This window comes from Panthera pardus, unplaced genomic scaffold (genome assembly GCF_024362965.1).
Source record: "Panthera pardus isolate Hobbes unplaced genomic scaffold, ASM2436296v1 HiC_scaffold_21, whole genome shotgun sequence".
NCBI classification, from domain to species: Eukaryota; Metazoa; Chordata; class Mammalia; order Carnivora; family Felidae; genus Panthera; species Panthera pardus.
Window position 1 is genome coordinate 60,363,750 of NW_026526777.1, and position 135,912 is coordinate 60,499,661.

The 135,912-nt window shown below is 47.3% G+C and overlaps 2 protein-coding genes across 3 annotated transcripts; one reads left to right on the plus strand and one right to left on the minus strand.

The window, feature by feature from the left end:
• Nucleotides 1-30,553: 30,553 nt before the first annotated feature.
• On the minus strand, nt 30,554-60,820 carry STYXL2 (serine/threonine/tyrosine interacting like 2). Its single transcript, XM_019423475.2, is given in 7 exon segments — nt 30,554-33,431; nt 33,433-33,890; nt 39,871-40,088; nt 42,777-43,008; nt 46,315-46,409; nt 60,562-60,687; nt 60,800-60,820. Coding segments are annotated over 6 exon segments (3,474 nt in total). The 5' UTR covers nt 60,672-60,687; nt 60,800-60,820; the 3' UTR covers nt 30,554-31,070.
• Nucleotides 60,821-65,481: 4,661 nt separating this feature from the next.
• Nucleotides 65,482-102,325, plus strand: GPA33 (glycoprotein A33). 2 transcript variants are annotated; one of them, XM_019423452.2, is made up of 7 exons: nt 65,482-65,712; nt 80,296-80,450; nt 86,178-86,394; nt 94,972-95,124; nt 100,459-100,578; nt 101,281-101,404; nt 101,840-102,325. In XM_019423452.2, the coding sequence occupies exons 1-7, from the start codon at nt 65,670-65,672 to the stop codon at nt 101,970-101,972; spliced, it is 945 nt and encodes a 314-aa protein (XP_019278997.2). In that variant the 5' UTR covers nt 65,482-65,669; the 3' UTR covers nt 101,973-102,325. The 2 variants fall into 2 exon arrangements, with proteins under 2 accessions (XP_019278997.2, XP_019279004.2); XM_019423459.2 differs by lacking the exon at nt 100,459-100,578.
• The last annotated feature ends 33,587 nt before the right edge of the window (nt 102,326-135,912 follow it).

The window sequence follows — 135,912 nt, forward strand, 5'->3', positions numbered from 1 at the left end:
GGAGACCCCAGGGAGAAGAGGAGGGAGGTCCTCTCTGGTATCATCCAGCAGCTTCTAAGGTTCTTTCCTCTTGGTCTAAGCTGTGGCCCTTCGCCCAGCTGCCAATGCCACCCACACTGGGCCCCTGGAGGAGGAAAGAGGAGCTCTTGACCTCTGGGGGCTTCGGGCTGCAGGCGACCCGCGGCCACGGAGGAGGAGGGAGCGGGCTGTGCCTCGCGGCTGGCCAGGCAGAACTGCCATGAAGAAAATTATGAGGTGAATTAAACTTTAATTTGATTTTTATTTGGTTTCAGCAACCAATAAAGGGACAGCAATTTTCCAAGTCCTGTCAGCGGTTGGAGGAATGTTTTGAGAACATCTGTTTTATTAACAGCGGCAACAATAAAAGCCGATCCCGTGTTTGTAGAGGAGATGCCTTCTCAGGGCTTCGCAAGGTACGTGGCGATGTGTGGTCGCAGGGAACCAGTGGGGGAACGCGTTTCTGGTTGGCAGAGAATTCCACCTTTCTGAAACAATAGAAAAATACAGAAATTTCCTATTGGCCCCCAAGCCTTTTCTCGCTCTCCTCCCCTATAAATCGCGGAAATGCCCGAATTGTTTAAAAAACTAGACATCATTTATTCTAACTACTCGACAGAAACTATACAGGACAGCGATTTCCAAGTTGACTGTAGTTTAGGCACTGGAAGTGATGTGCTTTTGCTTCAGAGGTCAAATGGGATCCACGAAATACTGGATGTCCCTGCAGTGAAATACTGTTTGGTCGGGAAAAGGAGTAACATCCACGCTTTCTCGTGGATGCCACTTGAAAACACTATGCTGATTGAAAGATGCCGGTCACAAATGACATCACGTTAACTGTCCAAGTTAGGAAACAAGAAGGGTTTAATTTAACGACGGGATCAATTCTTTCAAACACTGCATTGGATGAGCAAGGTCATAGAACGCATATGCATGCTGTGGGGGTACACATCTTGGGTACCTGGGACTGGGTTGGAATGATGGTCAGGGATGAGGGGAGGGGGTCTTAAATGCATTAAAGATGATAATATATCAGAACTGTGGGGTTTGATTACCTTCGAAGGTTATTAAAATATTGCCAAAAAGATTCTTAGGAAAGAAACTGGGGTGATAAACCCTGTAAAGAACAAAATAACGGGACGCCTGGGTGGCTCAGTCGGTTAAGCGTCAGACTTCAGCTCAGGTCATGATCTCACCGTTCGTGAGTTTGAGCCCCACGTCGGGCTCTGTGCTGACAGCTCAGAGCCTGGAGCCTGCTTCAGATTCTGTGTCTCCCTCTCTCTCGGCCCCTCCTCTGCTCGCACTGTGTCTCTCTCTTTCTCATAATTAAATAAATATTAAACAATTTTAAAAAAGAAAAAATAAAGCAAAATATAACCAAGAATCATGTGTTTCTCAGGTTATAAGTCAACAGGGAAATCCAGTCACTTTTTACAAAAATTGAAATTATTTTCTCTATTGAAGAGTATTATATGAATTAAAAGTATGAATAAATGATTTCTGTTGTTTTTTTCCAAGCCGTTTTGGGGTTGTTTTTATTTTTATTTATTTATTTTTTAACTTTTTAATGTTTATTCATTTTTGGGAGAGAAAGAGAGAGACAGACCACGAGGGAGGGAGGGGTGGGGAGAGAGGGAGACACAGAATCCGAAGCAGGCTCCAGGCTCTGTGCTGTCAGCACAGACCCCAAATGCAGGGCTCGAACTCATGAACCGTGAGATCATGACCTGAGCCGAAGTCGAAAGCTTAACTGACTAAGCCACCCAGGCACCCCTGGGTTATTTTTAAAGTTATTCTCACGGTGCAACCCATATTATAACACACAATTTTTGGTTCAGGTTATAAGAAGGATCCTTATCCACGTTATTGCAAATTCTTACTAAATATCCCATTAATCGGGAAACTTTCTGATTATGCGTATTGTGAGAAGGGAACAGATTCAAAATGACCGGTAATAAAAAAAAATCGTCTCCACAAAGAGCTAGACGAACTTTGATTAGTCTGACTACTTACAGAATTAATTCTCATTTATAAAATAAGTCTCTGCCTTAAAAATCATGCAGTGTTCTAACCAGGGAAACGACAAATACAATCGAGAAGAGCAACAGCACAAAGGTATCAATATTAGCTTTGCTTCACCGGCCTCTCGGGCAATGATTTTTTAAAAAAACTATTCTTAGGATGCCGGCAGATACGGAATGGGACAAAGGAGTCAATTGGATGGTCGAATGAGGTTGTTTTAAAGTCACAGCTGAAACAATAGTCTGGAAAGGCAAGGTACCAGAGAGGGGAAAGGGTTTTTAAATTCCAAGAGCTGGCTTTGAACATCAAAAGCCAAACCGGAAGGAGGCTGGGCAGACCGTTCATCCACAAGCCACAGCATAGGTAGGAATGCGGGACCCCATAGGCTGCCTCCTGAGAACTATTTGTGACTGAGAGAAAGAGCTCAGAAGAGAACGTAAATCACCTTTATCGCCGTGAACACGGTTGTGTTCAGTGGGCGCTCTTTTTTTTTTGCTTTTGGTAGCCAGACTTCTTTGATGCGGGAAACAGTGTGGTGATTCATGGGCCAGCATAGCCTCCCTCTCTTGTCGTTAACCAGCGCTTTGAGCAGCTTGAGTGCGAAGAGAGAGCTTGCGATCCCACAGCGGGGAGGGAAGAGAGAGACCTGGGCAAGGAGAATCGGAGAAGAGGCGATGGTGCCGCTTCCCCGCGAGAACGTTCGGAGGCCTGATCACCACCCCTGCTCCCGTCTCCTTAGGCTTAATCCCGGCGACTGAGTGTGGAACAAGATGGCCGGGCCCCTCTGATAAGGTTCAGGGAGGTGGGGCCGGAGCGGGGCAGGCATTTGTGCCTTGCTCCCCAAGGGGTGGCTTAGGGAGGTGGTGAGGCTCTAGAGATAGTTCCCGCCACCACCCGCAGCGTGGCATGGTGCCAGAGCGGTGGTCACGGCCAAGGAATAAAGTACTTGAGGACGGCCTCCCGGCCTCTTAAAGGCCTCGAGATCCACAGCCCTGGCACGAGGGGAGGAGAACTGTTGTGTGAGGGCAAACGGATGCCAGAGGCCTTGGGTTGGGATGAGGAGGGGCCAGAGCGGTGCATCTGGTGTTGGGAGGTCTCGGCTGGTGCTGGACATCCGCTACAAAGGGTGGGAGGACAGTCGCATGGCCCTGTGGGCCCGCAGATGAGAAGGCAGTGGCGGGCAAAGGTATCCCCCTGGGCCCCTCTTCCACGGGGGCACTTACCTACTCTTCCTACTCCCTCCACCCCCCGCCAACTGAGATGTAAACCGAAAGCAAACCGACCACAGCCTTAGATATACTGTCCCCCTTCCCCACTGGACAAGGAGGGGAGCAGAACCTTGAGTTTACCCAGTGTTCCTCCCTCAAAAAATGGCTGACCATCCCGTCGAAAGTGAGCAGAGTGGGGAAAGACCAGATCTCTACATTGGTAGAAGTGAGGCCTTGACCGTCAAGCTCAGTCAAGAGGAAATAAAGGTCCGTTCTCATACTCTCCAGGTCGTTTCAGCCAGGGTAGGCTAGACTGTGCTGCAATATCGACCCCTAAATGTCCACAACCCATCTACCGTATGTCCGCTGGTAAATGGGTACTTGGTTCATGCTGTTCTCACTTCAGGAGTCGACAGAGCTGGTCGGGGGGCCGTTCACAGAAGGGGAGAAGGCTCTGGGAGGCCCCAGGGCAGTGGGGACGCACACCATTTCCATTGTTTCCACTCTCAACTCCTGGGCCTAAATGGGTCATAGGGCCTCACTCAACCCTGGGGCAGGGAGGGGGGGGGGGGTCAAGAAGTCTGCGCCCAAAACGTGGAGATCTGAAATATTTGGTGAGCACCACTACCCCTGTGGGTGTAAAATTCTCACCCACTATTTGGTTTAGGGCATAAATACAAAAACTAAACAACATAACATAAAAAAAAAACAAAAAACAAGATAAACATAGCATAGCTGTTTAGAGCATGGAACCTGGGGTTGACTTCTGAGTCTCCCACTTGCACATAGCGATAGGATCGTGTGTAGGTTTCTTAACCTCTTGGACCTTAGGGTTTCCCTCAGGTCGGTGCAAATGTTACTTAAAGCAACTTCCTGGAACAGAGAAGCGACTCAAGAAATGGCTGTTATTTTCATCTGTTTTGTTAACATTTTGCTTCTTTCTTGCCTTTGTAGTTTACAATCCTAATTAAGTAAGAACTCTAGTTAGTTGGATTCCAGCCAATCGAAGTGGTCTTTTTAGGTTTGTTTTCTTCTAAAAATACCGTCAGACTCTCCCGTGTATTTACAGTGCTAGCCTTTGGGGTCATTCTGCATGGTAAATATCTTGACCCCCCACCCCCATCCTGGAATGGCTGTATGCTGTTGGGTGGCACCAGTGGTCAGTGACTAAGGAGTGGTCTGCCTTATGTGCTTTATGGTTGGCAGTAATTGGGAATAATGGCCCACCCCCACCCGGCCTGACAGATGTGACATTAAGTAGAAGATAAACAATGTGGGGGGCACACCCCCGTCTCCACTGTGTTCACCTTAAACCAGTATTGACGTGATTCGCCGTTAACCCTGGGAGGATTTCCATGAACAGGTGGTCCTGTCGCTTCTTTAGAATGAAGCCAGGGGCACCTGGGGGGCTCAGTCGGTTAAGCGTGGGGCTCTTGATTTCAGCTCAGGTTGTGATCTCATGGTTTGCGTGTTCGAGCCTCGAGTCAGGGTCTGTACTGAAAGTGTGGAGCCTGCTTGGGATTCTCTCTCTCTCCCTCTCTCTCTGCCCCACCCCCACTCGCTCTCTCTCAAAATAAAAATAAATAAACTTAAAAAAATAAAAGAAAATTATTTCGAATGAACCCAGAGAGGCCACCTGCTATAGTCTGGGGTATGAAAAGGTCCCCAGCAGAAATGTGGAAACAGCAGCACTGTCCGTTTCCAGTCCCCGCTATGTGCACTGGGGGGTTTAGCCTGGGTCGTGGAACAGAGAGGAAGGAAAGCGCCTCTCTTGAGACAGCCACGTTCCAACTTAGTTGTCTCCTCTTTCCTGACCATTCCCTCTCTCACTCTGCCTGCAGACCACCGCGGGGCTGGGGGACACACGGGCCCAAACTCACACCTCCCTGTACCCCCTCCCTCCTTTAATCCTTCTCAAGGAATAGGAACACTTCTGGGAGGCACGTTTCTCCCAGAGTCTGTGTGTGTGTGTGTGTGTGTGTGTGTGTGTGTGTGTGTGTAGAACAAGCCCCTGTGTGATCTCTTTAATCACTGGGGGACCCAGTATGGCAGCTGAGAGTGAGATGCTGGACACTGACAGTGAGTCACCTTACAGGTGAATGGGTTTGGCCTGAGGGGAATGACGTTCTTTGCAGAGAGCCTTGCTGGCATTTAAGGATATCCCCTGCTAACCCCCGATTGTGTTGTAAACTAAGCTCGACCAGCGTGAGGGCACTCCCTTCCCTTAGTAGTGTCACCAGGTTACAGCATTCCCCCAAACCACCCCAAGAATAAAACGAAAGACAGGTCTAGAAAGAATTTTTTTTTTTTTCTATAGACCAATCCCCAGTACACATTCTGCAGAGGGAATAAAAAATGTCCTTCAAGGAAGGACAGCCTCAGAAATTGCATTCTCTTTCAAAATTAATTTTAAAACCCCATGGCAGGGGCGGGGAGAAAATCCTTTAGCATACCTTACAAAACGCAGGATAAGGTCAATCACAAATAGCAGAGTCCCTCTCCTAACTTGGTTTGAAAGAAGAGTGAGGCCGAGACTAAAAGATTCCACAAGAAAGGGAACGCTGAAATTAATTAGAGGTACCTGCAGAATGAGAATTTAGACCTCCCCGAGGACACAGATGTCCTCCATGAATCCTGTCTGGAAATGATGTTGGGAAGGTGGGATTCCGGGCTGATCAGAGGCTCTCTGCTTCTCAGAGCAACAGAGCAGAACCAGGGAAAATGTTTCCGTTTGCAAGGTGAAGCCTGCGGCCAGCAACTATCAATCAGGAAGCCAGTAACGGGGTTGACCAGCAGCCTTGGAAATCACCGGGGTCAAGAGCAAAACGTGTGTTCGTGGGTGAGCACGTGGGGGGGTGGGGGCGCACGGGACCATGCATAGATACGTGACGAGGGAGAGAGGGGTTGAAAAGTCCTTGATCCCAGAAATGGAACCCTACTCACCCTGGTGGACATAAATCTAAATGTGCGTTAATAAAAGGGCAGGACCAAACCCTACCGAGGTCCCATTCTGAAGGTGCAAACGCGGAGATCTTTCCCTGGCCTGACCCCTCGGGGTCGTGGAATCTTGGATGCAACTGTTAGTTGGGTCCAGTCACATCTGGTGTCTCCCGACACCGCCTAAAGGGTTTGTGACTTTATGGAGACAGCAGAAGGACTCATCGACGATGACTGTGCCCACACTGCTGTGGGACTGCTGGTGGCAGTGGTCATACCTGACCGTGAGCATCAAGCTAAACAAATGAACGTATCCTTTTGTTACAGTGATAGTTTGAAATGCTCTCTCTCTCTCTCTTTTTCAGGATTATATAAGTGGCCTATGTTCTTCCGTGTGGTTTTGGGGCTAGTCCTCGCTTCCACCTCTCTCCAGATTGGTAGGACAAAATATATAAGAAAAGCATTTTATTCCCTCTGCCTGCAGCTATTTTGGTTCCCCTTTGTAAGTGTAGAGCCTTCCTCAACTGTTTGTATAGAATATAGACATGTAAAATAAAGCTTCGGAGCCAACTGGATGAATCCAGAGCAGACCTGGGTCTAGCCATTACACACAGACACTGAAAAATTAATCTCACCAAGGTCCCAGGGGTGATCAGACGCAGTGGCTTTGACCCACACTTTACAAAGCTCATAAAATACAGATGGCGGAACAAAGATGCCCTGTTACTAATGCACATTTCGATTTATGTCCACCAAGGTGAGTAAGGTACTCCTGACCCTTGACCTACAAATTCTCTCCCTGAGGGAAAACGACTGGAGAAGCTCGTTTATAACCAGAAGCATTCCAGGTGAGCGCAGAGTCGGAGAAGGATGGGCCGAGACTCACCTGTCCTGCCTGAGGCGGCGGCCTTCTCCACAGTGGGGATGATGTGCAGGCCAGACTGAGAATGAGACGTCAGCATGACTGAGCGGTGCTGAGAGGGGTTCTCCCCATGCTCCCTTTTGTCACTCTTATTTCCAACCCCCTTCTGCTTATCACATCACTTCTTTTTTTTTTAAGTTTATTTATGTATTTATTTTTAATGTTTATTTATTTTTGAGAGAGAGAGAGAGAGAGAGAGAGAGAGAGCACGAGTGGGGCAGGGGCAGAGAGACAGGGAGACACAGAATCCGAAGCAGGCTCCAGGCTCGGAGCTGTCAGCACAGAGCCCGACGTGGGGCTCGAACTCATGGACCGCGAGATCATGACCTGAGTCAAAGTTGGACGCTCGACCAACTGAGCCACCCAGGCGCCCCTTAAGTTTATTTATTTTTGAGAGAGAGAGAGAGAGAGAGCAGGAGCAGGGGTAGGGGCAGAGAGAGGGAGAAGATCCCAAGCAGGCTCCACAGTCACCAGAGAGGCCTACGTGGGGCTCGAACCCATGAACCCACCAACCGTGAGATCATGACCTGAGCCTAAATTAAGAGTCGGACGCTTAACAGACTGAACCACCCAGGCGCCCCTATCACATCAGTTCTTAAGGGAAGTAAAGCAACTTTCCAAAAGCCACTAGACCAGTTTGCTAAAAGCCATGTGCTGGACGACCAATTACTGCAATTTGCTGAGTGACCAACTTACCACATTATTGATTCGCCAAAACCTTGATTCTGTTAACTGCTTACGGAGCTCGCCACAGATTGTATGACGTTGTTTGGATTTGAGGCATCATTTGCGGTGTCTGTGTGGACACACATTCGTCCAACTCTTCTAGTAGCAATTTGTCAGGCCGGCCCGGTTGAGTTTGGTTTTATGTTTTTTACTTTTCAGATCTTTAGTGCATAGCAGTTTCTTTTTTTTCAACGTTTTTTTTTTTTTTATTTATTTTTGGGACAGAGAGAGACAGAGCATGAACGGGGGAGGGGCAGAGAGAGAGGGAGACACAGAATCGGAAACAGGCTCCAGGCTCCGAGCCGTCAGCACAGAGCCTGACGCGGGGCTCGAACTCACGGACCGCGAGATCGTGACCTGGCTGAAGTCGGACGCTTAACCGACTGCGCCACCCAGGCGCCCCCATAGCAGTTTCTATGTTAACGGGTGAGCCCACTCTTCAGCACAGTCTACTGCCTTTCTCTAGTTTTGAGGCCCTTATGCCTCAACTAGATAACTTAGATTTTATAGGCCACGTGCCTAAATTTATACAGACGACTCATTTTCTGAAAAGAATTTTGCTCGTTTCCGCATCGGTTGCGGATAAGCAAAATTAACGAGGAGACAAAAATCTTTTTCCAAAGACTGATAAAGTCGGCAAAAATAGGGAAGGACACATTGTTATAAAACTGGGTTCAAAGGGCAAAACTTTAACCATATTCTCTCACGTATATGACATCAAAAGTGAAGGGAGTCTGGGGGCGCCTGGGTGGCTCAGTCGGTTAAGCGTCCGACTTCCGCTCAGGTCACGATCTCGCGGTCCGTGAGTTCGAGCCCCGCATCGGGCTCTGGGCTGACGGCTCAGAGCCTGGAGCCTGCTTCGGATTCTGTGTCTCCCTCTCTCTCTGCCCCTCCCCCGTTCATGCTCTGTCTCTCTCTGTCTCAAAAATAAATAAACGTTAAAAAAAATTTTTTAAAAAAAGTGAAGGGAGTCTGAAATTTGAAACATGCACAAAATATTTGAGCTTATTCACAAGGCCGTGATTAACAATAATAGGAAAAGCAATGGGCTAAATGTAGTTGCAGAGAGAAACCTACCTTACTATTTATCAAATCCTTGACATTGGAGATGTGCGCACTGCATGAAATTTGAAGTATACCAGATCGTCTCATTGCTTAATGACGTAGACCCAGAGTGCCAACTACACTACCAACTGGCCAGCCTCAGTGACACAACTCTAGCAAACAGTGATCTATTGCAGAGGTCTAAGTTTTAAGGTCCCAGATTTGGCAGTTTGGGGTAAGTTAATCGTCCAGCAAATTAATTTTCAACGCATTGGATTTCGATGAATTGGCCATTGAGTGACTTATCTTTCGGTGAATTGACGTTTGATCCATTGATCTTCCCCAAATTTACCTAAAGTTCTTTGGATTCATTCCCACCATCATTAGGTTAGTGTTAAATCTCTAGTGTTAGGCATCTCTAGCTCTTTAAGATGATTTAACAAATCCCTGACTGACTCCTCCTATGTTGAGTGTATAGTTTAGTCTGAGGGCAAGCATATTTTTAATTTCTCGGGAAACGTGTCACTAACACTTGCCTGTACTGTTCGTCAGTATTTTGGTCTCAGCTTCCATTATGCTGCCGAATTATTCACGCCATACGCAGAGTTAGGGCACGCGATTTTCTTGTGAATGGTTTCCTGGGGTCTCCCCAGACATTGGTTCTCAAGGAAGGTCACGCCCCTGGGAGTATTTGGGAAATTTATGCGGGCATTTTTGTTTGGCACAATGACTGGAGGCACCACTGACATTTCAGGGAAAGGACCAAAGATGTTGCACTTCGTAAGACGCACCAGGTAAATCCTCCATAACGGCAGCTGTTCTGGGTCTCACATGACTCTGGGAAGTCACGTTACACATTTGTGTCGTTGAAAATCCTGCAGATGATTATCTGAACCTAGCATAGAACTGTGAATCGAGGGAAGATGATGTTGCGTTTTGTTTAGAACTTCACCACGAGTTGTCCGCGATGTACGAAATGCGTGTTTCTGACGGTAATACCTCTCGCGATACTGAATCACCAATTTAACCGCAATGATACCAGTTGGTCTTTGTAGCTGTTGCGCTCACAAGGAATTTATGCAAAGGTGCAAGCTGCCAGCATCTGGCTCTTTGCTGTCTTCTGGGGTAGTTGTGTGCCAACGTCACATATTTAAGTGTGCTTTATTTTATTACCGACTACTTTCCCTTTATTTTTTTCTTTATGTTATAGGCAGGACGTTGTATTGATTTTTTAAAAACCATATGTGTAGGTAGGTTAAAGTGTCTAAGAATTTCATCTGCAGAGAGTAAAAGGGATATTAGGAAAGATCTCCTCTAAAAGGGGAGCGCTGAGTCCGAGAGGGCTGGCCTCTGAGGAAACAGGGCCCTGGTGTGGTCAGGCCTTGGGTCTGGCCAAGAAACCCAGCTGCTATGGGTCCTGCAGGGGTCACCTGGAGGGGTGGGGGTGCACAGACTTTACCAGGGGTTTGTCAAAGGCTCGTCGTCTCAATGCCACTGACGGAGAAGAGGAGAGACAATTTCCCACAGGAACGGGCCTAAAAAGCTGACATTATTGCCACATAAGGGTGGGTTTTGCAGTAAGGATAGCAGGTAGGAAGTAAAACCAATTAGTTATCTCTGTTGGTGGAATCAGAGGTGACTTTCACTTTCTCCCCTTTCCTTTTCTGTATTTCATAGAAAACGGTGGGCGAATACATAGCGTCCTGGCCGGAGTCTGGCTCTGTGGTCACACCGCTGGGGTGTGAATCCCCAGGCTGCCACTTAGGAACCGTGATCTGAGACAGATGACTCACCCTGCCTCAGTTTGTTGCCTCAAATGCAAAATGGGCAGGTGCTAGAACGGACTTCCCAGAGCAGGTCCAAGTACTCAGTGAGCTGGTACACAGAGTGCTGTGGCGCTCAGTACCTAGAGTCACTCCAGCGACCGTCACTTTGGAAGAGTGGGTTCCTCTGGGGTTGATCTGGACTAGCCATGCCTCGCGAGAGGTAGTCACTGCCTGTGTCACCGGGGGCCTGACTCTCCCACGTTAGGGACACACAGGCATCCTGGTCAGATCCTCCCCTGCTCTGAATGGACAAATAAATGGACCAGCCCAGCCCAGAGAGCCCAGGAGGTGGTGGCAGAAGGACAGAGGAATAAGTGGGCAGCTGGCCCAGAGAGGGGTCATCTAGGAGAGAAACGATCATCATGGTGACCAGGGCAGGCCTTGCCCACGGAAGTGGGTCATCAGTGCCCTCCCTCTTCCCCTTCAGCACCCCCTACCATCACCAACCTTGGTTCTTTGAAAGTAATGATATTGTGGGCTAGAGCCAGAGTATTCTTACATGGGACTTTCCCCTTACTTTTCATTAGCTGCCAACACAAGTCTTTTTATTTTTTTATTTTTTTTTTTAACGTTTATCTATTTCTGAGAAAGAGAAAGAGAGAGAGAGGGTGCGAGCAGGGGAGGGGCAGAGAATGAGGGAGACACAGAATCTGCGGCAGGTTCCAGGCTCCCAGCTGCCAGCACAGAGCCCGACACGGGGCTCGAACCCACAAACTGTGAGATCATGACCCGGGTCGAAGTCGGATGTTCAACCGACCGAGCCACCCAGGTGCCCTGCCTGCATTACTTTTAAAATACCATTCGCCTCAACTTTCTCACCCATCTTTGGAAATTCCAGCCCCTTTAACTTTGGTAGTTTTTTTGTTTTCCGTTAATCAACCAGTATTTGCTGAGCGTGGGTTACATACTGGACGGCAGTCAAGCCCTATGACTAGCCAGCATGGGCTCGTAGAGTTATTGCAAGCACACCAGATGTCGATTTGGGGCGGCATGAAAGGAAACTTGCTTCCCATTGGGAGGGTCAGCATGTCTGTACTACTGACTCCTGATGTTTAGGGCCCTGAGTGAGTTGTGGGCTCCCAGGGCTCTGAGAATATGGAAGTGGTGCCATGGGTGGATGGCAGTTCGGATTTGCATCACGAATGCTGGTGTACCTCCTGCCGTAGTCCTCGAGAACCCTCCTATCTTTCTGAGTTAATTCTGTTTTATCTTCAAACTTCCCACAGAACCTTCTCTCTACCCCTTTTGCTTAACTCAAAGCTCATCCCAATTAAAGGACGTTGTTTCCTTTACTGTTTTCCTAAGTAGAATCTTCTTCTTATCTCATAGTCTTGACATTGCAGGACCCAGAAATTCAAATGTGTAGTTCACTGGGAGTATAGGAGTCTTTAGGAGCTTGTTTCTTATTAACCAATTTACAGGATCCTGGTGTATAAATCTATACTACCCATTTTTCCTTTGCAAAGGGAGATATATCCAACCAGCAAGCCCTAGGCATTCTGCTTGGCATACAGATTGTTCAGAATTGTGTTTCACTGTTAGCAACAGAGCTCTGGGATAACGGTGGTTTTAAAAAGAGAGAAGTTTATTTTTCTGTCATGGAAATGAAGGTTAGATGTTGGCAATTAAGGGCAGATGTGCTGACTCTGTCGCGTCCTCAATGTTCCTGCCTCCTTCAATAAGCCATCCTCATTGGATAGCTTCCATTCACAAGGTCACTCAAGTTGGACATTGCCTCTCCAATCACTGAATCCACAGTTCTAGAAGGAAGAGAAGGAAGGGGACGGCCAATGGGGACTCCCAACAGATTAAACGATCCTTTCTTAGGGGCTTTCCCCAAAGGTCCAACATATTAGAAGCCAGAACTTAGTCACAGAATTACCTACTCTCTTTAAGAGGAGCTGGAAATTCAGTTTTCATCTGGGAATTTCATCACTCACCCTCTTCCCAACATCTTAATTATGTTATAAAAGAAGAAAGGGACAGAATGAATATCGGGTAGACAACTAGCAAGCTCTGCCATTATTGGGGAAATAGGATCAGACTATTTTATTATTATTATTATTATTTTAGAGAGAGAGAGAGCACAAGCAGGGGAGAGGGAAGAGGGAAAGAGAGAAAATCCCAAACGGACTCCACACTCAGCATGGAGCCTGATGCAGGGCTTGATCCCAAGACCCTGGGATCATGACCTGAACCGAAATCAAGAGTCAGATGCTCCGCTGACTGAGCCACCCGGGCACCCAGAATCAGACTATTTCAAAGCAGCTGTAGAATCAGAGATCAGCCAGTTAGGTACTCTTTCTTGAGTGAGATCTCATTTGGGCTATGGAAAAGATGGATGAGCACCCCAGCCACACCCAGGGGTATTCAGGGGTATTCGCTCCTGGACTGCAGTGTCCATTTCCTCTTGGCGGGATGGAATAAACACGGATTAAGTGTGCATAACATTCTTCCCCCATGCAGACCATGCAGACCGCACTGCAGCGGGACTGGTCGGCTTACACTGGTGCTGCTTGTGTATCCACTGAGACACCCGTATCGGTTACGAATAGAATGTTGATTACCGATCAAGTGCCTGAAGTTTCCTCTCTGACCGGTAGTTTCACTCTAGGAAAGGGGAGAAAATAACCAGCGGCTTATGACTCTTCCTCAGAGAGAGGGACTCTTCCCCTATGCCCTTTTATTAACTCAGAGGCCAGAAAGTAGGGAAGGAAGGGAGACCAAGAGGACATAGCGGGGGTCCTGGGAGGAGAAGGTGCTAGAGAATTCTGGCTTCCTGAGATATGCTGACAGGAGGAACACTCCTTAAGGTCCTTTAGAGGGAAATTGGGAAGCTGCTCAAAGCTTTTGTTCATTCCGTTGAGGGAGGTGTGACATAGCTGGTAGCTAGAAGCCCAGGCTATTGGTCCCAGAAGTTTGCACCCAGGATGGGGATCCTGTCATTCCTGGTTGTCCTGTGGGGGCGCTCTACCTGCCTTTTCAGTACTCAGCTTTGCCTTGACAAACAGTTGTTACTTAGAATTACATCAAATTTTCTTTGGCTGCGGTCCACATTGCCAATTTCTGCTTCAACTTCAGAATGCTTTAAGCTTAATGCTTTCTGGGCCAGCCCCTCAGGTATTGAACGAGGTGAATTGGAAACTTGGCACACCCACATAAACACACACTGATAATTATTACAAAGAACATCTTACTCTTCTACAGCAATTCCACAGCAACTTGCCACGGCAGAGTGAATAAAGGCATCCTTCTGGGGACTAGAGTGCAATTTAATTAACCTCTGCAATCAAGGATAATGTCCTTCAGTAATTTGTTTTATCTTAAAAATGGATACAAATTCTGCATTTTACTACTTGACGTTGCTATGTTTACATCAATGTTTCTAACTCAATAACCATCTTGTAATATCTCTATTCCAGGAAGTTGGAAAGAATGACTTTTCATATTATTTGTGTACCTCCAGGGGATGCATGATCCATTTTGAGCTTTCTTTGGCTACCTTTTGGTATTGAGTTAGGATCACCTTGACTGGTATTGGGACACTTGCCAATATTTTTTGCAAAAACGTGGTCACTTCTGGTGATGGCAAATCCTTTCACTGTTTGTTTATTATTTATCATATCTATTTATTAATTTATTAAGTTAGTTAGTCAACTAATTAAATGATATTGTATAGTGGTGATTTATATTTATTTACAAAAACAGATGCTCTATTTAAAGACTGTCTTGTCCATTTTTATATCCTATGGACTTTATTCCTGGGGAATGACTGGCAAATTTTTTCTGCGAAGGGCCAAATAGCAAACCTTTTGGCTTTGTGGGCCTTATGGTCTATACCAAAACTACTCAGCTCTGTAGTTGTAGTGTGAAAGCAGCCATAGACAATGAATAAATGGGCTGGGTACGGATATGTTTCAATAATATTTTATTTGCAAAAACCGGCAGTAGGTGAGATTCGGACCAATTTATTAATTCCTACTCTATACCCTATAGAAATTGAATATTGACAAAAATTGGCTCACATATTTCAGCCACAAGAACCTAACAAATACAAACACCAAAGAACTGGACATCTTTATTTTATATTTTATTTTTATTTTTTTACAACTGGAAATTCTTAAATACTCTCTTAAGTAATTCCTGCATCAAAGAAAACAATCAAAATTGTAATCACAAAATATTTAGAAAATCATGGTAATAAAAAGAGCAAATAGCCAAACTTTTGAAGACTAGCCAAAGCTATACTCAGAGTCAACTTTGTGGTCTTTAAGAAATTTAATATAAATAAATATTTATTTAAATTTAATATAAATATGGATTTATATTAAATATATATTATATATTAATTTATATAGTAAATATACTCGTATATTTAATATATAATAATAAATATATATTTATATTTATATATTTATATGAAATATATATTTATATTAAATACACCATATATTTATTGAAAAATACATGTAAATAAAAAATGAATGCACTGTGTTCTATTCAAGATGTTAGCAAAAGAATAGTAGAACAAACCCAAGGAAAGTGGTAATAAGGAATTAACAAAGGTAAAAGCAGACATTTAATAATTAGGAAACAAATAGTAAAATAGAGTTCCTTTTGACAAAACACAACAAAGTAGATGATCTACTATCTAATCTAAAACAAAAATGAATAAATACATATAAAACATTAGGAATGAGAAGGAGACTATAGTCATAAATACAGCAGGAACGTTTAAGATTTATAAGTATGCTTCATATAGTACATTTGACAATTTGCATTAAACAATTTCTAGAAAAGTATAAGCAGTTACAATTTCCTCAAAAAGATGTAAAAAATAATAAACCACAGGCCATGGAAGAACCACTGTAAATGCTGTATAGAATAACTAGACGGAAGATCAGCAAAGAACTAGAAAACTTGAACAACACTATAAGCCCACAGAACTAACAGCCATCTACAGAACGCTATATCCAACAAAAGCAGGATACACATTCTTCTCAAGAGCACTTCACCTAGTTAGGGTACATCATAAAACAAGAGTCAGTAAATTTAAAAAGGTCGAAATCACATAAGGTATGCTCTCTGACTAAATGGACTTAAATTAGACATCAATGGGGTGCCTGGGTGGCTCAGTCAGTTGACCGTTCAACTCTTGATTTCAGCTCAGGTCATGACCTCAGGGTCATGAGATTGAGCCCGGAGTCAGTCTCCACACTGGGTGTGGAGCCTGCTTAAGATTCTCCCTCTCCCTCTCCATCTGCCCCCTCCTCGCTCATGCACTCATGTGCTCGCTCGCTCTCTCTCAAAATACATAAATAAACGTTCAAAAAAAAAAATTAGACATCAGTAACAGATGAACATAGGAAGAAATTAGACAACATACTCCTAAGTAAATAATCCATGGGTCAAAGACGAAATCACAAGGGAAATTAGAAAATTCTTTGAGATGAATGAAAATGAAAGCGGAACATACCAAAATGTATGGGATGCAGCTAAAGCAGTGCTTAGAGGAAAACTTATAACTGTTAACACCTATATTTTTAAAAGAATGACTTCAAGGCAATAATCGTTATCTTCCACCATAAGAAACTGGAAAAAAAGAAGAGCAAAGTAAACCCAAAGCGAGTAGAAAAAGTAAGTATTATCAGAGCAGAAATAATCGAAATAGAATAGAAAAATAATAAAGAATCAATAAAAGTTTGGTTATTTGAAAAGGTTGACTGGAGTAACAAATCTTAAGCTGGACTAAGCAAGAAGAAAGAAAGAGAAGACAGAACTTCCTAAAAGCAAGAATGAAGAAGGAGATGGCATTTCTAACCTTACAAAAATATAAAGGATTGGGGCGCCTGGGTGGCTCAGTTGGTTAAGCGTCCAACTTCGGCTCAGGTCATGATCTCACAGTTTGTGGGTTCAAGCCCCGCGTCGGGCTCTGTGCTGATGGCTCAGAGCCTGGAGCCTGCCTCGGATTCTGTGTCTCCCTCTCTCTCTGCCCCTCCCCTGCTCGTGCCCTGTCTCTCTCTGTCTCAAAAATAAATAAAACATTTAAAAAATATATATGTAAAGGATTGCAAGGGAAGAATATGAACAACTGTATATATAAATAACTAATTATATACATAAGCCTTCTATTTGTGTGAATTACTGAATAGGAAAAACCATAAGGAAAAAGACGAAATTTTTTTGACTTATCTCAAAACAAAATTTCTGTATATCTGAAAAATTAGCATTAATAAAACTACAAGAAAATAAACTGAGGAAATAATTTATTTGCAAGATATATGACAAAGTCCAAGTGCATTATAGCTACAGACTTTATGTAAATTAGTCAAAAGATAAATACCCCGAAGTGAAAAGGGCATAGCAACTGCAGAGGGTGCAACTTATAAATTATGAAATACCAACAGTCAGTAAACATATGGGAAAAAGCCAGATTCAGCAGTAATATTTTAAAAAGTATGAAACAATGAGATGGCATTTTATTATGTGATTTGGGGCAAGCTGCTGATACTTTCTATACTTTTCTTCTTTAAAATTTATTTGTAATTTTTATCAAAGTAATACATATGTGTTGCTTTACATGTACATCATTTCTAAAGTTAAATACAATTACAAAGTTAATAACAAAAATCAGGAGACACCCGCGTCAGCTCTCTTCCCTGCTGATTTCTGCCTTCTGTGGGCAACCACCTTCACCTGTTTCTTCTAGCAAATAGGACAGGCGGCCCTGAGGTGTGTGATGAGTAAAGGTATAAATAGTCATCGCCTGGGAAGGCTGCAGCTGAAGCTGGGTCCTGAATGAAACGCCAGATTTCTTTTCTTCCTTTTTTTTTTTTTTTTTAATTTTTTTTTAACGTTTATTTATTTTTGAGACAGAGAGAGACAGAGCATGAACGGGGGAGGGTCACAGAGAGAGGGAGACACAGAATCTGAAACAGGCTCCAGGCTCAACGCCAGATTTCTTTTAAGGCTAGGAGAGGATGAGGGCAATCGGAGAAGGACGCGGGTCCTCAGGGAGTACCAGGTGTAAGGCAGCCTTTGCAGGAGGGTTTGGAGGTGGGGAGTAGTGGGTGCGCGGGCATGGGCCAGGAGGTACAGGGCATCCTGGGAATGATGGTGTAGAGAAGGTGGGGCCAGGGTGGCTGACACTTGAGCATCATCAGATGAAAGAGGGGACTGGGGATAGTGCGGTTTTGGTTCCCAGTCTCTTTGAGAGCTAAACAGTGGGCTGGGACTAGAAGGTTAGTTTCACTTGGCCTGATGGAGGACCTAAAAAATGACAGACTCCCACCAGCTCTGGGAAAACACTGGCACAGTGCTTAGCACATAGCAAGCATTCGATAACCTCAGCCATCGTTAGCATCACACTATTTTTGCAAAGATAAGTGTGTTTGCTAATATCCAGCCCAGGTGGCAGTGTGGAGAACTCGTACTTCTGCTGATACCGAATTTATACAAACTTCATAGAAGGGAGTTGACCGTATGTTACAAAGAGGGTTTGTTTTCGGATTCTAAGTATGTAGGCACTGAGGTAAGAACTTACGGGAGTTTATTTTGAAGAAATAGCTGGACAGCCATGTGTGTATAAGGTGATTCATCTCGTTGATTGCAATAGGGAAAACTAGAAAACATAACTGTAAAATGAATGAGGCAGCCCCAAGATAGAATACTATGAAGTTGTTTAAAATTGCATGGTAGGGGGGCGCCTGGGTGGCTCAGTCAGTTAAGCGTCCGACTTCAGCTCAGGTCACGATCTCACGGTCCGTGAGTTCGAGCCCCGCGTCGGGCTCTGGGCTGATGGCTCGGAGCCTGGAGCCTGCTTCCGATTCTGTGTCTCCCTCTCTCTCTGCCCCTCCCCCGTTCATGCTCTGTCTCTCTCTGTCTCAAAAATAAATAAACGTTAAAAAAAAATTTGCGTGGTAGGGAAATACCTTCAGTGGGAAAATATCAAGTGGAGATTAAGTTTAAAAATGTATATAATATGACCTCAAATATACAAAAAGTATGTATTTATATATACACATAAAAAATATCAACAGTGAACTATGATTACAGGTAGATTTCTTTCCTTTTTGTGTTTGTGTGCATGTGTGTTCCAGATTTGCTTCAGTGAAATTTTCCTTTTTATTTTATCATGGTTATTATTTTTGGTAATGGAGGAAAAAAAACCCTCCAGAATGTTATTGGGAAAAGTGTAATGATTCACACCATCCAAGTTCACATTTCATTATCTACTTTTTAAGTATTCTCAAATCGATTCTCTAATTCGTCAATGGGCATGGGATTTGTCTTGTCTGGAAATTGTATTCTGATGGGAAACTGCTTTGGCATGGACGCGTTTCTTATCCTCAATGTTTCTGTCGGACCAGAGCCACGACCCCCGCCTTTAAACAGCAGCTGTACTCCCAATGACAGCAGAAGTTACTAATCTCACCAAGCCTTTCTTTGGCTGAAGCTTCTGTAATTCCGTGATGGAATCACTGTCCACAACAGGCACAGATCTCTTTTACTGGCTCTGGGGCGAATTTGCCTTCTCTCCTTCGAAATACCTAGAACATCGAGCAGTAGCAGTGTAATTAAGGAAGCTGATAGTGGCATTACCAACAGAGGCCAGCCTCACTTTACACAAACATTCTCAAGCGACAGGTAGTAATGATGTTTGTGGCGTGCACCAACAAATCTGACAAAGCACGTCTGATACCTACAGCAAAGCTGAAAGCCCAATGAGAAAGTTGTTCCAGAAAATAGCAGATGCTCTCAGATCACATATCTCTTCCCAAAGGAAAAAGAAACAAACATCGGAGATGATCCCAGACATGATCAGGGCGTCCAGTTGGGGAAATATCAGTATTAGAGACCAATTAAAAAACTATGTGCTCAGGGTTGATTTATGGTATTAGTCGTTGATTGAGGGGTCGGGGAATGGTAAAATGAATTAGGAGCATGAGACGATTCAAACTCCCAAGACTTTCAAAATCCCAAGCCATACCTGCAAGAGCATTTTGCGGTTGGGAGGCCAAGTAGGGTGTGAGAGAGGGTGTCGGCTCCAGAGTCAAGCAGGAATGTGTTTTAAGGTCAGTCCTGCCAGTCTAGGTGTGTGACCTTGCGCAAGTAATCAAACTTCTCTGAATCTGTTTTCTTAACTGTAAAATGGGCATAGAAATGCCTATCTTGTAGGATTGTTGTGAGTATGAAACAAGAGAATGCGTGAAAATATCTGGCATAGTGCCTGTGGACATTTCACCCACGGTGGCGCCGAACATTATTAGGAACATTAAGGGACCAGTGCACAGGATCACACAGAGAAGCAAAACAGACTTTGACAAACAAGCAAACAAACCCAAATGGGGTGCCTAGTCATCCAGTTCCTTACCGGAGAAAATAACAGAATGCTTTCGTTTAAAACTAATCATGGGGTTAAACCAATCAATGTTGAGTTGAACTCTTCCACACTCAAAGTGTGGCAAAAAGATATCACTGTTCCAGAAAAGGCTTGGTGGGAGGGAGTGTTGTCTAGAATATTCTTGAGAAAAACCAGGATTTCATTTATTTTATTTTATTTTTTTAATTTTTTTTAATGTTTATTTTATTATTTTTGAGACAGAGAGAGACAGAGCATGAACGGGGGAGGGGCAGAGAGAGAGGGAGACACAGAATCGGAAGCAGGCTCCAGGCTCTGAGCCATCAGCCCAGAGCCCGACGCGGGGCTCAAACTCACGGACCGCGAGATCGTGACCTGAGCCGAAGTCGGACGCTTAACTGACCGAGCCACCCAGGCACCCCCCAGGATTTCATTTAAAGAGAAAGTTTTAAAAATCACCTTAAGGAAATTGATAAATTTCTAGGAAGTTCCTAATGGCTAGAGGATGGGCATTGAAGTAAAAAAAAAAAAAAAATGTGAAAAATCGTCTTGCTGATCCATAACGCTAAAAAAAAAATCTACTATGTAGTAGTCACATTTGAATTATTAACTAATTATTTTTAAGTAAAATAATCAAAATGCCATCACATATTGCTTTGGATCTAGAACGAAAATCAATTAAAGTGGCACAGTGAAGAAATTGTCGGGTCCAGGCTCAAAGTTACAAGGTGTATTCCCTTCTCTGTCTTTCCCAGTCGATTGCCCTTGCGTAATTTCTTTAACTCCTGAACCTATTTTTCCAGTGCAAAACGGTGATTAAATGCCTTCTTTTGGTTGTTGTTAGGTCACCTAGATGACGTAGAGTCACAAAAGCTGGGATGTGCCAACCGTGGCTTACTGTAAGGTCTTGGTGAGTCCTGGAAACTTGGGTGGAATACAGGCTCTGAAAGCCAAGTTGAGAGATTTTGTGGAGAAATCAGAGGCGGGGGGCGGCGGGGGGGGGGGGGTAGCGTGGGCTACAACCGTGCAGCTGAAAGTTGACTTAAAGCTTCAGACTTGAAGAAACATAATTTTATTTAACAACAAAAAAGATGGGAGAATAATGTCTGACGCCATTGTAGCCTATAATTTTCTTGATCGTTTCTTAGCTTTATCATAATGAAATAAACACAGCATGATAGGCATCTTACATAGAGAGGTGCACAAGCTAATGAAATGACATTTTATCGGCTAAAGGGAAGGAAGGAAATTTTGAAGGTTGTCCATGCAATTAAATTGTTCTGCTCACTTGCCTTCTGTAGTAAGTACTCTCGGCTTGGCCAGGCCAGTGGAGACATTGAAGGTGCCATGGAGGGCTGATGGCTGTCCATGCACAGGCATGTAGTATTCATCTGGACAGAACTCAGTCCTACCACTGAGACTTCATTGAGGGTCAGGCCTGCAAGGCCAGAGTTTAGAGGGCCTAGTTCATCTTGTTCACTAGTGTGGTGGTGGTGAAAATATTTTATGATCGTAAATGCGATTTTTAAAAATCATCCAGTATACAATCATAACAGACATGATATTTTTGTATCAAGTAAACATTATCGCCTAAAACTCCACATCTGTCATAATGCGATAAAAAGCTTTGATTGGCTTGGCTGAAATGCTGACACACAGACTTTAAAAAGAAAAGAAAATTTAGGGGCACCTGGGTGGCTCAGTCGTCGAGCTTCCAACTTCGGCTCAGGTCATGATCTCGTGGTCTGTGAGTTTGAGCCCCACGTCGGGCTCTGTGCTGACAGCTCGGAGCCTGGAGCCTGTTTCAGATCCTGTGTCTCCCTCTCTCTCTCTGCCCCTTCCCAGCTCGTGCTCTGTCTCTCTCTGCCTCAAGTACCCCAATGTTTATAGCAGCGCTTTCAACAATAGCCAAATTATAGAAAGACCCTAAACGTCCATCAACTGACGAATGGATAAAGAAGATGTGGTTTATATATACAATGGAATACTGCTTGGCAATGAGAAAGAATGAAATCCTGCCATATGCAGCAACGTGGATGGAACTGGAAGGTATTATCCTAAGTGAAATAAGTCAGTCAGAGAAGGACAGATATCATATGTTTTCACTCATATGTGGATCTTGAGAAACTTAACAGAAGTCCACAGGGGAAGGGAAGGGGAAAAAAATAGTTACAAACAAAGAGGGAGGAAGGCAAACCACAAGAGACTCTAAAATACAGAGAACAAACTGAGGGTGGATGTGAGGGGGGGGTGGGGAAAAATGGGTGATGGGCATCGAGGAGGGCACTTGTTGGGATGAGCGCTGTATGAGCGTTGTATGTAAGCCAATGTGACGATACATTGTATTAAAAAATGAAAGTAAATACATAAAAATAAATAAGTGTTAAAAAAATCAAGAAGAAAAGAAAATTTGGAGTGGAGGGCCAGGATGTTGGAAGCGAGCTGTGCGGTCTTACGACCCACTGCATGCACTGAGACGTACATCTTAAGAGACTTAAAATGATAGAGGAGAAAGGAGGGAAGGGATCTTTCTTGATTTGCAAATGGCCCCATGTTCCCCTTGTTATTCCTCTGTCACAACTTACAGGCTCCCAGAGCTTTCGATATCCCTCAACAAACCTTACTTTCTCGGGGTCCGTCTCCTTTCACAGGGACCCCAGCTTATCCATGCCGCTGAGTCACCCCTAATTCACAGACACTGTAAGTACAGCTGGGCCTTAATTCAAAGGAATGAGTCTAATGCTGGGATTTCAAGCCGAAATTGCCTCGGGCTCCCAAGTGCCATTCTTTGTCAGAGAACCCACCAGAGCATCCGCACTCTTCAGAGGAAGACGCTGTGTTTCATTCTTCTTTGCATTTGCAGCGCCCAGAACAATTCTTGTTCCCTAGAAAGTACTCCCTAAATGCTGCTTGAATGAAAGAAGGAAAGAATGGATGAAACCAGCGAAGGAGAGCTTTTCTGGCGGGTCCCAACTGTTGTTGATTAATATATTATAAACCAGGTCGACGGAACGGGTCTAGGATTAGACCCATTTGTCTAAATGTTGGCTGTATGTGAAGTCCTCATGCCCCCTGACCCCACCACTATCGGGCAGGGCGCATTTTCCTTCTGTTTGAAAGACTGTGAAGATGAGTGATTTGCTCTTTCTCTGCCTCTGTTTCCGTCTCTGTCTCTGCCTCTCTCACACACACACACGCACGCGCGCGCGCGCACACACACACACACACACACACCCTCCAGTTCTCTGCCATCTCCCCCAGCAGCCTTTGTAATAAATCAAGAGCTACATAACTACCTGTGCCGAACAGCTTTAAAAAGAGAAAACTGTCTGAAATACGCACAAATATTGTGACTCCCTGGAATGAAAGCTTCTCTCCCAGGAGGAGGGAGGAGACAGCGTGCTGAACACTGAACCTCTTTGAACAGCCGTCCTGTAGGTAAAGCTCCTATTTAAGAGCAGTCCCTGGGGGCTCTGGGCTTGTCATCTTCCCGACGCTCTTTTGCGCTGGGCTGTTTATTAGTGAGACGGCTAACACAGACGACGGAGGGAGGCCAACTAGAGCACCGGCTTTGTTCAGGGACTGCGTCTTCTGGATGCTGCCCTGCAGTCAGATTTCAGACTTCTCGGCAATTCTGGTTTCAATCCTCCCTGGGCATAGATCTTTCTTAAAGGCAAAATGGCATGCTAGAAACAGTGGATTTAAAATTAGACGTACCTAGGTTCAAATGTTCGTTCCCCTGCTTACATTGCCATCCTGGACACATCGCTTAAGCCCTTTGAGTCTGACTTTTCACACCTGTGAAATGGGGATGGAAACAGTGGTTTTACAGGGGCCCCTGGGTGGCTCAGTCGGTTGAACGTCCGACTTCGGCTCCGGCCACGATCTCGCGGCTCATGAGTTCGAACCCCGCGTCGAGCTCTGTGTTGACAGCTCACAGCCTGGAGCCTGCTTCCGATTCTGTGTCTCCCTCGCTCTCTGCCCCTCCCCCACTCATGCGCTGTCTCTGTCTCTCTTTCAAAAAGAAATAAAGGTTAAAAAAAATTTTTTTTTAACAAGAACCACCCAGTGGTTTTACAGAGTTGGATTGGTCAGCAGGGCTACGTGGGACTTGGCCGAGAGGTGGTCAGCTGCCTGCCTCTCTTGCTAGGCCACTCTTGGGGGCCAGCAGGGCCAGGAGCGGGAAGCTACCGAATCGTCTTCCTGTCTGAGGGCGCGTTTGCCTTGTCGTCTCGTTCCAGCAACTTTAATAAGGCAACAATCCGTCTGAGCCACGTCTTCTCAGGGTCCTGCAAAGGGCAGGGAGTCATGCCTGCTGTCTGTCCTTTTGCCGGCTGAGGGGGCCTTTCTTGCCCTCTGTTCCTTTGAGGGATACCCGCTTCTCCCCAAACCGCTCTTAGCGGCTTCACGCGAATGGGGTCAGAGCAGGCCGGCTATCGCTGGCGCAGAGCAGGGCCGGGACCAGTCATAACTGTACCAGCTTTTGGAGTGGCTTTCCTTGCCCCTCCCTTCCCTCCGCGTCAGCCTCAGCTCCCCCTTGGAGAGCGTGGACTTTAGTCAAGACTGGCCTCTCCGGAAGCACCTGCGCTGCCACTATGACTCGGAGAGAAATGCTTTCGGCAGCTCTGGTCCAGCCGTCAGTGTCAGCGAAACGGGGGCTGCTCTCCCAAGCGGGTGCCTGAACTGCTGTGCCTCCCGTAGACGTCCAGAATTCCCTCGGATCTTGAGTATCCCGGCACATACCCCATCACTGTCCCGTCACACCCTCACGGTCTTGCTCACTCGTCACGGGGACAAAAAAGGAAAAAGATCGCTCTGAAACGAGACGGAAACAACCTGACTTCTTTGGGTACTAAAAATGACCCATGCTGAATCATTAATTAACTAGGCCGATCAATAATGCCATGCCTTTAAAATAAGACTGATTTAAAAACTGGCGATCCAGTGGTGGGTGTAAAAGATGCTTATTGAGCATTTGTGATGTAACAGGCATTGTCCTAAGCACTTGACGGATGCCCCCTGCTCTGTAAAGTGTGTAGGCTCTGAAATCAGATGGCCTCCATTGGCATTTTGGCTTTGACGTGGAGTTGCCATATGACCTCGGGTCACTTATGGTTTCACCCCTCCGGACCCCAGTGTCCCCATCAGGTTCTCTGTGGAGGCTGTGTTTCCTCGGGGTCCTTACCTGACTGGCTCCTTCTCATCATTAGAAAAACTGTCCCCCTGATCACTCCCCACCCACCGTTGTTGTGGGGCCCCACTCCCCACCCACCGTTGTTTCCACTGTGTTACCCAGCTTACTTCTCTCAGAGCACTATTGTCTGTAGCCAAAACACATGTTTGTTAAGAGCACCTTTTAGCCTAGGCTTGACTTCCGGGTGCTGGGGACACAATGGCGAACTACAGGTACCCCCATGGGGCTTGCATTATCCCATTTTACTTTATTTTGTTTTGTTTCATTTTTTTGTGAGCTCTACGCCCAATGTGGGGCTTGAACTCATGACCCTGAGAGCAAGAGTCCCGTCCTCCTCCAACCGAGCCAGCCAGGTGCCCCGGGGCGTGCATTTTAGCAGGGAGACAGATAAATAGGCGGGCAGATAATAAATAAACAAGTAATAATCTAAATCTTCAAAATTCCTTGTTCACTGCCTGGCTCCCTTAAGAAGATGATTAGCCCCTTGAGGGCAAGTTCACCTGTGTCTTGATAGCTCCTGAATCGCCAGTGCCTCTCATTGTGTTTAGTCCATCATGTACTTCAACAAAGCGAAGTAAAAAAGTAAAGGGTGCGATTTCGAAGAGAAGGAGTAGATAATCCATGCTAAAGCTGTTAGCATGCCCTGAGCACCGTAAACGCTTAGTAAAGTATCAGCTGTTTTCCCATTAGATTCCAAAGCTGTGTTCTTAACCCACTTTACCACGTCGTGTCTATGATAATTCTAACAGTGGTCACATTATCGTTATAGAACTACACACAACAGCATACAACTTGCTAAATGCTACAGCATGCCATCGCCTGTCTAGATATGTTCAAATAGTATCTGATTTAATTATAACCTCACAATAATCCTAACAGACCTGGAAATGGAGGGTGAGGTGGCCCGTGATGGCCAAGTGAAGGAATTTAAGTTTCGTCACACAGGCCGTAGGGAGCACTGTCGTTTTTAAGCAGAGGAATACAAAGAACCAGAATTATGGACCCTGGGAAGATTAGTTTGGTTCTGGGCTAGACAGAAAAGAGAGGAGTCTGGACCTGGTTAGGACCTTTGGCAGTTGCCAAAGCCAGGTGGTGGATAAAGGAGGCCTGGTTTGGGGAGCGGAGACGGTAACAGAAGGAAGAGGGCAAACGTGGTGGGTGGGGTTACTTGGCCCGGGTAGAGGCAGACAGGCAGGTGTCAGACCAGGTGTCGCAGGTGTCAAACCTGTGAGGTTTCAAGCTTTAGGGGATGCTCTCCTGATAGACCCGCCACACTACTGAGCCTGGACTCATTTGTCATTGGTGACCAATTCTCCCACGCCACCCCAGGGGTGAAAGTTTCAGAGAGGCCAGAGAAATTCACATCCCTTTTCTGTAACATTCCTAACACCCACAGCAGAGTCTTCCTAATCCAGCGTCACCACTGTGTCACAGGGCAGCTGGTGCACTGGCCCAGCAGCACTGCTGTTGGAATCTTCCCCACCCCACCCTCCTCACCCTCCTCTGTGCCCACGAGGCTGATCGGATGCCCTATACGCACCAACTCTCTTGCCTCTGGCTTTTGGTTTGTGGGGGGACCGGCAGGAGACTGGAGGCTGAACACCTCTGGCTCCTTCCCTGTGGGGCCCTGCCAGGCTGGGTCCCAAGACCAAAGGTATCAGCTCTTGTAAGACAGCCCCCTCCGCGCAGCCGGCCCTCCCTGTCTCTAGGGCTCCCGTGACAGCTCAGGCTCAGCCTCTTGCCTCTTCAGCCTAGAGATGTGATGCCTGGGGTGCACGCTACCCCTCTACGCTCTGCTCACCGCTTTGTAAATGGACCTCCCTTTTTGAATTACCCTCATCTGGGCTTTCTGTTTCCTTCCGGCAGGCTTCTGATATACGTTGTTTCTTCACAGCCTCCATGTGTTCATTTCCCCTCTAAGGCAAAAAAAACCTTTGAGGCAAAAAAAAAAAAAAAAAAAAAAATCTGTTCTCTCTTTCTCACCCCCACCCCCCACCCCAGGATTCTGCACAGTATGTCCACTCTTGTGGGGTCCCCTTCTGCATACTATTCTCCCGTTATTGTGGGAGTTTTCTCCTCGTGAACTCTACCCAACTCAGGGCTCGACAAAGGATGTCGGTTCAGATTTATCTTTTCTTTCCCGTAAGACAAAATTACTGGCTTTTGGTTGGGTTTGTGTAGCTAAAACCCTGTCCCAATTGTTAATTAATTCTTAAGAGTAGATCGATCCTGTGTTCAGTGCATAGTGTTCTCGGTCCTTTAAAACAACATCATTGGGGAGGCTCCAAAGACACGGCCTTTCCACTGAAATCTATGCATCTCTGTGCTGGTTATCCTCTGTTTGCCCCTTCAGATTCATTTTTTTTTTGCTCTTCTCCAACACTGGGCTCCCCTTCTGGCTGGATTCCAGGCAGGTTTGGCCAGTGAAATTTACGACCATGACACCACATGCTAGGAAGAGAGAGAGGTCAGGGTATTCGTTCCATCTCCGCCTCTGTCAGGATATCGGGTGGCCCTTCTCCCGTGGTTGTGGGTCTTTGGGCTCTGCAAACAGCCCCTACACATGGTCCCTTCAGCCCTAGGGTGGTATCCATTTCTCAGGTAGTGCTAGTACCCGGATGCTTTGCTATTCCTTCCTGTCCCCTTACCCCTGCCCATGCCTCTGTGCATAGTTCCTGCATTAAAACTCTCATCAGTTTCCAATGGGGGTGTGCCATCTACTGGGACCTTGACGGGCAACACATACCTTTTAATGTCATTCAGAGACTGGACGGCTGGAGTGCCACCTATCATTCTGGGTTTGGTCTAAAGCAGATGTCACCGTTGTAATCCTAACCCTCTAAATCCCAGCTATTCCTTCAAGCTCATCAAAAATCACATAAAATTTCTATTGGTGTCATTTCCCCAAATAAAGTCTGGACTCCAGGACTCAGCTAAATTCAGAATCTTAAATTCTCAGACAGACACCTCTCTGACTACAGGATTCTAAAGGAGCTCTCCTTGGAGACACAGCAAACAAAGGCTTTTCTCCAGGTCTTGACCTCACCCCTCTCTGGTTTCATCCTCTAGTGAGCTGAGCGCCTCCACAGAGGAGCCAGTGTTGCCCTCTAGCCTATGAGTGCAGCTAAAAGCAGGCCAGGTGGTCTGTGTCCCCCGAGGCTCACACTCAAGGCTGGGGAAAGACTGGGGGTGACTCTCGAAACCAAGAGTTTTCCATGTTTGTTCAATATCCATTCGGGGGCGTATGAGTTGGGAGTGACTAGGTATTTTTTAAAACAATTGTCTACCTTGAGGTGATTGAGATCACCTTATTTATATTTTTCATTTATGTTAAAAAAGAGAGAGACGTGTGTGAAGGCCTGAGTTAATTCGCTCCTATGGATGGGTGGGTGCCGGGGGCAGCTGCTCAGCTGGCCTGTCAGTTCATTTGGTCTCTTCATCCTTGACCTTGGCTTTCTAAGTGTTTATCCTCAAATCACAAGATTATTCAAGGTCAGGGGCGCCTGGGTGGCTGTCGGTTAAGCGTCCGACTTCAGCTCAGGTCATGATCTCACGGCTCGTGGGTTCGGGCCCCGCGTCGGGCTCTGTGCTGATGGCTCAGAGCCTGGAGCCTGCTTCGGATTCTGTGTCTCCCTCTCTCTCTGCCCTCTCCTGCTCACACTCTGTCTTTCTCTCTCTCAAAAATAAACTTTTTTTTAAAAAGTAAAAAAAATTAAAAAAAAAAAACCAAAAACCAAACCACAAACAAACAACCAAGATTATTCAAGGTAAGAAGATCAGAAAAGGAAAACACAGCTGTTGTCTCAGGGACATTCTCATTGTTCCCTCCAGAAGACTGACCTCCCAGTTTATTGTGCTTGTGCCAGAAACTTCCCCATAGGAGTGAGATGTGCATACCCTAAAATGGGCCACAACTAGTCTTCTTGCTGGGGGCCATTTTGAAAGTTTACTTATTTTGAGAGAGAGAGAGTGTGGGGAATAAGAAGAGAGAGAGGGAGAGAGCGTGAGTCGGGGCTTGAACCTACGAACCATAAGATCACGACCTGAGCCAAAACCAAGAGTTGGCTGCTCAGCCAACTGAGCCTTCCAGGGGTGCCTTGCTGGGGGCATATTGAGATGATGTCGTCTCATATGATGAGAATGTTCTATCAGGCTCTGGAAACCAGGGACCAAGGCTCACTGAAATTCAGTGAGCAAAGGGAGAAGGAAAGGGCCAAATGGGACAAAAACTGAGCAGTGTTTTTTCCCAAGGCCTCTTTCTTCCTCTCAGTCAGAGAGAAAAGGCCCATCATCAGATGCCGCTGAACTGTAGCCTGAAGGATTAAAGGGAAGGCAAGCGAGTTAAGTCAATTGCTTCGACGGCAACTACGTGCAGTTCTGAGTTTGAGCTCACATCTGCTCCCTTCTGCCTTAGTGTTTTTATCTTTGTGCCCATTGACATGTTTGATGCTTGAGTAATAATCCACACAGTAAGGTTACATAATCTCCGCATCCCATGAATCTCAGTTAAAAACAAAACTGGTCACATGATTAGCGACCACCTACTATTCATCCCGTTGGTGGGTTCCTTGCCACCCCTCTTCCTTCTCATTAATCATCCTATTGCCAACTGCATCTCCTGAAGTGGATTTTTGCGTTGGTCCAGACATCCTGGAGCCCTGCATGGCACATGCCCATCTTCAAATCTTGTAAGTTACGGCAAGTTGAAAGGAACCGTAGAAACCAACCCACCAATGCTTGTCATAGGGGCTCAAAACATGTCTGCTGGATTCAGGAACCCAACCTGTGTCCGGGAAGGCAGACGTGCCTCCGGGAATAAAGGGTAGAGAATTCTCACCGACCTAGCTCATCCAGAGTGCGGGAAGGATCCAGTGGGCCGTCCACTGGATTGTCCAACCATCCTCCAAGGAATGAAAAGCAAGGGTGACAACGAGATTTCATAAAACCCTGTCTCCATCTCCTTGCCTTGGGCTTCTTTTCTTCCCACCCCCCACCCCCGTGGTTTGCTTTTGTTTCCCTGCTGTTCCAGAGGGACCCCCTCTCCACCTGTATCTCTGACCGCAATAAAACCCAGTCTCGGTCGAATTCACGGTTACTCTCAAGGGTCCTCCTCACGTCTTCCCACTACGTTGTATCATAGGTGAAATACTTGATTACTGTTTTAATGTGATGACAGTGCTGTTGTCTGGAGGCACAGCGTTATGGAAGGAGGTGAGGCTGGCCCGTGATAACCCGCCTCTGTCTTTTAAGGTGGGTTCAAATGAGCTGAAAGTGACCAGAGCGAAGGGGAAATGTTTGACAACATACCACTTTAATGGAGATCCAAAGCACTGAAAAGGAACAACCAGAACTCAGCTTTGTCAGGAGAGGGGAGACTTGCCACAGGAGACATTTCCTGGGTCTCGTTACAGAACCACAAACCGGACCACGTCCTGCATTCAGTCCTCCCGCGGACGTAAGCCGAAGTCTCTGGCAAGCTCTGGTTCCATCACGAGCTCACCTCGCCAGTAGGTGACGGACACTGTCAAATACACGAGGGAAGCGTCAAAGCTCAAGAGGACGCCGGGCAACAGAAAATGGTGTCCGGTGGCCTAGCATGCAGACCGCACGCCGACGGCTCTCCTCCTCCCCTCTATCGCACCTCTGGGGCCCTGCTGCCTGGTACCTCTCTTTTAGGCTCTGCCCCGCAGGACGATCCCTTCCACATCCCTGTCCCTTGGCGGGTGGTGGCAATGTGCGTCCTGATCCCTGTGCTAAGCCGCGCGGCTTCTTGCCATGTTCCCAGTCTCCCAGGTCCGCCTGGCCCAGCTTAATCCTCCCTCCTTCTCTGCAGCTTAGTCCTGGTTTCTTCCTGCCGACGTCTCCAGGCAGCGATGATGGCTTCGTCGTCCATTTCTTTCTCTTCCTGTCCGTCCGTGCTTCTCCGATACTGGGACCGCCGCCCCGAAGCAAACCTCCCTTCTTCTCTGCTTTCCATCCTCTCTTTCTCTCCCTCCTCCTCAGACCTCATGAAGCTCTGGGTGAATTTCCTCTTGGCTCCGAATTCAGAAAAGTCTGAGTTGGACGACTCTTCCACGTCTTCCCAGTCCCTGGGCCTGGCCCAGTTCCGACGCCGTGGTTCCGGGGACTCTTCCCCTTCCGAGGGCTCAGGGGTCCGGCGGAAGAAGTAGGGCTCCGGGCTCTCCTCCCGGGAGCTCGAGGTCTCGCTGAACATCGACCGGGAGAATCTGTGCATCTCTCTGCCCTCCCGGGTAGAGGAGGAAGAGATCCGTGAGGTGCTCCTTACGGAGTTGCCGCTGGCCTCACGGTAGAAGGACGTGTCCTGTTCCTCCGACTGCGATTTGGAGAACTTGTACCTGGAGGACTTGGACTCCGTCTCCTGGAGCAGGGAAGATCTGGCGTACTTCCCCCTGGAGCTTCCAGACCAGTCGCTCTGGGGAGGAGACTTTTCCTCTGTCCCGAGGCCACTGAGCCACTTAGCGATACTGCCGTCCGTGTCTTTGCCGACGCTGCTAGCGCTGCCACGGCGATCAGGGCCAGCCAGGGAGGAGGACGTGTCTGTCTCGGGTTTTTGGGAATTGCTGCGGGAAGAGTAGCAGAAGCTCCCTATGGCGCTGTCAGTGTCCTCGTCCCTGCCACCCCCATCCTCCTCCTCATCTTCCTTGACCTTCTTCTTCTTGAAGAGGGAGCTCCGTTTGTGGTCGGAGGCCAGCTTCTCTAGCTTGTACTCGGACATCTTCTCCCTCAGCCCCATTTGTATCTCCCTCTCCTTCCGGCCAAGCTCCTTCAGGTTGACGTCGTCAGCAAAGAGGCTGTAGACGGGCTTGCTGGTCCCCCTGACTTTGCTCCCAAGACCTTCGGCCCTCGAGCCGGGCGCCGTGCGGGAGGACGGCAGGGACTGCGAGTCGGGGCCGGGTCCCGGCTGGCCCCGGGGCAGCAGGCAGGCGCCCGGGGAGGAGCTGCTGTGTCCGCTGAGCAGGGACGCCTGGTCATCCCCCAGGCAGCTGGCCTCCGGCGCCGCCTTCGCGCTCAACACGGACGGCGGGCGGGACAACAGCAGCACCTCGTTTTGCTTCTGGGCGAGAGTTTCGCTGACCACGCTGGCAATCCAGTTCTGAATGCTGGCGATGGAAATGGTGTCTCCAGGCCCCACGGGCAGGTCAGGCGGTGCGGGGCCGGGGGCAGAGGCCGGGTATCCGCCTCTGTTGCTTCCAGCCTGAGAGGGGTGGGAGCCGTGGCTCTGGGTGCTGAGCACCGATGCCGCGTCCTCCCCGGCACTGACCGAAGGGGCCGCCGACCAGAAGGCGGACAGGGGGATGCTCCTGCCCGCCGCCGAGCTGTCTGCCTCCCAGCTTCCCAGGGACTGGCTCTCCTCCAACGTCTGCCTGCTCCTCTCCAGCAGCTCCAGCCTCCGCTGCCTCTTCTTGGCCGAGGCAGCGTCCTCGCCCTTGCTGAGCTCCACTACCTCCTCCCTGTTCTCGCCGCCCACCTTCTTCTGGTGTTTCAGCTTCCAGGCCTGGTAGGCCGTCAGGTCGACGTCGGAGAGACGCCTCTCGCCCTCTGCCTCCTCCGCCCCTGGCTCGGTGCTGCCGTCCCCGGCCCCCAGCTCTTTCTTGTGGAATCCGAACTGGATTCTCTTGATCTTCCACCTTTCCAGGGCGGTGAGCTTGTCCTTGTTCCTGCTGCAGAAGTTGGAGAACGAGCTGGCCTCGGAGGACACGCTCTCCTCGTCGTCCTCTCGCACCCTGCCCCCCGCCTCGGAGCCTGCGTCCGCCGCCTCCCGCTGGCTCCTGGAGTGGTACTCCCGGGAGGCCTCCCTCTCGATCTCCAGCAGCCTCTGGTTCCACACGTCCCAGGTGCTCTCGGTGGACACGGAGTCCGAGCGGCGCCTGCCCCCTCGCTTCTGGCCGCTCGTCTCCAGCTGCTGCTCCAGGACCCGAACGTCGCGGCTGCGGACGCTCGCCGAAGTGCTGCTCTTGCTCAGGGTGTGCCTGCGTCGCCTCGTCACGAAGCCTTCGGCGTCGCCCGCCTCCACCTCTGCCTCCTCTCTACCCCACCTCTGATGCCCCTCCGCCTGGTACCTCTCATTTCGGCTCTGCCACTCCCGGATCATCCTGTCCACGTCCTCGTCTTCAGGCCCCCCGCCATCCTGGCCGGAGGCCGAGCGCCCCGCCGTGTCCCCCCGGGGGGGCCTTGGCTGTGGGGAGGCCCCGCGCCTTCCTCCACTCCTCATACAGCTTCTCCTCCTCGTCGTCGTCAATGAGGGTGAGGGGCTTGGAGGCCTGGCTGGCCTTCCCCAGGGAGGAGCCGCTCAGGTGGCTGGGGGTGTCGTCCTCCTCCTCCACCGTGAGGGCGCCCACCCTGGCCCTGCTGCTGCTCCCCGCGTCCTCGCCCTCCTCAGCCTCATCCGTCCCCCCTTCCTGGCCGGAGTCTTCTTCTCTCTCCTCCATCAGCTTCTCATTGAGCTCCCGGAGCTGCTTCAGGAAGCCGTCGTTGGGGTAGATGGCCCGCTTCTGACGCACAGTCATCAGGGCCTCCAGGATGGCCATGTTGTGGAAAATCATCAGGTAGGCCACCACCAGCACTGCTGACCGGCTGATGCCCATCTCGCTACTGACCAGGACTTTCCCTGAAAGAAACCACAAGAGATACTAATGTAACCACAGTGGCTGCCTTATAGGTTTTTTTTTTTTTAGAGCACTGTTAAAAAGAACTGTTTAGATGTGCTGGATTTAATACATTTGCTTGCCCCCGGCATTCATCTGCGCTCAAGTCCCGTGAGGGACGAGCATCGCTGCCCCAGATCACAGATGTCTGAGAGGGCAGGGAGGCCGCCTGCGCTCGTGTAAGCATTTTCTGCACTGTCTGAACAAGGGCAGAGAGAAGGAGGGAAAGGGAACTAACCAGCACTCCCCGCTTTTGAAACACTGGAGTGCACGACTACTTTCTTCTGGCCAAGCCGAGCATCGGAGGGAGGAGAAATAAAAGAGTTGGGGTGGGGGGCGCCTGGGTGGCTCCGTCAGTTAAGCGTCTGACTCTTGATTTCGGCTCAGGTCATGATGGGCTCTGTGCTGATGGCGAGGAAGCAGCTTGGGATTCTCTCTCTCCCTCTCTCTGTGCCCCTCCCCCTGTGCATGCTCTCGCATGCGCTCTCTGTCTCTCAAAATAAATAAATAACATTAAAAAAAAAGGGTAGGGGAAGTGGGGAGAAAGTAGAAAAGAAATGCAGCTAAGGTGAAGAATCACAGACACATGGAGTCTCAGCGTGGGAAAGCACCACAGACATAACAGACACTTGAGAATTCCCTTTACAGAATCCCTGAGGCTGGGTCATTCATCATCCAGTGGAGACTGGATCCTTCTGTGACAGGGAGCTCAGTATCCTGCGTACACACACACACACACACACACACACACACATCCTTCACTCCATATTTAGATCAATCTACTCTTTTGAAACTTCTTTCACATGTTACGGCAAAGTATACCTTCCTGTAATGGGCACCCAGGTCAATAAGGAACACATCTATATGAACAGGGGCTTTCATACAAAAACTACTTAAGAAGATCACTATCATATTCTTCATTAATTTTTTTCTTTTCCTGGCGATTCTAGGTTTTTCAGTCATTATTCAGACACCTTTTCGTGTCCCATTACTATACTAACCAACCTTGCAAATGAAACTTTATCAGTTTTTTTCTTAAGAGTCTGTGTCAGGATGGAGCAGATAGGGGCGCCTGGGTGGCTCAGTCGGTTAAGAGTCCGACTTCGGCTCAGGTCATGATCTCCCAGTTCGTGGGTTCGAGCCCCGCGTCGGGCTCTGTGTTGACAGCTCCGAGCCTGGAGCCTGCTTCAGATTCTGTGTCTCCCTCTCTCTGCCCCTCTTCTACTCGTGCTCTGTTTCTCTCTCTCTCTCAAAAATAAACATTAAAAAAAGAAAAAAGGATGTAGCACATGTATTTCAGGTTTGGACTGGCCCACACAGAGCAGAGTGGGCCTCTCTCCACTCTCATTCTGGGCATCGAGCCTTCACGGATGCCATTTAAGCTTGCAGTGTGCATGGCTATGTCCCCAAATGAACTCAGATTATTTTATATCAACTGAAACCTGTAAAGCTTTTTTTAAAAAACTTTTTTTGTAGCATTCTTAAAACATAAGGCTAACTTTACAAATTCCTATTCGTGTATTTGGTAGATATAACCGGTTCTTATAAGCTAACCAACACTTTTACCAAGCCTTGACCCTAGCATTCAATAGATCAATTATCCCCTAGCCTTGCTTTCTGCTTTGTATCCTTCATAAACGTGACAAACACGCCTTCTGTGCCTTTATTCTAATGGCTGTTTACAGTGCAGCCTGGAGCCATTGACAGTCCAGGCTGTCATCAATCTATTTACCAGCAGTCTTTGGGGATGTTTGTCCAGTCGGTGAAGAGTACTAGCTAACGATATAGGATGGGCGGGGGATGACTTTTATTAGTACGTCTTTGCATCAGTTAAGACCGTATCTGTCACACAGGAGGTGGGAGACCAAGGCAAGACTAAAAGGGACCTGAGGCCCAGTGATGCTGAAAGGCATTATTGCCAAAGGCCAGCAGTCACTAGAGGGAGGCAAGTGGGCAGAATCAGAGCTGCTTAAGGTGCATCTACAGATTCACTCTCTCATCTCCTCCCACCCCAGCTCCAGGCTCAGCTGTCTCTCGCCAAGGACCTCCCTTTATTTTTTTTATTTTATTTAAGAAAAACTTTTAAGGGGCTCCTGGGTGGCGCCGTCGGTTGAGCATCTGACTTCGGCTCAGGTCATGGTCTCACGGCTTGTGAGTTCGAGCCCCACGTCGGGCTCTGTGCTGACAGCTTGGAGCCCGGAGCCTGCTTTGGATTCTGCGTCCCTCTCCTGCTCTGTTCCTCCCCCACTCACGCTCTGTCTCTCTTTCTCTCAAGAATTTTTTAAAAATTTTTTAACGTTTTGTTTGTTCTTGAGAGAGAGAGAGAGAGAGAAAGAGAGAGTGAGTGGGGTTGTGGCAGAGAGAGAGGGCGACACAGAATCCCAAGCAGGCTCCAGGCTCCAAGCTGTCAGCACAGAGTCTGACGCGGGGCTCGAACCCGCGAACCGTGAGATCATGACCTGAGCCGAAGTCGGACGCTTAACCCACTGAGCCACCCAGGCGCCCCCACCAACAACCTCCCTTTAACTGGCTGCCCAGGCCACCATTTGCTGCTGCTGGCACCAAAGTCCTCCTTCCTTCCTTTGAAGGAGTTACCAGGCCAGCTCACATCAGGACGCTTCAGGCACAACCAGCCAGGCTTCCTCATAGGGACATCAAATGCCTCTTAGACTCAGTCTGGCAGAGACAAAGTTGGGTGGGCCATGCTTTTCCATGCTGTGGAATGTGTGCCTGGCACCCTGGGATGCCTCCATGGAGCCTCAGCGGCAGCCTCTGGAAGAAGGGAGAGCCTAAGGGTCAGACCCTGGGTGACAGGATTGTCCATTTTCTGTTAGGTTCAAGGTCACACTAGCACTGTATAGACTGTGCTCTACACAACTCCAAGGGGCACCTTTCGCATTGAAGTCAAAGTAGATTGGTTATGATGAAAACTTTCCAGCTGTAAGACAGCTGGAGGGAGGTGGTCTTTTTCTAATTTGCAGCCTCCATTTTGATTAGCAGCAGGGCCGCTGCGGGAGGGAGGTTGCATCACGACGTGCTCTCTCTGCTGTAAAAGTTTGAAGGGTGGAGAGAGCACTGGGCTTGAGTGAGTTCTCTCCCCCTTCTCAGTATGCCTTTACATGGCAGGCTTGTGTGCTGTATTCTTCCGATTCATAATTCTCGTTCGCCTCAGAACTTTCCCTCTCTCCATACCTGAGAAAACCAAGAAGGACTTGCCCGGAAACCACCCTCCCCACCTTTGCCACCTTGGATAGAATTCAGGGTGGACAAAGGACCAGAGTCTGCCAGGCAAATTTTCTCTCTCAGGGAACTTTGGAAATGGGACTGAGGCCGGAAGTTAGCCAGTCTGTGCCCAGGCCTGCGGGCGGCCTTGCTGTCTGAGGTACGGAAAAAAAGAGAAGATGGAAACCAAGAGTCCTGAGATTGTCCAGTCCTTGTTCCAGATGATCCTGGGGCCACATTCTCCTCTTTGGATTGGTGCTTGTATTGTAATTAATGCCTTTGGCGATGGTTAGGTAGTTTGAGACGGGTCCTACATACCAGCAACCAAGATACTAATCTTGATTATTACACAGCGGCAAAGTCGCTAAACCTTCCGTGGGTCTCAATTTCCCATTTGTAAAATGTAAGCAACATCCTCCGGCTGTGGGCACTGTGATTATTACATGAAGCACCCAGCCCGGTGTTCGCTTTCTTCCTTAAGCGCTGTCTCCCAAGCATCTTGGAGGCAATCACAGAAACTAAGGCTCAGGGGCGACTTCTAGGGATGGTGACAACCGTCAGGGCCCTGACGGGAGGAGGAACCACCCCAGAGGCAACCCCGGTAAGGATAAGGTCCTCTCCCTGTCCGGCAGGGGTGCGGGCGGGCGGGGAGGGGGAAGGGACGCGGCGGGCTGAATGGGAGAGCAGGGGTCAGGTGTGCCGGCTCGGGCCCCTGATGGTGACGGGGCTCCCCCAGGTGTCCCCAGCGCCTGGGCCAGGCACCCTGCGCACCGCTCGGGCCACAGGGCAGCCCACAGCGCCGCCCACTTCCTCGAAGCCCTGACGACACCCAGGTGGCGCAGCTCCGGTCCGCCCAGGCCCCCCCTCTACGCGCCCGGCAGCTTCTCCCGCCCTCTGGCTCCCGCTGTCGCCCCACTTCTGGGGCTGCGCGTCTGCTCCGCTGATAGTCACCGGCCCTAGGGGCTGCTCCAGGCCCGCCGCCCGAGGCCGCGTCTACACGATCTCCACTGCGCCGCCCGCTGGAGTCGCCAGGGCGCTGCGCGCGACAAGCAGCCCAAGAAATCCTCTCCCCGCTGGCATTTGGACACACGCTCAGATCACATTGGTCAGAAGGAATACATTTTTAAAAAGAAGTTGTTTTTTTTAAAGCATTGAAAAAAAGGAGAAAACCGTTTCATATATATACATACGTATGTAATATATATATGTAAAATTGATAAATTTCACTTTTTTAACGTTTATTTACTGTTGAGAGACAGAGCGTGAGCCGGGGAGGAGCAGAGAGAGAGAAGGAGACACAGAATCCGAAGCAGGCTCCGGGCTCTGAGCCGTCAGCCCAGAGCCGATGGTGGGGCTCGAACTCATGAACCGGGAGCTCCTGACCTGAGCAGAAGTCAGAGCTTAACTGACTGGGCCAGCCAGGTGCCCTCATAAATTTCACTTTAATAAAAATTTATACGTATATAAAAACATTCTATGTATAGATACCTATTTATAAATATACATATATACATAACATATTTATTTGCAACTCTTATGTGCGTTTTAAAATTTTACTCCTGGGGCGCCTGGGTGGCTCGGTTGGTTAAGCGTCCGACTTCGGCTCAGGTCATGATCTCGCAGTCCGTGAGTTCGAGCCCCGCGTCGGGCTCTGTGCTGACAGCTCAGAGCCTGGAGCTTGTTTCAGATTCTGTGTCTCTCTCTCTCTGTGACCCTCCCCCATTCATGCTCTGTCTCTCTCTGTCTCAAAAATAAATAAACGTTAAAAAAAAAAATTAAAAAAATAAATAAATAAAATTTTACTCCTCACAGCAATTTTAGGACGATTAGGTCTCTTTGTCTCTGTGCTATACACAAGGGAAACTGAGGCTCTGCTGGAGAAGGGAACCGCCCAAGGTCCCATGGAATAGAGAGCATAGCAAAGCCTGGCCTCAAGCCCAGGTTTGTGACACTCCCAGCCGCCCCCGCGGCATGGGTTGCGGGCCCGTCCGCACTGAAGCGTCCTATCCACTCTGCCGGCTCCCACCGCTGGGGTCTCCCAAGCCCAGAGAGCGAGGTTTCTAAAACGCAGATCAGATCAAGGCGCTTTTCCACTCCCTCACCTTGGCGGTCAGCTGCGTGTCGGGGCCCCTGCCACTCTGCCACTCTGACCCTTCCCCGCCACGCCGATCCGCTCTGGCCTGTGATCCTGAACGCGCCCCGCTTACCCCACTTTTGGAGCTTTGTGCTAGCACTTTCCCCTGGCCGGGAATGCTCTTCTTCTGACTTCTCTGTGGCCAGCTCCTTCTTGTCACTCAGGGTAAAATGGCCCCTTCTCAGAGAGGACCTCTCAACCAGCCTCCCCAAGGAGCTGGCCGGTCACTCCAACACATGGTCCTGCTTAGTCTCTCTGCCTCACGCTTGTCACGGACATTTTTCTTTGTAATCTTCTCTGCCATCACCACTGTGTGAGATTCAAAGGCCAGGACCCTTGTCTGCATCTTCCACCACCGCACCTACGACAGCGCCCGGCACCTGTTAGGCCCTCAGTCATTACTGATAAGGTGCATGATCATCCTTTCCTTTCCCCTCTCCTTAGAATGAGACAAAAATCTTAAGACAGATCGCCTCCAGACACGACAGATAACCCAGAGGTTTCCATGAGCTCTCCTGGTTGCTTCTCCCCCTTGCGGAATTAATTCGAGCAGCCTGGAGCAGGCAGACTCCCCCCTCCCCCCTCACCTCTATAGGTCAGCAGGGCTTCATCGATGAACTCGGCGGCCTTCCGGAAATGCTGGGAGATGTCCACCTCGGGAAAGTCGTCCACCTCCACACCCAGGTACTGAATCTCCAGGCCAGTGTAGAATTCGGGCCCAGTGTAGACGCCGGTGCCATGAGCGGCGTTGAGGATGTGAGTAATTCCCAGCCTCTTCAGCCTCGCCTTGTTCACAGCTACACTCCTGGGGGGAAAGAGGCAGAGACATGTTTGCCAGAGTCAGAGCTAGAAAGGAAAGGTGCTCCGCCACTGAGACCCACAGCCTGCTTCGGCTGGCTCGGGAAGGCCATAGCTCGGTGAGTGCCCTCTGTGCTGCCAGATGTGTCCCTGGCTCACTGCAAATACAGTCATAAGCAGGGGCCAGAGAGAGAAGGCACAGGGAGCCGGGCAGGGGAGGGCAGGATGAAGGGAACAAGACTGATGTGTAAGGAAATCTTTGGTCCACAGATCCCTGGTCTAAAAACCCTCTGCCTTGGGAATGGACATTCATCAAGACACAAAAGTGGCAGGGGAGCCTGGCTGGCTCAGTCGGAGGGGTGGGCAACTCTTGATCTCCGGGTCGTGGGTTCGAGCCCCATGTGGGGTGTAGAGATGACTTAAATAAATAAAACTTAAAAAAAAAAAAAGACACAAAAGTGGCAGACAAAAGTAGTAATCAAACCTGGTGTGCTTCACTTTTTCAAAGTCCTTTCACATGCATCATCTTATTGTATCCCTAGTACTAAACTTAAGAGGTAGACAGGGCAACTCTTTTTATTCCCATTCGAAGATTCGGAAAGTGAATCTGACAGCTTTTTTGACTTCCCAAGACTGAAATGAAAAAGGACCAAACAAGGGCAGGTGTTTCTGGTTTCTAGTTCAGAGCTCTTTTTGCTGCAATGAATCAGTGAAGACAGGGTTGCCAGAGAAGGAGCAGAAGCCTGGGGCTATCTGGAGGTGTCTGGGTCCCTGGTGAGCATGATGTGAATGTTTCTGGGTCTGCAGAGCTAGCTGGAGATCGCTCAGGACTTGGTGTCCAGCTCTGAGAATCAGGTTCTAGGCGACAGACTACTTCCGGGGGAGTACTCAAGACCCACAGTCCAAACTTATCCTCCCTTCTGCCTGCCACGGGGGCCCCAAATTGCCTCCTTTGCTTCTGCGTATCTGAGTATTTACACTGGGAGAATTAGTTTCACAAACTAGCCTGTTGGTGCCAATTACGCACTGGCAAGAAGATCCTGAAGGAACTGCTTTGGGTTTTGTTTGGGAAACCACTCATAAACTTAAAAAAATAACATTTTTTTCTGATTATAAAAACAAGTGGTGTTTCCTTAGGAAATCCGTCCGGTTCAAAAGAAACCTAAAGAAAATAAACATCAGTGGTAGAACCATCGCCTAGATGGTTACGCTTTTATCTCATTTGTTTCGAATTTGTTACTTATGCAAAAGCGCATACACATACACACCTATATATTGCTCAGGTAGCATCATACTGTATATATAATTTGTAATTTAGCATCATACTATATATATACATATATATCATACTATACATATATCATACTATATACATATCATACTACATATATATCATACTACATACATATCATACTATATATATCATACTATATATGTATCATACTATATATGTATCATACTATATATATATCATATTATATATATCATACTATATATATCATACTATATATGTATCATACTATATATATCATACTATACACATACTATATATATCATACTATATATATCATACTACATATATATCATACTATATACATATCATACTATATACATATCATACTATATATATATCATATCATATATATCATACTATATATATACTATATATATATCATACTATATATGTATCATACTATATGTATCATACTATATATATCATACTATATATATATATCATACTATATATGTATCATACTATATATATATCATATTATATATATCATACTATATATATACTATATATATATCATACTATATATGTATCATAATATATATATCATACTTTATATATCATACTATATATATATCATACTATATATACGATATATAGTATACTATATATACTATACTATACATATAGTATATATACTATATATAGTATACTATATATATACTATATATACTATATACTATATATATATACTATATATATCCTATATATATACTATACTGTATATACTATACTATACTATACTATATATATATATATAGTATTGATATATATATATATATATACTATATATACTATATACTATATATATATCAATACTATATATACTAGTATATATATATATATATACACTATATATATCATACTATATATATGATATATATATACTATATATATAGTATATATACTATATATATACTATATACTATATATAGTATATATACTATATATATACTATATACTATATACTATATATACTATATATATACTATATACTATATACTATATATACTATATATACACTATATAGTATATACTATATATACTATATATACACTATATAGTATATACTATATATACTATATATACACTATATAGTATATACTATATATACTATATATATATATCATACTATATATGTATCATACTATATATATATGATATATGTATATCATATATATATATGTAATTTGTAACCTCTTTGTCCTCTTGTGAAATGTTTCAGTGGTTGGCAATACATACAAAAATCAGTATCATCACTGGCTCCAAATATCCCATCAGGCAACATCAACTTGCTGATGGAGTTATTGGGGCCTTTGCCGAACATGGGGGAGTTTCATCGCTCTCGGGCACTGTCCAGAAGGGTAGGACAAAGGGTCGTGACCTCCCCGCAGTCAGACTCACTTCTCTGCTATGAAGATATTGGGCCAGACCTCATCCGCCTCATTCCAGGGGGTCTCCTGGCGGTCTTGGACCAAGGCCCGCTGCAGATCCAGGATGCAGGGGGTGTTGTATAGGCTGCTGTCGTCCATCTTCTCCCTAACACGGTTGTACAGGTCCTCCACCAGCAGGTGTTCGGCCGACTCCAGCATGCCTGGACACTCTGCCTCGGCTCTGATCCCCCGCGGCTTGAATTCTAGAAGGGAAAGGCAGCACTCTCGTCAAAGAGTCAAGAGCACCATGACGCTCCCTGTTCCTCAGGAGAATCCACTCTTGGCCAGTCTGCTGCCAGGACTCTGGACATGAGCTCAAATGCCAGGAAGGACTTAATGAAGGCCCGGGGTGGGGAGGGGACCTGCACTGGCCTGGACACTTGTGGTCAGGGCCAGCAGCAGCAGAGGTAGATTGGTATAGGTGAAGGGACACTGGTTTTCTTTACTCCTTCCTGTATTTTTCTCAAGCTGGCTGGCAACTTCTTAGACCAAGGTCCTTAAGTACCTGGTATATGTCTGATTCACACTTACAGTTCCCACGGTGCTCCATACAGGGTGGAATCATTTACCAAATGAATAAATGACACTCTTTCATAACGTAAGTCACTTTATTAGTTTGACTCCTTTACATACGTAAGGCAAGTAATCTTGGGAAAAGTAAAACTTTAGACTTCACGTGCGATCACTTTCCCATACACGTTTAATTAATTTATTTCACGCGTTGTCTGCTTCTTCCCACTGGCGTCCGAGCGCCTGTGAGTCTCAGCCTCCCAGCTTCCCAACAGGTGGCAAAGGTTTTGCCAGGAACTCCAATGCCAGTCCCAAAACAGCGCTCAGGGCCTTTCTGCCAACAGCTCAGAAAAACTCAGATTCAGATGAGTTCAAAATCCATTCACCCACCTCTCGAGCGAGCCTCTCTCTCCTGCTCCTAATATTTTTGTTCTCAATTGATCAAATCTGGGGGGGAGAGTCAGATATTTCTTTCTCTGAGAAAGTCTGCAAGAATAGTGGGGTGGGGGTGGGGGGGCGAATCCTTTCCTGCCACTTAGGAGCCAAAAATCCTGACTAGAGATGGAAGAAAAGTAAGAAAGGCGTGTTGCCTGTGTTGGCCATCGCTTTCCCTGATGGGTGAAAGCCACGTGTGGCTTTCACGTGAGAGCACAGCCACGTGTGGCACATAGACGAGGCCCAGCCCTTCACGGGAAAAACAGTACACGGGGCTTGCTGCTCAGCGTCTGCGGGTCCTGGGAGTTCTGGGTTCTAGCACTCCCTTTCCCTAAAGCCCTTCTCTCTCTCTCTCTTCCCTTTCCCGCACCACCCGATGGGCCCCCATATCCCTGCGTCAGATCTCAGCTCTAAATGTTCTCTGATCTCCGTTTCAAAAGCAGAAAGAAGAAAACCCCTGCAATCCCAGAGCTTTATTTTGTTTAAAAATAGATGAATCATTCCTATTTTCTCTACCACTCAGTCTCCCCTGGCTCTCCTGGGATCTTACTTAGCAAATGTAAAAGCCCCTCTCCTTTCCTCCCCTAACTGAGATGGCTCTCCTTTACTACATGTAAAAAATAAAACTCCCTGATGCTTCATGAAAATATACATACAGCATTGTCTTCCTCAGCTCTTTATATAGCAGGTCGCTGTCTTGATATTTCCCTTTCCAGTGGAACAAATGTCCCAGTCCCTCATTCCTGCTGGTGGCTCCTGCTTACAGTAGGTCTGTGGCCCACCCCTCGGCCTGTTTCAACTCCACCCCCTCGCCCTGCATCAATTTCTCCCATTTATTTCTGCAATCTAAGGTTTCTTCAGAAGAACGCATATGCAGACTTTCATGAGAATGAAGGATTCTTCAACAATCATTTTTATCCCTCTGATCACTGGTGAGCAGGGCGATGGCTTGGAATATGACTTGGTACGTTTTTCCTTTCTCTGTCATATACTGTTTCTTCCCCTACCGCCCTTCCGCCACTAAGATCGAGGAACTGTAAGCTTACTGCCCCAGACAAGAGGAGAGTAGCTAAACCCTAGAATCGAAGAAAGGCTTTAGATTTCAACCTACGTGTTCAACGTCCTGTAGACGTGTCCATAGCATTCTATAGGCTTGACAGTGAAGTTTTCAAGAGGGGAAATGGTTTTCTCACAACTCCTAAAGCTGGATTTTCGCTTAGCAAGAACTCAGGCATGGAGGGGGGGGGGGTCCAGAGAGTGAAACACAGAGCAGGGATGATGCAGGCTGGAAGGTGAGGGAAGTTCCCAAACACACAGGAGGAAACAAAAAACAAAACTTCCGGACTGAGGGTGGTCCCTGTGGCAATTTAGAGAGATCTGGACGCTGGGTGAAGCCACTTTGGTCTGCCTGGAGCAAGGGAACAGAGACCCCAGGTAGGGTGGTGAAATAGAAAAAACTTGAGCGTTCCTTAAAAAGATGGGGCCTCCCACGGTGCCCAGATCGCAAGCACAGGCAAATGGAATTTCTGGCTCCTCGCGAGGTGAACAGGAGATCTAGGCGTCCTCAGGGACCCTGTGGGGACCCAAAGAGCCCAGAACTGACAAAGACCCGGGATTATATAGAGCAAGCAGCATGCACAGTTCTCACGACCAATGGCCGGGGACCGGATTGTGGCCACCATCGAGTGGATGTTGGATTAAGCCCAAAGCCCAGCAGGGCCCTGTGTCGTTAGCGACATCCCACCAGCAGTGACAGAGACACCCAAGACAAAGGAAGAAGAAAAGAAATTTGCTCAAAATGGATTAGAGGGGCGCCTGGGTGGCTCAGTCGGTTGAGCGTCTGACTTCGGCTCGGGTCGTGATCTCAAGGTTTGTGGGTTTGAGCCCCGCGTCAGGCTCTGTGTTGACAGCTCGGGGCCCAGAGCCTGTTTCGGATTCCGTGTCCTCCTCTCTCTCTGACCTCCCCTGCTCATGCTGTCTCTCAAAAATAAATAAACGTTAAAAACATTTTTTTTAAATTGATTAGGAAAAAAAAAAACCCATCCAATCAGGATGAGTATATTTTCTGTTGTGTGCATATTAACATTTCTCCCCTCCCCACCTTTCCCTACCTCCTCCTTATATATATTTCAGATTGAAAACCATTTCCAGGCACTAGTGGAAATGCAGATCTAAATCTGGATATCCCTTTGAACAGAACTCTCTGGGTGCTTCTGGTCATTTCTTGGGCTTTCAGGTCTGTGTCTCTAGCATAAGCCACCCCAGGACCCCTGAGATTAACTGAAAGAACTGAATGGGAGGCCATAGGAGCAGACTGGAAATGCCTCCCCGGCTGTTGACTCGACAGAGTTATTCATTCACCCTGATACATAATAATTTCCACCTCCGTCTCATGAAGGTGGATAGTGACTTGTGTTGGCAGAAATGCCTCCTCGGATCTGTTCCTCTTAATGTGACAGGCAGCACCTGGGAAGCACACTGACATGTTTCACGGGGCCCCTTCCGAGGGTCCCCAGATGAGTCGCGGACTCTCCCTGCTCCCAACCGCCTTCTGATGGCATTACCTTCATTGATGATCTGTTTAGCTGCAACAGCTGAAGACAGGTGAATGGGTTCCATGAAAATGCTTTCTGTTTCTGCATCTGAGACCATGGAGTACCTGAGAGAAGAGGACATCTGTGTGAGAAGGTTCTGGGCGGCATCTGAACGGGAGCCGCTCTGACTAGACAAGACCCCTGGATCTGACTTCAGGCATAGTGCAAAGCAACGAGAGATGAAGGGAATGCCTTCCTCAGTGTAGGGAGCCCGAGAATGCAGAACACCGTGACGCTGTCGCCACCTGTGTTCAGACCGGAGCTGACACCTGTGTGAGCTAGCGTTTAACGACGAGGTAGTCCAGGCTGTGGACGGAATAGTGTCTGTGGTTGGGCCTGATGTGGCCTCACCTTCTCTACTGGGTTCCCATCCTTGGCTGTAGTGCTGCTCATTTTTTCCCTCTCGCCCCCGTTCCTCTGTTGTCAATACCATAGCATGGCCCTAACCAAGGTGCTGCTGGCTTGGCGGGCTGGGCAGACGGCCACCGTTCCCTCCATGCCCCACATCTTTCCCCTGTTTGAAAGAGAACGGGCTCACAATAAAGGGCTGGCATGGGGAAATCCGAAGGTGTGCTCAAATGCACAGTCCTGATTCTCAATATAAGCAATCAAGGTTCAGCCTGAGACCAGGGATGCAATAAAGTAACTTAGGTAAATGTCAAGGCAATTTTTCCAGAAATAATTCAGCAGAGATGTCAAAAAGGATCTGAGGAACGCGGCGAATTACGGGCAGAAACAAGGGTAGGACGCAGTATCCCTTATGCTGCCCCTTTATGTTCAGCCCCTCCCTGAACCTCATCCCCTGTAAAATCGATGATCTGTTTTCTGTCCCTACGGTGTGGCTTTTTCCCAGAATGTTATATAAGTTGAATCATATCATAGTCTTTTGTATCTGGCTTATTGCACTTCGTACAAGGCATCTATGAGTAATCTATTCTATTGCAATAATCAATAATTTGTTCCTTCTTACTGCCGGGTAATATTCCATTTTTAGGCACCCCAGGCTACTGTTTCCATTGCCTCCAGTCACAACTGGGTATTCCAGAGGGAAAAAATGATACTCATATTGCTGGTTTGGTTGTACTTTGAATTCTATCTTCCTCAACCTGCCTGCTACTATTTACTTTCCAGAGTCCCTGAACCGTTGCTGTATCCTTCTGTTCAGGTTTTATAAAGGCAATCCATGGGACCGTGGCGGGTGTGTTTGCCGACTTACCCAGAATTGGAACCTCTGTTCTACTGTCTTTTTGCTTTTACAAAGTCTGAAGTCAGTGTGTTTCCCGATCCTTGCAAATTGACTTATTTTATCTTTATGGAAACTGATAGGATCTTTTTTTTTTTTTTTTTTTTTTTTTTTTGGTTTTCAGTATTTAGAAACTTCCCAGGGATGCTCTTTGGTCTATTTTCATTCGTTGTGTTGCGAATGGATACCATTTTGGGGCTCCTTTATGAGTTTCATCCTGGCGAAACTCCCACGCAGCAGGTATTATCATTTCTGTTTATTTTAAGTAAGGAAACTGGGGCCCAGATAGGCTAATGAAATTCCCCCACGGCAGTCAATAAGAGGCAGGGCTATGATGCAAACATAGGGCCATCCTGTTCTGAGTTGCAGTGAGTCCAGTTGAACTGACCGGAGCTAACTCGAGTGAAGGTAAGTGTAGCCGAATCGATTAGCAGGACAATTTTCTCATAGAAATCCACATTAGGGTCACCGCCTTGGAGAATGGTGTGCTCAGGGCTAGAAAGCCTACGGAGGAGGAAATCGCTTTGCCAAAACAAAGGAGTAGCCTACGACTCTACCCAGGATGGGGCTAGACCTGCCCATGCAGCATAAGGGACAGCACAGTGGGCACTGTCGTTGGTAATTCCTGAGGGATTCCCATTCTTGCACCAAGAATGACACTCCCCTGGCACTCCCAGCACTCCAGAAGATGCATTTTTAAGTAAGCGTGACTGGAGAGTGGGGGTGGATTAAAGGTGAGGTGTGTGGGATACGATCCTTGGATGAACTGGAGACGTCCCGTGGTTTGGTGAAGGTAGAAAAGAATAAAACACCTGGTGGGGGCAGGTGTGAGGTCTGTAAAGGCACACATTAGGTCCTTTCTTCGGCCCCTGTAGCTCCAGACCAGTGAAGGTGATCAGACAGACAGATCACACTGAGTGAAGGGTGGGTGGACAGATGGATGAACAGACGGACGGATGGATGAATGGACGGAATTGGCCAGGTACTGGGCAAGGTGCCCGCACACCACCTTGGGGAGCAAACCCAGTGGCCTCCAGGCCCTTCCATCTCTGGCCTCTTTCTCCTTTCCAGCTTCAGCTTGCGCTGGTTTCCCTTGGGCTGTTGGGAGGCTAATCTTTTGGCCTCCCTTCCTCACCCAGTTTCCTCGTGCGATGGGACTTTGCAGAAGCCCGTCTCCCTGTGGACATCGTGGGCCCAGGTTTCAGGGCAGTCTCAGTTTTCAAATAGCAACACTTCATAAAACTAGGGTCAGAGCCTCAACTTGTATAGAAATGGGAGTCACATCCCCATAAATAAACAAACAATATTTACTAAGGGAGTTTTATTCTTTCGTTTGTAAGCAATATTAGTCATACTAGTATTAGTAAAATAACCATTTTGTTTATTAAGGGTCAGTATTACGTCAAACGAGGTTTGGGGGGGAAATCACAGCAAAACCCTGACCAGGTAATGAGCAGAGAACCCTTGTGTTGCTGCGGGATGAGAGGGGCTTTCTCCTGGCCCCGCACCTCTTTTCTCCCTCAGGGTGGTTTTCCCTGTGCTCTGCGCTCTGAAGAGGTTTTCTCACTCCTGTAATGGGTTTTCTAAACAATGGGCACAAACTGAAAAGGGACACAGGAGGAGCCCTCACCTGGCAGCTGTGTGGAAAGGCTGGCCAGGGACTCACCCGGCAGTGTCCCCAGGATTCCCGCCCGGAACTCTCCGCGAAGCCCACGATCACGCCGTTTTCCCTAAACAACACAGACGCCAGGTCGTCGTGTGGATTTGGTTTCCACGACAAATACAGGGAACTGAGCATCTGTCCTAAATGGACCTGAACTCTGAGGCTGTGGGTTTGATAGGGGAGAATTTGAAATTCAAATCTGAAAATGGAAATGGGTGAGAGCATCCTCCCCTCTTGTGGGTGGTCAAGATTGAGAGGCAGCTAACAGGTCAGTGAGTCTGAGACTCTGGGAGACTCTACCCAGTACACTTTTCAGGAGTTGGCGGCTTCATGGTTGAGAAAGGAGGGGGGTAAAGAACAGATTCTTCCCCCAGCCCCGTGATGTGTCTGTTCTTGGCTGCTGAGGCAAGCAGGTGAACCACAGTAAACTGAGCTCAGCATTATCTAGTGTTGAGGATAGGATGTAAATTATGAGTCATCTGCTAAGAGAAAAGGACGTGTAAACCTAACGGTCCTAAACTGTTGTGTCACAGACGCAGTTTACTAAGTCAAGTGAGGAGTGGGACCCCAAAGGACCTAAGTGGAGAACAAAGTTTAGGCATTGAGAAGCAGTTCTCTCATTTTCCGTGGAGAAGCAGGACTGCAGGGAGGAAAAAGGAGAAAGAGAAGCGAGACCTGAACAACGGGCCCTGTTCATATTTGCAAGGTCAGTGAGATGGTGGCCGGGGAGGCTGTGATTTATGACCACGTCTGTGCCTCCGCCCGCAGATCTGAGACAGAGTGAAATGACACTTACACCCTGATTGGAAAGCAGCAAGGCTGGCTGCTCGAAAAGACAGGCAGGGAAGGAGAGAATCTAGGATCGATACACACCTCATCACAGGATCACAGAGCAGCAGCTAAAAAGCCTTGAGGGTGATTTGGAAGAGAAACAATAAAGCAGAATTTGATGGACTTCCTAACCAAGAGCAGGAGACTGGTGCAGTTTTCTTTAGACCTGTGTTTTTCAAAATTACAGACTGTGCCCATTATGTTTCATAAAATCAATTCAATGGGTCCTGCCCAGCATCTGAAAAAGGAAGGAAGGAAGGAAGGAAGGAAGGAAGGAAGGAAGGAAGGAAGAGACGAAGGGAGGGGGGAGGAAAGAAGGGGGAAGGGAGAAAGGGAGGAAGTAGGGAGGAAGGAAGATAGGGAGGAAGGGGGGAGGGAGGAGGGAAGAGAGGGAGGGAGGAAGGAAGGAAGGAAGGAAGGAAGGAAGGAAGGAAGACAGGGAGGAAGGAAGGGGGGAGGGAGGAAGGAAGAGAGGGAGGAAGGAAGGAAGGAAGGAAGGGAGAAAGGAAGGGGGAGGGACAAAGGGAGGAAGGAAGAGAAGGAGGTAGGAAAGGAGGAAGGAAGAAAGGAAGGGAGAGAGGGAGGGAGGAAGGAAGGAAGAGAGGGAGGAAGGAAGGGGGGAGGGAGGAAGAGAGGGAGGAAGGGAGGAGGGAGGAAGGAAGGAAGGAAGGAAGGGAGAAAGGGAGGAAGGAAGGAAGAGACGAAGGGAGGGAGAAGGAAGGAAGAGAGGGAGGAAGGAAGGGGGAGGGAGGAAGAGAGGGAGGAAGGGAGGAGGGAGGAGGGAAGAGAGGAAGGAAGGAAGGAAGGAAGGGAGAAAGGGAGGAAGGAAGGAAGAGAAGAAGGGAGGGGGGAGGAAAGAAGGGGGGAGGGAGAAAGGGAGGAAGTAGGGAGGAAGAGAGGGGGGAAGGGAGGAGGGAAGAGGGAAGAGAGGGAGGAAGGAAGGAAGGAAGAGAGGGAGGAAGGAAGGGGGGAGGGAGGAAGGAAGGGAGGAAGAGAGGGAGGTAGGGAGGAAGGAAGAGAGGGAAAGGGAGGGAGGGAGGAAGGAAGAGAGGGAGAAAGGAAGGAAGAGAAGGAGGAAGGAAGGGAGGAGGGAGGAAGGGAGAAAGGAAGGAAGGGAGGGAGGAAGGGGGGAGGGAGGAAGGGAGGGGGGAGGAAGCCCCCCCCTCAAGGAGTCCCTTGGGAATGAAATGGAGGCAGAGGCCCAGGAGGGGGTGTCTATCTTGATGTGGCTTTTGCAAAGAAGGAACAGTGTTCATTCACTTCAGAGAAAGTGACCACACAGGCAAAGTTCAGGCTCCAGAGAAGGAGAGAAGTCAGTAATCTTAAGCAAACGGATTTATGGCCAGCTGCTTCCAGCAAGGTTTGTGAAAGCTGGAAAAATCTTCACGGAAAAAGAAATATAAAAGAGAAAGGGTAATTAGGAGTAGCCATTTCCCAAGGACACACAGCCCTGACACTCCATGTCCCCAGCTCCTGTCCCACCTGTCACTACCAGGCACAGAGACCTCGCTGTAGGGAAGGTTGGCACAGCATCGTTAAGGGACTTAGCTGAAGGTGGAGAGGAAAATGCTGTCACGAGAGACGGTCTGAGGAGATCATCAAGGAGTTCTAGAAAGCGCAAAGGCTTGAAAAATTCAGGTCCAAAACGCCGAAGCAAGAAGTGAATTTTGACTTGGAAAGAAATGAAGGAAAACAGAAAAACGCTCTCCAAATCAGGACAGGAGAAGGCTAAAGAAGTCTGATCCTTCATTTGGAAAGGAAGAGAAAATTGGTCGTAGCCAAGGAGGAAGAGGAGAGGCAGACGTGGGCTCCAGACCACCTAGAGAGTTGGGGGGCGGCAGTCTCCTTACTAGGGAGGGGAGGGCCCGTCTACAGCTTGGTTTGCGGCAGAAGCACGCTGACGTCTTAGACTGTGCTCATTGGGTAAGTGGGGGGGTCTGATGGAGATTATGGAAACGGGCGAGGCCCCACCAAGTCCCCCCACTGGACAGGAGGTTTTAACTTGTAGTGTTAACTCATAAATTACCTAGGGAAATTTGTCTCACTGGGAGATGGCTGAATCTCTAGCTGAAGGCTTTCTTCCAGAGAGAATGATTCACAGAGGCGGGTTTGAATTTAAGGCGTTTGAGGTCAGTGCCTCCAGTCAGGCAAAAACGAAGATCTGACAAGCCCTATCCACTGTCTACACATCTTTCTCAGGTTCTTAGTTCACCCCGGGATGAAATTTACTGACGAGGCTGGAAATGTCAAGACTCCCTGCCGGGACAGCAAGCAGACGTCACCCCTGAACGCGCTCTGGTTGACAGGCAGTGGCTGCCTGCAGCACTGGGTAGGCTTTGCAAGTTCCTGTCCGGGTTGCACAGGGCACAGTACGGTTTCGTCTCCCAGGGGCTGGAGCTAGGGCAGCGGTGAGTTGAATGGTGGTATCCCAGAAAGACATGCCCCCCAGAGCCTGTGAATACAGTTTTATTTGGAAAAATGATCTCCGCAGATGTAATTCAGTTAGGGATCTGGAGGTGAGATCATCCTGGATTAGGGTGAGCCCTAAGTCCAATGGCAAATGTCCTTAAGAAGGACGCACAGAGAAGAGAGAGAAGAGGAAGCATGCGAAGGTGGAGGCTGAGGTTGCGAGGACACGGCCACAGCCAAGAAACTCCTGGAGCCGCCAGGAGGTGGGAGAGGCAAGGAAGGAGTCCTCCCTAAAGCCCTCGGAGGGACAGCGGCCCTGCCAACACCTTGATTTCACACTTCCGGCCTCTGAAACTACAGGAGAACGTATCCGTGTTGTGTTTAGGCAACTCAGTTTGTGGTCATTGGTTACAGTAGCCGTAGGAAACCAGGACCAAGAGTGGCTGGTGGGCTATTTGCTGACTCCGTACATATTTAGTCTTAAAAAGACTCAAGCCTTTCACTGAAGAGATACAGCAGCGGGCGCCTGGGTGATTCAGTGGGTTAAGCGTCCGACTTCAGCTCAGGTCATGATCTTACGGTTCGTGGGTTCGAGCCCCGTGTCAGGCTCTGTGCTGACAGCTCGGAGCCTGAAGCCTGCTTCACATTCTGGGTCTCTCTCGCTCTCTGCCCCTCCCCCACTCGTGCTCGCTCGCTCTCTCTCTCGAAAATAAATAAACATTAAACATTTAAATAAAAAATCAATAAATGTTAAAAAAAAAAGATAAAGCAAGAAGGATGGAATTTCAGTCACTAATTAAGTACAGGGAGGACTATTCAGGATGGAGACCAAAAGCAACGGTGACGATCAGCTGCTTAGAATACAGTATTTGCTGACAGCACGAGAGACATGTGCCATTTTAACGAAGGTGGGTGGGTCTCTGGTTAGATACAAGTTCCTTGACATCGTTAGTTACTGTCAGATATCTTTCTCTGGAAGGAAAAGGAAAGAACCACCATTTATCAATACCTAATGTGCCTTTCTATGTTACAACAATGTGTGTCATATATTACATGTATATTACAAACAACATACGTTATATCATTTAATTTCCACCACTGGGCAAACCAGCTATTCCAATTTTATGAGTAAGTAATTTATGGACGCTCTCATGGCTACTAAGTGGGAGAGCAGACCTGACTTCAACTTTGGCCTCGGTTATACCATTTAAGTTCTTTCCATAGCACTACGCTGCCTCCCGGAAGAGAGTTTTATGTCCCCTTTCATAGCACAGCTTTTTGAGGTATATAATTGTTATACAAATGGCACATACTTAAAATGTGTGATTGGTTAACATTTGACATACGTGGAGCCATCACCACAATCAGGACTGTGAACGTATCTATCATCCCCCAAGTTTCCTTAGGCCCCTTGGAAGCCCTCCCTCCGCCCTCCCTCCGCCCTCCCCCTGCCCGACTCCCCAGGCCACCGCTGATCTGCTTTCTGTCACTATAGAGAGTCATTTGCATTTTCTGGAATTTTCTATAAATTGAATCACGTGGTATGTGCCCTTTCTTGTCTGACTGCTCTCATTTGGCATAATTATGTTGAGATTCATCCATGTGGTTGTATGAATCGATAATTCATTCCTTTTCACTGCTGAATAGTATTCCAGTGTGTAAATCCACCCCCGTGCATTTACCCATTCACTGGTTGATGGACATTTGGGTTGTTTCCGGCTCTTATGCATACAGTTGCTCTGGACATTCATGTACAAGTCTTTGCAGGGACACAGGCTTTTATTTCTTGTGAGTAAATACCCAGGAGGAGAATGACTAGATCATACAGGTGTAGGTATATGTTTAAGCAGGTGTACGTTTAACTTTTTTAAAAAGTTTATAAAATGGTTGTACCATTTTACATTCCCACCAGCAGCGGGACTGGGCCTTCCACATTCTCACCAATATTTAGTATGGTCGATCTTTTTAATTTTACATATTCTAATAGGTATGGAATGGTATGTCCTTGTGGTTTTAATTTGCATTTCCCTAATGACTAAGGATTTTGAGGATCTTTTCATGTGCTCGTTTGCATTTCACGTATCTTCTTTGGTGAAGTATCTGTTCAAATCTTTTGTCCATTTTTTTAAATTTTATTTTTCATTTTTTAGAATTTACATCCAAATTAGTTAGCATCTAGTGCAACAATGATTTCAGGAGTAGATTCCTTAGTGCCCCTGACCCATTTAGCTCATCTCCTCTCCCACAACCCCTCCAGTAACCCTCAGTTTGTTCTCCATATTTATGAGTCTCTTCTGTTTTGTCCCCCTCCCTGTTTTTATATTATTTTTGTTTCCCTTCCCTCATGTTCATCTGTTTTGTCTCTTCAAGTCCTCATATGAATGAAGTCATATGATTTTTGTCTTTCTCTGACTAATTTCACTTAGCATAATACCCTCCAGTTCCATCCACGTAGTTGCAAATGGCAAGGTTTCATTCTTTTTGATTGCCGAGTAATACTCCATTGTATATATATATACCACATTTTCTTTATCCATTCATCCATCGATGGACATTCGGGCTCTTTCCATCCTTTGGCTATTGTCGATAGTGCTGCTGTAAACATGGGGGTGCATGTGCCCCTTCGAAACAGCACACCTGCATCCCGTGGATAAATGCTTGGTAGCGCAATTCCAGGGTTGTAGGGTAGTTCTATTTTTAGCTTTTTGAGGAACCTCCATACTGTTTTCCAGAGTGGCTGCACCAGCTTGCATTCCCATCTCTTGTCCTTTTTTTAATTCGGGTGTTCGTTTCTTTTTTATTGGGTTTGGGGAGGTTTTTAAACATATTTTCTGGATACACGTTCTTTATCAGATATGTGATTTGCACATTTTTCTTCTAGTCTGTGGATTGTCTTTTCTTTTTTAAAGGTACTTAGACTCATTCATCTGGGCTGGTTTAGGCCTGGTTCTGTAATGCAGTGGGATTGACTGAATGATAACTCAAAAGCCAGTGGAGCTGTAATAGTTTATACCTCAGGTTTTATGACGATTATTATAGGAAGAGATGGCCCACGAAGTGTCGCTGTGTTTGCCTCCCTTGACAATCTCTGAAAAGGGCTATAGCCAATTTGGGGTCAGCTTCAAAAACCAATTGCTAAGGAATCTATACAAACCAAGAAAAGCATCAAAACCGACAGGATTCGGCAGGAGTCACCGAGAACCTGGAGAAAATGAGCTCTGTATGTGGGACCATGCTTGCAGGAAGCTCAGCCGGTTCCGTGTAAGGGGGACTTGCAGGCTGAGCCTGTTTTTGCCCAGGACGGGGACTGGCAGCAGGAAGGAGTAAGGATTGAATACCACTGGAACTTCTTCTCTTATAAACAGATGCTTTTGTCCTGTGCGTGGCAGGCTAACTTCATGTGAAACTGTGCAAGCAACACGATTGGCCTTGCCTGTCTCCCACCTCCCCTGATGGTGACCCACTTTTCACCTTCACAGCCAGTGCTCACCGTTTGCGTGCCCCAACCAATAATCCGAGAAGCTCAATGACTAACGTGATAAGCACGTAGTAAAAATATTTATTCCCTAGGGCAGTATCTAAAAATATATACATACACCAGACTTTATATATCCAGCCTACGGTTAATTGGACAGTTCATCCTGTTATTTGCACATTCTATACCCTTAATGACTGTTAGCTGCTAAAACATTCCAGGACTTCTCTCCCGGTGTACTTATTTCTGTTAGGTATGTATCAGCAGTGAGCCTGCTGGGTTACAGGACTAAACATATGCTTAGCTTTAGTAGATATTATGAAAGAGTTTTCCAAGTGGTTGTGCTAGTTTCCTCTCTTCCTAGTTACGGATGGAGTTCTGATTGCCTCCCATCCTCATTAATATTTGCTATCACCAGGTTTTGATTTTAGATAGTCTGGTGGATATGTAGCAGTATTGAGTTGCGGTTTAACTCAGAATTTCTATGATATATTTCTGTGTTTATCGATTTCTAGCTGAATTCTCCCAAGGTCAAATAACATATTTTGTACGATTTCAAGCATTAAAAATTTGTTGATACACGTATGGCCCAGCATATGATCTATTTTGGTAAATGTTTCATGTGCATGTGATAATGTATATCCTTCACTTCTTGGGTACACGTTCTGCTAATGCCAAACATTGTTTATCATTTTGTTTAAACTTCCTATATTCTTTTTTTTTTCAATATTTATTTTTGAGAGAGAGAGAAAGAGAGCACATGAGCAGGGGAGGAGCAGAGAGAGGGGGAGGGAGAGAATCCCAAGCAGTCCCCTCGCCGTCAGCACAGAGCCCCACGTGGGGCTTGATCCCATGAACCATGAGATCACGACCTGAGCCAAAATCAAGAGTCAGACGTTTAACCGACTAAGGCACCCAGACGCCCCGAAACTTCCTATATTCTTAATGATTTGGCACGGGGGGGCTCATACTATAACAGTTGCTGAGGTTGTTTTTAAAAAATGTTTCCATTTGACTAAGATTGTGGGTTTTATTTTTGTCTTTAGTTCTGTCAATTTTTGGCTGTATATGTTTTAAGGCTACATTATTCGATCATCGAAATCTTAAATGATGATATCTTCCTGGTGAACCACACCTTTGGTCATTGTGAAACATCCTTCTTTGTCTCTGGTTACGTCCACCTTAGTCTTCCCTGTCTGGTATCAGTAACTGGCTTTAGTTAGTGTCGGTGACTGTGGCAATTTGTGTTTTCCAAAGGTGGCCCCAGCGTTTCCCATCTGGCTCGTTCTCTTTACTCCTGCAGTGGTAGCAGAATTCACGTTGCCTCCTTTTGAGCCCCTGTAGTCCTTTGTATGATTTCTGAGGCTAGTCATGAGCATCAGTGCACTTCTGTCTTGCTTTCTTGAATGCCAACCCTTGGAATTCAGTCACCAGGCTATGAGAAGCCCAAACTGGCTCGCATGGAGAGACATGTGACAAGACCACGTCAGGTGCTCTAGCCTACAGCCCCCCTAAGGCCCCGGATGATGTGTCAGACGTGCGAAGATGCCACGATGATACCAGCCCTCAGCGGCCGAGTCTCCCTCAGCCTCAAGTCCTCTTGGACCTTCAAGTCTTTCCAGCCGAGCCCTAGACATCTTGGAGTGAAGAAAAGCCACACCACTGTGTCTCGTCCAGGTTCCTGATTGTGAACATTAAAAACGGTTCTGACACCACTAGGTTTTGAAGGTGTGAGCAATTGTAACTGAACGGGGTAGTGTAAGTTTTCTATCCTTTGTTAATCGTTGCATATCTCTCTGTTTTTAAGGTGGGTCTCTAGTAAACAGTAGGTAGGTTTTTAAAAAAAAAAAACTGAGTCTGATAATACTGGCTTTTAATTGGAGTGTTCAGTTTCTATTCTGTTTAACATAATTATTTCTCTGCAGCTTTGAATCTACAATCCTACTATGTTCTTACTATTCACTATACTCTCGCTATATTCCTTTTCTCTTCTCTCTTGCCTTCTTTTGGATTGCCTCTAGTTTAGTTTTGCACCGGCCCCTCATTGGCTTGTCAGTGACACACTCTGTTGTCAAACTTTTAACAATTCCACTGCACGTGGCAACCTGCATCCTGGACTTCCCACTCACATTTAAAGTCCCAGACACCCTCTCAAGATTACAGTCTTAAGCAGAGAGTGAAGTATGCAGACAAGGAGGCCAAGAAAGAAATCAAGATCGAAAATTATACCTAGGAAAGAGCTTGGTGCGTGGTTTCTGACACAAGAGGCTGTCTGGTCTATGTCCATCGGAAACGTATTTAGTTTCTGAAGGGATCATGTTTGCAAAGGAACCATGAGCCCTAAAAAGCCTTTGGCTGTTTTCAGCCAAATTTGGGCCCCCAAATTTCCATAAGTAGGACACAGTCTGCCAAAGCAACAGCCTTCAAGGAAAACACACTCTCTCCAAGGGCCGTTCAGATGTGGTTTGATAACAGACAAGGAAAAAGGCCCAAACGGGGAAGCTAGAGGCCACACAGAACAACAGACAAGGGAAGGCTACCCTGAGAGCCCCATCAAGGTCGAATCTGGGAGATCTTCCTGTTTCTCGGGCAGACATGCTCATTACTTATATGGACTGATGACTGTACCTCCTGTTCCTCCTTTTAGCAAATGGGAGCTTGTCCTCCTTCACCCTGGCCAGCCCGTGACATGCTGCACTCAGACCTGGGCAGTGGATGCAGACCTTCTGGAGAACCTCGCCCTTTTTTTTTTTTTTTCAAGGTTTTATTTAAATTCTAGTTGTTAACATACAGAGAACCTAGCCTTTGAACGGTATGCAGCGGTTGGTAAACTGCTTTGGGGGTTGTCTCCCCTGGGGTTTCACGAGTGGGGAGAAAAACACCATGAATATTAACCGCCTACAGGGGTATACTGCAGCTGAGACTGGTCTGTATTACCAAACCCATTTCCTCTTTTTTCGGGGCTCACGGACCTCATTCCCCATCCTCCCTTGTAAGAAAGCACGGCTTTGCGGAGTTCTAGCCAATGGAAAATGAATGGAAGAGAAAGGGCCATTTTGAGGCCTGGCCCATAAAAACCTCCCGAGAGATTCCGTCCCATTTTGTCTTGATGCTAAGGGGCACGGTGACGTTAGCAGCCTGCCTGAAGAGGGACGAGCTACAGGCGAGAAGGAGCCTCCGTTCCGGAATCACTGCTCCGGCACCTGTTTGGGAATTTACGTGAGTGGGAGAGAAATACCCATTTGCTAAAGCAAGCTAGCCTTACCCTAACTACCACACAAAGCCTTTCTTCACCTACCTCAATCACACACACAACTCTCTCTGCTTTGTCTGGTAGTTTAGAGAGGGGAGGGATATACTTTAAACACTCCATCCTGATAGTGTTTCTAAGTGGGAACAGAACGCCGAATTTTAAAGGAAAAGTCCCTAACTCCATTTGGAGAAAGTGTCCTGGCCCAGGAGCGGTAACAGCTGCCCTGTTCCCATCTCACTCCAGTGCGGAAGGCTTTTGAACCCTGGGAAGCAGGAGCCAGCAAGACCCCAGGAGAACGGAAGAAAAATGGAGTCAGGCAGAATCACAGATAATGTTGAGGTAACAGCTGCCCTGTTCCCATCTCACTCCAGTGGGGAAGGCTTTTGAACCCTGGGAAGCAGGAGCCAGCAAGACCCCAGGAGAACGGAAGAAAAATGGAGTCAGGCAGAATCACAGATAATGTTGAGGCAAAGTTACCTTGAGGTATCCTCGTTGGGTCCTTCCTCCCTTTTTTACAGATAAGGAGACACAGGCTCAAGAATTAAAGGGAGTCGTCGCATAAATTTGGTGACAGGGCTAAGATTAGAAGCCGGGTCTCCTGCTATTATCTATGGCAGAAGAAAATAGATAGGCACACACCATTGCTGCAGCCGGCGGTTAAACATTTCTTTGATGTCTCGTGGTTTTCCTGAAGATTTCATGCCAATTCCCCAATCGATACCATAACATACGCTCAATAATTTTATGTAAAAGAAAGTTTTAAATTACTCGTCATCAACTAGAGAGGACTCTCCCGGAAGACGCACTATATTTATCTACCCCTGGACACACTACCACTTACCTCCAGGCATGCACATACCCCAGGTTGAAACACGTGGCTGGATGGCAGACACAAAACGATCCTTAGCACAAGGGCCTGGGCCTGAACTCTTCTTGTCCTGATTCCTTCCCTCTATGGTCTAGCGCCCAGATTCAGCCTCAGTCCTAGAGAGTCAAGCATCACCCTCCAGGTGGGCCGGTCGGACTCCTACTTGTCCTTCGAGGTTCAGGTCCAACATCATCTCCTCTAGGAAGCCTCCTATGACCCATCCAAGTTTCCCTGCCCCACCCCCCACGCACTAGGCCCGAGGCGTCCTAATTCCCGCACTGCCCACGCCTCGTTCCAGTGCCGTCTGTTGGTATGTTTGCCTCTTCCAGGAAGTATGACACATAAAAAGTACTCAGTAATAGAAACGAGTGACCTGAAGGCGGTGCCTGGGTCTCCCTGGGGCCCACATCTCGCGCTCCCCGGCAAACTCCTGCTGGGGCCGCCCGGGTAGGGAGCTCGGCAAGTGCACACTTACTGGCTGGGGGAGGGGCTCCGGAGGTAGTGGGCCTGCACGGCCCTCACACTGGTTTCATCCTCCTCACTTGGGACGACCTGCTCCTCCTCTGGGTCCCCGCTGGTCGCCATGACAGCCTGCCAGTCCCTGTGGGTTTGGCAGGAGAAAGGTGGTTAGGGAATCCGCTTCTGGAGGTTTTGTGGGGGGAAGGGGTATATCGGCGGCGTTAGCGGGGGGAAGGTCAGCGCGTACCACCCACCCCCGGGAGGGAGACGACCCATGGGGAAAGCCCGGTCTGACTTGGGTTCGGCAGGACACCGAGATGCACGCCCCAGCTGTGTCAGCTGGACAGCTGACCTTGTGACCTTGGAGTCACAATATTTAAGAAGCGACAACCTGGCCCCTTCTCAGATCCCGGCAAGGAAGCAGCGAGGCGACCCAGCGCCCTGCGTCGACTAAGCTAAAGCCGTTGGAAAGCAAGGGATTCCTCAGGCCAGAAGGATCTTTCTGTTGGAACTCCTGGGTGTGCCCTCACATACACACAGGCACGTGAGCACACACACGCACGCGTGCGTACATATATGTAGGCACACGCCCCACTCACACAGACGCACGCCTTGGCCTCTCCCGGGGGGAGGGGCGGCTGGCCCTCTTCAGTGCCTCTCACCAAGGCCGCAGGGGTCATTGCCTTTGGCTCAGGCACCACCCTGATTAAGGAACATGAAATCCCTCCGGAGCTGGTCCCACACACGGCTGGGCCTTGCCACTCCAGGCAGAGTTGCTGCCCCTCTGCTTGTAAGTCTCGGGCTCGCAGGACACAATGAAGGGAGAGGCACACTCACCGCGGCTTTGCCTAGATCTCCACACCAAAGGGCAGTCACCCAAGGGCTGAGGGACCCGGATAAAAGGGCCAAAAGTTCCGATCAGCGAGAGGGACCAACCTCTCTCCTCTCTTCAGTGCTTCTGCTCTGAGGGACAGGACAGCTGTTAACGGGAAATCTTAGCTACCTTCTAAATTTAGCCTCTGGCCCCATAGCCTGGCAGATCTCTGGGGGGATGGAATGCAGTCTCAGGACCCAGACCTGAAAGCTGGCCCCATTTAACTCTTTCCCTCCTGCTCCTGGCTGATTCTCTGGACACCGGACACTGACATTGAGCAGCAAAGTTAGAAGAAGGTCAGGCTTCATAGATGGAGAGGCCTGAAGAAAAGGTTTCCTTTGGACTCTCTCTCTTGCCTGCAGCTACCTATTCAAAGTCTTTCCAGAAGGCGGTCTAGTGCCACAAATCTAGAAGAACGGAACAAATTGTATCCCAGCCCCATGTCAGTCTAGAGGGTGCTGGGAAAAAATACCCAATATATAGATTGGGGCAGGGGCTCTGATGGATGTCGGGAGAGGACCGTGGTGCAACTGAAGGGTATAGTCGACGGCTTGTGACCAGGGTTACGTTTCTTTGAACAGCGATGACTCTGAATAGTAAACGAGTAGTTGTGTTCACCCTCTACAGTCCCTCCCCGACGACACTCACATTCGTGGGGATGGTCAAGTGGCAAGCCTGGGTGGTGTAAAAATCCCACGAGCTTCGGGGCTCCTGGCTGGCTCAATCGATTGAGCGTTCGACTTCGGCTCAGGTCATGATCTCACGGTACAGTTCTATGAGTTCGAATCCTACATCAGGGCTCGCTGCTGTCAGCACAGAGCCTGCTTCCAATCCTCTGTCCCCGCTCCCTCAGTGCTCCTCCCCCACTCCTGCTCTCTCTCTCAAAAATAAATAAACATTAAAAAGATTCCACAAGCTTCATAAACTTCAAATGAGCTCATAGCCCAGGTTACTGCTCTTTGTAACCTCCCACCATCGCCATGACCAAAGCAAAGCCCAGAAACCCAATAGTTCAGCCCCTCATCTCACACATTCTATAATTACACCTCCATCCATCCATCCGTCCATCCCATCCCATTGGTCTACCCATTCACAAATGGTTATCTACTATGCGTCACATAATTATATGCTCAAAATGGTCCTTCTCCTTGGCCACATGGAACAGTGTCCTACACATAGTACCATCAAAAATTGGCTAAATAAATGAATGAGCTCACGCTTTATTAGGAGGAATGAGACACAGATCAAAAATAACTCCAGCATAAGGCAGAATGTAGTTAGTATCCTAAGAGAGATCCAAAGTGCTGTGTGAGTTCACAGGAGGGAAGAGCCCTTCTGGCTGAAGAAGTCAGGAAAGGCTCCATGGAAGAGGTAACGATACACACACTGGCCTTTTAAAAAAACAAGTTGGATCATAAGAGCAGATATGATGGGGGAAGAAACGCCAGAGGGGAGAGCATGAACGAAACTGGGGGATGCCAGGGGTTAGAGCTGGGAAGAAAGCAAACAGGTTGTGTGGCAGAGACTGGGCAGGGCTGGAGTTAGGGGCTCCTTTGGAAAGAGTGGTCAAGAAACACATCTCTGAGGAGGAACATGGCACCACCCCTGGCCAGTCACCAAACCTCCACCCTGAGGGTCAAAATAGGGACTCAGGAATTGACTGCCAAGGAATGGCCATAACTGAGAAACGCTGGGGATTCATTTCATGCCCACCCACTTCAAGGTTCCATAAAGATGAAATGTGGTTTGGGAGAGAGGTGAGATAAGGGAGGGAAGGGGCAGGGAAGGAGAGAAGGGCTGCCTCAGTCAGGGTAAGGCTCAAGATGATAGGACCACAGCACAGAGAACGAAAGGGTGGCAGGGAAGTAAGGGAGGGAGGGAAAGATGGAGACCCAACAACACACCTAAGAGAGGCAACAGATAAGGAGGGGACCACTCAGGAGGAGGCATGGCTTCTGTCTTCTGTATACCCTCAGTCACCTGCAGAGGGTGACATCAGGCCACTGGAGTGAAATCAGAAAAACACTCACTAGCTGTATGACCTTTGAGAGCTCATTTCACTTCTCTGAGAATCAGATTCCTGTTTGTAAAATAGAGAACAGTCATACTCATCTCCCCATTTTGTTCTGGCCACTCAGCCTAAAGTGGGGCCCCTTTCCTTCGCTCAATTTCATTTCCTGTAACATTTTCTGAGTTATGTTCCCCATAGCACCATCACCCTTGAAGTAGGGTGACCGGTCATTTCCACTTTGTCTGGACTAAGAGATTCCAGGGACAAGGGATTTTCTCTTTTAAAACCAGGGTAGTTCCGTGGGCGGGGGCGGCGGGGGTGGAGACAATCCCTTTAATAAATGGTGCTGGGACAACTGGACGGCTACGTGCAAAAAAATGAAACTGGACCACTTCTTACATCATACACAAAAATAAACTCAGAATGGATTAAGGACCTAAATGTGAGACATGAAACCATAAAACTCCTAGAAGAAAACACAGGCAGTAATTTCTTTGACATCAGCCACAGCAACATTTTTCTAGATATATTTCCTCAGGCAGGGGAAACAAAAGCAAAAATAAACTATTGGGACTACACCGAAATAAAGAGCTTCTGTACCATGAAAAGAAAAAAAAAAAAACCATCAACAAAATGAAAAGGGCAACCTACTGATTGGGAGAAGGTGTTTGCAAAAGATATGCCCTATTAGGGGTTATTATCCAAAATATAGAAAGTATTACTCAGCACCAAAACAACAATCTGATTAAAGAATGCACAGAGACCCTGAATAGACATTTTCCCGAAGCAGACAGATGGATGGCCAACAGACAAATGAAAAGACGCTCAACATCACTAATCATCACGGAAATGCAAATCGGAAACACAATGAAGACGTCACCTCACACATGTTAGAGTAGCTAACAAAGAAGAGACAACAAATAACAGGTGTTCACAAGGATGTGGAGAAAAAGGAACCCTCAGGAACTGGTGGTACAGCCACGGTGGGAAATAGTATGGAGGTTCCTCAAAAAATTAAAACTAGAAATACCATATGATCCGGTAATTCTACGGACACAAACTCAAAGAAGATGAAAACACTAACTGGAAAAGACATATGCACCCCTGTTTACTGCAGCGTTATTTACAGTCGCCAAGAAGCAGCCCACGTGCCCTCTGATGGCCAAACAGATGAAGAACATTACTCAGCCACAAAAAAGCATTCCTGCCATTTGCAACAACGTGGTTGGACCCAGGGGGCATTATGCGAAGTGAAATAAGTCCGACAGAGAAAGGCAAATGCCGTTATCATTCCGCTTACGCGTGGAATCTAGAAAACAAAACAAACAGACAAACGAAAAGCAGAAGCAGGCCCATAGATACAGAGAACGAACCGATGGTGGCCAGAAGGAAGGCGGAAAAATCGGTGAGGGGAGTAGGAGATCCAGGCTCCAGTTAAGGAACGAATAAGGCACAGCCAAGAGAATTACAGTGAAAGGTATCACAATAGCATTGCAGCATGGTGGGTGGTAGCTAACTTGTGGCGAGCACAGCATAAGGTACAAACTTGTTGAATCGCTATGTTGTACGCTGGAAACGAATGTCACATTGTGTCTGGTTCAACTCTACCTCGATTTTTTTTTTTTTTAAGGACAGTTCCAAGCAAACCGAGACAAGTTGGCCATAGTGTTTCTAAGATGGTCTTCTTTCTTTACTCGTGTGACTCTCATCTTCCCAACCAAATGGTCAGTTCTCTGAGCATAGAGCCTTCCTGTCTTCTTCATGACCGTGGCCGCAGTGTGGGTCAGGTGGGGGTTGAGGAGAAGGGAAGGAAGAAGGGGATCCTGTTGTGTTCTGGGGTGTGTCAGCAATTGTGGGCAACGCCCTTCTTTTATGGGCTTAGAGAACCTGCCTCTGAGATCATTCCCCTTTTTATTACAAGATGTTAACTTCCTATCTGTTATAGCAGCCCACGCCTTGGGGAGAAGTCCAGGACTTTGTACACCTGCCAAATGGAGAAAAGGCAGGGGGTGAGGGGGCGGCGACTGGTTCAAGTCCAGTCCAATAGGGTAGCTCCTCTGCCAGACCAGCTGACGAGCACAACCGGGGGGCCAGGCTGGGCAGAGGTGTGCAGGAAAAGGGAAACCACAGCGACAGAGGGCTGGGCCAGGCCAGAGGCTGCTGTAAATTCAGCTAGTCAGCCCAGACCTGTCTGGGGCTCAAGCCCAGGCTGGGCTTGGGGCACAGAGGAAGCAAGACCATGGCGAGGAAGATGAGGCCCGTGCTGGGGATGCTCTGTGCAGGTGAGTAGGCTCTTCCCCTGTCCAGGGCCCAGGGGCGGGTGAGACAAGGGGCCTGAGTGCTGACAGTGCCTCCTCAGGGAGGCCCTCCAGTGACATAGTTGAGTTCCTGCTGGGCAGAAGTACAGGTTCTGCTGTGCAGGCGGCAGTTTCCAGGCCAGAATCAGCATCGGAATGGTCTGTATATGCGTATCAGTAAATAAAACCCCGGTCCATTTCTGGAATGAATAAATCATAAATTCTCAAGCCTGTAAATTCTGATCCCAAATCAGATCACGAGATCAGACACACGATCTGACAATAGGGACTAAGTATTTGAAATCAAGTCCCAGAGAATGCAGAATGTGTGGACATCGACATGTTCACTACCTGGGGTTTTACCCGTCGCCTTAAAACTAGAGGAAAAGGCAATGGTAAAAGTGATAATATCTCCATCCCACGTAGGGAAACCGAGGCAGAGAGACACTGCAACTTGCTCAATATCATCCCCAGAGCAAGAGAAGACTCAAACCCTTCAAAAACCAAACTACAAAGGCCCTCTCCAAAGGTCGAAGCCCTTCAGCCCTTCCGATACTCTGGTCGCTGAAAACTTGGCAGATGGGAACACCCTGCAAAATAGAAATCAGACATTTGTCGATATAATGTTCAAATCCAAATCCACTGCTGCCAAAGAGCAAAGTCATCGCGTGGGGCCCATGGAGTGTTTAAGGGTTAGGGCGGAGGCCTTGGTGTTGGGGTACTGGGCACAGGGAGGAAGTAGAATGGAGAATGGAAATGGAGAGACTGGGGCAGAGGGAATTGGAGGAGTATCTCTAATTTAGTGTATTTGGCTATGCTGAGAAACCCCATCGGCCTGCCATCTAGAAACTGTTCCAGGCTTCAGGGATCTGGTAAAAATGGGGAGGAGGTGAAGAGTTATACCAGGAAACTTAGGAAACCCCAAGGCCTGGGAAGTGGGGCCAAGGTATTCAGCTGTTAGAGCAAGCCCCAGGACCAGCTGGCCTGTCGGCCCAGCGGGCCCCACGCTTCCCATCGCTCAAAACCTGGCCTTCAAGCCCTTAGGTGGAGGTCAAGGCCTGGATGTTGGCTCAAGCCCCGCAAGAGGCCCAAATGACTGGGGGTGGAGAGGCCCTCGTGAGCAGGTTAGAGGGCCTCGGTGGTTCATTCCTTCATGGAAAGCTCTTTACTGAACACATGGTTTCTGCAGGGGTCTCAGGAGTGAGGGGTCTGGAATGATCGCAGCCATGAGGGAAACTGTCTCGGCCATCAGTTGCTGACAGTAAGGATGCTTCAAGCCCTGAGGGAGGGAGGCTGAAAGGAAATGACCATCCTCCCCGGACTAGGCCAGGGACGCTCTGAGCCCGAGGTCTTGCCAGGGACGCTTCCCCCTCCCCCACCCCCCTGTACACATCCTTGCATTTGCAGTCTGGCTACCACCAGTGCATTTTTGGCCTAGCAAACAACTCTAAAACAAAATGCTCACCCGGCTTAGAATGAAAAGTGGCCTTAACCCTGAATTGCCCGGAGGGGTCCATTTTGCCCCTTCCTTTGAGGAGGCATGTGACCCCTGGGGAAACTCCCCCAGTGGAACCAGCTCTTGGGCCTGTGCTCAGACCGGATGATGAAGCGTGCCTTCTGCCGTCATCCCCTTCCCTCTACCCGCCCGGCCTGCGCGGTCCAGCTCCATGGGTCTACCACCTTTGCCTCCATACCTTACACGAAGGGGGAGGAGCTGGAGCAGTGGGCAGGACAAGCCCCGGTCGGTGGCCAGCTCAGGGCGTAGGGACGCTTCGCCAAGTGGAAACATCTGGGGACAAAATGCCCACTGCCATGCACAAGTGAGCAATGAAGGTGTTCAAAGGTCAAGCCTAAGAGCATCTGGGTGGCCCTTCCCACCATGTGTCAGGAGAGGACCCCAGAGGAAGGAGCAGGGAAGTCAGGGAGGGGCTCCTGGAGGAAGCGGAGCTTGAGCTGCGTTCCAGAAGACCTATTAGCCTTCCCTCCCGCTTCCTTTCGCCACCTGAACCTGCACAGGAATGACCTAGATTTTGCTGATGTCCTGGGCAGAGCAACACCCCCTCTGAATGAGCCAGTAGGCCCCAGGACTCATCAGACTTTGGGGAGACAGAAATTATGACATACGGTAAGGACCCAAATGGAAGGTGGCATATTAAAAATTTTAAAAACAATATGAAAGCCCACGGGAAATCAGCCTGACAAGACTAGTTCGCCCTTCCAGAGCAAATGTTCCCACCTCCTCCTATCATGGAGCTCTACCCCGTCACAGGCACGGGGAGGGGCCTCTCCCTTCCTGTGCTGACTTTACACGGCGGCGGTGGGGAGGGCAAATTAGTTAACCTCCATAAACCTCCGTTTCCCGCTCTGTGCAATGGGGGAGGGTAATCTATCATGTGTACAAATGCAGTGTGCCTCCCACAGGGTTATTATGGATAGTAAATGAGTTTGTAAACGTAAAGGTCTTGGAACAGTGCCTGGCGCATAATAAGCATTCAATAAATGCCAGTTATGATTATTACGGATATTATTAGTGCGGGCAAGTGTAAGTTACAGAGAATTAGTAGACTTTGGTAATCAGTCGCCTGAGCGCTGGGATCTGGTTAGACGTGTGCCAAGAAAGAGGCAGGGTCACCGTGGACGAGTCCTGAGTTATCGCCCCTCCCAAAGGCTTCTGGAGAAAACGGCCCAACTCGTACACAGAACTAAGGCTCTTCCCCTCCGGGGAAGTTTTTCCAGCCACCAGACTCCGTGAGACTTGAAGCGACGGCGGTACAGTTGCAGGAAAAGAGATGTGTAAAGAGGAAGCCGCCCGAGGGAAAACAAAGTCTCTAAGCAGCTCCGCCTGGAGTCACTAAACTCTTTGAACACTTGATAAAAGACACAAAAAAAGCCCCACCTTCCCAGAACTAGAGGAAACCCCTTTGAAGCTTATATTAGAAAAACTTTGGAAAGTACCGCATTACACAGAGAAACAAAGGAATCTATCATCCCAAAATACAGTAGAGGAGGAAATACATTTTTTCTCCCCCATCCGAAAATATTTCAACAAATCCATGGATGCTTGATCCATGGGGGGGTGGGGGGGTGTCTTTCCTGGGATCTAGGCGTCCAGGTTCCTGAACTGAGGCTGACATGCCCTTTTAGATCCCTTCCCTGGGGTCTCTGCTAGAGCCACAATTCCCAGCAGGATAATTTTCCCTAAAAGACTTACACTTGTCCGCTCGGAAGGTCACACAGGCTCGGGGAGGTCCCTGTGCTCTGCCCTGTCACAGTGCAGCAGATCTGAGCTCAGTGTCAAGCTGTATGTCCAAGCTCCTAAGCAGGGACCCGGCCCAGGCTGTGAGGTTTGTGGATTTCGGCCTTAGACGTGCACACCTGAGTAGAATCAGATAAGAGGGTGGCCTTGCGCCCAGCGAATCTTGACTCTGAGAGGACCGGTACTCAGGCCAGGGCCAGCATGGTGTCAGCGCGGCGCGCTGTGAGATGGGCAGCCCAGCCTTTCACCTGCTCCGTGGGTATGAGCCCTGTTGTCACGCCCATCCCCCGGGCCCGGCTCCCACCAGGGGCCTGGGTACCACCTGCTCCTGGTATCTGAGCACAGGTCAGAAGCCAGCACTCCCAGGGAGGGCTCATGTGCCCGGGGAATTACACAGTCTACCTGCCAGAGATTCGATCAGGATTAAAATGCCCCAGTCCCAGCCGCAGCCTCAAAGGGGAAAGATGTCATGAATGGTCAGCCCAAGGGGAGGACGCGTGCAAAGGGGGAGGAGTGATGGTTTAGGGCAGTGGCTATCAACCCGAGCTGCCCATCACAATCACCCGGGGAGTAAAAAACAGAGATGCCCCGGCCCCCCAGACCTTCTGAATCAGAATCATGGGGAGGCAGAATCTGCGTGTCTCCCTGAGGTCGACACAGTTACCCAGGTGATTCTCACGTGCCATCTATGTTTATGTCATACACTGAAACTTGAAAGAAAGTAGGTAATCAAGGGTCACCGCTGTTGCCACGGATACTCTGCAAGTGACTCGGCTCAGTTGTGCGCCATCTGGAGACTGTCCTGAGTTACCGTCCGGCCTCTGATTTGGTGTCTCGACTCAGGGGCCCAAGTGCGTGCATTCTCGCACTTTCGCGCGCATAAACGTCCCCTGGGGATCTTGTAAAATGCAGACTGATTCTGCAGGGCAGGGCCTGAGATTTCACATTCCTAACAAGCTCCCAAGGGATGGTGATGCTGAGAAACGGTTTAAGAAGCAAGACTCCAGGGCGGAACGGGTTGGTGGGCACAGGTGTGACCCTCATCTTGCCCTTGTCCCCCAGTCCCATCCCCGGGCTTCTGGGTAACGCAGCCACACTGCTGACTGTGAGGTCGGTCCCTGGGAGGCCTGGGGAGAACGCGTCTGGCTCAGGATGTGCTTGTATTCCTGGCAGCCCTTGACCCTGCTCATCCCTCCTTCCGGAAACTATTCCGTCTGCCCCCATGATACCCCCTCTCCCGGTTCTCCTCCTCCGTGCTGGCCTCCTCCTCTCAGGTGTGTTTTGGGGCTTCATTCTCCTCTGCCCACCAGGAAATGTCAGAGCTCCTCACGCCTAGACCCACTCTATTTTCAGTCTACAGTCGCATCCACATCTTCGGGCATCACCCGTTTCCAAGGGGCTCACGATTTGTGCCTTCAAACCCGACCTCTCTCCTGAGCTACCTACACCCGCAGATCCAACAGCCCGCATGACCTCTCAACTTAGATGTCTCAGAAGCACTTCCAGACTCACCAGCTGAAAAGCAAGCTCGTAATCTTTTCCCCTAACCTGGCCTTTCTCAGCGGACTCTGCCTCGTAAATGACGCCCATGCGTCCAGGAATGAAAGCCAGAAACCTAGCAGTCGTCTGCTAACAGCTTCCTATTGCGGTGTGAGAAACCAGCCCCGGACTGAAAATGAGAAAGTAGGCATTTGTTTCGCTCACCACTCTGCCGTTTGGATGGGGCTGGGCAGGGACTCTTGTCCTTGCTCTGGGCGGCATCACCCGGGATGACTTCCCGGGGTTGGAAGGCGCACTGCCAGGATGGTCCACTGGCTGGCCAGCTGATGCTAACTCTGGCTCCTCTCTCTCTGGGCCCCTCTACAGGGAGGCACAGCCTCTAACTGGCCCGGTGTGCCTGTTTTGCCCCTTCTGTCTGTCCTCTACACTGGAGCCAGAACGATCTTTTAAAGTAAAATGATGACCATGTCAACTACCCCTTACTTAAAGCTCTGCAGTGGTTTCCCACCTACTGCCAGACTCAAATCGTGAGGGTAGGTTCTCCTTATTAGGTTAGATTTAAGTTCTATTGACCCCTGGAATGTTCACCGAACCCCAGCATGTCAGCACTCCGACTGATCCCCGAGACTGCCTCCTATATCTTGGACAGTCCAAATATTTCTGTCATATCACGTGTTTACTCCTCGGTCTGGAAACTTATTAATCACTGGCTTTACCTGTAGTAGCCACACCTTCCTTTTTTTTTTTTTTTTCCTGTCTAATCTTCAAAGGCCACAAGTCCCTTTCCTCCATTAAAGCCTTCTCAGGTCACTTTGGGCCCCACCGATGTCTTCCTAATAGGAATTTATCGTCTGACCACTTTGCCATTTGTTATGTTGCCATTCAATCTTACACTCACTTTGGGGCTTAGTTTTCCTAAACAACCTGGGGGTAAGAACTGTTCAAATTTTTCTCCTTCCTTCCTTCCTCTCTCCCTCCCTTGCCTTCCCTCCTTCCTTCCTTTCCTATCACAGTTACCAGAACAAAGGCTCACAAAGTATGCCTGGTTTTCCACAATCCACTATAACTTTCTGGTCCACTTTTCCTCTCCAACTCTTTTCATTGAGCCCTCTCCTCACCTCTGAGACTCCCTTTGGTCTGACTTGGGCTTCCATCCTACCAAGCATTCTTAGCTACTGTTATTGATCTGGGAGATTCCACACTGCAGTCCTGTCCTTGGTGATAAAGGCTCTTCTGCCTGCTCCTCTCCTTTTCAGTACTCCCCTCCTCTCCCCTCAAAATCAAAAGTACCCTTCCAGGCCGACAACTTCCACAAAACAAAGCTTCTTCCCAACCAGCAGCTGACCTCTCACCCCTCCCGAGTCTCCTTGCGCCCATTTCCAGGCACTCGTTCTCTTCCCTAAGATGGCCGCCACGGAGCACAAGGAAGGCGGCTGGTGTCCCGGCCATGCGGGGCCACCACCGTGCTGGGGCGGGTGGGGAGGGGGGGGAGGGGGTCAGAGGAGGCTGGGCCCGAGGAAGGGGGCGCTTGAGGAGGAGGAAGGGCCGGAGAGGGGGACCCCCGGATATGGCCGGCCCACGAGGCTCACCACTGAGCTCCCAGCCTCTGGCTCTAGCCAGAACCCACCTGCCTGGCACAGGAAGTGGGGGCCTCATCCCCCAGCATCAGGGGCCGGAAGTGATTGTGGCTGGTGCCCAGATGTGGGGTGAGGGCGTCTCTGTCTCCACCGAGCGCTTAGATGGGCTCTTTTTCCGACGTGGCAGAGCTTACGAACCGTACTACTGTTGAAAATAACTAGGTCACTTGGCCTTTTGATGCTCACCACCGGGTTCCTTGGACTGAAACTAGTCGTTATAGCGCAAGCCGTGATGACAAAAGTTGTGTTGAGGGGGTTGCTGTCAACCAAACCAGGAACCTAGGACAAGAGATTGGCTGAGAGCACATGGCAGTGCCTTCCTTGCCATGAAGACTGGGATAAAGATTTGTGGGAACAGGTCAACGCCCATTTGGGCATAGCCAACTACTTTAGCCACGACAGCCCCACAAACAGCATAGTTACGGAATGTAAGACTAACCTGGCTTTAAGCATGCCCCTTTCCAAGTCTGCTGTATGCTCTGCCATGGAAAACCGATGGCAATGCGCGATAACAGAGTATATTATTCACGTGCTAGACTCTAGATAATGCTTGCCTTTCCCCACTAGCAGGGGGTTCTTCATTTTTCTCCTTATCTAATTGTAGAAAGATAAACTGGTTTTCAAACTAATTAGTGCTCTTTTTTTCCCTCCCCCCTTGAGTCTTCACTTCTTTGATGCAAAAAAGAACTGTATCAATTTAGCCATCAAGGCAGATAGTAAGAGAACCCACACACAATAAAACCCCTCAAATTGTCGTCATGGCCTTTTAGACTTGGGCCCCGTTCCACATTTCTGGCCACAAGGCGTTCTAGGACAGCCCAGAATTGCATTGTAGGACAGTCTTGAGGGGACAAGGGGAGGCAACCTGGCTGAAAGAGGACAGATAGTGGAATTTGTCCTAAACGGCTTCTTTTCCTTTCTGGAATGTGCCCCACCTTCTCCACGCCCTGACCTCTGTACAATGCTCTTCCCCCACCCCCATCTCTTCTCCAATTTTCTTGTGGTTCCCTCCTGCTCATCCTCTAATGTCAGCTCAAGAGGCTCTCCCTTAGGATCACCTCTTCTCATCCCCAAATTTTGTTATATCCTGTCGCTGAATGTGTAATACTTGTTTTCCATGGCGGTTTTACATTTGTCTCTGGGATTCTTCATTCCAGTTTGACTCACCCAGAAGATTGAGTGCCGTGAGAGCGGTGACCCTGTCTGCCCCTGCTTGTCATTTTCTCCCCAAAGTCTAGCACAGTGCCTGCAACATGCGTGCCCCGCAGCCATTTGCTGAACAGGCTGTTAATGAATGAGAACCTACCCTTTGGAGCCTCACTAGGCAGCAAGCTGGTTTGCGTATAGTTATCTCCTGTCCTGCCTTTCTTTCCTTCCCTCTTTCTCTGGGCAGTCCCAGCTTCTCTCCAAGTCTCCACTTTCTAATCTCATCTGCTTCTATCAAAAGTCACCCATTCTAGGGACGCCTGGGTGGCTCAGTGGGTTAAGCGTCCGACTCTTGATTTGGGGTCGGGTCATGATCTCATGGTTCGTGAGTTTGAGCCCCACGTCGGGCTTTGTGCTAACAACCCAGAGCCTGCTTGGGATTCTCTCTCTTCTCTCTCTGCCCCTCCCCCGCTAGCATTTTTCTCCCCTCCCCCCGCAACAAAATAAACTTAAAAAAAATAATAAAAGCACTTAAAAAAAAAAAGTTACCCATCCCGAGCGCCTTTCCAGGGTCTGATGGATAAGAGGGATTAATTAAGGAGATGGGGCGGTCCTGCAGGTGAGAGGAAGAGAGTCGCCCAGTGTGTCCCCCCTCCTTCCCAGACAGCACTTGCATTCAGCAGCTTCAGTGTCGCCCCTCAGTGGTAGGAATTTCAGTATTGAGAAAGTTGGTGGCAGACGTATTCGACCCGGAGGCTCTTATAGAGGGTGTTGCCCCTCAAACTCCTCCGTGTCGGCAGAACCCGGGTCTTCCCCGCTGGGCTTGTCTCTGTTCCCAGCTAGCCCTGTCCCTGGAGCAGCCCTCTCTGCCCCAGCACCAGCTGTCACACTTGGAGCCCGCCTCCTTCCTGAGGCGCCTCCCTCCCCTGTGCCACCCGGTGGCCTTTGGGCTGCTTCCTCATTTTCTGCCCTGGTGAGTCAGGGATGCCCTAAACACCTGGCACGGGCAGGACACAGTCACAGACAGGGGCTCCCACGTAGGGACTTGTCTCTCCGCACACATGGAAGCAGCTGACACTCGCTGTGAGCACGGCTAGTCCCATAGGACCTGATCCCACCCTTCTCGCCCTGGCGGGAGTCTTGCTTTTTCTGGCTGCTTCTTCTACGTTCTTACATATACGAGTTCAGCACAGTGAATTGACTCCTTCGGGGCGGGGCAATTCCAAGTCCCACCTCCTCAATGAGCCTTTCTGTTACAATCCTTCTTGGGGTGGTAACACTGCCCCTCCCGTCCCTCCCCCTACACTTGACTCCCTTGACACTTGCGCTTAATTAGGCTCCATTAGGCTGCCGGCTGGCAGGGACCTCTGACTCCTTCCTGTGCAGGGACTGTGCCCCAGGCCACTTGTTTTTAAGTTTATTTATTTTGCACGAGAGAGAGAGAGAGAGAGAGAGAGAGAGAGAGAGAGTCAGTGGGGAAGGGCAGCGGGAGGGAGGGAGAGAGAGAATCCCAAGTAGGCTCTGAGCCGTCAGCACCGAGCCTAACGCAGGGGCCCGTGACCCCAAGCCCAAGTAGGACGCTTAACCGACCGAGTCGCCCGGGCGCCCCAGTCCACAAGGTCTCATGAGCACCCAGCTCTGTAGAAACCTTGAGGGGGGAGCTGGCAGGCAGTGGCGACAAGAGAAACGGGAGACACCCTGCCAGCAGGAGCGTGCCATCTGCCTGCACGCACCAGCCGTCAGAACGTGAAGATTGTGCTTGCACGAGAGGAGCGTGCCGCCTGAAGCAGGTCCGGACAAGCCTGCGAGCAGGCGGGGGCTGGGACGGTCCCGGTGGTTTCTGGAGGAGGGCCCAGTGGTTTCTGCTCACTTCCCCAGCGCCTGGCCCTGAAGTAGGACCCTGGTGAAATTCATTGACTCGATTAGAAGTTACGGATCCCTACACGTCCAGGCTGACAAATGCTAAGTTCTAGCCACTGCGGCCACCAGTGGAGGCAGCACAGATCCACCCCCCCAACCCCCCCCCCCCCTGCCGCCCAGGCCCTGTGAGCTGCCCCTCCCCCTCCAGGGGACTAACACTTCCTCAAGGCCAGAGCCAGCGCCTTGCCCTGGGGCGGGTGGGGTCACCTCTGGCCTCGGGGCACCTCCTCCTTAACCATGTGGTTTCTCAGAGCAGATGGATTTTCCTAAGTGAAAGCCTCACTGCCAGTTCCCCAGGGGTTCCAATAATGCGCCGCATTTGCCTCAAGCGGCCAGTTCCATCAAACATTTCATTATCCTCCTTGGATGTATTACTTTCCGGTGAGCTCTCAGGAGACCGTTTATTATCTTCTTAACAAACCTTAATTATTTACAAGCAGTCATCAGGGCTTCAGGCTGGGTCTCCGACCCCACCCTTTTAGGGAGGTTCAGTGGACCTTTCTCCTTTCCAACTGGGGCGTCTTCCCCTCTCGGGGGGCTCTTTGGGTCCTTTATTTGATTTTTTGGCATGTTTCTAGCAATCGGTAAGACAGGTTCTCCAGCAAGTTTCTCTGGGTGTGAATCCCACCCATCTTTGAAGCTCAGATTCTCTACAACTCGTTTATTTGCTGTGGAAGAGTACTTGCTTGAGCACCTCCTCGGTGGGGCCCTTTGTTGAGCCCTGCGGACACAAAGATGAGGAAAACAGAGTAGCAGAGGGGGAAGACGTGACAATCTAGAATGCTGGTATAGTTCTTGCCCCTGTGCCAGGGTAGGGGACATGCACGCTGACTATGGTAAGCCATGCAATCCCCCCCAACAACCTTGAGTTAGGTAATACTGTTATCCTCGTTTCATAGCTGGGAAAATGGAGGCACAGAAAAGTTAATTAAGTTGGTTAAGGTCACACAGAAAAAGAGGGGTGCCGAGGCGGCTCTGTCGGTTAGGTGTCCAACTTTGGCTCAGGTCATGATCTTTCGGTTTGTGGGTTCGAGCCCCGCGTCGGGCTCTGTGCTGACAGCTCGGAGCCTGGAGCCTGCTTCAGAGTCTGTGTCTCCCTCTCTCTCTCTGCCCCCCCCCCCACGCCCTGTCTCTCTCTTTCAAAAATAAATAAACATTAAAAAAAAACTTTTTTAAAGTAAGAATGATGATGGTAGCCTGGGCAGTTTGGCTCCCGCATTTGGGCCCTTGGCCACTCTGCTGTATTATGTTATAAACTTTCAGGAGACAGAAGTGCTAAGAGGCAGGTACTCCTGGGTAGCAGGTGGCACAAAGGAGACAGGCATCCACTCTGCTTGGGATAGCCTGGAACTTTCCTCTAGGACAGTGGACCCACTCTAAACTTCTTCCTCAGCAAACTATGGCACCAGGAGATTCTGATTCCTTCCAAGAGGTGAAAGCACTCGCTCTCCCACTTTGTCTGTCCTTGGAGTGGTTAACACAACACTGACCATTTTTAACCCCTTGTGGGGAATTAGCTGAGTCAGTTGGATACTCTTCACGAATAGAAGGGCTCAGCCTTGAGGAGAACCTTGAGGGGGGTGAGGGTGAGAGAGAACCCTTTGAGCATGAGGCAGGCCGCTCTCAGGCAGCAGCAGGAAGGGGGGCAGCAGCTGTTCGGGGCAGGGTGGGTTCTGGGCAGATGGAAAGGAGATATTGGATAATTGGAAGGCTCTAGAGATGAACTTCTCTACTTCTTACTTTTCTCATCACAGATTAGATGTCCCGTCCGACACTTTTGTCTCACTCGCTGAGTAGGGATGCAAAGATCCCATAGAAGAGGAAAACAAAGGCTGCAGTATTAAAAAAACATTGTTTAAATCATGAAACATATATTTTTAAAAAGGCACAGACCTCTCTCAGCCCTACAGACTCCTTTAGCCCTCACAGCCCCTTTTCTCTCTCTCCCTTTTTTTTTTTTTAATGTTTATTTACTTTTGAGAGAAAGAGAGAGAGACAGAGGCGTGAGTAGGGGAGGAGCAGAGAGAGGGGGAGACACAGAATCCGAAGCAGGCCCCAGGCTCCGAGCTGTCTCCAGGCTCTGAGCTGTCAGCACAGAGCCCAAGGCGGGGCTCGAACTCACAGACCGTGAGATCATGACCTGAGCCAAAGTCGGCCGCTTAACCGACTGAGCCATGCAGGCGCCCCCCTCTCTCTCCCTTTTGGCAAAAGCCGTCCTCTTCCTCTCCTCCCATTTGCTCTTGAACCCATTTCCCAGGCTCCATCCCTCTCTACTCCGTGGAATCTGCTCATACCAAGGTCACCTCCATGTGACCACAGCCAGTGGTCATCTCTCGGTTCCCAGTTCCCTGGCCCAACAGATGGGCAGCATCGGAGTGGTTGGCCCCCTCTGCGTTCATGAATCGCTTCCTGCGCGGCCTCTGGGACATGCTTTCTCTTGGCTCTCTTCCTAGCCCCCTGGCCAGTTCTCTTTCTCCCTTGCCGGTTTCCCCTCATTTTTGCCACCACTAAGCACTGGAGTGCCCCAGGGCCCCGTCCCGGATATCTTCCCTGTCTTCGTGCACTTCTCTGTTTTCCTCCCCATCCTCTGGCCTTCAAAGACCTCTCCGGGGGAACTTCAGACTTGCACAACCGTCTCCTCAACACCTAGGTGTCTAATAAGCATCTCAAACTTCACATGTCCACAAGCAAACTCCAGATCTTCCCCCTGAAACCTGCCCCTCCCTCAGCCTTCGTCTTCTCCGTAAATGACGATCCCACCCTCCCAGTTGTTCAGGCCAAATCCCGTACAGATCCTTGCCTCCTCTTTTCCTCTAACATGTCAAATCTAATGTGCAGCCAAATCCCATTGGCTCTATTTTCTACATCCATTCGAATGTGGATCACTTCTCTCCACCGCCACCACCACCACCTCCTGCGCCCAAGCCACCATTTGCACTCATCTGGACTGTTGAAATAGCCCCTGGAATGTTTGCCCTGCTTCCGTTCTGTTCCCCAGTATCCTCCTTCCTTTCACCTCACTTCAGCCAGGATGATGCTTTAAAAATGTATGTCAAATATGGGAAGGCAAGCTGGTGCAGCCACTCTGGAAAACAGTATGGAGGTGACTCAAAAAACTAAAAATAGAACCACCCTCCAACCAGCAATCGCACTACTAGGTATTTACCCAAGGGATACAGGTGTGCTGTTTCGGAGGGACACAGGCACCCCCATGTTTATAGCAGCTCTATCAACAATAGCCAAAGTATGGAAAGAGCCCAAATGTCCATCGATGGATGAATGGATAAAGAAGATGTGGCATATATATATATATATATATATATATATATATATATAGTGATATATATATAATGTGATATATATAATGTGATAATATTATATATATATTTATATATATATATAATTTTATATATATATATAATGGAGTATTACTCAGCAATCAAAAAGAATGAGATCTTGCCATCTGCACCTATATGGATGGAACTGGAGGGGATTATGCTAAGTGAAATTAGTCAGTCAGAGAAAGACAAAAATCATATGACTTCACTCCCATGAGGACTTGAAGAGACAAAACAGATGAACATAAGGGAAGGGAAACAAAAATCATATAAACACAGGGAGGGGGACAAAACAGAAGAGACTCAAAAATATGGAGAACAAACTGAGGGTTGCTGGAGGGGTTGTGGGAGGGGGGAGGGGCTAAATGGGTCAGGGGCCCTCAGGAATCTACTCCTGAAATCACTGTTGCACTGGATGCTAACTAATTTGGATGTCGACTTAAAATTAAATTAACAAAACGTATGTCACATGTATAACCTCTGCTTAAATCCCTCCCAAGGTCTTCCCACGCCTCCAGAGTAAAATCTAAAGCCCCAAATATGTGCTACAAGACCCTTCTCTGTCTCATCTCTCCTCACTCCCCTCCCACCCTTGTGTCTTCCTTGCTGTTCCTCGCGTGGACCACACTTACTCCTGCCTAGAAAATTCTCATGACACGTATCCACGTGGCTTTCTGCTCCAACCACCCATTGCTACAAACCAAACCACCCAAGACTTAGTGTCTTGAAACAATGCCAACATGTATTTTGCTCAGGAATCCTCACTATGGGCGGGTTCTGCAGGGTCCGTTCGGTTCTGCTTCCCTCGATGGCTGGGCTTGCTCAGTTACAGGCTGGGAAGTGAGGGTGGCTGCCCGGGGACCTCCGCTAGGGGCGTGTCCCAAATACCTGCACGTGCTCTTTCCATGCGGCCGCTTCACTTCCTCGCGGAATGTTGATTTAGGTTCTCAGAGTGAGCAGCTCAAGAGGACCAGGCAAAGCTTACGGCCTCTTACAGGTTAGCTTGAGGAGCCGTATGGCGACACCCACACTGTAGTCACAGCCTCACCCAGATCCAAGAGGAGGGGACACGGAGGAGAGTCACCATCATGTGGTAAGATGAGCACACATGATGGGACATACTCGCGTGGCCGCACTGGTTTCCTCACCTTGTCCTGATAAACTTATGTAGAATAAACTCACCAGGGACACCTTTTCCCGACAAACCCCGGGGAATACCTTCTATCTCTTTACCTTGATCTAATCTTATTTATAAAACTCCTTACCACCTTTAAGCGCTGCGTAAAAATGTGTTCAGTGAATGACTACATCATCATCACAACGAAAAAGATGGTGAGGACTATTTATCAAGAGCCGTCTATGTGACGGGGACTAAAAAATATATATCTATTTACGCGTCTTATCCCATCAAGTTCTCCCAGAAGCTCTAGGGAGTATCCGTGTTCCTACTTGACGGATGAGAAAAGTTCACGCAGCTGGTAAGAGGTGGGGCTGAGGCTCAAAGCCGGGCTTTTAGCTACCACACTACCGCACAATACATTTAACTTTGTGGTGCTGCGGGATGGGTATAGGGTGGACCAAGGTGCACGTTTGTCTTCGCCTTAGTCTTGGAGGAGAACAGCTGGTGCGCCACGGCCAAGATCACAGTGTGATCTTGTCCGGCTGCGAGTGCAGGGGGAGGATGTCCCTGGGTATTCCCTCAGAAGCCCTATGGGCGACGAGTGGCTATGCCGTATCATTTACTTCTTCCCGCTTCCCACTTCCTTTCCAGTCTGGGTGACTGCCAATGCCATCTTTGTGGAAACCCCCCGGAATGTTCTCCGGGCTGCCCGGGGAGACAGCGTTACCCTTCCGTGCACCTACCACACTTCTGCCTCCAACCGAGATGGATTTGTGCAATGGGACAAGCTTCTAAGGAGTCACTCGGTAAGGATCCTTAAAAAATACTCCTGTCATGGGAATGCGTATTACCTGACCACGACCTCTTAGGGGACAAGCACTAAAGAGTCTTTCAATAAATGTTAGAATAAACGTTAACACCCAGGCTGGGCTGACGGGAGGAAGCAGTGAATGTTGGCCCCGGGGAGGGGTCCTTTATCATGAAAAAGTGACCTTCTCTAAAATATCCTTCTGCTGGACTGTCTCACGTGACCTAAATTGTGTCATTCGAGACCGTCATTCCTTTTCACGAGCACAGAGCTCTCCCCGAGACCAGATTTTATAGGCAGCATATTCCAGGCTGTTCTGCCCCTTGCATTTTTCACTTCATATCGTTCCCAGAGAGCTTCCTGTATCAGTTAATAGAGAGCGCCCGCATTCCTTAAGAGCTCAGGTAGAATGCGCTCCCAGAGAGGGTAAATGCTTTTACGATTTCACGGAGGCTACCAAGCTGCCCTCCACAGGGCAGCATTTTGTGTTCCACCAGCAGGGCCTGAGTGCCTGTTTCCCCACAGCCTCAACTGGGTGAATGTGTGTGTCTAAATAGCACATGCTTGACAGGAGACCTCGGGCGAGGGGAAGGGGGGAAAAAAAAAGTCACAGAGAGGGAGGGAGGCAAACCCTAAGAGATGCTTGGGTTTGCCAAACTGAGGGTTAAGGGGGCGTGGGGGAGAGGGGAAAGGGGGTGATGGGCATGGAGGAGGGCACTTGTCGGGATGAGCACCGGGTGTGGTAGGGAAACTAATTTGTCATTAAGTGACATTAAAAAAGTAAATATATAAATAAATAACACATGCATAGGACCGAAGTTGAAGCAGTAAAAAGGTACCCAGAGTGAAAGTCTGTCTACCTTTCCCAGTCTCCTGTTCCCCTCACCAGAGGGAACCACCCTTAACAATTTGGGGGTGGCCTTCAATACAGGCTATACACAAATACAAACGTACGTGTAGACTTATGTATGTGCACATATACATATATGAATATGTATGTTTACATAGACTACACATACGTCGTTCTGCACTTGGCTTTTTCCTGTTAATACGTACCATGAAGATCTTTCATACGTCAGTACATTTATATCTATCTCATTTTTTAACCATCTGCATTGTGTTTCATTTTAGGAATGTGCTATTTGTACCAATGATAGACATTTGGTTTGTTTCCTATATTTTGCTGTTACGAGTAATGGGGCAATAAATATCTCTATATGAGTGTCTATGGATATATATATATACACATATATAATAGCATGAAGGTATATTTAAATTATATACATATAGGATCAATTATTTAAAACGAAACTTCTGGCTCCTAGGTGGCTCAGTCGGTTGAGTGTCCGACGCTTGGTTTCTGCTCACAGTTCGTGAGTTCGAGCCCCTCATTGGGCTCTGCACTGAGAGCCCGGAGCCTGCTTGGGATTCCCTCTCTCCCTGTCCCTCTCTGCCCCTCCCTCTCTCCCAAAAATAACTCAATAAAAACAATTTTTTTTAATGGAACTTTTGAGTCACAGGATATGTGAATTTAAAACTTTGATAAATAAAATCAAATTGCTGTCATTCGATGTCATGGCAATGTCCACTCTCACCAACACGAGGGCACCTCCTTCTCCAACACAGAGCATTCTCCAGACTGTTTGATATTTGCCATTTTGATAAGTGAAAAAGGTATCTCGTTATTGATCAAATTCACATTTCTCTAACTTTAAGAGGTGGAGCACCTATTTGATTTTTTTAATTTTATTTTTGGAGGGGGGGGGGCAGAAGAAAAAAGAACATCCAAAATTTATTCTCCAGCAGACAGACAGCATCAGCTGGTAAAACTGCAGGGGTTTCTCTCCTGCCTTCACAAGGCATTATTTGCTTACCAGTGAGAAAGCCTCTGGTGTGTTCTTTGTAACAATATCCACTTCACAGTATAAATGGGCACCAGGATTGTGTTCCACTTACAATCCAGGAGGAAAGGCACAACGTGGCAAAAAAAAAAAAAAAAAAAAAAAAAATTTTTTGGATCCTAAAGTCAGGGGCAATCACGCACACAGACTTTTTTTTTTTTTTTAATGTTTATTTTCGAGAGAGAGACAGAGTGCGAGCAGGTGAGGGGCAGAGAGAGGGAGACACAGAATCTGAAGCGGGCTCCAGGCTCTGAGCTGTCAGCACAGAGCCCGATGAGGGGCTTGAACTCATGAACTGCATGATCATGACCCGAGCCAAAGTCCGATGCCTGACCGACTGAGCCACCCAGGCGCCCCCAGACAAACTTTTGATAACAGTCTTGATCTCCTTTTCCACGGAGACCCCCTCCCAGAAATTAGGGTCTTTCTTTCTCCTTCCTTTGTTAAACATTAGAGCCATATTTCCTCATTTTCTCATGCTTAGCATTACATATACAAAAGGGGGGAGAGGTTAAAAAATCACAAAAGTATCTTGAATGTCCCCCGCTCCCCAAACGTGCCTGCCAGAGGTGAGCATTAGGGCCCTGGAATACCCAGAGTGAAGGCATTTAGCTTTCTCCCTGACAGGAGAGAAGGGGTGACCCAGGACACCCAGGGCCTACAGCAGAAGGACGGATGGTAAAGGAGAGGAAATCGTGGCCTGCTGCACCTGCTGTCTGTGGCTCCAGGGATGCTGATGGGCCACGGGCACACGTCCTATTTCCGGAATCCTAGCGGGGAAAACCTAGAGAGGGAAGCTGCTGCCTTCAGCCTGAGAAACTGAAGGATGTCTCTTTCACCACCACGTGGGTTCAGCCAAGCAGATGCAAAGTCTGCCAGGCACCTCTCCGAGTGCTCAAACACTAAAGCTCTTCCGGATGGATCCCTCACCTCCGAAAGGATCTGAGGCAATCCCCTTGAGAGTAAGCAGGGGTGCAGAGGAAGGGATTCGCTCTGTGTTCTCAGGGAGATTCTTGTGACACGGGCGAGGGGATGGGTGATCAGGGAGAAGCCACAGGACAGCTGTGATTGGAAGGGCGGTTGGGGCATGAAGAGTCCGGGGCAGAGCCAGCAGGGCCGAAAAGAGCCGAGCTGGGAAGGATCTGCGTCCACGGACCGGTCCACAGCCGAGCCCGTCCCTCGTCTCCCGCCCTGATGCTCCGCCCCTTCTATCTGTCCCCTCCGGGGCGGTCACAGTGACGCCCTGCCCGGCAGGGGGCACTCCATTAGCCAGCTCGAGTGCCCTGGCACAGGCTGCGTCTGCCCGAACACTAGGCCTCCTTTTTCTAATTTCCCCAAAGGACACGGGCGGCGGCACCCCTGACACTGTGGCCACGCTCCCGTCTCTCCCCAGCGTGCTCTGCCCGCTGCCTCCGCCAAGCCCCTGGCATCACCAGCAACTTCTCTTCCGCTGACTTCAATGTGCTCCTCCGGCCTCCGGTTTCATCTCGCGCTAGCAGCTCCCACTGTCAACCTCTTTCAACCTCCGTCTCGAATCTTCCTCCCTTGGCCTTTCGGCAGTCTCATCCTGGGTTTTCTTCCTACCTCTCTGACCTCCCCTTGACCTTTCAGAACGAAGTAACCCGGCACTTGGCGCACCTTCTTCATTTACCTGGGGCGGCTTCATGTGGCCCACGGCTCAGTCAACATCTAGGTCACTGACTCCCAAGCCCCCATCCCTTGGAGCCCAGCTCCTCCCGAACTCCCCCCGCCCCCCTGCTCCCCGCCCCCGTGTCCTATCAATGCGTCAGGCACATCACGTTTAGCACAGAATGAAGTTTGTCTTAGAACATTCTCTCTCTCGGGGCACCTGGGTGGCTCAGTCGGTTAAGCATCTGACTCTTAATTTTGGCTCAGGTCATGATCTCTGTGTTCTCGGTTGGTGGGAAGGGGCCCCACATCAGACTCTGCACTGAGCACGGAGCCTGCTCCAGATTCTCTCCCTCTCTCTCTCTCTCTCTGCCCCTCCCCTCAAAATAAATAAACCTTAAAAAACCCATTCTCTCTCTAGGTGTTTCCTCTCTTGGAAGTGACATCACCACACACCCAAATATCCGGGCCAAAGACTCTCACCCTTGACGTCTGCCACTCCCCAACCCTATACCTTTAATGCGCCCCAAGCCCCATTGTCTGCCCCCTTCACGCTCCTCAAATTCACTCATTCTTCCCATCTGCATGGGCACAGCCTTACCTCAAGACCCATCACTTGTCATCTGAATTGCTAACTGCAGATTTCCTAACGGCCCTTCCTTCTCCTTCTAATTCATTTCCCACCCTGTGTTGAAGCACTCAGGCTCTCCATGCTTTGGGGCTAAAATGCAAACTATTCAGTCCCATATACCCGGAGCCTGCAATCTGGTAACATAGAATCAATGTTCAGGCTCTGAAGCCAGAACGTCTGGTTCAAATCCCTGCCCTGCCATTCAGTTAACCATGTAAACTTGGGAGAAGTCCTTAACCTCTCGGTGCCTTGGTTTCCGCATGTGTGAAATGGGTGTAATCACAATACCTCCATCATGGGGGTATTGTGAGGATTAAGTGAGATAATACATACAAAGTGCTTAGAAGAGTACCCAGCATGCAACACGTGCTCAGTAGACAGCAGTCTGATCTTCATTGCTACCTGCCTGTGGCTCACCTCCCACCCACCCTTCACTACACACTCACCTCCTTTCCTATGAACCACTTAGGGTTGACCCAGAGCTTCCCACTCCGAGGACCTTCCCCATTGTTCTCCGTTTGCCTAAAATGCCAGATACGTCTGTCTTCCTCCAACAGGCACCGCCCCAACTCCCCAGCCCTTTGCCTGGCTGGTTCTCCTTTGTCCTTCGGGGTCCAAGGCACTGTCTTCCAGGAACTCTTCCGGGAAGGCTTCCCTGATTTCCCAGTTTAGAAGCAATACCTCTCTTCTGAGGTCCCATAGCTAATTATCGGGCGTTGTTAACATTGGGTTGCCTATCGCTCTTGTTATTCTTTAAGGGCAGAAATCATGAGTGATCCGTTTTTGAATGTCAGGCACACCTAGTAGGTCCTCAGGAACAATTATGTCTAGCGCTCACAGCAAACCTAGCATGTCGGGCAAAGCCCTAACTGCTTTGCTTATATTACCTACTGTCCTCCTCACAAAAATCATATAAAATAGGCATTATTATTTTGATCTCCATTTCGTAGAGGAGGAAACAGGGAGGTCAGCATTTTGCTCAAGGTCATACAACTGGTAAGTGGAGGAACTGGAATTTGAATAGAGGCAGTCTGGCTAGAAAGTAGTGATCTGAGCCAGTGTCATGTTCATTTTGGTAAACAACGAGTATATCAATGAATGAACATATTCCAAAGGCACGAGTCAAGTAAATAAAGTGGGCTCGGAAGCCGAGGGGGGCTGCCTAACACCATGTATGGCACATAATAGGTGCTCAATAAATATGGGTTGGCTGAATGAATGAGAACAGACAATGGACTGAAATTGAATGGGTAAGAGAGAGGCCAGAACTGCCACTTGTACGAAAGGCGACAGTGTGGGGGTCTGAGAAGGCCCCATTTATCCACATGTGCTCCTGCGGTATGAACGGCCTACCTGCCCAGGTCTTCCAAAATTTTCGTTAAAAATATACATGCACAATAAAAGGATCCGCAAACGGGCACCACGTATTAGAGCTGTTTGTTCTGATGGGTTGGTGTGTCAGCACTTTGGGCTTGGGAACGATGGGTGAGGGTGGTCAGCACGGGCTGCAAGCTCCGTGCTGAGACTTGGGGTAAGACCGAGTGCCGTTTCTTCTTCCTCCCAGGAAATGGTGCTCATCTGGAAATTTCTGACCAAAACCCTCATCAGCGGTGAACTTTACAAGGACCGAGTCAATGTATCTGGCAACGCTGAGATCTCAGACGCCTCCATCACTATCGGTCAGCTGACTATGGAAGACAATGGCACCTACGAGTGCTCAGTGTCACTGATGGAAGACCTGGGAGGCACCCCAAAGTCACGTGTCCAGCTCTTAGTCCTCGGTGAGTGTCTCCATCTCTATCCTGGTCTTTCCTGGGCCAGCAGGGCCGTGGTGCAGGGAGAGGTGCAGGGAGGAGGAGCTCCCTGGTGGTCAGGTAAAGCCAGATTCCCCCAGGGCTTCCCTTTTTATTCTGAGCTGTGTCCACCAAGGACAGTTCCCCGGGCAGAGGAGAAGGCCTGTTTGGAGTGGCCCCGGGGTCAGCCTGGGAAATTCTGTCCCTGCTCTGTCCAGTGCTCTTCCCCATGCCCCAAGCTCTCTTCCTTTTCAAGGCGAACTTATTAGGGAGGAGCAAAGAGAAATCGCAGATCCTAGATGAGGGCTCTCACTGTGCCTTTCTGTGGTGCTGAGGGCCAGACATCTACTTTAGTATCTGCATTTTGTAGACGAGGCCCAGAGAAAGTAGGCACCTGACTCAGAGTCCAACTGTTACTGGGAACATTTTAGTCAATGTCTATTCTATGTCCAATATGAGGAATGGCCTCTACCCTGGGAGGTGAGCAGCGCTTTATTTTTTATTATTTTTTTTAACATTTATTCATTAAAAAAATACTTTTAATGTTTATTATTGAGAGACAGAGGGAGAGAGAGCATGAGCAGGGGAGGGGCAGAGAGAGAGGGAGACACAGAATCCGAAGCAGCCTCCAGGCTCCGAGCTGTCAGCACAGAGCCCGACGCGGGGCTCGAACTCACGAACCGTGAGATCATGACCTGAGCCGAAGTCGGATGCTCAACCGACTGAGCCACCCAGACGCCCCTAACATTGATTCATTTTTGAGAGACAGACAGCATGAGTGGGGAAGGGGCAGAGAGAGAGAAGGAGGCACAGAATCTGAAGCAGCCTCCGGGCTCCGAGCTAACCCTTTAAACCCAAACGATGGATCATTTTCCTTTGTAGTCTCCCTTTACACTACTTGGTGGGATTTTCTTTTTAATTTAATAAAGTGGCTGCCTGGAAGCAGTTGTTGATATAATGCCAAACAGTATAGCCCTGAATAAAGAATAATTAACTGTCTCTTCCTTCCGGTCTGCCACCAGCACGGTAGCTATTGGTGATACTGATGTGTATTCTTCCATACTTTTCACCATGTGCTTTCAAAACACGCACATGCGCACGTGTGTGTGCATGTACACACACACACACACACACACACACACACACACACACTTTTTCTTTCTTTCCTTTCCTTTGGGAAAAAAAAAGAGATCATATTACAAAGATCACCCTGCAACTTATCTTGGGTAATGTTACGTGCATATTTCTCCAGGTCAATATTGATAGATCTACCTATTAGCATACGTTCGGTCGCATGGATGTACTACGGTTTGTTCCAGTGTTCCATACTGATGGATATTCTCAGGCTGTTCCCATTGTTTTTTGTATGCACAATACTGATATCAATAGATACATAGATATTCTTCCACTCCGTTCTTTTTATTTTTATTGGATAGATTCTTAAAAGTAGGATTTCTGGGTCAAAGACTATGCTCTCGTTAAATGGCAATCCGTCCCGGCAAAGTGTTTTCCCCAGAGCAACTTACATTGCTGGGAGCATTCTCTGAGCATAACTGTGTCCCCATATCCTTACCAGCACCGAATGTTACCTATCTTTTAAATTTTCGTAAATATTGTTCATTTGTTAGGTGAAAAAAAAAAAAAAATCAGTTGAGCCTAAATCAAAATCTTAATCTAGCCACTAATAGGCCTCACCATCCCCCAATCGGGCCCAACCCCCTAAAGCTTAGGGACCAGCGGCGGGGAGTGAGGGCTTGGGTCTGTCTCCTTCCCCTCCTTAGTCCAGCTCCTTCCACCCCGCGAGGCCATGTGGCTCCTCTGAGGCCATGGCCAAGGGAGGCAGGGATAAAGGGGAAAAGGCAAAGGCCTGCTCACCTGGCTGGACCAGGTATATCTCCGTCCTGGCTCTCATACAATTCCAGTCATAGCGGACCTCCCCACCACAGCCTTTTTAGGGGTGCCATGGTGGGTTCCACCACCTGACACAGGTAGTGTGTGTGCCCCCCTCCTTTTCTCTACCCAGCCCCTGCTTGTGGCACTCACTCCTGCTCTCTGCGCACCCACTCTGGGCTCCCTGCAGCCCAGCAAGCAGAGTCCTGCCGCATGACACGAATCGGCCCCCGCCCTTACCCTGCCTTCGCAGCCTGCTCCAGCCAGCTTCTCTCGGCAACAGGCAGGCCCCACAGTCTTCAGATGGGTCCCCAGAAACGCAGGAGCGACTATAAAGTCCTTCCATCATCGGGTTGCAGGATCAGCACCCAGGAGCTTACAGGTTTCTGTCACTCAGGGAGCTTCAGCCAGGGAATGAGAGATGCCCGCTCTAATGGCAGAGCACCCCAGTCTCCACGTGGGATTCTCTGGGTGCCTCCCTGACTTGAGATGGGGGACATGGCTCCTTCACTTCTAAAAGAAGGAGGTGGGGAGGAGGGGTGCCTGGGTCACTCAGTCAGTTAAGCGTCTGACTCTTGATTTCTGCTCAGGTCATGATCTCATGGTCCGTGAGTTCGAGCCCCCTCCCGGGCTCTGTACTGACAGTGCGGAGCCTGCTTGGGATTCTCTCTCTCTCTCTCTCTCTCTCTCTCTCTCTCTGCCCTCCCCCCCCCCACTCTCTCTCTGTGTCTCTCTCTCAAAAGAAACAAAATAAAAACTTAAAACAAAAAAAAAAGGAGGGGAAATGCTTCTGGATCTCTATTCCTGAGCACCTCCTCAAAGGAATCTATCTCCTCCTTAATGAACCTCCAGGCTTCTCTTCCGTGGGTGGGAGGAGTGTGACGGATAACCCAAGGGTTTGCTCCTGGAGAGGCCGCTGGGACCTTTCTCATGCTTCTCCTTAATTCTGAGGACACTTGCCGTCCTGGAAGTTGTGGTGGAAATTCTGAGACACAGAAGTCCCGATCTTTGTCTTGTTGATGATTTCTGTCATGCATTTGGAGCCCCTTGTCATGAACGTCTCTCTCCACTGCCTTTGGGACTATAAAAATGAAGTCAATATTCTTTCCTTATGTCTTTAAGTCTTATTTTTTACACTTAGACCTTTATTATATCTGGAATCTACTTGTGTAAATAGGATGCTGGGAGTTTAACTTTGTTTTCTTCCAAATGGACAGTCAATGACATCGGCATCATTTGCTGCAACAAAGAAACACTTATTATTTCACTGGACTTCCAGCTTTGTCACATATTAAGTTCTTACACAGACATGGCTGTTTTTTTACTCTTCATTTTGTTCATTTTCCTTTTGATTATTCCTCTGCTGATATGACATGGTTTTGATTACAGCATGTTTATAACCAGTATTGATATGTATATTTTAGTTGGAGCGATCAGGCTTTTAATATCTGGCGCCGTGTAATATCTTTTCTTGCTAAACTTTTCCAATTTTGTCAGGTTTTACACATTTACTCTTCCATGTTAACTTTTCACATGTTGCTTAGTTTAAAATAAAAGTTGATTGGGGGCGCCTGGGTGGCTCAGTCGGTTAAGCGGCTGACTTCAGCTCTGGTCATGATCTCACAATTTGTGGGTTTCAGTCCTGTGTCAGGCTCTGTGCTGACAGCTCAGAGGCTGGAGCCTGCTTTGGATTCTGTGCCTCCCTCTCTCTCTGCCCACCCCCTGCTTATTCTCTCTCTCTCTCAAATAAATAAACATTAAAAAACAAATTAAAAAAATAAAAGTTTACTGGAAGTATGGTCAATTTACACCCTAATTTGCAAAGGGATGACGTGTTAAAAATATTGAGTCCTCTCATCTAGGAAGATGTATATCAGATCCAATGACCTTCAATAACAAGGCATCTCTGTAGAATATTCCAGGCCTCCTGTGGACAGATGCGGAGCCTTTCTTTGTGTGCAGGAGACAGGCAAGGAACCCTTTCACAACCCTGCACCCATCCCCAAAGCCAAATTCTTTGTGTCTCCTGCTCTGCAAACAGAGGGGATTTATCTTAAATAGAGAGAAAACTACCATCAACTTGCAATGACCTTTGTCTGTGTGAAAGTTGCCAGAAATTCATGGTGCTAAGGGCTCCCATTTACTGAGGACCAGGTATGCACCAGGCATCTGAGAGCTTTACAGATATTAGGGCTTCTAATCTTTGCAATCTATCGGTGGAAGCGGACATTAACACTCATGCTTGATGAAGAGAACACTGAGGCTCGAGAGGTTGAATGACCTGTAGAAAATTCTCCAAGCTTCCATGGAAACAGGACAGCCCAAATGCAAAGCCCTTCACTTCTCCACCTCGTAAGCCTGCCACTCCCAGCCAGCAATGGGTGCAGTTCAGGATGATTCCCGAATTCTTCTAGATTTATTTTCCTTTTCAAAGTACCGTCTCTTTGAGTGGATAGCAGACGTAAGCTTGAGGCTGATGTTTGATCTCGCCCCAGGCAGTAACCTGTGCTTTGCCCCGGGGGCCAACAAAAGAAGGTTGGAGGGGGCAAAGCCGTGTCAGCCCTGGATGTGCCCCTCGCCCTCGTTTGCCCATAGAACACCCACATCTTGGACACAACGCTCATTGATAAGCGAGAGTCTGTAACTGCTCTTCTCCGGGAAGGTCTTTGCTTAGGGTCTGGGAGACGGCCCCGTGAGCGCACCAGCCGTGGTTTCTGCGTCTTCAGTGGGAGCTCTAGAGGGTCTTAGTCCCTTGGAAACATCCCCACCCCCTCTCATCTCAGGGACCAGGCTGTCATCATCACACTCTATCCTCTATAGCATTTTTACAGCTGTGTTTTAGCTGGTCCCAATCTAGGTGGGGTGCCCCGATGTGTTGTGCTAGCTGGCTCCGTTCGAGCAGGGGGCCTGCTGTCTGGAGGGCTCCTCGCGTAAGTGACTCAAGTACACAGAAGGTTGCAAGTTGTTAAAATGGAGCTCTGCTCGCCCGCTCTCTCCCAGTGTAGCGACCTTGATCCAAACACCTATGAGGGCGTCTGGTGATCCCTCCCCTCTTGAAAATACTAATAAGAAAAAAAAGAGAGAGGGAGAGAAACTAAAAAAGAAATTCAGTGGCGTCCCTAGGTTTTATGCTTGTGCGCGTTTACTTCCAGCTCGGTCCCCGACTGACCGAATTTGTAGCCTAACAGGTATTGCTGCCCTAGCCCTGAGCGCCCTCGAAGCCCCCCGCGGTTCCAGCAAGTGGGTGCAGAGTCCCCCGTCCCTGGACGGAACATGCAGCCCGTTCCAATTAAGGCTTTGTAAATAATGTTGCAAGAAACCGTTCCGTGCGCATAGCTCTTCATTTTTTATCTGCATCGGCTCCCGGGAGAGAGAGAGCCCCGAGCCAAGAAAACGCGCATTTTTCGCTGGTTTCTATTCTGCACTGCTTATTGCCTGTTAGCCCCCGGCTGAATCCCTCGCTTCCCCTGGTCCTTTTCTGGCTAATTCTGTCTCCTTCCGGCTTCCCTTAAGGAGCTCCCGTGTTCAGCGGCCAGCACGCGCTGGTTCGGGGCTGGGCATCCGGACGTCACCTTAGTGTGAACGTCCGCCTCCTCCGTCCCCTCTCAGGGCCAGCTTCATTGTAAGACGGGGACTGGCTAGCTGGAAGGGCAAAAGATACAGTTTAATCTGGGAAGGTGGAACTCGGCGAAACCAACGTTTTGCTTTCAAACAGAGGAAGAGAGCGCGAAAGAGAGCGAGAAATCGTTTTGTACCAAATGTTAAGGAATCCAATAAAAATCTTAAAAAAAAAAAAAGTTTCCAAATGCCTTTGCCACTGGGTTATTTTTAGGCAGAAGGGCTTTAATTATACGGGGCCGCCCCCTCGGGCCGGGTGACCTCACCGTAAACACCGAGCCGAGAGCTTCCGGACGGAGGCGGAGCCCACGGAGCTGGTCACCGAGCGGGGGAAGCCACCTGGCCTGGGGGCGGGACAGCCCGTCTCCCCGGCCTCTGGCGCCCCCTGGCGTCATCAGCGGGAGGTGCAGGCTGTGGAGCGACGCGGTGCCCTAGCGCCCCGGGCTGGCCTCCCCCAGCGCTCCAGCTCCTGAAATCCTTCCAGCTACAAACTGGGGGGGGGGGGGGGGGGGGGGGGGGGGAAGGACGAGCCCACCCAGAACCCGAGATCTCCGGGAGCCCCGCAGGCCTCACAGCCGCGCAGCGGGAGGAGGGACTATTTGAACTAGAGCAGACTCCAGGCCCTAGCTTGTTCGGATGGGGTGGGGGCTGGGGAGGGAACCCTTAGAGAAGGGTCTGGACAGAGTGAGGGCGGGTGATTCTAGGCTGGGTTGAGGCGGGAGGGCAGCTTGGGGGCTGAGGTTAGGGGCCCCGGGGTGACAAATACTGACACATTCCTCCGGAAGCCTGGCCTCCTAGGCGCTGGTTGGTCTCTTGTCATCTCTTCTGCCTCCCGAGTGAGTTAAGGATTTGCCTTGATAATTTCCCCTAGCAAAGCTACCCTCCGGTTTGTTCGGATTGCTTTTCTATGCTCCTTTGCCTCGGACCCTTGTCTCCCCTTTTTGTCTTGGATCCCAGAGAGAAACCTGGACACAGAGAGGCCTGGCTACATTTATGCGCACTTCGTACGACGCTGGTTGTTGTGACACTTCTCAGGGGATACTGTATTTTCGGCCAGCTCTCTGTGAAATAAAGTTTTAGTCCCCTGGTAAAGGCATACTGGGCAACAGGGTGATGCTTTTGATGAGTGGAGAGGGATGTTCCTGTACCCCTGGAGAGTGCAGAGGCAAAGCTTGGCTCCGCAGCCCTGACCTAGAGCCAGTCTCTTGGGAAGCCGTGTCCCCCCCCCCCCCCCCCCCGGGGTACCTGCTTGCTGGGCCAGCAGAGAGGAGGGCTCCTTGTCAGGGCGGTGAAGGCAGCAGCCTCTTCCTTCCCAGGCTGCTTCATTCCTGGTGCCTGGACCAGGATGTAAGAAGCCTGTTCTTGAACTTCGGGCCTCTTAGGTTTAGGGGCTGTCCAACCGGGCTGGCATAGGGGAGCACCTATAATGTGTTCCATGCTTGTCCCACACCTGGTTGGCCCTCCCTAAAGCAGCAGGAGATGTGGGTCACACCTACAAACCCCCTGCCTGTTTCAGAGAAAAACTGGTTCTGGTTGGCAGGGAGAGGTGCATTCTGGGTAGCTTCCCCCAGCAACTCCTGGTGGGGCTACGCAAGACCGGAAGGCAGTCTCCAGGCTCCGTGACCACTCAGGGCAGCACTATTTCCTGGGCAAGGGTCTAAAGAAAGAGGTGGAGGGGACAGGCCTGCCACACAGCAGTTCAGTAATAGCCCTCTGCACTGCGTGTCCTCCCCTTCCCTGCCCCAAGGACACTACCTGAAACCTCACGCATACTTGATGCTTCTTCCCGCCTCAGAGCCTTTGCACATGCTGTTCCCTCTGTGTGGCGTGCCCTCACCTCTCTGACCACCACCACCTCCATTAGTGGCCTTGTTTAGTTTCATTCTTCCTTCAGGTCCCAGCCCAGGGTGCGATGGGGTCAGAGTCCCTTCCCTACCCTAGCAGCCTTGCCTCCTGCCTGGTCATTGTCCAATTACTTGTCTCTTGTCTCCACTGGATTCCTTGAACACAGGAAGTCGCTCACTATGTCATCCCAGTGCCCAGCGGTATCAGACATAATAGGTGCCCAATATAGTTTGTAGAATGAACCACCCTACACAGTGGTAGTTAGTGCCGAGTGAAAAACACCGGCTTAAGGTCTTCAGGAATTATGGGAGATCAGGTTAGGATTGAGTTCAGGGGGGCTGTTGGTTTTTGGAGCCTCCTTTCTGTAGGCTTCCCTTTCTCTGTCTCTGCCTCTCTGTCCAGCCCCCCTGCTTCTGTCCTCATTTTCCACCCAGAATGCAACTCTGCTGCCCCCTGGGGTTTTTCCAATCACCCAGTTACTCCGAGCAGTTGCGTTTTATCAGCAAAACACGGGACAAGGGTCATGCTTAACACAAAGGGAATTATTCCTAAGAAGTTTGAATTGAAGGGCTCCAGAGAGAAGGGTTTTCCCCTAATCCAGGGGTGGGCAGACGTGGCCAAATCCAGCCTGGGCCTGTTCATACATGGCCTGCAAGCTAAGAATGGTTTTTGTGTGTATAAAGCTTTATTTAAAAAGTCGAAGCAGTGACAGAGCGCAATGTGGCTCACAGAGTCCAAAATATTACCTTTGACCCTTTACAGAAAAAGTCTATTGTCCCCTTGTCTTACAGATGGGAACACTGAGGGATTGCAAGATTTCCCTAAAATGGCACAGATGAGCCAACATTGGGGGGAACTTGAATGGGCTGGTGGAGAGAGCACTGGAAGTGGAAGTCAGATGACCTGGGTTCTGGTCCCACCAGGCTCTTGCCTAGTCTTCTCTCTGGGCCTCAGTGTCACCCACCTTTATAACAGTGGTGACTCTAATCTTGCACTCAGGATGCTTCCGGTGGTACTGCCTCTCTGTGATGGTGACAGGCCACGGAGGAGATATTTCGGGCTGCACTGACCTTCCAGCAGTATTTGTCACCACCAGGCTATGAACTTCTCCACCTGAGAACAAAGCAGTATGTCTGTATTTCTGGGGCAGGAGGTGGCTGTCCCCAAGTCCCGCCTGATTCATGCCTTCTCTTTGGTCCTTCGCCTACACAGTCCCACCCTCCAAACCAGAGTGCGGCATCGAGGGAGAGACCATCATTGGGAACAACATCCAGCTGACCTGCCAATCAAAGGAGGGCTCTCCTGCCCCTCAGTACAGCTGGAGGACCTACGACATCCTGAACCAGGAGCGGCCAGCCCCACCAGGTAACAGGGAAGACAGCGGGGAAGACAGGTGCCCCCGCCCACCCCAAAATGCAGGTGATTGGCTGAGGCTGACCAATCAGGCCCCGCTGAAGGCCGTCCCTTTCCCCCACCCTGCAGTCAGCCTTTGATATCTTGCAGCATCTCTAAGTTAACTCGTGATAATACCCATCTTATAAGTTGTTGTGGGAAATAAAAGTGACTCGTGTAAAGCACTCAGTGGAAGCACATAGTAAATGTCCATTTGTTATCTTCATTCCCCGCAACTCAATTCTCTTGAATGAGCGTGTCTGGATAACCAGTGCTGTGCAAAAGCACCGAGGAGAGGAGGATTTTAATTTTGACTACGGTCATGTCCTGAAGTATACATTTGAGGCCCCCGGTCTAACTCTATGGCTCCACCCAAGGGTGGGAATTTCTCATACCCATTCCAGATCCAGGCTGGTCCATCTCAGATTCCACTGAACCCCAGCTTCCCAGACCTGGCCCCCGTTTATGGGCGTGCCCACCCACATGACCAGGTCCGCTGTAAGGGTCCCACATTCTCAGAAAAGGAGACGGTAGGTTCAGCTGTGGTTGCCTGGAGACCAGCTTTGTACTGGGAAGCTTGGTATTTGACCTTTGGTCAGGAAACAAACTGAAAAAAAAAAAAAAAAAAAAAAAAAAAAAAAAGTCCCCCGTCCCTGGGCTCAACATGCAGCCCATTCCAAACAGGAACTTCAGTCCTGACCTCGACACTTTGTAGCTGTAAGTCACTTACAGCCCCTCTGACACTTATCCTCATCTGGAAAACCAGGATGATCATTATACCACCTTCCCTGAGGGCTGTAAGGAGGAGAAGAGGAGATCCCATGTGTGATAGTTCTGAACATCCTTGGTAAACCCCACCCCAGTCAGCTGAGCGTCAAGAACTGATGGAGTAGGAATTGGGGTATCAGTGAAGGAGGGAAGGGTAATTCTGGGGGCTAGAGCACTTTAGGGGAGGAGGTTCTTGGAAGGTTGAGGGGTGGGCACAGGCCCTGCAGCCAGGGAGGATCTTGAGGGTCCTGGGTGAGAGGTGGCGGCCCGAGCTTGCGGAGAAGCCATAGGACCGGGGTTGGGGGGGGACGAGTGGAGAGCGGCCGGGAAGGGGAAAGCTAAATCTTGCCAATTCGACGTCAGTGCCCCTGGGAGACCAGGGTTCCTCGGTGGGGAAATCTCTCTGCAGCAGGAGCCCTGGGAAGTGGGAGGCTGACTTCCCATTGCGTCCCCCTTGTTGACCACAAGGTGCCGCCACTGCAGCGGAAACGTTAGCTTTAGCGGACTTTCAGAAAACTGTGCTAGGTCCTTTCCAAGAGGAAAAGGGGCTTGGGAGCCCCAAGTCAGGATAAGAACAGGTCTTGTGGCACTGGATATGCACTGGTTAATCCCAGAGCAGTTTCTAATGTCCACCGTTCCCTTTGAGGAACAAGGCCCGGAGCCCAAAGCTGGCCTCTGATAACGGCAAGGTCCTAGGAGACACTCTGAAGTCTTCTGTCCTGATCTGTCTGCAACATGCTGTGTATACCTTACACGTAGACCGCAACTCTCACTCTGAAGAGTGGGATTCTGATAAGGGCTATAGACCCCCTAAGTATTCCCAGGGTCATAGAGCATTTCCCAAAGTGTGTTCCTTCTAGATGCCTCTTAAAAAAAAAAAAAAATCGGGTTAGTTTACAAAATAAGACCATTAATACTATAACCCCCATTATTTTTTATTTTTTATTTTGTAAATGTAATTTATTGTCAAATTGGCTTCCATACAATACCCAGTACTCATCCCAACAGGTGCCCTCCTCCCTGCCCATCACCCACTTTCCCCTCTCCCCCACCTCCCATCCACCCTCAGTTTGTTCTCTGTATTTAAGAGTCTCTTAGGTTTTGCCTCCCTCCCTCTCTGTGACTATTTTTTCCCCTTCCTTTCCCCCATGGTCTTCTTTTAAGTTTCTCAAGATCCACATATGAGTGAAAACATATATCTGTCCTTCTCTGACTGACATTTCACTCAGCATAATCCCCTCCAGTTCCATCCACGTTGCTGCAAATGGCCAGATTTCATTCTTTCTCATTGCCAAGGAGCATTCCATTGTATATAGAAGCCATAACTTCTTTATCCATTTGTCAGTTGATGGACATTTAGGCTCTTTCTATAAATTGGCTATTGTTGAAAGTGCTGCTATAAACATTGGGGTCCAAGTGCCCCTACGCATCAGCACTCCCGTATCCCTTTTTATGGGCGTAACGCCCACTTTATGGATACGCGGTGCTCATTAGCATATTAGAAGCTCTAAGAGTTGTGTTCTTCAAAAACTGATTTAACCCTCTCTTGATGATGTCTAAAATTGGTAGGTCATGGACCCCTTTCTTAGCACCGTATGTTAATGTCACATGTAAGCAATCTTCCAGAAAACACTCAGAGGTATATGAGACTATAGGAGAGAAGAGGTAGCATTTTATAGAGAGTGAGCATCCAGAAATACTGCTGTGGGTTTCAAGGGAAGAATCTAAAGAAAGTGCATGGGGAAAGATTGGAAGAAAATAACCCAAATCACCAGCTGTTATTTCTAGCTGGTGAGATTATAGATGATTTTATTTTATTCTCTGCTCTTTATACCGGCTTTCCCTGCCCCTTCGGATGAGTTTAAACTCCCTTACTGTAAACCCAAATAGCATTTCCGCTTTGAACTCTAATCACCCTGTGGTCACCCTGGTTTCATATCTACCATTTTCCCACCAGGAGGACACAGACCCTCCTCATCTTGTTTCGAGCTGATGCGAGCAGCCTCTGAAGATTTTCTGGACTGGACTGAATTGAAATAATAGCTTAATGTCATGTACAAAGTCTTATAACGAACATACGTTGTTTCTAGAATGTATATGTATTTTTGAAGACAACTGTCAGTTGCTCCAGGGAGTTCTAGACCTAAAACAGGACTTTTGTGACGCTCGGTCATTTCTTAATTTTGCTACCTTGGGCAAGTTCCTTAGCGTCTCTGAGCCTCCAGTTACCTCTGTGACATTGGAGATGGAAATATTTGGTCCGCCGTCCAGACACGATTGTTAAAAAAAATCGTAGGAAGTCGTCCTTGAGGAAATCTAGCAGGTAGCACATCCAGACCCGGAAAATCCACACCAAGCGACTATCTTGCCAGAGCGTGGAGGTGGGGCAGGGGCTGGTCTGGACACCAGGAGAATTGGCAAGAGATAAAAGCTGGTGTGAATGCAGGACCAGATCTGTGACCCTGTGATCATATTAGGAAGCCCGGACTTGCTATTTTTCTTTTAAGTTTTAATTTCAATTCCAGTTAGTTAGCATACAATGTTATATTAGTTTCAAGTATAAACTATAGTGATTCAACAATTTTGTACAACATCCAATGCGCATCACCACAAGTACACTTCTTAATCCCCATCACCTCTTTAACCCACCCCACACCCTCTTCCCTTCTGTTGACCATCAATTTGTTCTCTATTAATAATAGCCTGTTTCTTGATTTCTCGCTCTCTCTTTTCGCTCATTTATTTTGTTTCTTTTTGTTAGTGTTTCTTTATTTTTGATAGAGAGAAAGAGAGACATACAGAGTGTGAGTGAGGGGAGGGCAGAGACAGAGAGGAAGACACAGAATCCAAAGCAGGCTCCAGGCTCTGAGCTGTCAGCCCAGAGCCCGATGCGGGGCTCGAGCTCACGGACCACGAGATCGTGACCTGAGCCAAAGTCGGGCGCTTAACCGACTGAGCCACCCAGGCGCCCCTCATTCGTTTTGTTTCTTAAATTTCAAGTATGTGGAAAACAGGATGGCGTTTCCTCAGAAAGTTAAAGTATTTACCCAAAGAATACAAAAACACGAATTCAAAGGGATACGCGCACCCCTACGTTTATAACAGCATTGTTGACAAGAGCCAAGATATTGAAGCAGCCCAAGTGTCCATTGATTGTTGAATGGATAAGAAGAAGTGATACATATATATATATAAATATATATATATAATGGATAATGGATTATATATATTGGAATATATATATATGTGTGTGTATATATATATACATATACATACATACATATATATGTATATATATATATACATATATATATACATACATACATATATATATGTATATATATATATATACATATATATATATAATTCGGCCATAAAATGAATGACATCTTGCCATTTGCAATGGGTGGACTTACAGAGTGTAATGCCAAGTGAAATAAGTCAGAGAAAGCCAGGACCTGTTACTGGAGCTGGTAGGCCACCTCTGAGCAGTGCCGTGACTAGATCCTGCTTGCCGTGTCAGATGTCTCCTCTGGATGAAACGGAACCACCTGGTGGCAGCAGAATCTTATGAGGTTGACTCTGCAGCAAATTAGACGGAAAGGTCTCTCACTCTCCGCTCCAAACAGCAGTTATGACGAAGCGTCTTTGAGGACAGGAAGTACGTGTAAGCATAAAGCTCTCCCTTTCCAGGTGAAGAAACCCACAGGATCACAGATTCAGCAGGACGGTGTCTCATGAGGACAACTGGACCATTCTTGATTTCTTTTTTAAAACAAATTTTTTTTTTTAATGTTTATTTTTGAGACAGAGGGAGACAGAGTGCGAGTGAGGAGGGGCATAGAGAGAGGGAGACACAGAATCCGAAACAGGCTCCAGACTCTGAGCTGTCAGCCCAGAGCCCGACGCGGGGCTCGAACCCACGAACCATGAGATCGTGACCTGAGCCGAAGCCGGACGCTTAACCGACTGAGCCACCCAGGCGCCCCCATTCTTGATTTCTTAGAGACGTCTCCCATGAGTCCAAGCTAAGGGATTCGGTTTCGAAAGATCATAAAAGTGGTTACAGCCACATTTTCTACTTATAAAGCATTTTCATGTCATGCATAACGTATTTTATGTTTCCTGAGCACTTGCGATACACCAGGCATTCTGCTGTGGGCTTGTATCGATTAGTACCTCATTTTACGCTCACAATTACTGTGTGCGCCGCGGATTATGACTATTTCCATTTGTAAATAAAGAAGCTAAGGTTCAGTGCACCTAAATTCCTGGGCCAAAGCCGCAAACTTAATCAGTGGCGGAACCAGGCTGCGAACCCAGGGGGTTTGAATTCTAAGCACTTCAGAGTTGCGCTTCCTGCCTGCGTTTGTTCTAGAAGGCCCGGAGGTGGACATTTTGTCCACCTTACGGACGAGGCTCAGACAAGTTCAGTGGCAGTGCTTGTATCCACCTAGGAATTCAGGCTTCCGAATTCCCAGCTGTTTCCACTGAACTGCGTTGACCGGTCTCCTCACCCTGACTGTCCTTCCTTCCCAGTCACAGGCCAGACTTTGTCTCTGAAGAACATCTCCACAGACATGTCGGGTTATTACATCTGCACCTCCAGAAATGAGGTGGGGGAGAAGTCCTGTAACATCACTGTGGCTGTCAGACCTCGTAAGAGCAGTTTGGGCGTGGGGGGAGGGAGAAGGGTAAGGGGGGTGGACGAAGCCCAGGAGATCACTGGCTTGGGGTGCAAAGAGGCAGCTGAGACCCTGTGGAGGTGAGTTGGGGCAGCCTCTTTAGGGTCACCGGCTGGCAGGGTAGCTGGGGTGACCTCAGCCAGACGCTCCTGTCCCAGCCTCCCTTGTCTAGAGGCCAGTCCTGTTCCCTTGGTTCTTTGGAAGAAGAGCCTCAGACTGACTTCTGGAGACCTGCTCAGTCCCGCCCGCCCTTAGGGCTGCTCGGTGGCTATGGGAAGGTGCCCAGAGTCAGCTGCCACAGAGTCTGGACCTTACCCGGTCACCCTGACCAGCTCAAGGACAAGCTAGAGAGGACCTGGCAGGGCTGACAGCTGAGGACGTTTCAGGAGCCTGAGTAGCCCAGGGAGTGTTGGGACCCAAGTCGATTGGCCTGTGTATCTTTGTATACACCTCCATCCTGAAGAGTGTTCCCCAGCCCCACCCGGTCACCTTCTACAAGGCCATGCCTCATGGAGTGTTACTAGAAGCTGGCTGCACTGGCCCCTGGGCTGGGAGGGGGACTGGGCCTTTCCAGAGGAATCCCTCAGCACGGTTCGTCGTCGTCAGCTCCGCTCACGCCCCCAGAGCCTGGGCTTCTGGCCTGGGAGGTGCACCTGCCCTGCTCTGTGTCTTGCAGCCTCCATGAACGTGGCCTTGTATGCGGGCATTGCGGGGGGCCTGGCTGCAGCCATCATTGTCATCGGCATTGTCGTCTACTGCTGCTGTTGCCGGGGGAATGACGAGGCCAAGGACACAAGGCAGTGAGTGTCTGGGGACACCCGTTGGCGAGGGTCTGAGCAGTGTGGGAGGAAGTGTCACAGCTCCTCATGGCCCCTTCTAGTCATGCCAGCACTGGGCACAGCTGCCCCCAGGTGGCGTTGCAGGCCTGGTACCTGACTCCAAGGCCCCTGGTTCCCCAGGCTTCCTGTGGCCTGTGCAGGGACAAGCTTGGGGTTGAGCCCCTGCCACCGTCTGGCCCCTCCGTGTCTAGTGGAGCCGGCCTGTTCCCGTGACACCCTGAGCTCATGAGCAGAGCAAATCTGTGCCCCCTGCCCGTCCTGCAGCCCAGTGTCCCTTTGCATCTGGAGGAGTAGGGATGGCAGGTCCCGTGGCTCTCTTCCCACGCAGGGCACTAGGCCCACCTCCCCGACGCCAGAACGAGGGCAAACCCTTCCCCTCTGTCCTCGTGCCCGCAGGAATCGGGTGGCCTACCAGAAGCCTCCAGAGCAGCTGAGAGAGCTTCAGACGGGGAGGGAAGAGGAGGACGACTACAGGCAAGAAGACGAGAGGAGCTACGGGCGGGAGTCCCCGGGCCACGCTGACCGGTGACTGGAGCACACTGCAGGCTGGGGTCGGGGGAAGATTGCGGTTCATGCCTCTGCTCCTGCCTCCCGTCTCCTCACCCATTTTTCTGGCCCTCCGTCCCCGTCATGGATGGGATGCCTCTTCCCCATATCATCAGCTGGAGGACCTGGCTAAGGGGATCTCGCTCGTGACTGACCCTGCCAAGTGCCCTCACCCAGGAAGTGACCTCTCCCTGCCGCCCGCCTAGCTCAGGGCCCTGGACCTCACCCTGGACCAGGCCACAGCCCCCCCCTTCCTCTGGAGCCGGGAGTGGGGGGCTCCCAAGGCACAGCATGGAGCCGGGCGCTCCCTCGATTGGCCTCAGGAGGGCAGTGGCTGCCAACCCAGGGGGGCGCCTCGGGAGCGCCTGCCTGTGTGCGTATTTGTTGAATAAACGAGAGAATGAGTCCAGGAAGGACTCCCTGTGATTTATCCACCCTAAGGGAGAACTCCTGCTTCGGGACCCACTTTGGCCTCCGGCTCCCTTTCCAGTTCCTCCTCCCCGCTCCCCCGCCCCCCCCCGCCCCAGATTTCCCATGCACTCCAGAAACTGCAACCTCCAACCCACTGCATGCTTCCTCAGGGATTCCTGGCTTTCTCTCTCTGCCTGGGATGCCCATGCAGTTTCTCTCCCTCTCCGCCCGTCCCAGCAGACCCATCTCAAATCCCAGGGACTCCGGATCGTCCCACACATGGGAACAATCTTGTCACCTTGTCCCACACTCATCATGGGCCACACGGCCGTTACCTGGGCATTAGTCCCTCCCTACGCTGATGTCTGAGCTACCCCAGCCGCATGATCCTCCTGGCAGGTGCTTACCCCAGCTGAAGTCGGGTCCCTGCTTTGGTAGGTTGAGTCTCCCCCTCTGTGGTCTCTGCGATATGTTTGTAGACTCACAACTCCCACCCAAACCCCCTTGCTAGTTTAGGGAAGGAAGTACGCACTGCTTTAAGTGAACGCATATGTATGCACACGGGGCAGCTTGTTCGCAGTAGGTCCCACATTCTCACATCATGATCACTCCTCTCAAGGCCGGAATAACAGGCATGGCCACCCCTGCTTCCTGACACCTAACCCTGGCCCTGCCTGGCCCTGGCTCCGCTCTGCTGGTGGGTGGTCACTGTGCCACAACTCCTCTGCTGGCTGGGAACTCACGAGACATGTCCCGGCTTAGAGCTCGAGGGCCCCTAGCTAGTCTCACCCAAATGCAGTTTCCTACTAAGTAAACATCCCTGTCTTTTCTGGGTGATCAGAAAACCAATTCTGTAAATCTGTCATCTATTTGTGATTTAAAAAAAAAAAAAATATATATATATATATATAGTTGTTGTTAAATTCGTTGCTTCATTCAAAGTGCTATCAGTAATAATAAACTTGTTAGTGGAAATTCTTATTTCTTTTTTAACGTGGGGCTTGTTCCCACCAAGGTAAATCTTGTGTCTCATGGGTTTGTGTCTACTTACCGTATACGTCATCTGCTTCCGAGGAGAGGAAGGCGACGTGATGCCTGAGACTAGAGGGTCAGATCCTGTGGGTCCCATTGCCCATGGCCATAGGAGGGTCAGGCTGTCTCTAGTGGTTGCTAGGGACAGGACAGCATCATACCTGGCAGCCGAGAGACACTCCAGGTAAAGTGTTGGACAGGCCATGGCGGGCCTTGGCAGTCAGTTTCCGGGCTTCAGGGAAGATGGTGGAAATGGTTATACCCAAAATGGCGCCCCTCCCGGGAAAGAGGAGAAAACAGTTCTCCTGTTCTAGCCGTCAGAGAGAACAGGTGGCTCTCCCTCCTCAAAGCAGCATGATCCACGGTTGCTTCTCGCCTCTGACATGGTCTCTTCTGCTACGTGTTCAAAGTTCTCTCTTCCGTGTCCCTTCCCATGGCGACCTGTGCTCCCTCCTGTCCCAGCATCTGTTACCATATGGTCTGTTTCTACCTAGGCCTTACGATTTATGAGGACAGGAACCGAATCTCATTCATGGCCTGGCGCATGTTGACGCTTGGTCAGTGTTTGCAGAATAAATGATGTTTGGTATCAATGTGTCTTGCCCAAGGTCATCTCCTGGTCTTCTAGATACTTGGAGGTGTCTTCCAGTCCTCACGATGCAAGGCTCTACCAGCATGTTCTTGAGGCAGCTGTGGAAGGGCAGGTGTCCACCTCCTCTGATTTGGGCTGGCTTGTCTCTCTGCCTCTGGAAAGGCTCTGAAGGTTCATGTGCCTTAGCCCCAGGCTTGAGTAAGAAAATAGGGGAAATCAGGGCCCACTGCATTAATTCAATGACCTTAAATCAGGACCTAATGCATGAATTCCATAACAAGCCTTTTGTGAGCACGTACTATGGACCACGCACTCTGCTGGATGAAGGGTATGTTAAGGTCACTAAGACACTCTTACTTAGGAGGAGTGACAGACAGGAACACACGTACATGAGACGGAGAAGATGCCATAGGAACACGGTGGGGACCCTCAGGGAGTTCAAGAAAGCTCTAAAGAGGAGGTGACGTTTGGGTTGCATCTTGAAGGAAGATGAGTGGTTTTGTAAGGGGGAGAGGGGTGGTGCTGACACGTCCATACTCCAGTGTGGGGCTCTATTACTTGAGTCTCCAATCACATTACCAGCTGGCAAGGCTACCGCCTCCTGCTGAATTTATTTCAATCCAGAAACTCAACGGGAATTAGATCGTTGCAGGTTCTCTTATGGTCAGAACCAGCTGATACAGGTCTCCTCAGGCTGTCAGGCACTCCCTTCCCAATTTGTGGTTTCTGGCCGACAGTTCAAAGACTTGTGGTGCTTGAGAAGAGAGACAAAGGCCACCAGTGACCTGGTGTCTCAACAACGCATTTGAGACAGTTTTTCATACAATCCTTATTTATGGCTTCAAACACGAAGGCACGTGGCAAGATGAGGCATGCGTATTATCACCTAAGGAAGGACTCTGGCTGCCCAGAGACATCCCTTCAAAGTAGCATGAACCTCGGTAAATCGGCCACTCTTCGGGGTCTTGTTCTTAAGTTGCTTTTGTGCACACCCACGTAGCACTGGCTTGCAAAGGCAGAGTGACACTAACGAACCGCACAGAGCTTGATGGACAATATTAATAGCAAACACTCAGGTAGCACTTGCTCTGGGCCAGCCACTGTTCCAAACGCATTCTATATAGCTCTCATAATCCTCACGGCAACTTGGAGAGCTAGGTGCTATTATTATCCCCATGTTAGAGTCGAGGAAGCTGAAGCACAGTGAGTTTTAGCAATTTGAATAAACACAGAATGTCACTGTGCTATTTGCAGTGTTAGGCACACCAGACTTTCTGTCTACCTACCCCAGGCATTCTCACCCCCATGAGTCCCATGCTCTCGGTTGCTTATTGAACATGGACTCAGAACGAGGGAAGCAAGTTACGTTCAAAGAGCCACGTGCGTCACCAGGCATCGTGTTATCTGGGGGGATGGTGACAGATTCGCTGGCCTTTCCCCATCCCTGGGGTTCTGGCTCGGGACCCTGAGCGTAGGCAGGGGTGGTGCCTAGTCCCTACTGCAAAGTGCTGTCCTGTGGGAAGGACCTCCTCGGGGACACTCAGCTATTGGCTCTTGAGTTTGTTCGTGGAGACTGGCTTTCTTCTGGCCAATTTCCGGAAAGGTCTTTCTACCCTTTCTGTTACATATGAGGAGACCGAGGCTCAGGGAGATAAGCTCATCTGAGCTAACATAGGTAGTAGGATTAGACTCAGTTCTGTCTGATTCTGAAGACCATGTCCTTTCTCCTTGACTACATTTCCTCCTGACCCTATGCATGTGTACAGGATGACTGAATGGGGAAAAAAGCAGGGATGAAGAAAGAGTTATGGGCTTTTTGCTTGTTTTAAATTTGTATATGGGAATTGTTATCTACTATTTTACAGACATTTCAGATATAACACGATATGTGCATTTCTGAAGACCTTTGCATTCTGCAAAATCGCACACTAAAAATAATAGGGCTTATAAGAAAATTAGGGTAAGAGGCAGACCACAGAAAACCAGTGGAATTTCGTAACTGAATCACTTTTAAGACAACAATCCCAGAAAAAAATACAGTGGGGCTGAATTTATGCTGTTAACAGCAAGTAGCTCATCAAACCTCCACCCTCAAACCCTTTTGATGTTCATTTCTATAGCAACCAACTTATCAAAATTTTAAAAATGACCCAGGCGGGGCGCCTGGGTGGCTCTGTCAGTTAAGCGTCAGACTTCAGCTCAGGTCATGATCTTACAGTTCATGGGTTCGAGCCTCGCGTCAGGCTCTGTGCTGACAGCCTGCTTCGGATTCTGTGTCTCTGTCTCTCTCTCTGTCCCTTCCTTACTCAGGCTCTGTCTCTCTCTCAAAAATAAAATAAACATTAAAAAAAAATTTTTTTTAAATGACCCAGGCAATTCATCTGGCTGTAGAATTGGGGAAGGGGAGTTTCCCTTTAAAATTTTTTGGCTTTTATCCTGCGTGTTGATTTCTGGCTATGTGCCTATCTTTGTACTTGAGTTCTCCTGTTGGCATATGGGTATATCCTGCCTTTGCCAGTTGTGGGAAGGGGTCAGGATATATTGCAAGGTGGCTTACCATTAGCTCATCTTTTATAAAACCAATCCTTCCTTTTTTTTTTTTTTTTTTAAAATAGCACAAGGTAAGTGTCTTTTGTATTAATCAGCTTGAGGCAAGTTATGGGATGGTAACCACCTACGATCTCAGCGGCTCACAACTACAAAGGGTTATTTCTTGCTCACATTGTGTGGGATCCCAGGTTAGCTCAGGGATGCCGCCCTTCCTGATCGTGGGATGCAGGCTGAAGACCAACCCAGCTCTCGGGACCTTGCTGGTCTCAAAGGCAGAGGGGGAAGAAAATGACCGACACTGAGAAGACTCATACGACTTCTGCTCGGCAGGGGCCGCCACTCCCCCCGGCTCCGATTTCGTCGCATGGAGCGAATCACATGGCTCCGGGACACGGGCCCACCATCCTTCTCAGGGAGAAGCGGTGAATACCGTTCAGCGGTGAACTGAACGATCACACCATCTACTCCACCTTCACTGTCTCCTCCTGGGCGCTCACGACTTCCCCGTACGGTTTAACCCAAAGCAAAGTGAATCGATTCTTGAAATCACTTACCCTGAAGCCACTTCCTGAATGAAAGGAAGGCACTTGCGCAGTTGCATTTAGCTTTTTTTTTTTGTTAAGGCCACCATGTATTGCGTAGGCTTTGTCATGTCTGGGAAAGCCATCACCTCGCCAAGGCCCAAAAGACAAGGGGAGAGAAGGGGGTGAACCCTTCCAGAACCCAGTGGGAGCTAGAGACACAGGAGAAGGGGTTTCTAACAGGAAGTGGAGTCATGGAGAGACTCCAAAGCCAAAATGGCAGCACCAACGCAGGGAGTGGGCAGGGGAGGAACCACCACTCTCCCACCCTGCCCGCCTCCCCTGGCAGAACCCAAGCAGAAGCCAGGTGACAAGACATTAGGTCACTCATACTGTGGGGATCAGCCTCTTGGAGTAAAAATGGAGGAAGAAAGGGCAAGAGAATGAAGGTGCGGGGGAGGTGCAAATGAAGACTAACCAACACACCTGCCTTCCCCTACAACCAATGGTGCATATTCTATTTTGAGCGGGCACTAAATCTCTTCATTCCCACTCTTCGGCACCCCCTGCACCTTCTTAAGGGATGAAGAGGGATTCATTCTACCTTCCATCGTTTTTTCTTTTTTTAATTTATTTTGAGAGAAAGGGAGAGAAAGAGAGAGAGAGCACGAGCAGGGGAGGGGCAGAGAAAGAGAGGGAGAGAGAGAATTCCAAGCAGCCTCTGCACTCAGCACAGAGCCCAACATGAACTTAAACTCACAAACCATGAGATCATGACCTGAGCTGAAACCAAGAGTCAGACGCTTCATCGAGTGAGCCACCCAGGCGCCCCCGTTCTACCTTCTAAAAGAGTAAAAGCTCATTCAGAGATGACTCAGTCTAAGTTCCAAAAAAAGGAATTTAGAAACACTTGTATCCTATTTTGGGGGCCCAAAGAACAAATGTCTTCCAGTGTCTTCCTAGTACCAGAAAATGGGGGATTGATTCTTCAGATGGCTGGTCCTGCAACCACATCACAGGTGACTGGGAGAGGCTGTAAGAGAGGTGCAGAAGGGATGCCAAACATATACAAGAAGGTGCTATACTATCTCTCCACTGGATTATTTTCTTCTTACACTATTTTTCTTGAAACAACCTCAAACTTACAGAAAACGTACAACATGAAAGACCTCTTCCCCGAACCATCTGAGGATGCCAACACAATGCTCCCTCCCCCTACATGTGTATTATATATGTATAACATTTCATGTGCATTTCCTCCCTATAAGGATATTCTCCTGTGTAACCACAATACAGCCATCAATATCAGGAAATCAGCATCAATATCCTCAGACCCCACTGTTTTCCCAATCTTCCCAGTAATATCCATTAGAGTAAGAGTTTAGCTCAGAATTACTCATTGCATCTAGTTATATGTATATATCTCTACCTATCTGTTGTATCTATCTATCTATCTATCTATCTATCTATCTATCTATCATCTCATATATGTTGAGACTGAAGCAATTCTTCAGTCTTCCCTTGATTTTCATGACTCCGACACTTCTGACGATGGTAAGCTAGGTATTTTGAGGAAGTCTCTCGATTTGGGTTTGTCTGGTATTTCTTCATGATTAAACTCGTGTGTTTTTAAGAAGAGTATTACAGAAACGAAACTGTGTCCTCATTGTATCCTATCTGGTGGCACAGGAGTTTAGTATTCCTATTGCTGATAATGTTAACTTTGATCACTAAATTAAAGCGGTGTCTACAAGTTGTTTCCACTCTAAAGTTACTTGTTTTCCCACTGCAACAACTTTTTTTTTGAGAACTTCTTAGACACTATGCAAACATCCCATTTCTCATCAAAATTTTAACTTACCCGTCAATTTATTAAATCTCTACGGGCTCTTGAGTTTCTATTTTATCTTCTGGGTTGTAATCCATTGCTATCATTATTTAAAAAAAATTTTTTTTAACGTTTATTTTTGAAAGAGAGAGAGACAGAGCGTGAGCAGGGGAGGGGCAGAGGGAAAGGGAGACACAGAATCCGAAGCAGGCTCCAGGCTCTGAGCTGTCAGCACAGAGCCCGACACAGGGCTTGAACCCACGAACTGTGTGAGATCATGACCTAGGCCGAAGTCAGACGCTTAACCAACTGAGCCACCCAGGCGCCCCTATCATTATTTACTTTGATGCTCAAATAGTCCCAGGTTTGGCTTCTGTGACCTTTGACAATCTTTCTTTGTACACTTCACCATTTTCTGACATAAGGTATCTCAGGTTCATTTTGTACTTTCTCTTTCTCAGCGCTGAAATCGGTTGTTTCCCCAGAGAGCACTTGTCCATTTCAGTGAAAAATGGTGTGCAGAAATGAAGATCTGAGAATTAGGTGAGCTCATTGTTATTGTTTTCAAGGCCCTCTCAGCAGTGTAAAGGTCTAGTGAGTGAATTATATATCTATCAGACACAAGAAGTTATATATAATATATAATTTTAATATAATTATTATATAATTTTTCTATATACACATTATCTTTTATTTTACCTCTATATTTGTTTCTATATTAATAATCTCTCTATATTGAAGATCATAAGTTCACACCAGTGCCTCCAGTTCCAGGCCAACACCCCAGGGGGCTTGAGTTTCCTCCTCTTCTGTATTTGTAGCTTCCTCCTCCTCCAGCAGTGGGAACCACCAGCGATCTTTCTCCTTCCAGATATAAGAGAAGTTTGGAGACAATTCCCTATAACCCACTCAAGGGAAGTAGCGTGTCCCTGATCTCCTCTTACCAGCAAACCTCTATTAGCCAAAAAAAATAACAGTTAAGTTAAATTTTAAGAAGGCATGAAAAGAAAAATGGTGAGAAAACACTCCACTTGGTTTTCAGTAGTGGTCCCAACGCCACTTGTCATTGTTATGGTGTGGGGGATTCACCCAGACCTTCAGAGGAACGATAAGGTCAGTGAGAAGAAGAAAAAGAGAAGGCGAGGAGTGAGGGGTGCACTAAGGAGCCACCAATGTGAATACATAATTTCTAGACGTATTTTGGTGGTTCCGACTCTGAGCAGTATGCATGGCCTGAAGCTCCTTCTAATCCTAGACGGAAAGACTGTCTTCTGAGCTTGCCAGGGGCCACACGGCAGGGGGAGCAGCTCCGTATCTGTTCCTCTTGCCCTCATGAAGGGAGTACCCATCCAGATGGTTACCCTTATTCTCTCTGAAAGGCCTTCCCCACTTCAACCAGAAGCTGCTGTAGAGTAAGGTACAAGCACAGGTCTTACACAAATGTCTTGGCAAAGAGGCTGATGGGCTGAGGTAACTGAAAGCCAGAAGCAATGGTGTCTTAGCTGTAGAACAGAGACATGACCAACTGGCATTGAGGTCTGCGTGGCTTTGATCACCAGATGCTAAGGGAAATGGGCCAAGAGTGAGATGTATGACCTGGTAAGCTTGTTTCCTCTCCATTTCCTTTGTTGGAAGGCAGAGAAATTGAAGATAAGGGTTTGTGGAAGGTGATAGATACACCCAATAAAGTTACACAGAGACCATCTAACTTCACCTACTGCAATAACCTGCTTGTCTCTCCCTGGAACTCCTATTATTTGAGTAACAACACGTCCACTTCTAGCATCCAGATCTAACCCTTTTTAGATTTTCCATCATTCATTTCTTCCTGATACCTTCTGGGAGTGTTCCTTAATCCAGTCTTCTAGCTCTAATTCTGGGATTGGGGCTGGCTTCCTACAGCTTCCCCTGAAAGCAGAGCCTGGGAACAAGGTGCTTGTCTTACAAGGTGATATCAGGAAGCAGCCGTGGGGCAGTAAGGAGAGTGACATAGGGAAAAAGTCAGTAAAATCTGTGTGATTGAGCTGGTTCCTGCTGTGGACAACTAGGGCTCAAACACACTGCGCACCTTCTGAGAAACTGCAACATGCCTCGGAATTTTCCCACTGAAGGGATGACCTACGGGGGCATTTATCTACTAACTCCCATCCCCTATAGATTCTGCTAGTCAAGAGTTGTTTCTGTAGGTGTTGACTTTCCCACCCTTGCTAGCTGCCCCTGCATAGGTCATGTGATGTCCTCCTGAGGCAAAAAAAAAGGGAAAGAGATTGTAGCATGCATCCAAGTGGGTGCAGAAGCATCATGCACGGACCTGTCTGTCTCGTAGCTCCACTGAACTCAGGTGACAAAGAGAATGAGGTGAGGGACCACAAGTGTCTGCCCAACCCTAGTGGCCAGGGTGGAGAGTCTTCAAGGTTGCTCCCACCCATCTCCCCTCCGGTAACCATATAGTTTCTTCTCTACAGTTGAGTGTCCAGGTTTTGTTGTTGTTTGGGTTTGTCTCTTTTTTTCCCCTTTGGTTTGTTTATTTTGTTTCTTAAATTACATACAAGTGAAATCATATGGCATTTGTCTTTCTCTGGCCGGCTTATTTCACTTAGCATAATACCCTCTAGGTCCATCCATGTCGTTGTAAACGGCAAGATTTCATTCTTTTTCATGGTCGAATCATATTCCGTTGCTCTTCATCCATTCATCAGTCCGTGGACACTTGGGACGCTTCCATAGTTTGGCTGTTGTAAACAATGTGGCAATAAACACAGGGGTGCAAATATCCCTTTGAATTAGTGTTTTTGTATGTTTGGGGTAAACACTCAGTAGTGCGAATCCTGAATCATAGGGTAGTTCTACTTTTAGTATTTGGAGGAACCTCCATGCTGTTTTCCAGAGTGGCTGTATCAGTTTGCATTTCCACCAACAGTGCACGAGGGTTCCTTTTCTCCATATCCTCGCCAACACTTGTTGTCTTTTGAGTTTTTTATTTCGGTCATTCTGACGGGGATGAGGTGATGTCTCATTGTGGTTTTGATTTACATTTCCCTGATGATGAGTGATGTTGAGCATCTTTTCATGTGTCTATTGGCCTTCTGCTTGTCTTATTTGGAGAAACGTCTGTTCATGTCTTCTGCCTATATATATGTTTTAAGTTTTTATTTATTTATTTATTTTGAGAGAGAGAGAGCGAGGGAGAGAGAGAATCCCAAGCAGGCTCTGTGCCATCAGTGTGGAGCCCGATGCAGGGCTCGAACTCATGAACTGTGAGATCATGACCTAAGCTGGAACCAAGAGTCAGATGCTTAACCGACTGGGCCACCCAGACGCCCCTCTCCTGCCCCTATTTTAATTGGATTATTTGTTTTTTGGATGTTGAATTGTATGAGTTCTTTATATATTTTGGATACTAACACTTTATCAGATATGTCATTTGCAAATAACTTCTCCCATTCAGTAGGCTGTTTTTAGTTTTGTTGGTTGGTTTCCTTTGCTGTGCAGAAGCTCTTTGTTTTGATGTAGTCCCAATAGTTTATTTTTGCTTTTGTTTCCCTAGAATACATCTAGAGATGTATCTGAAAAAAGTTGCTAAGGCTGATGTCAAAGAGGTTACTGCCTGTGTTCTCGTCTAAGATTTTTATGGTTTCCGGTCTCACATTTAGATCCTTAATCCATTTCGAGTGTATTGTTGTGGATGGTGTAAGAAAATGGTCCAGTTTCGTTCTTTTGCGTGTTGCTATCCAGTTTTCCCAACATTATTTGTTCCCATACTTCAGCCTCAGGCATTGCCCCTCTTCAGCCTCAAAAATGTGGAGGGAAGGAGGGTCCAGCCAGGGTCCTTCTCTTGTTATTTGCTCTGGCATGTGCCTTGATGTTTGCAACTGATTCCTGCAGTGTTGCATTGTAGGCACCTCTCTTCCGTGTATCAGCAGTGATTTGCCCAGGGCAACATGGCGAAGAGAAAAGAGCACAAGTGAAAGTCTTTCCCCCACATGAGGGTCCTGCTAGACCACTCTTTCTCTTCAAATCAACCTGTGGTCAGTTCTGAAGATTCCCCCCTTTTCTTTAGCTTTTCTCCCTTGTGTCGTCGTCCTCCTCTCCATTCTCCTTGCTATTTTGGCATTCTTCCATGGCACAGAGATCTGGGCCTCATTCGTGGACACATCCCTGGTGTGGACTGAACCTGGAATTGTCTTCTGTCCCTTGGTAGCCCCTCAGTCCATCTCCTTGAAGAGACAGGTGGAATGGCTTCTGCTAGGTAAGCGTCTAGATTATGCATTGCAACATTCATAAAAGGATGCCACTTTTACCCCGACTCCCGATGGCTGGCTTTTAAAGCAAGTGTGTCCTCGCTTAACTGCCAAGAAAGACTATTTGCACACCAGAAGCATCAAGCAACTGTAACTTAAGACTCACTGTCAGTCAAGAAATTTCAAAATGTCTGTTGAAAAAAAAAATGAAACTCACAGAAAATTCCACAGAGTATATAATATTCTTTACCCTTGACTGAAACCACACCATCCGTTTTGCGTACTTGGTTTGCACCATTTTAATTTCTTCTGGAATTCTTTCACATTAACTGTGTTATACGTGTTCTTTTACACAGCTATGTTATTCCGTTGGACACTATGGTAGAAGGTTTTTAGAAACAGTGTTGGGTCTCTCATTTTTGTATTTAGGATGCTGTCGAGGACACTGGTCATTGCACTGCAAATTTCTTGTTGATGAGAAGCCACCAAAGAATTTTCGCTCATTTCTGCTTCCTAGAAAGGCTTTTGCTACTTGTGAACGATGAATTTGTGACAGCCATACTGTTTTAATTTAACGTATGAATTGTGAACGTGTGTTTCCCTCTTTGCGAAGGTTACTAGCAAGCTCAAAGTCAGACCCATGATGCAGGTCAAACAACCATATAGAACTTTTCTAAATAGATTTGTGAACTAACGTTTTCCATTACCTGATTTTTTTTTCCTTTGCCCTCATTTTTATCTTCACATTGATCTTGACTTTATTTATCGTCTTGAGTTTTCATCTTTTATGTGTCTTTGGAATCCACTTTAAAATTCTTTTGAAGATAAGGTGGGCTTGATTGGCAATAAGGATAATGGAAACAGCGATGGGGTGTGAGGTCTGAGTGCCCAGAGCTCCGGAGAGAGTTTTAGCTGGTTCAACACTTCAAGGGTCACCAGCATCCAGGAGGTGGTGAAGTCCTAGGAATGGAGGAGATGCCCTGGGGGAGGGGGTGGTGAGAGAGAAGCCAAGAAGAAGTCCCGGGGACATCTCTAACGACGCATGGAGGAAGAGAACTCAGCAAAGGAGATGGAAGGGAAGCCTGCAGCAAGGTTGGAGGAAAGCCCAAGAGAACAGCAGGAGAATGGAGATTCTCCTCTTTTAAAATATCTTAAACTGAGGCGCCTGGCTGGCCGAATCGGTTGGGCAACCCACCCTTGATTTCAGCTCAGGTCGTGATCCCAGGGGGCGTGGCCTGGAGCCTTGCTCAGCGTGGACCCCGCTTGAGATTCTCTCTCTTTCTCTGCCCTTCTCCCCTCTGCGCGTGCGCGCGCGCCCTCTCTCTCTAAAACAAAGAAGAAAGAAAGAAAAGAAATCTTAAACAAACCCATCGTGTCTCTCTATCTCACCTTTGCCTCATAAAATCAACACGAAGTATTTCACTGTTTAAAGTGTTGATTGAGCCTAGCTTATTCAGCACAGCAATCTTCTATGATTTTTTATTTATTTTTATTTTTTATTTTACCCCCGGAGAGACGAGCCTTTCTGTTTCCACCCCAACATTCCCGGAGGCCTTGATGGACACCTGTCAGCCTGATCTCCCGCCAGGTTAAGAAGCCTTCCAGTACCTTGAGGCTGAGCGCCTGCCCAGACTCCAGGCGGACCTCCCCGGGGGCAGAAGTGCGGGGCTCGGGAAGCACCGGTGGTGGAAAAGTGACGTCAGCATCGCAGAGGGGCGGAAGTGGATTTCTGCAGAGACACCTGGACTCATAATTTAGGCAACTGTCACTTCCTCCCCCACTTGGCAATCAAAACCGGAGACGCTTTTGAGCTTTCTTTTGTGCTGCCAGGAGAGAAGATGGGCTCACTGTGCCAATGGGTAATTATTTCATGTCGCTCCAGAAAGAGTACAGACTGCAGCTGCCGTGGAGCAGGGGCTTTGAGAGGTGGATTTAAAGAGCCTCATCTCACCCGGCATCCAGCAGGCGGCTTCAAAGAACCTGCTGAAACATTAACTGAGCAACTTTCTGGAAAAATCAGCCTCAGCGAATGGCAACTAGTCTCTCTAAATATTGTGGGGTATGTATACGCATGCTTGAGGTTGTTGGGGTGGGAACCGTGTATCAGAAGTTCAGGAATGGCTAGTTCAAGATTGGGAGAAGTATTGAACTTTGTAAAGCGTATTCAAAGACATGACCTATTTTGATCTTCCCAGTCACACTGTCAGCCAGATAGCCACACTATCTCAGAAGAAACCGAGGCTCAGAAGAATTGAAGTGACCTGTCAAGGATTCAGGCAGCAGCTGGTTAGTGATAGAGCAGGAGACCAAACTCCGGTCTCACTACGTAAGTCCTGGGCTTTATTATAGAACTTTTACTCAAAGAGAGAGAGCCAGAACCCTCAAACAAATAGGTTAGCTGCTTATGTATGACTCTACATGCCATGAGCCTTCTTCCTTTCCTTCAGGAATAATCTATATGGTTTATCAGCTCAGAGCAGCCTTCCTCCTTTTCCAGCACGTTGCTTTTATCTTCCTGCACCCACTTTTCTCGAACTGGTTTTTATTATCTCCCTCATGAAATTAAAAACACCTTGCAGTCCCTTCGAATCCATTCCATGACTCCGGGGAGCTCTGTGGCTTGGCATGTAGGGGAGAGCCAGGAAACAGGCAGGCAGAAACAATGCCACCACCAAAAATTGCCCAAGGCCCCATTAATTGGAGTTATTCTCTAGACCAGACAGGGACCAACAGATGGGGTTCCATTTGTGTTAATTTTGCTCCCTTAACTACAGTGTTGATGCTGTGGAAATAACTCAGGAAGACCTGAAAACCAGGGGCTTGGCGGTGTGACTTAGTAATAAGATCTCTGATTTTTTTTCCTTCATTGATAAAAGAAGGCAGTGAGACAAAATGAGGTCCAAAGGTCCTCTTCCAGCACCAATAGCCATTTCTATGGCGACAGTTTACCGCTGCTTTGAGCCACTAGTAGGATTGACCCCAAATTTCTGGGTTTCACAGGTGGAACCATGGGGAAAGTCATATGAACTAAGAGTATATTCTTTTAGGGAAAATCTTTCAGCCTGACTCAGAAGAATAATGTCATTTCCTTCTCCATCAACTTCCTGAGGTCGGAGAACGAGCTTGTTGCTGGATGTCCAGTACCTAAAACAGTGTTTGGATATAGCATGTGCCCAGTAGATATCAGTTACATTAATGAGTAAATGAAATTAACGTAAACACCCAAGAAATCGAAGGTTTTCAATCTCGTAATTCAAAACCCTGATCAATATTTGAAAATATTTGTACATATCACCCTTCGACTTCAAACTGAAAGGTTTCTTTGATGTATCCTATTCTTGCTAAAATTTGAGACTGCGTTAGCAGAAAGATAATAACTTGAAACATAAGGAAAAGCCTGAAGAATCCATTATCAGAGATATGAATGGACAGTGCACAAAAAAAGAGTGAAAATTACCCTTACCATGTGAAAAGATGTTCAACATCACTCACAATAAGATAAATGTAAATTAGGGGTGCCTGGGTGGCTCAGTCAGCTCAGCGACTGACTTCGGCTCAGGTCATGATCTCATAGCTCATGGGTTCGAACCCCGCGTGGGACTCTGTGCTGACAGCTTGGAGCCTGGAGCCTGCTTCGGATTCTGTGTCCCCCTCTTTCTATGACCCTCCCCCTGCTCATGAGTGCGTGCGCTCTCTCTCAAACATAAATATTTTTTAGAAGTTTTTTTAAATGTTTTTTGAAAAAAAAAGAAAAGATAAATGTAAATTAAAACTACACTGAGCTCAACTTCCCACCTGTAAGACCTGTAAGAATCCAAAATTTGGCCCATACACTCTGTGGGTGAGGCTGCGGTGAAACAGGATCTGTATGCATTGCTGGGAGGCACACAATGGCCCCACAGTCCCGAGGGAGGGGAAATTGGCAATATTTGGCCACGTTATACGTACGTGTATCGTGTGGTCCAGTAATCCCACCAGAAGTTGATATTGTAGGCATCTAGATTTCACTATCCTGAAAACCCACGAACAAAAATATGAGATGATGTATGCCCAGATGATGTGCACCATCTGTAATAATAAGACTGGCAATAACCTGAGTCACGAGGAAAACAGTTAAATGAAAAGTGCTTGAGCTGCACGGTGTAAAAAGGAATGAGGCGTTATGTCTACACCCGACAATGCAGGGATCTCCAGGGAGTATCGTTAAGGAGAAAAGGCATAGCAGAGAAGAACGTGTATAGTATGCTACCATTTATATTAGAAAGGGATGATTTGCATGTATCTGTACGTTGATATAGATATTAGATAGACACGGGGATATACATTTATGCGTCTTCACCTGTAATAAAAACCAATAAAAACCAAACTAAAGGAATAGCGCAAAATTAAAAATGGTTATATAGAGGGCAAGATGGAGGAACTTCTTCAAATAGTATAAAGATTTGTCTTTAGAGGCATAAATATTTCACAAAATTAGAAAACAAAATTAAATAAGACCCCCCCAAAACAAAAATAAAATACATGTGATTATATCTGCATATCCAGTTAATAGCGTAATGACACAGAGATGAGCTTTTTCAGGTGACTTTACGATAGTAATTTGACCGTATGTTCCCACCGAGATCAACCGTAAGCACAAAATCACAGCAAAAACCAGAACAAAGCCTTAAACTGTTCTCCGTAATCATAGCGTTGCTGGTAGATGAGGGGCTGCTATTCTGAGATTGTTTTACTGGAAGAGTGAAGAAAAGTGATTACTTGTTATCGTTAAGAACCAGATATTTCTGGCACAGTTGGAAGGAGATACAGACACAGGATTAGTGAGTTAAGTAAAAGCCTGAGGACCTGTACTTTGTAACGTAGCAGGAAGTCAGGATGTGTTCAATCTTAAAAATGCATATTCTCTACTTGTACCTACTGAGGAGATGCAGACACAGTTCCTGACTATATTCAGGGGTCCCCGAGACCAACCTCAGGCTCACTGACTCTCTAAAAATATTTATAGAACTCAGCAAAGCTGTTATACTCACGGTTACAGTTTATTCAATGAAAGGGTACACGTTGAAATCAGCGATGGAAAAAGGCACACAGGGCAGAGACCAGGAGAGGCCAGGAATAAGCTTCCAGTGGGTCTCTTCTCAGTGGAGTCATGCAGACAGTACTTAATTTTCCCAGCAGTGATGTGTGGTAACCAGAGAATCTTACTCTAGTCTTGACGTCAGGATACTGACCTAGTACCAGTGAGGCCCCCCCTAGTACTCCGATCGTGGTTTTTAAATACTACTGCTCACAAAAGATAATAGGGCTCTTTGGATAAATGGCTGAATTCGGGCCTAGGGCAGGAAATAATGTACAAGGCAAGCCCAGAACATATTGTCATACCGGAGTCAGATATCAAAGACCATTGGGATTGTGTCAGTAGGAGTCAGGAATCAATCGTTCCCTGGCCAAAAAGAACAATTCGAGCATCGACAGAGATAATTACTACAGTAGGTTAAAACACATAAAAAATATTTATATCTAGGGGCGCCTGGGTGGCTCAGTCGGTTAAGCCTCCGACTTTAGCTCAGGTCATGATCTCACGGTTCATGGGTTCGAGCCCTGCATTGGGCTCTGTGCTGACAGCTCAGAACCTGGAGCCTGCTTCGGATTCCGTGTCTCCCTCTCTCTCTCTCTGCCTGTCCCCCACTCACACTGTCTCTCTCTCTCTCTCTCTCTCTCTCTCAAAAATAAACATTAAAAAAGTTTTAAAAAATACTTATATCTGTTATTCATAATGGTATTAAAATAACCACAACATTAGTCACCTTTGGAAGATGCTAAGAGCAACACACATCATTGGTTTGAAAAGACGTCAATGAAGCATTTGCCCTTTCTTTCCTAAATGATCAGGGAAACCAGATCATTGATGTGGGGTGAATGTGCAAGGGATTCTCTTTGTGGAAGTATTTCAACTAAAAAGAGGTGGAAGGAATGATAGAATACCACTCTTTTTCAAACACTACTGAACTATTGGATTTGGGCAATGATCATCACCCCTTAAAAAAGAGAGGAAACAAGAGACTGTTCCTCCTATTAGAACTACAAATACCATGAGTAAAGAGGTTTGAGAAAAACAGAGGAACCAAAATGTGACCAAGCACCTAAATCTACTGACCAATTTATAGGCAACAGGAGACAAGGGGACATGTGAAATGTCCCTTGGGAAGGCAGCGATGCAGTCAGCAGAGTCCAGACTATGGGGAATACAGTACATTTATGGGGGATTGGTGCTATGGAGCTGGTTTTTTCTACCAAAAGTTTGCAGAAAATAAAGGAAGAATCTATAGAATAAAAGAAGCACAACATCAAATTGGAATATATAATACTTATTTGTATCCTAATTCAAACTATCAAAGTGAAGAACAAAGCAAAACTAAAACACAGCTGGGAAAAGGTGAACACGCATTATGTGATGATATTAAGAAATTAATTGATTTTAGGTGTGATGAAATTGTGTCTTTCTAAAGGATTCCTTATCTTTCAAAGATACACAATAGAATCCTTACAAATGAAAAAAATACGATGTTTGGGATTTGCTTCAAAGTAATCTTTTGGGAGGTACAGGGAATGGATGGGAATATAGATGAAACGAAATGGGTCATACTTGTATTGATAATTGTTCAATTGGGGTGAGAGCTCCAGCATATATTCGACTTTTACATGTTTGAAAATTTCTGTAATAAAAAATAAATATAACAAAAGACAACAAAAACAAAAGTCCTGTAGCAAATAGTAAGGCGATCCCATTATTTTGACTGAAAAAAGGAATAGGCAATCTCATTCATTCATTCATTCATTCATTCAACAAATTATTGATCATCCATTCTGTGCCAGACAACAGTGAAGGGAAGAGAAAGAAAAATTCCTTGTCTCCATGGAGCTTACATTCTAGTGATGGGAAAAGGCCACTGTAAATAAAATGAGTGAGTGAAACAAAGTATGCCAGATGATTCTAACTGTCATGGTGGATTGTCAGTTAGCCTAAGGGGCTAGAGAATTTGGGGGAACGGTTATGTTGAAGAAGCTGTCCACAAGACGATGACATTTCTTTCTTTCTTTTAAGTTTTTATTTTAATTCCAGTTAACTACAGTGTTATATAGTTTCAGGTGTAAAATATAGTGATTCAACAATTTTATGCATCACCCAGTGCTCATCGCGACAGCCACACTCCGTAATCCCCATCACCTATTTAACCCATCCCCCCCGCCACCTCCCCTCTGGTAACTGTTCTCTATAATTAAGAGTCTGTTGGGGCGCCTGGGTGGCTCAGTTGGTTAAGCAGCTGACTTCAGCTCAGGTCATGATCTCACGGTCCATGAGTTCAAGCCCTGTGTTGGGCTCTGTGCTGACAGCTCAGAGCCTGGAGCCTGTTTCAGATTCTGTGTCTCCCTCTCTCTGGCCCTCCCCTGTTCATGCTCTGTCTCTCCCTGTCTCAAAAATAAATAAAACATTTAAAAAAAAATTTTTAAAAAAAGAGTCTGTTTCTTGATTTGTCTCTCTCTCTCTTTTTTCCTTTTGCTCATTTATTTTGTTTCTTAAGTTTCCCATGAATGAAATCATATGGTAGTTGCCTTCCTCTGTCTGACTTATTTCACTTAGCATTATACCCTCTAGTTCCATCCATGTCATTGCAAATGGCAAAATTTCGTTCTTCTTTATGGATTAATAACATTCCATATATACATCCATTCATCAATCCACTCATGAATCGATGGACACTTGGGCTGCTTCCATATCTTGGCTGTTATAAGTAATGCTATTATAAACATTAAGGTGCATGTATCTCTTTGAATGAGTGCTTTTGTATTGTTTGGGTGAATACCCAGTATAAGTAGTGCAATTCCTGGATCATAGGTAGTTCTATTTTTAACTTCTTGAGGAACCTCCATACTGTCTGCCATAGTGGCTGTACCTGCTTGTATTCCCACCAACAGTGCATGAATGTTCCTTTTCCCCCACATCCTTGCCAACACCTGTCGTTTCTTGTTTGTTGATTTTAGCCATTCTGACAGGTATGAGGTGATATCTCATCGTGGTTTTGACACGCATTTCCCTGATGATGAGTGATGTTGAACGTCTTTTCGTGTGTCTGTTGGCTATCTGGATGTCTTCTCTGGAGAAATGTCTGTTCATGTCTTCTCTCCATTTTTAGTTGGATTATTTGGATTTTGGATGTTGAGTCAATTCTTTATATATTTTGGATACTAAGCCTCTGCCAGAAATGTCGTTTGCAAATGTCTTCTCCCATTCAGTAGGTTGCCTTTTAGTTTTGTTGAATGTTTCTTTTGCTATTTATTTTAATGTAGAAGCTCTTTCTTTTGATGTAACCCCAATAGTTTATTTTTGCTTTCATTTTGATGTAGTCCCAATAGTTTATTTTTCCTTTGTTTCCCTTGCTTCAGGAGACATATCTAGAAAAAAGTTGCGAAGGCTGATGACAAAGGGGTTACTGCTCGTGTTCTCTTCTAGGATTTTCATGATTTCAGGTCTTACATTTATGTCTTTAATCCATTTTGAGTGTATTTTTGTGTATGGTGTCAGAAAGTGGTCCAATTTCTTTCTTTTGCATGTTGCTATTTTCCCTACACCATCTGTTGAAGAGACTGTCCTTTTCCCATTGGATGTTCTTTCCTGCTTTGTTGAAAGTTAATTGATCATATAGTTGTGGATTCATTTCTGGGTTTCCTATTCTGTTCCATTGATCTAGGTGTCTATTTTTGTGCCAGTGCCATACTGTATTGATCACTACAGCTTTGTAATATAACTTTAAGTTTGGAATTGTGAGGTGTCCAGCTTTGCCTTCCTTTTTCAAGGTTGCTTTGACTATTTGGGATGTTTTCTGGTTCCACACAAATTTTAGGATTGTTAATTCTAGTTCTGTGAAAAATGCTGTTGGTATTCTGATAGGGATGCATTAAATGTGTAGATGGCTTTGGGTAGTATAGAAATTTTAAAATATTTGTTCTCCCAATCCATGAACATGGAATGTCTTTCTATTTCTTTGTGTTATCTTCAGTGTTTTATAGTTCTCAGGCTGCAGGTCCTTCACCTCTTTGGTCAGATTTTTTTCCTGGTGCAATTGTAAATGGGATTATTTTATTAAGTTATTTTTGGTGCAATTGTAAATGGGATTATTGTAATCATTTATCTTTCTGCCGCTTCATTATTGGTGTATAGAAATGCGACAGATTTCTGGACCTTAATTCTGTATCCTGTGACTTTACTTAATTCATTTATCAGTCCTAGCAGGGTTTTTTTTTGGTGGAATCTTTTAATAGTATCATGTCATCTGCAAATAGTGAAAGTTTTACTTTTTCCTTAATGATATGATGCCTTTTATTTATTTTTGTTGTCTGATTGCTATGGCTAGGACTTCCAATACTATGTTGAATAAAAGTGGTGAGAGTGGACATCCTTGTCTTGTTCCTGACCTTGGGGGAAAAAGCTCTCTGTTTTTCCCATTAAAGATGATGTTAGCTGTGGGTTTTTCATACATGGCCTCTATTATGTTTATATGCTCCCTCTAAACCTACTTTGTTGAGGGGTTTTATTGTGAATGGATGTTGTACTTTGTCAAATGTTTTTTCTGTGTCAGTTGAAATGATCATATAGTTCTTAACCTTTCTTATTGATGTGATGTATCACATTGATTGATTTGTGAATATTGAACCACTCTAGCAACGTGGGAATAAATCTCGCTTGATTGTGGTAAATGATTTTTTAAATGTATCGTTGGATTTGGTTTGCTAGTATTTTATTGGGGACTTTCCCTCAATCTATGAAGATCTATATTCATCGGGGATATGGGCCTGTAGTTTTCTTATTTAGTGGTGTCTTCATCTGGTTTTGGTATCAGGATAATTCTGGCCTCACAGGATGAATTTGGAAGTTTTCCTTCCTTTTCTGTTTTTTGGGATGATTTGGGAAGAATAGGTGTTACCTCGTCTTTAAATGTTTGGAAGGATTAGCCTGTGGAACCATCTGGCCCTGGACTTTTGTCTCTTGGGAGGTTTTGCTTGTTTGTTTGTTTCCTGATATAATTTCTTTCCTGGTTATTGGTCTCTTCAAATTTTCTATTTCCTCCTGTTTCAGGCTTTGGTGGTTTATCTAGGAATTTATCCATTTGAGAAAACATGTAAAGAAGGTAAGGGGAGAGGTGCATAGGTATCTGTGGGAAGAGCATTCCAGGCAGATGGACCTAGCACACAGGCACTGAGGCAAGAGGGCACTGAGAGTGTTAATAGAACAGCAAGGAGACTAGTGTGGCTGCAGGAGAGTGAGCAAAGGCGAGGGTAGGAAGCCAAGTCGAAGACGTAGTGCAGGGTCTTGGTAGCTACAGACAGGACTCTGTGACATGAATTGAAATGGAAAGCCATTAGAGGTTGATTGGTCTGTATTGATTGATTGATTGATTGATTTAAAAGTAGGCTCCGGGGTGCCTGGGTGGCTCAGTCGGTTAAGTGTCCGACTTCCGCCCAGGTCATGATCTCACAGTTCATGGGTTCGAGCCCCGCATTGGGCTCTGTGTTGACAGTTCAGAGCCTGGAACCTGCTTCGGATTCTGTGTCTCCCTGTCTCTGTGTTCCTCCCCTGCTCTCACTCTGTCTCTCACTCTCTCAAAAATAAATAAAGATTAAAATAAATAAATAAATAAATAAATAAATAAATAAAAGTAGGCTCCATGCACACCCAATGTGGGGCTTGAACTCACTACCCTGAGATTAAGAGCTGCATGCTCTACTGAGTCAGCCAGGTGTCCCCGATTGGTGTTTTTTTTAGTTCATTGAAGTATGTATTAATTTCTTAGGACCGCCATACAAATTACTACAAATTGGATAGCTTAAACCAACAGAAATTTATTCTCTCAACATTCTGGAGTCTACAAGTCCAAAATCAGAGTGTCAGTGGGGTTTATTCTTTCTGGAGGCTGAGCCCCGAGGAACTGTAAAATTTAGATGAAGGGAGAAAGCATAGCTAAGACTGATGAACAATCAGACAGGAGGGAACCAAGAGAATGTGGTGTCCTGGAAACCAAGTGAAGAACCTGTTTCAGCTGTGTCTAAGAAATGTTGCTGATAGGTTCATTAAGAGGAGGACTGAGACTGACCATTCAACTGAACAATACGAAAGGCACTGGTGACCTTGGCAGAAACAATTACAGCGAAATGACAGGGACAGATACCTTATTGGGTTCGGGAGACAATAGGAGCAGAGAAAAAGAAGAAAAGACCATTCTTTTTGAGAAGTTTTGCTTTAAGAGAGCCAATAATGGAGCAATATAGAGAAGTACAAGGATAGCTTTTTTTTTTTAATTTTTTAATTTATTTTTTACTTTTTACAGAGAGAGAGAGCACACCAGCGAGCGGGGAGGGGCAGAGAGAGAAGAGACACAGAATCTGAACAGGATCCAGGCTCTGAGCTGTCAGCGCGGAGCCCGATGCGGGGCTCGAACTCACGAACCACGAAATCATGACCTGAGCTGAAGGCAGACACTCAACCGACTGAACCACCCAGGCGCCCCGAGCTTGTTTTTATTTTTAATGGGAGACACAATATTGAGTTCACAGAGTAATGGGAATGATCGAATAGGGAAGGAAACACGAAGGGTGCCAGAGGAAAAAGAATTGCACGTGAAATGCGCTGGATGAGAGGGATGAGATTTAGATTGAAGGGGTGGTGTTGTCCTGAGTGTGACCAGATCAGCCCTTCTACAGGCTGGGGTGGAGAGGACACAGACATAGGACAGACGCCAGCAGCTGGGTGTATGTCATGGTGGGAGCTCGTACAAGTTCTCTTCTGAATACTGCTTCTTTCTTAGTAAAGTGTGAAGCTAGGAGTGAGGAAGGGGTAGGAGGTGTTGGAGTTTTGAGGAAAGAAGGGTAGGTACGAGAGAGCTATCCACAAGAGTGGGAGAGTGAGCGACTAGGGCAACATAGCAGCATTAAGGGTGTCCTTGAGGTGGTGCTCAAACACTTAGCGAGACGGGGCAGCCTGGCAGCGTGCCTTTCGCCAGCTCCTGTCAGATGTGCAGGTGTTGACAAAGAGTAGGCAGAGAGCTGGGTTTAGCAAGGGGCTGCATTATGCCAAGCGAAGAAAGAAGATAAGCAAAGGCGGTGAGAATGTATGCAAAGGAGGGGTGATAACACTTGATGTGGACTTTTAACATGGGAAAAAGCAAAGTGAAGACGGGTGGTACAAGGGGGAAATGGTGATTGAATCAACAGGTTGTAGGTCCCGTGTGCAACACAAGAACTATTGAACTTGGGTATCGGGAGATAGGAGCTAAAAAACCGAGGGGGCGAGTAGAGCGGAGAATTTGAAGTGGGACGGATTCTGGGGTGGTGTTACTGGTAATTAGCAGGGCCAGGATACGAGGAGGGGGTGGGTAATTGAGGTGGGATGCAGGACAAGTGCACTGAGAGGATGTCAAAGAACTGAGGCATGAGGATTGAAAAGATCGTCTCCACGGAGACTGGGATGTCCAAGAACCATGGCAGAAGTAGCCCTGGAGAGTGTGACAGTGAGCCCAGAGCTGAAGTTGTCGAAGAATGAGGGCAAGCGTGCTGGCAGAGTAGAGGACAACGGCAAGGAGCCGTAGGTGACAATCTATCCAAAGGACGCTCCAACCTGGAAGTTCTTAGGGAGAGGTGATGGAAAAGGAGGAGCTGGGGGCGGGGCATCCGTCTCACCTCTAGGCCCAAGGGTATGAGGAAGGTGGGAGAGAACCAGCCAGAAGTGGAGAGGACTGAGGCGCAAGAAGGGGAGGGGAATGGTCTGACAAGAGCTGGAGTATGCCCACAACTCTCTTGAGCTCCGGAGGGCCCAGTAGAAGAGTGTTATGAATGGGGAGGGCTGGGAGATTGGGCCAGAAAAGAAATGTACAGAGCTGCAGAGGGTTTCCCGTGTGGGGAAAGAGGATGAGCTGAGTCTGATGTGTGGGAGCAGGGGGCGGGATGGATGATAAAAACAGAAAAAATGGCCCAAAGAGATTGGTCTCAGTAGTCTCAAGACAGAAGGTGGTGAAGCCACTGCATGTTGGGTGTGAGGGAGCGGTAGGGTCTTGGGCTATGGTAAGGTTCCTGTCAACCAGAGATGAGGAGGCAGGGGAGAGGACATTGAGAGATCCCTGGAGGCTTGTGGAGGTAGGGGTCAGGGCCGGGTTGTCTTACCTAGAATTTGCTTGGCGCCACGAATATTCTGAGTGCGTTAAATCTCTTAATCCTCGTAACCACCCTACAGAGCAGGCGTTATTATCCCCACTGTTAGATGAGAAGCACAGAGAGGTTAAATAATTTGCCCAAGGCCATACAGCCAGTGAGTGGTGAAGCCCAGATTTAAATGGACACTGTCTGCCTCAGGGGCCATGTTCTTGATCACTAACTCTACCAATATTTGACATTCGTTGAACGTCGGCGGGGTAATATCTACGTGCCCTTTCTAAGGCACGTGATCTCTGTGAGCTTTCTAAGAGTACAGACTGCTGTTCATCTTTTTCTCCCCTGCACTGGCATAATGTCAGGTAGTTAGAAGGTGCTTAATAAATGTTTGAATAGTAAATAAATGGGTGTAGGAATTGAATGAGTAACTAGATGAACGAAATAAACAAATTTGACCTTGCAGAAGGCTAGAGGTTGGGTTTTATTTTATTTTATTTTATTTTTTTAATTTTTTTAATGTTTATTTATTTTTGAGACAGAGAGAGACAGAGCATGAATGGGGGAGGGTCAGAGAGAGAGGGAGACACAGAATCTGAAACAGGCTCCAGGCTCTGAGCTGTCAGCACAGAGACCGACGTGGGGCTCGAACTCATGGACCATGAAATCATGACCTGAGCCGAAGTCGGACGCTTAACCGACTGAGCCACCCAGGCGCCCCTGGAGGTTGGGTTTTAAATGAATGAAATTGTCCCTTTGCCATACCGGATCTTACAGATAAACAACCAGGTACTCGTTGTAAAGCGATAAGGAAAACAGGGCATGAACACATGAATAGAACAGAAGTCAGGCATTAGACCTAAATATGCAAAGGAATTTATTAAATGAAAAATCAGCATTTTGAAATCACTGTGGAAACATGGATTTAATAAGGGATCCAGGGAAACGGTTTATCCCGGGGAAAATGTATATCTAGATTGCATCTAGAGAAAAATGTATGTCCAGATTGCATCTAGAAAAAAATGCAATCTGGATCCATTTCACACTGTCACCAGGATACGATATAGATGGATCAAAAATTAAAATATAAAACAATGAAATTCTAGAAGTCTGAGGGACAAGGATGTACACACTACATGCATTTTTTATCTCAATGTGTGGAAGGCATTGATAAATGTAATAAAAAGCCCCAAAACGTAAAAGGTTGATAAATCTGATCAACATAAAAATAAAAATTTCAGCCTGGCAAAAGCCACAACGAATCAAGATAATAGATACGCAACAAGATGGGCTAAAATATTTGCAACTCCTGTCATAAAGGGCTTCTAAAAATCAGGGTTCAAAACAATTCAATAACGTAGTGGACAAAGAACAGGAATGCGTAGTTAAAAAGAACGGAAATATAAATTGCTATCAAGCACGTAAATATCCTCAGCCTCACTCATAAGAAGAGGAATGGGATTCAGATGATATGGCATTACCACGTTGCTATCGCGCCGGCAAAAATCCAAGTTTTGATAACATACTCTGTGGTGAGAGTGCGGGGAAACAGGCACCCTTGTGGACTCACGCACGTGCAAAATTACACACGAACAAGGATATTCGCGGCAGCTGTTGTAACAGCAAAAGATAAGAATCCATTAAGGATATGAGGCATATACGATACCCATGCAGGGGTGTGTTGCTACACATACAGGTAAGTACAAGCACCTGCTAAAAAGCGGAAGGAAATTCTATAGAAGGATGTGGAATGGGCTCCAAGATTCATCGAGTAGAAAAACCAAACAGGGGGCAGAACAGGATGCTACCATTTCTTTTTTGTTTGTTTGTTTTCCCGAGAGAGAGGAAAAAGAACCTATGAATGTATACGTGTTTGGTGTGGTTCGATGGAATAGCACATGTTGAAGGATGTTGAAGGATAGCCAAGAAACCGGCAATATGGGGGACACAGTGAGTGGTCTTATACATGTCGCACATAGACACTCATGCATACCCTTCGTGTCTTTTGAATTTGTGCGTAAGGTACCTGTTCCGAATAATTGTAGTAATATAAAAAGAATGTCTTTTTGTCCTCAAGTTGGGGAGACCCTGCTTTACTACAAGATGAAAAATGTTAGGTGTCCTGAGAGAGGCAGAGATGAAATCATGTTCTGGCCTGGCTAGAAAGACGGGGCTGGTGGAAATTTAGCGGGAGTGTGCTTATATTTTATGTAAATATACCCAAATGCCCTGGAATGAGTATACTTGATGTCTAAGTTCAGGTCATGTTCAGCAGCACTTTAGCCCCCAACAATTTTTTTTTTTTTTTCCAGCTAAAAGCAGGTGCCTGAAAAGTTGAAGAATTCCACAAGGGCACGGATAGCGTGTGGTAAAAGTCAAGGGTCTGAGAGGGGCGCCTGGGGTGGCTCAGTCGGTTGAGCTGCCCCTTCAGCTCAGGTCATGATCTCACAGCTCGTGGGTTCGAGCCCCGCATCGGGCTCTATGCTGACAGCTCAGAGCCTGGAGCCCGCTTTGGATTCTGTGTCTCCCTCTCTCCCTGCCCCTCCCCTGCTCATACTCTGTCTCTCCCTCTCTCTCAAAAATAAACATTAAAAAAATTTTTTTTTTTAAGTTAAGGGTCTGATGTCACTAGTTAAAGGCTTTTTAAACACTCACCAAGCTCCTTTCTCACCTGTCCTGGTGGTAAAGTAATTGTACTTAACACCATTGTGTGCCAGTGGGAGACAGAAAATGTATGTTATTTTTAGCAAATTCTAGTAAAAAGGGTAGATGCTCTTTGGACTCTGCTGGCAGATTTGCCTCTCAGCTCCTGGGAAGCCAAATTTATTTAAATTGCCATCCTTGCCTGTCATCTCAAATGGAGAAATGGACTTTTTAGATTTCCTCCAACTGTGATGTGGTGGGTGAATCAATTCCCAAGGTGCCATCCAACTGGGGCTGGCAAAAAGTTTCAGTTTTTCTTCTTAAAGCCAAGGAAAGACACAAAGTCTCAGCTCAGCAGCTGATGCAGACACCTAATTTACAGATGTACCACTCAGAGCACCTCTGCCTGTATTTTCTTTAAAAAAAAAAAAAGTTTTTTTTTTTTTTTACATATATTTATTTTTTGAGAGACATAGAGAGACAGAACACAAGTTGGGGAGGGGCAGAGAGAGAGGGAGACACAGAATCCGAAGCAGGCTCCAGGCTCTGAGCTGTCAGCACAGAGCCCGACGCGGGGCTCGAACTCACCAACCGTGAGATCATGACCTGAGCCGAAGTCGGGCGCTAACTGACTGAGCCACCCAGGCGCCCCTGCCTTTATTTTCTAAAGTTCCAGGTGACTCATTAACTCTAGCCCTTTCCATCTCAACTAGCAGAAACCGTCTTAAAGATTAAGATATTGTTACTCGAGAGAAGGAAGCTCTTTATTTCACTGTTTATTGCCCGAGTCACCAAAAACTTCTATTAAAATTTGCTCTGTATTATCCCTTTCAGTGTAATATTTGACACATATATTCCTCTGCCTTTTTCACTTTCATTCCCCAGAGGCAGCCACTATCCTGACTCTGTGTTTCTAATTTCCCGCCTGTGGCTTGTCTTCGCATAATCTCTGTAGTTTTGTTTTTGTTTTAACGAGCACAAGTTCATTAAAGTAGCCCACACGTATCAATAGTTTTTATAGTGAACTCTTTCTGTATTATGTGTTCCAAAAATCCTTATGACCTCAATCCTTAGGACCTTATACATCTTCTAAAATTTTCAATTTCTTTTCATATTTAAATCCTTAGGCCAAGTAAAAGGACTTTTTTGAATAAGGTAGGGAAGGGGTCTAATTTCAGGGGTTTTTTTGTTTTTGTTTTTGTTTTTTATTTTTGCATTTATCAATTTCTCTAAATAGACAATTTCTAAGTGGACAATTTTTTAAATAGTCTATTTTCTAAATAGTCCCATTGGTCTGAAATGTCACTTCTGTCCTATATCAGTTCCATGAAGGCACGGTCTTTGACTCTGTTGCATTTGTTAATTTGTCTATCCTTACCGCAATATCTCATACTGCAGAATTCACAATCTTAATTATAATTACAATAATCTTTGAAATAAACTGAAGAAACCGTGGATCTGAAGATTCACGTTATTCCTCTACAGGGGTGTCCTGGCTTTTTCTTTGCCTCTATTCTTTCCAGAATTCACTTACTAAGTCCCATAAAAACAAGGTAAGGATTTTAACTAAAATTGCGTTCAATCTACAGATGAGTCCAGGGAGAATTGAAATCTTTATGATATTCTTTCTATAGTTAGAAAACCATCTGTAAAGAGAAAACCTATCTATAGAAAGACTCGATATTAAATAAATTTCTGTGTAGGTCTTTATTAATGTTTTTCACTAATGTGTAGTCGTGTGTGTGTGTGTGTGTGTGTGTGTGTGTGTGTATTTGCTATTATAAGTGCTGTCTTTTCTTTTTAAAACTTTTTTTCCAAACTATCGGTTGCTGATGTGTAGAAATGTATTTGACTTTTTATACTGATCATTAGCCAGCCAAACTTACTATTTCTGCCCATTATCTACAGATCTTTTGAACTTTTATGTAGACAACCATATCTGTGCATGACAATTTACTCCTTTCCAAATTTTATTTTCCTTTTTATACTGTACTTGCTAGAAACTCCAGTACAATGTTGAACACAGGCAGTAACAAAGGGCATTTTGTCTTAATCCTGGTTTGAAAGGAGATGCTTTTAAAGCTTCCCCACTAAGAATATTTGCTGTAGAATTTTTGTAGTTGCTTTTCATCAGGCTAAGGAAGCTCCAATCCTATTTCTAGTTTGGAATTTTTACCATGAATAGGTGTTGAATTTTGTCAAATGCTTCTTTCTCCATCTATTCTAATAATAACATGCTTTTCTCCCTTGAATCTATTAATGTAATAAATGACATTTATGGATTTTCTAATGCTAAATCACTTTTGTTCTCCTGAATAAACCCAGCTTGGACACAGACATATGTATACTGTGTAGGCTTTCTCTGCCTTAAGGCACTTCTAGGGAATTATATTTTTCTAGGAATTTGTTTCCAGTTCACCTGAGTTTTCAAATTTATTGGTTCGAAATGTTCATAGTATTAGTCCATCTCTTTGGCCTCTGCTGGCCTGGATTCATGTCCTTTTTTACATTCCTAACATTGTTTGTGCCTTCTTTCTTTTTGGAATGGTTCATCTCATCAGTTTTTTATCTATTTCAATAGTCTTTTCAAAGAGCCACGTAGGACTATGTTGAACCTTACTACTGTATCTTTGCTTTCTATTTCATTGAGGTTGAGTCATTTTCTCCTACTTTTCATGGGTTTATTGTTCATTTTCTAATTTCTTAAGTTGGGTATTTAGTTGCTTAATTTTCAGCCCTTCTTTTCTTAGTGTATTTAAAGCCATATTTTCTCTCACTCAGTATCCTAATGTAATATGTAGAATTTATATTATTGTTTAATTCTATCCAGAATCATAACATTAGTTACTATCATTTATTTTACTATCATTACTATCATTTAGCTACAAAGAAGTTTTTGGATTCCACTATGACTTCCAAATGTATGGAGTTTTTTAAATTATATTTTTAGAACTGGGGTGCCTGGGTGTCTCAGTCGGTTGAGCGTCCGACTTTGGCTCACGTCATGATCTCCCGGTCTGTGAGTTCGAGCCCCGCGTCAGGCTCTGTGCTGACAGCTCAGAGCCTGGAGCCTGTTTCGGATTCTGGGTCTCCCTCTCTGACCCTCCCCCGTTCATGCTCTCTCTCTGTCTCAAAAATAAGTAAACGTTAAGAAAAAAAGAAAGAAAACACAAAAATATAAAACTCCTAGAAGATAACAAAGAAGAAAATCTAAGATGACCTTGAATATGGAAATGACTTTTCAGATATAACATTATAGGCACAATCCATGAAAGAAATCAATGATAAACTGGGCTTCATTCAAATGAAAAATTCTGTTCTGCAAAAAACAATACAAAGAAAATGAAAAACCACAGAGGAAAAACTATTTGCAAAAGATACATGTAATACAGTTATCCAAGTTGTATAAAAAACTCTTAAAACTTAATAAGAAAATGAACCACCCAATTAAAAAATGGGCAAAAGAGGGGCACCAGGGTGGCTCAGTCGGTTGAGCGTCCGACTTCAGCTCAGGTCATGATCTCACGGTTAGCGAGTTTGAGCCCCGTTTCAGGCTCAGTGCTGACAGCTCGGAGCCTAGAGCCTGCTTTGGATTCTGTGTCTCCCTCTCTCTCTGACCCGCCGCTGCTCACGCTCTCTCAAAAATAAATGTTAAAAAAATTTTTTTTCAATGGGCAAAAGAACTTAAAGGATACCACACCCGGTTTTTATTTTTATTTTTTAATGTTTATTTATTTTTGAGAGAGACAGAGACAGAATGCCAGTGGGTTAGGGGCAGAGAGAGGGAGACACAGAATCCAAAGCAGGCTCCAGGCTCTGAGCTGTCAGCACAGAGCCCAATGTGGGGCTTGAACTCACAGAGCTGTGGGATCATGACCTGAGCCGAAGTCAGACGCTCAACCAACTGAGCCACCCAGCTGCCCAAACACACCCGGTTTTTAATTAGGTTGTCTTGTATTGCTGTTTTAAGAGTTATTTATAAATTCTGGATACTAGACCTTTATCAGATAAAATGATCTCCAAATATTTTCATCCATTCTGCGGTTGTTTTTATTGACTTTGACAGTGTCTTTTGATGCACAAGAACACTTTTACTGGACTTAATGTTGATGAAGTCCAATTTATTTTTTTCTTTTGTTGCTTTTACATTTGCTGTCCTATTAACCAATGTCTCATCTAAGGTCAGGATTTACCCTTATGTTTTCTTCTAAGAGTTGTACAATTTTAGCTCTTATATTTAAGTTTTTCATCCATTTTGAGCTAATTTTTGTAAATGGTAGAGCCCAAATTCATTCTTTTGAATGTGGGTATCCAGTTGTCCCAGCACCGTTTGTAGAAAGACTATTATTATTTCCCTCATTGAATGGTCTTGGCACAAATGTCAAACCAAATGACCATAGTTTATTTCTGGATTCTCAATTCTATTAGTTGATCTATGTACGTAAGCACTTTTTTTTAAGGTTTATTTATTTTTGAAGGAGAGAGACAGAGTGTGAGCGGGGGAAGGGCAGAGAGAGAGAGGGAGACACAGAATCCGAAGCAGGCTCCAGGCCCTGAGCTGTCAGCACAGAGCCCGACTCGGGGCTCAAACCCACGAACCGTGAGATCATGACCTGACCCAAAGTTGGACGCTTAAACGACTGAGTCACCCACGTGATGCTAAGCACTTTTAGTAATACAGTAATCCTTCATTACACCCATGAAATGACATTCCTTGAAGACAGGGGAAACAACTTATTCACCTTGGTATTTTCTACCCAGCATTCAGCAGACCCTCAGAACATGTTCACCTGAATAAATGAAATTAATCATTTACTTTTGAGGAAAGGAATGGGAATGGATTCCACAAGAAAGATGGGCTCCTTTCCTCATGGAGAACTTTACTGTTTGATGTGGATTTGGAATTCTGGCATTCCTTCTCCACTATCTGCAATGGTAATTTTTTTTTTTAAACTTCAAGTATACAATTTACTGACACAACATTTACATACACCACCTGGTGCTCATCACAACAGGTGAGCTCCTTAATCCCCATCATCTATTTAATCCATCTCCCCCTGCCCCGCCCCTCCGGTCACCATTACTTTGTTCTTTATATAGTTGTTTCTCTGTCTCTTTCCCACGATCGCTTGTTTCTTAAATTCCACACGAGTAAAATCATATGGGATCTGTCATTCTCTTATTTCACTTAGCATAATACTCTCTAGCTCCATCCACGTCATTGCAAATGGCAAGATTTCATTCTTTTTATGGCTGAGTAATATTCCATTGTATGTATGTACACACACACACACACACACACACACATCTTTATCCAATCATCAGTTGATGAACATTTGGGCTCTTTTGATAATTTGGCTATTGTTGACAATGCTATCTGTAAACATCGGGATGCATGTATCCCTTTCAATCTATCTTTTTGTATCCTTTGGGTAAATACCTAGCAGTGCAATTGCTGGATTATAGGGTAGTTCTATTTTTAGCTTTTTTGAGGAACTTCCATATTGTTCTCCAGAGTGGCTGCATCAGTTTGCATTCCCACCAACTGTGTAAGAGGGTTCCCCTTTCTTCACATGGTCACAAACCTGTGGTTTCTTGTGTCAATTTTAGCCATTCTGACAGGTATGAGGTGATATTTCATTGTGGTTTTGATTTGTATTTTCCTGATGATGAGTGATGCTGAGCATCTTTTCATGTGCCTGTTGGCCATCTGTTGGTCTTTGGAAAATACCTGTTCATGTCTTCGGCCCATTTTTTAACTGGATTGCTTTTTTGGGTGTTGAGTTTTAAGTTATTTATACATTTTGGAACCACAAGACCCCAAATAGCCAAAGTAACCTTGAAAAATAAAAGTGCAGCTAAGCTGGAGGTGTATTATAATTCCCGATTTCAAGTTATAACACAAAACTGTAGTGATCAAGACAGCATGGAACTGGCACGAAAGTAGACACAGAAATCAGTGGAACAGAAAACCCAGAAATGAACCCACAAGTACATGGTCAATGAATCTTCGACAAAGCAGGAAAGAATATCCAAAGGAAAGATGGTCTCTTCAAAAAATGGTGTTGGGAAAACTGGACAGCAATCATGCAAAAGAAACAAACTGGTCCACTTTCTTACACCATACACAAAAAGAAATTCAAAATGGATTAAAGACCTAAACGTAAGATAGGAAACCATTAAAATCCCAGAAGAGAGCACAGGCAGTACTTTCTCTAACACCAGCCATGGCAACTTTTTGAGGCAGGGAAACAAAAGCAAAAATTGGGATTTCATCCAAATAAAAAGCTTCTGTCTGCACAGCAAAACTGAAAGGCAACCTATGGAATGGGAGATGTTACTGGAAATTATTCATTCTAACGCTCACTGAACATCTCGTACAGAAATACGGGCACCTCAAAATGAGCAACTGAGGAAAAACTCAGGGATGAACTCAAACAGCAACAGTTAAAAGCTCTAAATATTGTCAGATAACACAAAGAAAATGTTACTGAAAATGGAGCAGAAATCACTTTCAACCAGGATAACTTTGATTATCCCAATCACTCCTCAAGTCTTCCCGAAGGGTAGTTAATACCTCAAATTTGCTTTCAAGAGAATTTTGAAAAGAAGTGGGAGACAGGAGTTTGAATTTTACTAATGAGATTTGGGGGGTTTCTGAAGAGAAAGATCAGCCATTCTTCTAACCTAAATTTCTGGAACTTCTTGTTTTGGTTTATCTGACATGTATACTACAAAAGTGCAGCACAAGCTACAAAATTTTTAAAATATAAGTTGAATAATTAATACAAGATTAAATGCAGATGGCATAGAACAGGACTTGGGCACCTAAAGCCACGGATCGGAATTATAATTTTAGGCCTTCCCTTCATCTCCCCAGCCAACCCAATTACTGTCATGTTGATTTT

Coding starts and splice junctions, on each gene's coding strand:
- GPA33 (XM_019423452.2), top strand. CDS start 65,670: ATGGCGAGGAAGATGAGGCCCGTGCTGGGGATGCTCTGTGCAG. Junction 86,395..94,971: donor TGTCCAGCTCTTAGTCCTCG/GTGAGTGTCTCC, acceptor TCGCCTACACAG/TCCCACCCTCCAAACCAGAG. Junction 101,405..101,839: donor GAGGCCAAGGACACAAGGCA/GTGAGTGTCTGG, acceptor TCGTGCCCGCAG/GAATCGGGTGGCCTACCAGA.